General features: G+C 36.6%; 15 protein-coding genes across 20 annotated transcripts; 5 read left to right on the top strand and 10 right to left on the bottom strand.

The window, feature by feature from the left end:
• Positions 1 to 4,892: 4,892 nt before the first annotated feature.
• On the bottom strand, positions 4,893 to 7,987 carry LOC113761228 (probable rRNA-processing protein EBP2 homolog). 2 transcript variants are annotated; one of them, XM_027304113.1, is made up of 2 exons: positions 7,671 to 7,987; positions 4,893 to 6,057 (listed from the first exon to the last, which is right to left on the bottom strand). In XM_027304113.1, exon 2 carries the CDS (start codon positions 6,047 to 6,049, stop codon positions 5,174 to 5,176), a length of 876 nt encoding a protein of 291 aa, XP_027159914.1. In that variant the 5' UTR covers positions 6,050 to 6,057; positions 7,671 to 7,987; the 3' UTR covers positions 4,893 to 5,173. The 2 variants fall into 2 exon arrangements, with proteins under 2 accessions (XP_027159914.1, XP_027159913.1); XM_027304112.1 differs by lacking the exon at positions 7,671 to 7,987 and adding an exon at positions 6,215 to 6,236 and having other exon boundaries at positions 4,893 to 6,052.
• A 5,291-nt stretch (positions 7,988 to 13,278) lies between these two features.
• LOC113762223 (peptidyl-prolyl cis-trans isomerase FKBP53-like) lies at positions 13,279 to 19,117 on the bottom strand. Of its 2 annotated transcripts, XM_027305575.1 has the most exons (11): positions 19,060 to 19,117; positions 18,849 to 18,922; positions 18,078 to 18,301; positions 17,661 to 17,809; positions 16,939 to 17,302; positions 16,495 to 16,719; positions 14,829 to 15,054; positions 14,509 to 14,596; positions 14,382 to 14,423; positions 14,245 to 14,293; positions 13,279 to 13,595 (listed from the first exon to the last, which is right to left on the bottom strand). In XM_027305575.1, exons 1-11 carry the CDS (start codon positions 19,070 to 19,072, stop codon positions 13,514 to 13,516), a joined length of 1,536 nt encoding a protein of 511 aa, XP_027161376.1. In that variant the 5' UTR covers positions 19,073 to 19,117; the 3' UTR covers positions 13,279 to 13,513. The 2 variants fall into 2 exon arrangements, with proteins under 2 accessions (XP_027161376.1, XP_027161377.1); XM_027305576.1 differs by lacking the exons at positions 13,279 to 13,595; positions 14,509 to 14,596 and having other exon boundaries at positions 14,240 to 14,293; positions 14,382 to 14,473.
• Positions 19,118 to 24,770: 5,653 nt separating this feature from the next.
• On the bottom strand, positions 24,771 to 30,515 carry LOC113762111 (AT-hook motif nuclear-localized protein 6-like). 2 transcript variants are annotated; one of them, XM_027305390.1, is made up of 5 exons: positions 29,728 to 30,515; positions 28,203 to 28,279; positions 26,556 to 26,687; positions 25,841 to 26,002; positions 24,771 to 25,366 (listed from the first exon to the last, which is right to left on the bottom strand). In XM_027305390.1, the coding sequence occupies exons 1-5, from the start codon at positions 30,080 to 30,082 to the stop codon at positions 25,070 to 25,072; spliced, it is 1,023 nt and encodes a 340-aa protein (XP_027161191.1). In that variant the 5' UTR covers positions 30,083 to 30,515; the 3' UTR covers positions 24,771 to 25,069. The 2 variants fall into 2 exon arrangements, with proteins under 2 accessions (XP_027161191.1, XP_027161192.1); XM_027305391.1 differs by having other exon boundaries at positions 28,203 to 28,270.
• A 2,388-nt stretch (positions 30,516 to 32,903) lies between these two features.
• Positions 32,904 to 37,828, bottom strand: LOC113764123 (65-kDa microtubule-associated protein 3). 2 transcript variants are annotated; one of them, XM_027308187.1, is made up of 14 exons: positions 37,658 to 37,828; positions 37,500 to 37,545; positions 36,862 to 36,948; positions 36,539 to 36,745; positions 35,936 to 36,187; positions 35,631 to 35,840; positions 35,383 to 35,538; positions 35,151 to 35,310; positions 34,909 to 35,060; positions 34,725 to 34,812; positions 34,410 to 34,483; positions 34,215 to 34,289; positions 33,832 to 34,126; positions 32,904 to 33,617 (listed from the first exon to the last, which is right to left on the bottom strand). In XM_027308187.1, the coding sequence occupies exons 3-14, from the start codon at positions 36,931 to 36,933 to the stop codon at positions 33,163 to 33,165; spliced, it is 2,196 nt and encodes a 731-aa protein (XP_027163988.1). In that variant the 5' UTR covers positions 36,934 to 36,948; positions 37,500 to 37,545; positions 37,658 to 37,828; the 3' UTR covers positions 32,904 to 33,162. The 2 variants fall into 2 exon arrangements, with proteins under 2 accessions (XP_027163988.1, XP_027163987.1); XM_027308186.1 differs by lacking the exon at positions 37,500 to 37,545.
• A 2,058-nt stretch (positions 37,829 to 39,886) lies between these two features.
• Positions 39,887 to 42,426, bottom strand: LOC113763188 (protein YLS7). Its single transcript, XM_027306931.1, has 3 exons — positions 41,754 to 42,426; positions 41,236 to 41,510; positions 39,887 to 40,672 (listed from the first exon to the last, which is right to left on the bottom strand). Exons 1-3 carry the CDS (start codon positions 42,424 to 42,426, stop codon positions 39,887 to 39,889), a joined length of 1,734 nt encoding a protein of 577 aa, XP_027162732.1.
• Positions 42,427 to 47,389: 4,963 nt separating this feature from the next.
• LOC113761689 (ATP-dependent Clp protease ATP-binding subunit CLPT1, chloroplastic-like) lies at positions 47,390 to 50,809 on the top strand. Its single transcript, XM_027304784.1, has 6 exons — positions 47,390 to 47,730; positions 47,835 to 47,870; positions 47,962 to 48,071; positions 48,367 to 48,546; positions 50,048 to 50,175; positions 50,246 to 50,809. Exons 1-6 carry the CDS (start codon positions 47,513 to 47,515, stop codon positions 50,276 to 50,278), a joined length of 705 nt encoding a protein of 234 aa, XP_027160585.1. The 5' UTR covers positions 47,390 to 47,512; the 3' UTR covers positions 50,279 to 50,809.
• Positions 50,810 to 51,422: 613 nt separating this feature from the next.
• On the top strand, positions 51,423 to 69,469 carry LOC113761435 (cleavage and polyadenylation specificity factor subunit 1). The gene is made up of 26 exons (XM_027304419.1): positions 51,423 to 52,123; positions 52,244 to 52,390; positions 52,967 to 53,120; positions 54,243 to 54,378; positions 55,085 to 55,230; positions 56,445 to 56,540; positions 56,638 to 56,690; positions 57,055 to 57,186; positions 58,061 to 58,112; positions 58,191 to 58,310; positions 58,546 to 58,680; positions 58,963 to 59,091; positions 59,340 to 59,417; positions 60,346 to 60,486; positions 61,238 to 61,332; positions 62,669 to 62,865; positions 63,584 to 64,368; positions 64,764 to 64,844; positions 64,924 to 64,989; positions 65,146 to 65,223; positions 65,458 to 65,676; positions 65,837 to 65,968; positions 66,158 to 66,334; positions 67,128 to 67,313; positions 67,766 to 68,148; positions 68,981 to 69,469. The coding sequence occupies exons 1-26, from the start codon at positions 51,795 to 51,797 to the stop codon at positions 69,093 to 69,095; spliced, it is 4,362 nt and encodes a 1,453-aa protein (XP_027160220.1). The 5' UTR covers positions 51,423 to 51,794; the 3' UTR covers positions 69,096 to 69,469.
• A 7,598-nt stretch (positions 69,470 to 77,067) lies between these two features.
• On the top strand, positions 77,068 to 78,561 carry LOC113763182. The gene has a single exon (XM_027306923.1). It carries the CDS (start codon positions 77,068 to 77,070, stop codon positions 78,559 to 78,561), a length of 1,494 nt encoding a protein of 497 aa, XP_027162724.1.
• Positions 78,562 to 88,362: 9,801 nt separating this feature from the next.
• LOC113763169 (zinc finger A20 and AN1 domain-containing stress-associated protein 10-like) lies at positions 88,363 to 88,854 on the bottom strand. The gene has a single exon (XM_027306904.1). The coding sequence runs from the start codon at positions 88,852 to 88,854 to the stop codon at positions 88,363 to 88,365; it is 492 nt and encodes a 163-aa protein (XP_027162705.1).
• Positions 88,855 to 91,029: 2,175 nt separating this feature from the next.
• LOC113763157 lies at positions 91,030 to 92,334 on the top strand. The gene is made up of 2 exons (XM_027306888.1): positions 91,030 to 91,890; positions 92,191 to 92,334. The coding sequence occupies exons 1-2, from the start codon at positions 91,030 to 91,032 to the stop codon at positions 92,332 to 92,334; spliced, it is 1,005 nt and encodes a 334-aa protein (XP_027162689.1).
• LOC113763152 (probable aminotransferase ACS12) lies at positions 91,104 to 94,801 on the bottom strand. The gene is given in 8 exon segments (XM_027306883.1): positions 91,104 to 93,324; positions 93,768 to 93,831; positions 93,834 to 93,927; positions 94,074 to 94,092; positions 94,165 to 94,296; positions 94,414 to 94,527; positions 94,529 to 94,600; positions 94,647 to 94,801. Coding segments are annotated over 8 exon segments (1,506 nt in total). The 3' UTR covers positions 91,104 to 92,468.
• Positions 94,802 to 103,234: 8,433 nt separating this feature from the next.
• LOC113763934 lies at positions 103,235 to 108,788 on the top strand. Its single transcript, XM_027307933.1, has 17 exons — positions 103,235 to 103,739; positions 104,348 to 104,473; positions 105,228 to 105,366; positions 105,573 to 105,681; positions 106,351 to 106,401; positions 106,490 to 106,587; positions 106,693 to 106,771; positions 106,889 to 106,942; positions 107,057 to 107,107; positions 107,393 to 107,451; positions 107,566 to 107,613; positions 107,820 to 107,898; positions 107,984 to 108,049; positions 108,157 to 108,219; positions 108,371 to 108,436; positions 108,524 to 108,568; positions 108,688 to 108,788. Exons 1-17 carry the CDS (start codon positions 103,568 to 103,570, stop codon positions 108,766 to 108,768), a joined length of 1,386 nt encoding a protein of 461 aa, XP_027163734.1. The 5' UTR covers positions 103,235 to 103,567; the 3' UTR covers positions 108,769 to 108,788.
• Positions 108,789 to 110,955: 2,167 nt separating this feature from the next.
• On the bottom strand, positions 110,956 to 118,624 carry LOC113762249 (LRR receptor-like serine/threonine-protein kinase ERL1). The gene is made up of 27 exons (XM_027305620.1): positions 118,309 to 118,624; positions 116,819 to 116,957; positions 116,659 to 116,730; positions 116,493 to 116,564; positions 116,338 to 116,409; positions 116,177 to 116,248; positions 115,938 to 116,009; positions 115,780 to 115,851; positions 115,607 to 115,678; positions 115,455 to 115,523; positions 115,193 to 115,264; positions 114,993 to 115,064; positions 114,839 to 114,910; positions 114,647 to 114,718; positions 114,494 to 114,565; positions 114,307 to 114,378; positions 114,140 to 114,211; positions 113,995 to 114,066; positions 113,839 to 113,910; positions 113,685 to 113,756; positions 113,489 to 113,560; positions 113,348 to 113,419; positions 113,175 to 113,248; positions 112,935 to 113,069; positions 112,518 to 112,856; positions 111,932 to 112,302; positions 110,956 to 111,531 (listed from the first exon to the last, which is right to left on the bottom strand). The coding sequence occupies exons 1-27, from the start codon at positions 118,397 to 118,399 to the stop codon at positions 111,169 to 111,171; spliced, it is 2,949 nt and encodes a 982-aa protein (XP_027161421.1). The 5' UTR covers positions 118,400 to 118,624; the 3' UTR covers positions 110,956 to 111,168.
• A 4,674-nt stretch (positions 118,625 to 123,298) lies between these two features.
• Positions 123,299 to 127,127, bottom strand: LOC113762874 (cysteine and histidine-rich domain-containing protein RAR1). 2 transcript variants are annotated; one of them, XM_027306498.1, is made up of 7 exons: positions 126,899 to 127,127; positions 125,940 to 125,942; positions 125,756 to 125,838; positions 124,651 to 124,802; positions 124,146 to 124,384; positions 123,938 to 124,042; positions 123,299 to 123,731 (listed from the first exon to the last, which is right to left on the bottom strand). In XM_027306498.1, the coding sequence occupies exons 1-6, from the start codon at positions 126,986 to 126,988 to the stop codon at positions 123,950 to 123,952; spliced, it is 660 nt and encodes a 219-aa protein (XP_027162299.1). In that variant the 5' UTR covers positions 126,989 to 127,127; the 3' UTR covers positions 123,299 to 123,731; positions 123,938 to 123,949. The 2 variants fall into 2 exon arrangements, with proteins under 2 accessions (XP_027162299.1, XP_027162298.1); XM_027306497.1 differs by lacking the exon at positions 123,299 to 123,731 and having other exon boundaries at positions 123,803 to 124,042; positions 126,899 to 127,126.
• A 1,502-nt stretch (positions 127,128 to 128,629) lies between these two features.
• On the bottom strand, positions 128,630 to 137,959 carry LOC113763272 (K(+) efflux antiporter 5). Its single transcript, XM_027307034.1, has 20 exons — positions 137,552 to 137,959; positions 136,890 to 136,933; positions 136,364 to 136,431; positions 136,132 to 136,213; positions 135,977 to 136,038; positions 135,740 to 135,815; positions 135,535 to 135,609; positions 134,776 to 134,847; positions 134,581 to 134,664; positions 134,412 to 134,480; positions 134,237 to 134,314; positions 133,853 to 133,941; positions 133,663 to 133,759; positions 133,105 to 133,158; positions 132,164 to 132,259; positions 131,108 to 131,296; positions 130,956 to 131,033; positions 129,644 to 129,688; positions 129,455 to 129,550; positions 128,630 to 129,041 (listed from the first exon to the last, which is right to left on the bottom strand). Exons 1-20 carry the CDS (start codon positions 137,772 to 137,774, stop codon positions 129,000 to 129,002), a joined length of 1,719 nt encoding a protein of 572 aa, XP_027162835.1. The 5' UTR covers positions 137,775 to 137,959; the 3' UTR covers positions 128,630 to 128,999.
• Between the last annotated feature and the right edge of the window lie 1,885 nt (positions 137,960 to 139,844).

Raw genomic sequence — 139,844 nt, 5'->3', positions numbered from 1 at the left:
CAGTTTTTCAGCCATAATGTGGGACGTAGTATACTTTTGGGAATTACTCATTATCTTTGTCAAATTTAAAGGGCTATAGTGAAGCACTTTAAGCATGATCTTCCACCAAAAACTTCTGCAATAAATGCAAACTGCATTCCTTGTTCAGTATAATGTTTCAGTTAATTCACATTACCTTACTTTTATATTTTTTTCAAAAGAAAAAAAAAGAATGTTACATTAGTCCCTCGTCAGTTTCCCAAGCTATTTGTCTCTAAGTCTGGATAGTCACTCGAGGTGACTGGAGAAAATATCTTAATCTCTATTTTTGTTCTAAACTTTTAGTGCTTTGTGCGTAGAAATAATAGCATTAATGGGAAGACATTTAGGTAGACATTTAATGAAAAAATAACGTTTTTCCTAATCAAAGCTATGACCATGTTCTGGGACTAATCTGATTAATTACTAATACAATGAGAACCATATGTCTAAATACCTAAACTCACATAAAAGCCATAGTACCATACTTTGTTGATTGAGCCAGCAAGGATTAGTATGGAAACAACAATAATATTACAATATTGAGAATATTATTAATAATTGAAAATTCAATGAAAATATCAATATTAAAAGAGTAAATAGTACCGAAACTTCTAATTTGATTGGCGCGGCGTTTGAGTCGGTGTAGTCGAGATTTTATCCATCGTAGTTGATGTGAGATTTCTCTTTCGTCGACGCAAAGTTGTTGGAACTAATTCTTGTGCGGGACCGTTGTGGCGTCCTTTTCGTTTTGTTAGCAGATGTTTCCTCCTTTGCAATCTTGCGAGTTTGAAATTCAGGCATTGTTGACATGCCTGTAAACGGCCATGTTCCATTATGAAGTTAATTTGAGAGGTTCGAGAAGGAAGTTGATTGGAAGGGTTTTAAGAGTAATTCCCAAAAGTAGTACCAAGTATATTGTTGCTTCGTGGCAGTTGGAAAAGATCATGTGCTATCTTCAATTCCGTTGAATTATGGGCTATCTTTATTCTGGTCAATGCTCTTCAACTCACTGGAAAATGGGACGTGGGAGTTTAGTTTGAAGTTAACTTCTCCTTTATTTTGAGGGAAACGTGGATGTAATGTGGCCCATGATATTTTTTACGAAATAAGATAAATGTGAAATGCTAGGAAAATAGAGTTGAGAGTGGGAAGGGTTGTGGAGGTTTGTTCCAAAAAATCCCTTCTCAAATTTATATAGATATAGATGTCATGCTGAGTCGGCCGTTGATCTGTATGAATTTTTTTTTTTTTACCAATATTTTGAGAAAGTAGTCTGTAGGGACGGGAGTTTGGGATTGAAAATCATATTTTTATATACATTTATTTATATCAACTTCATAAAATCTCCTTATTTTGCCCTCTGTCCCCAAAGTAATTAACAGACTAATATTTCACACTCTTTCTTTACATAACCTTCACATAATATACCAACCTCTATTTCTTAAAGGGATAATCGTTCAAAACGTCCCTCACATTTTACAAGATGACTTTTTTTGTCCATCACTTTTAAAAGTGTAATTTTATGCCTCTTACAAATTCACATTAACCAAATTTGGTCGCTACCTAAGTTTTCGACTAGTTTTTAGTCGGAATCCACCACGTGACTTGCATGTGATCATTTTTTAAGGGCAAAATTGTCAAATCAAATTTTTACATAATCTGATTTATAATCCCTCACATTTCACAAAATAAATTTTTTCGTCCCTAACATTTTACAAAATGAGTTGTTTCGTTCCTCACATTTGAAAAAATGAATTTTTTCATCCCTCATACTTTTTAAAATGAATTTTTTCATCCTTCATTGATCATGTATACGAATAGTTTTTTTTTCTATAAACCCACGTATATGTTTATTTGATTTTACCTAAACAGTATGAATAACATGTAATTTATTTATATTGAATTTCATCTAAACATGTTAATCGTAGTTGTACACATGCTATTCAATAGATATATATAAGGGTTTAAAACTAATAATTTTGTTTGAAACCCATGTATATACTTATATGATTTCACCATTTGAACCTATTCAATACTTATGACATTTCTCTTTTGGTAATAATTTATTTATTGAGTTGTATAATAAGGTCATCTAATTAATGGGTCCTAACTCGAATTATATAATTGTGCTAACAAATTTCAGTTTAAATCTGAAATTTCTACTCGACACTTTTAAGATCAACAGTTGAATTACTTGTCTTATGATTTTGTTAAAATTTGAAAGTGCCAATCACTTATTTCTTTTTGTCATACTTTTCTTTTGTTTATTTTTTCTATCCAAATTTAATTCGATATAAATACTCGATAATAATTAGGATTAACTGTCTTCTTTATTTTCAAATTTCGAGTAAAAGAAAATGAATATAAGTGAAAAACTAACAATTTTGTTAAACCCACATATATATCTATTTGATTTCACTTGAGCAATACGAATATTGTGTAATATATCTCTATTTGATTTCACATGTTATTCGTACTGTTCAGGTAAAATCAAATAAATATATACATGGATTTAAAAAAAATTATTCATACACATGATCAATAAAAGATGAAAAAATTCATTTTGAAAAATGTGAAGGATTATGAATCGAATTATATAAAATTTGATTTGACAAATTTGCCCTTAAAATATGATCACGTGCAAGGCACGTGGTGAATTCCGATAAAAAATTAGTCGAAAACCTAAGTAGGGACCAAATTTAATCAATGTGAATTTGTAAGGAACGTAAAATTACATTTTTAAAAGCGAGGGACGAAAAAAGTTATTTTGCAAAATGTGAAGAATGTTTTGAACGATTTTCCCTTTCTTAAATAAGGTAAAATATCAATCAAATCCTAATTAAACTAAATTGAAATACCAATTAAAATAGAGGTAAAATATAAAAAGTGAAAATAAAATCAACATAAAAAGTTAATACGTCATTTGTTACAAACATGAGGAGTCAGGAGTTTCTTGTTTTAAATTTTAACTGTCAACCTCTAAACTCCGAGTCCAAATGCTCCAAGAAAAATGCTATTGTTAAGTTTTTTCTATAGTAATTACTCTATTATATTTTCAATGTTTAATTATTCTTGTCGGTGATTATTCTTTTTAACATCTAAATTTGACAAAATATAGTAATATGTGATTTTTTTAATATATTATCATACTTTAATATCAAATCAAACTTAATTTCCTTAAATTCTAAGATATTTTTTTGTAAACAAACCACTCATAATTGTTTACACAGCACGTGATAATAAAATAACATTTTTTTTATCACATAACACTCGTATTGTTAAAGAATAGAAGGGTAGAGAGTTTGATTCTGAGTGTTTTATTTAAGACTTGTACTAGCATTAAAATGTAGCTGAAACGCAGAAAGGCCCTCTTGATGAAATCAATTTTGAGAGGGATGATCATCAACTAAGCAAGAAAAATCACAATACGGTTGGCTTTGAGTGAAGGAATTCAAAAAGGATTAACATGAGAAAGTTGAGGAGAACTCGGACTTAAACGTAGCCTTATGCCATGTTCCAGTTGAAACACGCACGGGAACTTTTAACTTCATATGCCATAGATGGAATCGAACTAATATGATGATCGAGTCAAATATGCTGACAAGAATTCGAGTAACATCTTAAATTAATCTTGATTTGCTGCTTGACAAGTCTAGTAATTGCCCCTAACTAATGAAAAAGTTGCACGTAAACATACAAAAAGGTTCTACTTGATTTCAAAGTAGACTCTACTTTGCATGTGAATTAATGTTCGATTGAAACTTTCTTGTTGATTTGGAATCAATTATTAGGCATGCCAAATAATTACTCGGTATCAACATAAAATTTCTCATTCATCAAGTATTTAAAAGCCCTTAAATAATGCAATTTCTCAAGGTAGATAGAATTGATTCAAATTCGAAGTCATCCTGAAATGAATTGGTTTGAAATTCATTCGATGATATCTTTAATTATGTACTTTTTGATGGATAGAATTGCAAGACATTGCCACTAATGCCATTTAATTGAAATTTGAAAGGACTGTCGATTAATATTCAAACGACATATGCAGCGTGGAGTCTAAGAGTAGCATTTCTTTGTTGGGCCCCCTTTTAAGGTTTTACCGTCGCTTGGGCCCTTAAAACCCTTAATGAAGCCCTTCGACTGTGGCCTGCGACTTGAGTGCTGCCTTGTCCGTTCTTATGAGCTTTCGCTTTTCTGTAGGAGAAGTTAATTTGGGTGATAATAGAGTATTATTTGGAATAATTACTGTAGCACTTTTTGTGATTTGATGTATGTAAGATAAAAAGGTGGTTAGGAATATAAAAAGATTGATTGGAAAATGTGTTTATGATGCAAGCGAAATATTATTATTTGAGATAATATGTTATCCAAACACTATACCAATACATAGAGTATTGATTACGTATTCGGCATTTACAGACTTTTTGAGAGCATTGAATAAATCTCTTGCATTTGGAAATCAACAAAGAGGAGTTTTTGTCCATTTAAAATTAAAAACTGTAAAATATCCTTATTTATTAGTGTAATAATTATTTCACATAACAATTACTTCCAAAAGCCAAATGGTACAAAAAAACTTGCTTTAAGCAGACAATATTTAATTAATCCGTAAATCTTCCTCGTTCGTAGATTGGATAGAGAAATTGTGTTAAATTTATAGATTTCCTCTCACATCCAATCCTTTATTCATTCAACAAGGCATGAGAATGAGAAAACTTAGAGAACTAGTTTTTGCCCTCCACATTGTCGGGGCACTCCAAGGGACCGGACTACTTCCCATATAAAACTGTGGAGCGCAGACAACGTTGCAGGTATTACTTTAGGTAGTAGGGCAGAAAAGTTGGAGCTTGTATAAAGAAAAGAAACAATTATAACATCAATACCTCGAAATCTATAAAACTGAACCCCGATTGACACAGGAAGTCGGCTAATCCCAGAATAAAATCATCATCAAGCAACAAAAAAATTTGCCAATCAAAGAGCTCAACCTGCCAGCTTATTTGACAGCATTAGAATCATAAACCATAAATATTAAGCTAATATAATTGAGCAAATTACCAAATTTTCTAAAAGCACATTGTCAAAAAGACACGTTTCGAAAAAAGATCCATTTAAAGCTCTGGCACCGAGCAAACCACATTAAAGTGTATCACCTCTTCCTTTTTCTACCTGAAAAATTACCGTTGAAGCCTCTTATATCACTTGTAGTCTCAGAAGTGTTCTGCTTATTTGGGCCTTTCCTTCCTCCATAACCAAACTTGGAGTTCCTGAATTCCCTATTCTTTCTATTTTTATCTGGCCCTTTCATCCCCCTTCTACCACCACCTTTCCCTGCCTTCCCTCCAGAACGGTCTCCTGGAGCCACCCCGGGCTGTTTCTTACTTGATCGCTCAAATGCCTTTCCATCTTCAAAAGCAAAATCCAAGTCACCGTCTTTGTCACCACCTGCAAAGCCACTGTGCTGCCTATTTTTCCTCCACTTCTTAACAGACTCTATCTCTTCCTTCTTTTGCTTAGCCCGCTCCTTGAGCTTCTGTGCCTGTACCTCTTTGGCTATTTTCTTGTTCTCCCTTGCCTTCCTTCTCTCCTCACTCTCCTCAATCTTTCTTTTCTCTGCCAACAGACGACCCTTAACTTTCTCCATGTGAGTATCAGATTTGACCATCTCAGCATAGTAGTCAGATGGCCTCAAGAAAGGTATCCCCATTGACTGAAACTCCAGAAAGGCCTGCCTTGTGCCCTCCAATGCCTGCGTATAGAAAGCAAGCTCCCGCGTCAAGTCATCGTTAACGTCCACCTCTTGCTCCCTGTCAATGTCTACCGAAAGCTTGTGTATCCAACCCACATTTTCAGGCCAACTTATATCTCCCAGTTTATCAAGCAAACCATCCCTGTTGTTTACAGCAGTCTTTGAAGGTTCAGCCAACTTCACATCTTCATCTTCTTCTGACTCTGGTTCTGAATCAATGACTTCATTATCGGGATCCTCCATTCCAAGATCATTGATATTTTCCTCGTCCAGCATAACCTTTTCTGGGATAACAATAGAAAAAGAAAGTCAGAAAATAATCAGTAGGTAAGCTCATTAAGTCAAAAAGGATACTTAGTATGTTTCTCATCCATATTTAACTAGCTGTCACCAGAAGTAAACTATATGAGAATTATATTCAGCATTGCTAGTGATGCACACCTTGCAAACAGAAGATGACATCTGACCGGGTATGCAAGCCTTAAAGGACTTAGATGGCTTTCTGACACCTACTTACATTAAGACCTGCCTTATTCTAAACTATAAGTTCCGCCTAGCTAATTGTACACGTTCCTAATCGCACAGATATCTGTCTTTTTCACAAATAAATGGTTCCCTGAGGACAATAGGTTCCATAAATATTAGAAGCAAGTAAATATACGCATATAACTGTTCCAAACAGTAAAATAAAATCAGTTAATGGGGCCAAAAGATGTAAATCCATTCACTTGAAGTGTACAACTTCCGCAACCCCAAATTCTCAAAACAATTGAAACTTCATACAGGAAACAAGGACACAGACAGGCAAAATTATAATTACTACAGCAGGAGGACAAGTATACAAGGAGACAAAAATTAACCGTCAGGACCTTCATAGTGGAGATATCCATGAAAAAATCAAGATACAATAACCAAGAAATAGCAGCAAGAAAAGTAAAATGAAAGGTCTAAAGAAAGTTTTTTTTTAAAAAAAACTAGATTTTTATCCTAAAGACCGAATCTTAAATTTCCCAATATTAGAAAAAAACCCTAAAAACTCTCAACCATAGGAAAGAAATAGAAGAAGATATACAAAAAGGGATAGCAAAAGCCCCAAAACACACAACCACGTGAACTCAAGATAACAAATTAATGGACAAGAACAAGTGATAGAAAATTTTACTTAAAAATATGATTCCTTTTCTAAATTTAGAGGGGGGAGGTAGAGGATCGATGGATGGATGACGGGCAAGCTGACTAAATGAAATGGAGGGGTTGGTGATGAAGGGATCAAGGTTTAGTGAAGGATACGAGCTAGTTAAGGCAGCAGCCTCCTCAGTCCTCAAAATCCCTAATAAACCCTATCGGCTTGTCCCTCCTCTCTCAGCACCAGTTCAAAACAGGTAATTCTCACTTTTAGGCTAGGGATGGCAACGGGGCGGTTTTGGGGTGGGGGAAGGCATCCCGGTGTCCAAAAGTTCCCCGGCACCGCCCTGTTTCCCCCACCGGTGCCCACGGGAGAAGAAAATACCAGTTAAGTAAACACGACAAAATAAAGGCATACGTCAGTTCGCTAAGTGGATTTCACTTCAACCACACCCGCTCAGTCACTACAAAAGCTTCTAATAGATAATCAAATGCAAAATTTCTGATATTCTATAGCAAAAACAGAAGTTCAGATTTTTCTTCCACTACCAAAAGTTTATATTCCTCTAGCTGGTTTCTACATCAGAATGCTCAAAGTGAATTCAGATTCAACGAAGTATATTCATTCAGAATTCAATTTTCACAAGTCTTCACAGAAAAGGTTAATAGCCTCAACAAAAGCATATAACATAGAACCAGGAGTCAAATTCTATTGCACATAGCAATTGATTTTGGGGAGAGAATCTGACAAATTACAACTCGTGGTGGTTACCAGGTTATGGGTTGGCTCTGTAAAGCTGCACCCTCTACTTCAGGCGGTGGAGAATGGAGCGGCGGCAGGCAGGTAAGATTGAGCGAGTGAAAGGGAGGAGCAGAGTTGCGGCTACTGTTGTTCGGGAAGACCGAGAAATTGAAGGCTCGATCGACGCTCCCGCAGTGGAGGAAGGTGTGGTTGACAAGATTAGACGGAGAAGCGGACGAGCAGTGAGTTGTGATCGTCGATGGACAGTGACAATGCGTGGGTGGGCTTGCGGCTGATAAGAGGATGGAGGGGTAATAAGGGGCCCGAGAGAATTAGGGTTCCATGAATGTTTGCATAATTAGGGTTAATTACAGAAACCTTCCCGAGGTTCATCCTAATATCAACTAGCGCTGTCAAAGTTACAAAAATTTCACATACCTCCTCTATCAATATAACGTGACAGTCACATTGTGCCTAGATATCCCAATCAGCGGTACTGAAATGACAATGCTACCCCAACATTTTCTACTTTTTTAAGTAGCAAAAGGCTGGGAAATTTTTTTTTCAAAAAAATCCTATATCTAAAAACAAATAACATGAATCCCGTATAAAATAGTTTTCTCACTCTTTACCGTGAAAATCTTTTCTTTTAATGTTTGTCTCTGCTATAACCAATCTCTTGAAATTTTCACCCTAATTTCTAGGGCTGTGAATCGAAATCGAAATCGGTAATTCGGAACTTTGAAATCGGAATTTTTCGAAATTTTGGTATCAGAATTTTTGACCGATTTCGATTTCGAATTCACCAATTCCGAATTCGAATTTGTTCCGAATTCAATTCGGAATTCGGTAAATTTCGATTTCACCGAATTCATGAATATAATAATTATTATTTTTATTATATAAATATTATATTACATATATATATATATAAAATATTATATATATGTGTGAAAACGAAATTGAAATCGAAATAGAAATTCCGATTTCACCGAATTCATGAATATAAAAATTATTATTATAATATAAATGTTATATTATATATATATATGAAAAACAGATTTGAAATCGAAATAGGAATTCCGAATTCAATTTCGATTTCGAATTGTGAATTCGAAATCGGAATTTTCGATTTGAAAAATCTCATTACCGAATTCGACCAATTCGAAATCGAATATTCCGATTTCCATTCCGAATTACCGAATTCGAAATTCCGAATTCAATTCGATATTCCGATTTCCATTCCGAATTACCAAATTACCGAATTCGAAATTGAATTCGATCGGTAAATCGAAATTTTTCGATTTTGCACACCCCTACTAATTTCCCTCTTCAAAGCAAGATTTTTGCTTCTCTTTTATTACAATATTAATTTCGACCTTGTTTCAACCAATGTTTTGAAGCTTTTAGGGATAATTTCGATCTCCAACAATTTCGCTGAGGATCTCTAAGGTATCAAAAATTTTACCTATCTCCCTTACCCTTTTGGAAATGAAAAAACTAATCTTAACTTTATAATGAAACTCCCTTGTTTGTCATGCTCATACAGAGGATAGGTTTTATAATTGTTTCCCGATTTTACTTTTTATTCATTTCTCTTGTATTTCATCAATAAGGTCAAAGTAATTATAAATAAGGGTAAAATACACAAAACCTCCTTGCGGTTTGATTATTTGACATACTACCTCCTCATTATTTAAAAACACCCACACTACCCCCTCGTGCTTTGGACTAGAGTAGAATTACGCTTTTTGACCTGCTATTGAACCGATTTCTGTCTATTATTAATTTTTTCTTTTTCATTTTATTTTCTTTTCATTTCCTTTTTTTTTTTCCTTTTCTTTTTCTATTCTTCGTCTCCTTCTTCCTCAGTTTCACATTCTCCACAACCCACAATATCGAAGCAAGGGGGTCTTGGCATCTGCTCATTTTTTCATTTTCACATTTTCTTTCATTTTCCTCCTCTCTCCTGCTCCCCTTCCCCCTCCACCACTTCACACCACCATCCCCTCCACTAGAACTTTGCACCACCATTTCACACCATCATCCCCATCTCCACCCAAACCACCACTTCATACGACCATCCTCTCCACCCAAAGTCTAAAATCCTACAAATTTGGAGTACCATAATATGAGAGGTAGTGGGTCAATTTGTACTTTTATGTATTGCTACAGATCTAGTCCCCCACGGTAAAAATGGGCACCACCGGATCAGCCATCAAAGACCCAAAAATTGGGTAGAGGAATTCTACAGATGGGTCTCATTTTTGCTACGATTTCGGGGAGAAAGAAGAAGATGACTTGTAGTTGTAGTCTAAAACCGTTCTTAACATTTCTTTTCTTCCTTTAGTCTTTATCTTCCGCCTTCGTAATCTGCATCCCCACATCCCTTATATCTACGCCGTTCCCACTCACCGCCTCTCCTATTCATCAACTACGTTCTATATCCTGCAATTCTTTTCCAGACGGACCAAAACAATGGATCCTTGTCCATTCGTCCAAATTGTGATTGGAAACTTGGCGGTGAGGCTACCTCCCCCATCCTCTTGGTCTAAGTCAACGACCACCACGACCCTGTGTTACTGTAAAATCAAGCTCAAAGGCTTCCCAATGTAGTATTCGACAGTCCCGTGGCTTTCTCAGGAGAGTGGTACTGATGCGATTGAGAGTAGGATTTATGCTGGGTTTAACTTCAAGAAGTTGGAGTTTGAGAAGCTTGTTGAGAAATTGGCTGCCAGAGGTAGGACTTGTGGTTTGAAGATTGAGATATATACGGGAAAAGGAGGGAATACTTCTGTAGCTTGCGGGTGGAAGTTGGGTGGGAAATTTTTGGGCAGTGTTTTGGTGCAGCTAGACTTGAAGGCAACGGAGCATAGTAATAAAGGGTGCGTGATTCAGGATGGATGGATTAGTACGGTGGGCGGTGGGAGGGAAAAAGTGGTTGAGTTGCATGTAAACGTGAGAGCTGAGAGCTGAGCTAGACCCAAGATTTGTGTTTCAATTTGAAGGAGATGTCATTTTCGCTCATCTGATTTGTCCACTTTTTCAAGAATTTTATGATGGAAGCTTATGAAATTCATGAAATTTTTTCTTGGATATTTGGGTGAATTTGGATTTTGGAGCCATTGTTTTGGAAGAATCTTTGAAGACAAAGCCGCGTGCGGTGGTGGCGACTGGTCAGTAGAGATAGATGGTAGAGCAAAAGTGAAAGGGTATGAATAATTTTTAGAAAATTTTAAAAGTGCATCACTAATTATAAAATTTGTAAGAATACCTATGATAATTAAGTCAAAGTACCAAAATTAAAAGAAAAAGTGACAATAAAATAAAAATTATTAAAAAAATAATAATACATCATTTGCAGGTAGCATACAGGTTACCGGTCAAATTTCACTTTAGTCCAAAATCCGAGGGGGTAGTGTGGGTGTTTTTAAATAATGAGGAGGTAGCGTGTCAAATAGTCAAACCACAAGGAGGTTTTCTGTATTTTACCCTATAAATAACTATCAGATCAAATGTCAAACTAGTAAACATTTTTTGATAATTTTTAAAATCATCCAATTTTTTAGTTATTTTTTATATCAAAATCAAGAATATGTCAACATAATCGAAAAACAAATGGTCCAAAATAAAATCACTATCAAACTATGATAGTTATAACATCAAACTAATCCATAATCTTTTAAAAAATCAAGATAACATTTTTTTCTTTGTCTTGAAAAGAATCTGTATCCCCAATAAAGTACTAAAAAAAAAGAAGAGGAAATCCAACTGTTTAAGCAAGCTCTCGATGCTCAACTGGGTGTATTTCGCCACATTTACTAAGCTTCCGTAGAGTCTAGTCTCCTTTCTTCTCTGAACCATTTCCGTGGGAGTTATACTTCGCTTCAGGTAGATGTGATCCTCTCTGATGGAACCTTTGCTTTTCTCACTTTCTGTGGATTAGAACCCTGAAGATGTTGCTCTCTCTGCGTGTTCACACACGAGATTTTGTGGAAATGAAGATATCGAGACATGTCTTAGCTGAGGAATTTAAAGTTTAAATGGTACTCGACGTTATCATTTTTCCCGCCCAACACTAACAATTATCAATATTATTATTTGGAATAGGGTATTATATCTAGGGATAATTTCAGAAACCTCCTCTAAGGTTTCTAGTAATTTCAGACAGCTCCCCTCACATTTAAAAAATTACACATATCTCCCCTAGAACATAGGTTGGGGTTTCACCTTGATGGTGTAAGACCAAAAAATTATATGAATGCCCAAAATTGCAATCATCTAAATTTCCTTAATATGAATAATCATTAAAAATTTTTAAAAGTGAAGAATACACTTGTATAATACCAAAATTATGAATTTTATTGTTTAGCTAATGTCTTGATATTTTCCATCCCCATGATTTTCTATATCCACCCGAATTTTCAAACTCTTATAACTTCTTCTTCTAAACAAATTCTTTGTCTTAGATGTCAAAATCCATTGTCGTAATTCTTAATTTACAATCTTTATCTCTCTATAGGTTTTTTTTTCATATATTGCTTACCAAACCGTTGGTTATACAACTCACAATCCTTACCTTTTTCCCACTCAAATGGTCAAGTCCTCAATTACAAAATTCTTTTAACCTCTTCTCTCAACATTTGGATTGGTCATCCTAAATCAACCCACATTTTTTTTCTCTAAATTGACACAATTTTATTGAGAACAAGTTTGATGTCTATTAAGAGGAATCAGACAAAATATCAACAAAGTGCAAGTTTAGGGTAGTAGTTTTAGTACAATCTATCAAATTATACTTTCTCGTAATCCAATAGCTTTTTTTATGTTCAACGATATGAACAATTGGGTTATTGGTAGAGATGATTGCTTCTATCATCATCAACAACAATGGCATATTTGAGTAATAGAAAGAAGGAGACATCTTTCTTGATTAGCATATTTGAGAAATAAAAGGTTACAATTTAATGGTCATGGTAGAAATAATTTGATCACAAGTCTGGTCAAGAAAAATTGTTTTCCTTTTTTCATTTTCCTTTTTTCTGTTATCTTTTCCCTTTTTTTATTAATGGCTTATATTTTGAAAAATTATGAAGGTTATTATAGTCATTGTCTATCATCAAGGGAGGTAAGTGTAATATTGAAAACCTCAAGGGAGCTTAGTGAAATTATCAGAAACCTCAGGGGAGGTTTCTGGAATTATCCCTTATATCTACTTAAAAACTTCAAAAGTAATTCCAAACATAAATTTAGGAGTAATTGTGATCATAGGTACTAAACTATTTAAAATAGCATGATCTGATCATTGAACCTTTTTTTTACTTATCCAAAAGATCACTCAACTGTCTAAAATGAACCTTTTAAGTCATATTAGCTAATTTTTCTCGTAACCAACCACTAAGATGCACATTCGACTTGCATTCCAAGTTTTTAGGGACAAAAATGTTCTAGGTCGCCCGTCATTTTGGATTGACTTAACAATGAATGAATCAAAAGATACGTTTTAGAGAGTTGAGTGACCTTTTGACCGGAAAAAAAAAATGTACCGCTTCAAATAGTTTAGTGACTATTCTCGCAATTTACTCATAATCTAATTACTCCATGAAGATAAATCTGAAACATAATATGGAAATCCCATATCAATTATATTTTCTCATAGAAAATGCTTCTGCTATTTGGGCAACTGTTTTTCGACACCATAGGGTATATATGACATTAACACTCGAAAAATTCCAACAAAATTTGGGGTCTAATTAATGAGCTTGCTGCTTGCAACTACTGTACAAACAGTAACAAATTTGGGAAGCAAAATTCTCGCAGGAAAATGTTCCACTCTTCAGAAAAGGAATGTAACTGTCCAGAAACAAATCCCATCAATTCACATCAACTAACTCAACATCAAAAACCAGCCAGGAGTTTGGTGGTATAGCTGCACCAGCACCTTGAGCTCCATAACTGCATTATGGAACAATTTTGTCAAGCATATTACTTGGATGGATTCAAAACAGTAAAGAACACATACCGACTCGAAAGGAATATTAAAAAATTCTAGTGCAATAAGCAGATGAAAAGAAAATTATGTTTAATCATCCTAAAGTTCTATGAGAATTATGAAGAGACCGTACAACTCAAAATAAACACAGTGGCAACCTTGGCACTTCACTTTTGGCACTGGCAAACCATCCTCTTAGTAATTTCCACAAACATAAGGAAAAGCGGATTGCCAGTACATATTAAATCATGTGGACTGCCAATATCGCTACCAAAAGCTAAACACTAAGAATGGAACAATATTTTCTTCCAAATGTTGGTACATTTGTTATAAACCAGCTAAGATAAGTTTTGCTCCCAAGAAGTGGACGTCTGGAATGGTTAAGATCCAACTACTTCATTATCAACAAAAGCAATTATGGTTCTTTCACCTCTGCCTTCTATTCTTTCCACCTATTTTCACCCACCTTATTTGATCAACATGAGTAGCAGCATAGTAAATGTTTTCTATAGGATATTTTTACTGCTATATATGAAAATTTTAACTGGCTGAAATTTCAAGTTTTCAACTGCAATTCAACAGTATTACATTAAAAAATGAACAATTGCATACCCCATGGCTGGTGGAATTGTCAGCCTTCTTTTGTCCCCAGTGCGCATGCCTGGTGATTTTACGAGTTAGAAGATGTCAGTTTCATTCTGAATTTTGGAAAGCAACTATTGAAATCAGGAAAAAGTTTATTTGAATACCATTAACACCAATATCCCATCCTTTAATGACTTGTCCAATGCCTGTTAGCACAGACACGTATATTAACTGAGAGAACTGATAAGGTTCCAAACTGCAGTCACAAGTTCATGCAAAAGAATTCAATACCTAAACGAAATTTGAATGGTGCTCTTCCAATGTTAGAGTCAAATATTTTGCCATTTTTCTTCAGTTTTCCAATATATAGGACGCTAACCTGTATATTGAACAAAAAAATAACTCTCATTAACAGCGATACTAAATATTACCACATGCACTAATGATAGCTTTGTCTGGAAGTACTTTAGCACAACACAAATCACCAACTCCTCTCACTTAAGGCTTTTGTTTTCATTTTTCTCATATCTCCTCCTTATTGGCAGAAAGGGGTTAAAACTTAGAACACTTATAGCCATGCCCATATGACTCATAAAGAGCTAAAAGTTCACCTTTCGTCCAGGAGTAGCTCTTTTGCCATCTGGTTTACCCATGGCCAACTCCTCTATGACCAACCCATTAGGGAAGGACCTCACTTGAAGTGACTTATTTTCAGCCTTCTCTTCTACCTCCATCTTAGACCCAATCTTATCTGAAATGGTTTGCCCAGGATCTGAACTCACCGGTGTCTCCTGCTTCTTCTTCTTCTTCTTCTTCTTGTTTTTCTTTTCCTTCTCCCTGGAGTGAAACACCATAGTACCACGGTAATTTAGTTAAAAGCTTGGTCCTATTCAATCATCACTGTAAGGAAATAAAGTCATGAACAGATGAGAAAATAATTAATGATCCAATTGTAGCACACATGAACATAAAATGTATCCATAGAAAACCTCTATGGGGTAATGTATTTGATCCCCTGTTAGCCTCAACAACTAAATCAGTTTCTTGGGGCATGCTAAAAAGGTAATGGTCTTTTTTCTAAATGGTTGTTCTCCCAACCCCCCTGGGGCACATTGGGAAAATCATCAAATTAGAGAGAAAAGTATCAAGTGATAACTACTTCACCATAACATGACATGCTAATCATGCCAGATTATAGATAACATGTAATTAAAGATTTACATGCACCTCCTCAAACAAAGATAGATATTAGGGATAATTTCAGAAACCTCCCCTGAGGTTTCATGAAATATCACCTAGCTCCCCTGAACTTTTCAAAATCTCACTTAGCACCCTTGAAGTGATAGTAGGGCCATATGCTAATATCAAAGGTGATGAATTGTCAATAATACCCTCATATTTAAATTTTCTAAACTTATTTTTCTTTCTCTAAATGTCAATGAAATATAGGATTTAATCAATGAAATATTCAGCGCATTTGGAGAAAAATAGCTGCAGGTTCTTTTTTTCCCCTTTTTTTGTGTTTCACAACTTTATTTATTTATTTAGTTATTTGTTCCTATTCATGTAGAGCGCAAGAGAAATAAAGTAACTAAAACTCCGAACTGCAGTTTTTCAAATTCTGAGTTTTTTATAATAAAATTTTCATATTTCATACCCATAAAAAAGTCTGTCAATTTTGAGTATATTCTCTGTATGATATTGAAGTTGAATTTCATCTATTGCTGAGTTTTTTTGGCTCAAATGTATGCTTTTTACATGCTAATTGCCTTCAATGCTATGGAGGGTTTTATTTATAGAAATGGTTTAAAAAAATATTTGCTTTTACTGTCTCTCTCTACTATAGAAATGACTATTGGCTGTAACATAAAATCTTATTAATTTTCATCTCCTCACTTTTAAGATGGTTCCAATTTAGTACTTTTTTTCCTTGGTTTGTAAAATGTTCATTTTTCTATAGGCTAAGGGTATTAAAGGCACTAAAATAATCTCTCTCCTCAAACATGAATTTTTTAATATTACTTTTGGTTAGAAGGGTGACAATGTTACCAAAATGTCAATTCGAGGGGTGCTAAGTGAGATTTTGAAAACCTCAAAGGAGCTAGGTGATATTTCATGAAACCTCAGGGGGGGTTTCTGAAATTATCCCTAGATATTATGTGCCCCATTAAGTGCTACAAGCAACAGAAAGATGCGACTCTTTTAGTGCAAAAGACCAGATGTTTCATTTTGGCAGATAATTTATGAAATTTCGCAATAGTTAATCACAAATTTCACCTTTCAGTATTTGGCTCCAGAACATTTCCCATGTCAGCTACTCGCTTTTGCACCATATCACCAGAATTCTCCTCTTTGGAGAAATCATTGTTGCCATTGGTTTCGTGTGCTATTACCTCCTTGTTAGCAATCTTTTTCTTTTTGTTCTTTTTCTTTTGCTTGGTATCAATTCCTGGAGCTGCATTGTCGACTTGAGCTAAATTATCACGTGATTCACCAATTTCCCTGTTCATGGTGAATAAAAAAGGAATTCGTACAAGAGCAAACAAATATTAGTTTGTAAAGCAACTAATTATTAAGTGCAGGTGAACCAATCAGCTTGAAATGAAGCAAAACTCTGAATAAGCATTGTAATTGGCAGATTAAAGATCAAAATTATGCATTGCATGCATCACAAGTTTTCCAGGATCTTTTGTATTTTCTCTGAAGTGAAAATCTCTTTACCTTGAGTGCTCATCATCTTGGCCAACAACATCAGCCTTTCTCTTTAAGCTTCTGTTAGGGGCAAAATCATCTTTGCCTTTCTTTTGTATCGCTTCCTCACCAGCATTATCATCCTGAGTTTCATTTGCAGTTACTCTGGTAATCAAGTCATCCTTTTTCCTTTTTCCAGGGGAAGAAATCGGGAAGCCATCCTCATCTTCACTTTCCAATATGGGAGTAACAGAAGTACCCCTGACAACAAGCTCCTTGCCTGAGTTTTCCTTTTTATCGGACTCCCCTTCATGATTTCCCTTTTTCTTTGTTTGCTTAGATATGGCGACTTCCTTGGTGGGCTTCTTATCATCCACTATCTCCTCAATTTTAACTTTTTTAAGAAGACATGAAAAGAGGGCATAGGGGAAGAAATAACAAGTTAATTACTGAATAATACTACTCATACAGATCTTCATACATTCTTCATTTTAGAACATTGATGGAATAAAAATATAATATACAAGATGTTAACAAAAGAGCCATCAACAAAGTTCCAAAAAGATTAAATGTGACTTCTTACGTTTTCAGGCTCATGAAATAACCACTTGCCCAGCTCTCTTTAATATATAACTTCTCAACTCATAGTTTATTAATTTCCTTGCAAGTAGCAGGTTAATGAATATACAGAACTCTTTGAAACCAAATTCCAGCCAAAAAAAAAAAATCCCAAACTAACACAAGAGAAATACCTCCACTGTTGCGGATAGGTGAAGATGGATACATCTCAAGATCATCATCATCATCAATGAAGTCATCCTCATCTTCATCTTCAGAATCATAATCAAGAGGATCATCCGTTTCACTTTCAGTCTCAAGAACATGCCCCTCATAATGATCTCTTCAATTCATAGTGAAGGAAAATCATGGAAAAAAAGCGGGCACAGAAGAAAACCAAGCATCTAGTTGCACATGTTTTAGATCATAATTAAGCCCACCACAAAAAAAAAAAATTAACCGAGTGGAATGGATCAATCATGTCAAAAGGATACAAAAAGCAGGCACAGAAGAAAACCGAGCATCTAGTTGCATGTGTTTTAAATCATAATTAAGCCCACCACAAAAGAATAAAAACCGAGTGGAATTGATCAATCATGTCAAAAGGATACAAGACACCATCATCTTCGGTTTCACCAAAGAAGAAACCAGAGAGATGGATGCTATGAGGTCCAATGACCGAGAAAGTAACTTCCTCATCTTCCTCAAACTCAAGATTCAGTGCGCAATTCTCCAATTTTTCAGGAAGCAACGAGCATAGATAAATTGGCTTCTTATCTCCAACATTACATTGTACTATGGTCTTTTTGGATGACTTACCTGAGCCTAAAGTAGCCTGAATCCATGGCAAAGCGAATATAATGAAATAACCACACACCAAAACAGCACGGTAAAGCATATCGGAAATTGAGAATACAAACATCAGCAATGCAATCCATCTGAGTCCATTAATGAAGTTTTGATCCAAAAGAGAGCGCCAACAAGTTAACAAAAAAAATAAAATTTTGTGAAAATAAAGTATGAAATCTCAAAGCAAAGTCATCCTCATCTCTCAGAACAATGCATTCCTGCTGAAGCAAAGAGCACGAAACTTTACAACGACAAATAGGGTTAGAAATGGTTTAGAGGGTGGTTTTAAGAGCAGGAGTCTAGTACAACAAATATTTCACCCCATATGCGGGAGAGCATAATCCAAATCCAAAATCAAGTAAACCTGTCTCCCTAAATTGTTAGCAGGTACAGATTACGTCCCATGAAAAATTGAACAACACAGTGTAGATAACACAGTGCTATATATAATAAATTGAATTGTGAGAAAAGAAAATAAAACGAGAATTACATAACTAAGTGAACAGTGTAGATGGAGTTAAATGGAAAAAAACCTGAGATAAGTGAAGTCTCCCCCGGTCATCACCGAAATGATGAACATAAGGTTTTCCTGGTTTCAGCTCAATCCCTAGGCAAGTAGCCAAACAAAATAATAGAAAGCACCTTATAGCTTAATTCCCTATTGGATGTTAATCTCATGCTTAATGAAAGAAAAGCAGATAAAAAGGAATAAGAAAAAACGAAAACAGATGACAAGGAACTGACCCCAAAACGCCATTCTTCTTGAGTAACAGCAGTTGCAGCGGAGAGCCAAGACCCTCTGTTAAGTCCAGAAGGAAGTTTTATTGGCTCTTAAACCCTAATAACCCCTAAATACCAAGAGGCTGACATGGAAAGCAACGTGTCACCTGTTGAAGATACGGCACCGTTTTTTTCGTTAAGTGAAAAATTTTGAACCTGCAACGTCATACTACTTGTTATTCATCCCATCAACGTCTAACCCAATCCTGTCCTAGTAATCACACCCTAACCTAACCCTGCCCTAGTAATTGCCCCTTAAATAGCCAATTTGTCAGTACAAAGTAATATATCAATATGTGGTTTCTTCTTGGATTAAGAAACAATTGTTTAAAAAAATTCACCAATAAGGAGGTTGGTGTCATTCGAGTCGTAAAACTTTGTTAACAAATGAACTTGCTCAATGGCGTGAGCTGAAAATTAGAATTGAAGTTTTAACTTTTTATGTTTTATCTGAATCTACGAAGGATCACATACAAAATTGCATAGATTATCTTAATAAAGAAAAGGGAAAATTGCAGACCTCCCCTGAGATTTCTGACATTTGCACTGACCTCCCCTATCAATTTTGAAATAGCATTGACCTCCCCTAGAAAAAGTTGGAGCCAATTTAAAAGGTAAAAGTGTGTGAATTTACTAGAGTACCCCCAATTGTATTTGACTTTACCAGATGAAATGTTTGAGTACTTTCATCAAAACCAACGTTTAATTTGTTAAACAAATTAAACTAATCAAACTATTTCTGCATAGTTAAATTAATTAACTAATTAACTATTAACTAATTAACTAATTAACTAATTAACTAATTTCTATTTATCTAATTAACTAATCAAACTATTTCTGCATAGTTAAACTAATTAACTATTAACTAATTATCTAATTAACTATTAACTAATTAACTAATAATCTAATTAATTAATTAACTAATTAACTAATTTCTATTTATCTAATTAACTAATTAACTAAAGTTGTTGTTTGTCTGAAACTAACAAACTATTTACATGTTAAATTAATTAACTAATTAACTGCTTAACTAATTAACTAACTAATTATCTAATTAATTAATTAACTAATTTCTGTTTATCTAATTAACTAATTAGTTAATGCGCTAATTGGTTAATTAGCTCCACAGGCCAACGAAATTGGTTAAATAGCGCATTAAATATAAAACCTGCCAGTTTCCCATAAAGAGTTGGTATGTTATGGACAATTTTTTTTTAAAACTTTCACATATTTAATTTATGTTAAATATAAAACATACTAGTTTTCCTTTGGGCGCTATTTAACCAATTTTTTTCATAAAGAGCTGGTATGCTTTCCATAAAGAACTGGTATAAAACATACTATAAAACCTGCCAGTTTCTCATAAAGAGCTGGTATGTTATGCGTTATTTAACCAAATTTTTATATTTAAACAAATTTATGAAAATTAAAATAACGTATTTGAAAGTTGCATTTTTATTTTGAAGAACGCATTCCTTTGATGCGTTTTTCACCCCTTTGGGAAGAGACTCAAAAATCGCCACCCTTTAGAAAATTAGTTTAAAAACTCTCTCTTTTTAGGAATTTACTCCTTATTAATACAACCACTATATTTATTTTTCTAGTATTAATTTTTGTTATGGTTTATGATTTTCTTATATTTTATCAAAAAAGTTAATAACTATTGTAGTTACAATTATGGAGATGTTAATTTGTCGTATATGTAATTCTTTTGTTTTATAAGAATTGTTATATCAGGGATAAATTTGAAATTTAATCGCATTTAATTCCGAAACACTCATTAAACCAAACTAGATATTGGAATGAAAAATATGTTGCATTTATACCCCCTGAACTTGCTTGATCCTTAATGCCTATGCCCCTCCTTTGTTAATACTAATTGTCAAGCAAGATCAGGGCAAAATTGGAAGAAATTTCTTATCTCACTTCTACAAATAATTTTTTAATGGGACATCAAGCCTCAGGGGAGGTTTCTGCAACGAATTGTTCCTGTTCAGTGGTGCTAAATGCCATTTCTAAACCTAGATGGGAGGTCAGTGCAAGTGTCAGAAACCTCCCCTGAGGTTTCTGCAATTATCCCAAAAGAAAAAGGATTCAATCTTTCTATTACTAGTCCTTGTGAACTTGTGATCCAATTTTGCTGATGAATCGTTATGCCAGTCTACCGCTCGATGCTACTGTATGAATAAGGGATAATTTCACAAACTTCTCTCGATGTTTCTTACAATCGTATCTAGTATTCTTGAACTTTTTAATTTTACACTTCTATCTTTTGACCTTATAAACTGATCACAATAATCTTGACATATCAATATTTTTCATGTAATTAAACAATCCGTTCCTAATCTTGTGCATATGAATGCATTTCACACAATTTAGACATTGAACGAAAACGAAAACAAAAACAAGTTTCACTCGAGTAGTAACTAATAATGTTCTAAACATAATTTTAACATATTATAAATTAATTTTAATTTTGCTTAAAGGATTTAGAGGTGAATAAAAGAAGATGCGGGTTGAAGGTTTGGCCGGTTTTTGGTACTCTAACATTTGAGGGACAAGATGTTATGTTAATAAAATTGGTGAATTTTTTTTGAATTCAACAATACTGATTTTTTTTAAAAAAAAAAAACTAACAGTGGTGGGGATCATGAAAATAGTGGTATTGATTTGAAATGTTGAAATATGGAAGGTTTAGAATAGTAAAGATGAGAGTAGAAAGTGCGTTTGTGATAATAATCTTATGAAAAAGTAAAATTAATTTCACAATTTCATGAGGACATTTTGGATTATTCATTCACAATGTTGACTGTTGAATTGTTTTTTGCTACCAAAATGATAACTTAAAAGGAAGTATGTATAATTTTTAAAATTTTAAAGGAATTAAATGAAATTATCAAAAATACCAAGGGAGGTTTCTAAAATTATCCCATGAACAAACACCCATATAGAATAGAATTGAGAAGTGAAGCTTCATGTGGTTTCCCTCGCGGTTGTCAGAGCAAATTATCAAATTTAGTTCCTAAACTATTTAACAAGTCAAAATAATCTCTAAACTTTATTTTGACTTAATTTAGTCCCTTAGCTGCTCTAAACTTTGTTATGAGCCAATTTAGTTTCTCAATTATTTTACTTAAATCAAAATAGTCATTTATATGGCCAGTTTGGTATTGATTTCGTTGATCTACCCAATTTATTAATTTTCTACTCCGACACTTAGGAGTAGGATAGGAATCCAGTCATTACCCTTATTAAAACAAGAGAAAAATATATATTTGTCAAGAAATTGATAGCAAAATCGAATCATATAGAGAGCAAAAATAAAATAGAACTTCTTATAGTGAAAAAATAGGACTGGTGTCGGAGAAAAAAAAATTTCACATGAAATCAACACAATCCATTAAATGGAGAAAAGAAAAAATAACACAACAGGACGCAAAAGACCGGAGAAAATGTGCTAACTCATGATGATTACTCTTTTAAGAAAAAAGTAAGAAAAAAAGATTTTTCGTTTTTTTTTTCCGTTCCATTATCCATATGATTCAACTTCATTGCTGATTTCTCAAAGAATATTTTGTTTTTCTGCTATTTTGACTTTAATAAAATAGCTAATGGATTTTTTTTTTTTTGGTCAGAATATCAATTCCTAAGATCTAAGCTAATCCCACAATCCCAACCAAAAGGCAATTGCTGATTTATGGCTACACTTATGGAACTTAAATCCTAGACACTCATACCCTCACAAGACGATATGGAACTCAGGAAGAGGGAACATGGAGTTTCTACTAAACACTAACTAGCACCCACTTACTCTGTTTTTAATCTCACCTCGGGTCCTTGTTTCTTTTTGTCAGAATATCAATTCCTAAGAACTAAGCTAATCTCACAAGCATAATTAAAAGGCAATTGCTGACTTCTGGCTACACTTACGGACGAAATTGATGTTTTGCTGAGATTGGTCGTGGTCCCACAGTTCCGTGAAGTGTAAGCTTTACAAATTTAGTACTGTAATAATCCTGAATAGAATAATGGAAATACACGTCAGCTCCCCATTAGCTTTCACACCACACCAGGCCACGCCACGTCACCATCATGCCGCATATTTGCCGCGCCAAAACCCAAAAGAGAGCGGGCTTCCCCGGCACACTTTATTCTTTTTCTCATCCGCGAGACACCTTTTAAAAAGCCTAAACAAATCAAAGTCTACTCGAAGTCTACTCTCTCCATCCATTCAAGACTGCCAAGTATCAATCGTCTTTATCCAAGCTTCTCTCCATCCTCTTTGCAAGAAGTTGAATTTTCACTTTCCAGTTTCCACTTTTGAAGTAAATTAACTTTAAAAAAAAAAGATGTGGAGTGTTTCTACATTTGATTTGATCACTGCGGCTGCTGCTTCCGATTCTCTCGTTGCCTTTTGTTTCTTCAATTTGATCATAGCCATTCTGTTGGTTGGCAGCTCCTGGCCGAGTTCAAATGTTGTTTGTGATCAACAGAGTCCTACAGCTCTTCCCGGAATTGCAGACAAAAAGGATGAGGACATCAAGGACGGTAGCTTCGATTCTTGCAAGTCCTTGAACGTAATGATTGCAGAACAAAAACGCGTTAGCCTCCTTGCAGAATCATCATGTGTTAATGAAGCTGAGATCAATGACGATGGTGAAGAGGGCCCAGATGATAACCAAAACAAGGAAGATGATGAGCTGAGAAGAAGAGTCGAAGAATTTATCGATAAAGTTAATAGAGGTTGGAGGGCAGAACAATTAAGAATGCAAGCTTCTTGCCGTTGATGATAGTATGATACTGAACAGTGTAAATCATTAAAGTCTAGCAGCTTTAATTAGGCTAATGCGGGATAGCTCCGGTACAACCGCAGTGGAAGGATGATCAAAGTTCCTTTTTGTAACTCTTTTTTGGGAGGAAAAGGGCCTGAGGATGAAGCTGGGATAGGGATGGTACTATCTTTTGGAAGTATGAAAAAACTTCTCTCACCATACATGATATATCTCGACTATGAAAAAAAAAATGCCAAACTCTTTTTTTTCTATTTTTTTTTTGGTAGTTTGTACTCGGTGTTTTATGGCAGAACAATTTTTTTGAAAGAAGTGCATCGAGCAAAAATCGAGGATCCTCGTCTCTCTCTGGAACGTTTACTAGCTTTACTAGAGCTGGATCGTGGGTTTTGATGGAAGATTTAAAGTTAACTTAAAAATGGGTGCTCATTCACGAATCCCGGAACTTACCCGCATTGGGAGACAAAATATCTTTTCTCTTCCTGTAAATGGTCTCAAACATCAAAGAAATCTCAAGGACACATACAGCAAGAAATTTCCCAATGATTTTGGCGGAAGAAGATTTGGTACTTCTGGAAAATTTAGTTGATGGATGGAATAAACTCACTAAAAGGGAGGTCTTAGCGTCATGAATATTCAGGAACCTATCCTTATAGGCTTTTTACAGTTGGTTGGAAGAAGCAACTAAATCCTGGGGAAGTAACTCTACAAGGAGGCTCCACGTAGTTGCTTTGGTTTTAGGTTTTTTATTGGATCCATTTAGTAACTTCTAAGAAAACACGCAAACTGAGAGAGATTTTTTATTCATGCATGAGCTCTGGCATGTTCATAGAAGTCGGAGGCACCAAGAAGACATTTGCGAAATGCCATGACAAAAAATTATCTCCAAAAAAAAAAAAAACTGCATTTAAGAATGGTAAGTCATAACTCAGTTTCCTACACCTGAAATTCTACATCAACACAAGACAAAACACGATGACAAAAGCACACAATCCTACCTCACAACATCCTACCCTAGAACCTAAAAGGAGGGTAAAAGAGTCTGGTTAAACTAAGACGACTATACCCTACCCTTATGACAATAATCAGTCAGTGATTTTTAGATAGAGGTCAAAGGGAACTGATCCTAATGTTCCACAGGTGCTACAGAAACATTACATTTCGGGGAGACGTATCCTATATGATCAGCAAGAAACCTCACACTTGGATTGACTCTGGTCCTTGTACTCCGCTGCAGTTGCAGTAACAATACTTTCAGGGGCTGATATCTTTGTATTCAATGCGTTCACGGAAACCACATCATCCCCATGAAAGGAAGCTGAAGAAGTCAGACTTGGCCTTGGTGCACTGTAGGCTCCCTCTGTTCTTTCCTCGGGTAGAGGTTGCGCAGGAATAGCTGCATAAATAGCTGTCTGCTCAAATTTCTGCTTCTTCGACTTTTGCTCCAGCTGGTGGCCAGGGAGGAAGCTTCCAACAACGACCTGATAGAATCAAGGGGTTCATCAAAGTTTTCAATCATTAGCTTCATGATTACTATACAGTTAACAGTTGGTTAAGTACAGAAAGGTTCTTTTCTTCTCAATGTGATAAAGGGCACGAAGGTTGAAGACTGACATTTGCTTTTCACAACATTCCAGCGACCGTTCTACATCTATTTCACATTGCACAACCAACAAATGCTATTCCAATCTTCTAAAGCACTAAAGCTGCCTTAACTGCTATCGGCATTGATAAGAGTTGCAAAGTTTGAATGAAGTTTCAGGCAAACTTCACTATTAAATAGCAACATGCCTGGGAGGAAAAATTCAATATTTGCTAGTATTTTATTTGTGATCCTTCTGTCAGAAGCTTTGGATGGTTTTCATTGCTAAACTCATAATGTTTTATCTTTTCCAATTGGAATAATGTCGGGCATGTTATGACACTCAGCTTCATTTCCAAAAAATTTTGCTGACCTGAACAGGACCAGCTGCTAACAGCATGCCAGCAAGTCCTCCCCCAAGAACGCGACCATCGGGGCCTGCCAGAGAGACACTCATTCCACCAGATCTGCTTTTTGCTACTGCATTATCGCTAGGCATAAATGATCCTGTTAGAGAAAGTATTTCAAAGCGACCCTGCAGAAAGTTCATAACTACATCTCAGAAACAGAATAACTTGATAAAGCAATTCAAATGGATTTAAAAGCGTTTCTCTTTCTTCTTCTCTTTTGCCTTCTACTTTTTGTTCTCTCTAGTATTACATAGCATTGCTTAAAGACATTAGGAAGGAACATAAAAAAAACAGCGACGTGAGGAAACCCTTTCATATGCCCTTATATAGTGGAAAATTTATAATGCTTTGTCATCACCAAAACAGAAGGGGATTGATTTAAGTAAAACTTGAGATCTAAGTCATTAAGCCCCCTTTCAGATGAAAGAATCACACACAATTTTATGACAAGGAAACAAACAGAAGCAGACACAGAATAAGATAAAGCCATTAGAAAACTTTGGTCAGAGAAACAGGAGAATAGATTTTGCTCATTTTACCAAACTAAACAGTTGATGCATGGAGCACAATATGCTGGTGCATTCAGTGAACTACGTATGATCTTCAGCAGACATGCATGTATGCAGTATATAAAAATTAAACCATTTAGAATCAACTGGTGATTAGACAAGGTCTCACCTCATAGGTTAGAGTTCCACCAGAAGAATTAGGCTGACGAAGAGTGACATTTGAAATTGAACCATTTGCTGCTAGAACACAAATAGCTCTAGATCCTTGTTGAGAAAATGATATGATCTTCATTGTAACATCCTGAAAAAAAGATGAATGGAAAACTATAATCTCAGGTAAATTAATGGCCAATGCCAATGCATTAAAAAACATGTAAAGACCAAGATACCAGCCAAATTAGACCTAGAATCTTAAATTAACTAGTAAAGGCATACTTGAAACTATTGCTTCAAATTTTGTATTTAAAGAAAACACAATAAAGTAAAGCTCAATGAGTGCTACATTCAACTGGAGATATTTAAGTAAAACTTCATTATAAGCAAAGCAGGCAAGTGCAAAACTGACATACTCCCTTAAGTATAGCTAATGGAAAGTCGCCAAAATCTTGCTAAAAAGGCATGATAGCACAACCACAAACATATCAAACACATGTCCACCTCAAGGTAGTCCATCCCATGCAGTTAACAGCCCTAGGGCATGTATTTGCCAATATCCACAAACAAAGGTTGAACTTTCAAGAATGCCGATCCCAAGAAGTCATACTTTGTGAGCCGTTGATGAATACAAAGTAAAAAAAAAATTGTCCAGTATTTATGTGGACACTCCTTTTATATGCTTGTAGGTTGGCATACTAGCATTTAGAGATGTATGTGGGTGCAAGTGCCTTGTGAGTATGCAATTATGTGCATATTCATATTTACAAACCAGCACCTCCTCCTATTGCCTCATGTTCAGGCCATTAGCCAAAATCCAATAACCTGGAAAATAATTTGAAACTCACATTCCTAAAACTGGTGAACTTTTGCATTATTCCAATTATTTAGTACATAGAAATGTATGTGGGTGCAAGTGCCTCGTGAGTATGTAAATATGTGAATATTCATATATACAAACAAGCACCTCCTCCTATTGCCTCTTGTGTTCAGGCTATTAGCCAAAATCCAACAACCTGAAAAATAATTTGAATCTCACACTCCTAAAACTGGAGAACTTTTGCATTATTATAATTACTTAAACTGCTTTAGGTGCCAGACAATCTGGCTATTCATCTTGGACTTTTTTCTTTTGTTTTCCATTTTCTCAAGAAAAATGTACTTTACATGTCTATATATATATACATACACACATACATACATGTAACAGAATCACGAACTTTGCACTTCTCCTTTCCTTCTCCCTTCCCTCCTCTCCCCAACAAAAGACTTGCGTGTTCTAATTACTCATTCGGGAACCTTTATCATTGCCAACTGCCTTATTTTCCTCCACCACCAGCATCTTGGTGGCTCAACCAAACCAAAATGTACAGTAAAACTCAAAGACAGTGAACTGCACCAACTTGAAAAAAATAATAAGGTGGTTGGAAAACGTGTTTGTGATGTAAGAAAAGTAATATTTGGAAAAAATTGTGCACTCAAACACGCCCAATTGTTTTCTTTCTTCATTAGCATTCCTACAAGGTAAAACTAATAACGAGTTGCACATGCAACAAGATAGTCCACTGAAGTAGACCTCCATAGTATTGATTAGAAAGCAAATTGAACATGAATAATACCAAAAGAAAAAATAAATCTGCTCACAACCATAAAAAGTAAGTACCTCGCCTGCATTAACTGTGATAACATGAGGAGTAAAATTAGCACCAACAGAATAAGCCACCCGATCCCCTGTTGGAACTACAAAAATAGATGTCAAATAAGTTGATTAAACAGATACAGCTGTAAGGAAACACCAAAAGCATAAAGTGAACATCAAAAACATTCATTGAAAAGCATAAGATATGACTAAGCAACAGTAATAGTGGATCAAACAGAGTATGCCAAATAGCAAAGAGCTTAGTGACTGCACTGATTACACTGAATCACTATGCACATCATATTATGACATTATCTTCTTTTCATGTATGGCTTGCAATATTGTCTCTTTCTAGATGCATTTAGAAGTGACAACTTTGCATAGTTAGTATGCACAATATGTCTCTCTCAATACAAAGACATAAGTTTGTGGAACTACTAACTCTTCCAGAGTTAGGGAAACAGAATGCCCTACAATGAATTTAACCAATGTACAAGGTCACACATCTTTCCTGAAACTAAATTAAGTTTTAAAGTTCATCTTTTCTGCTGAGAATAAAATAAAAAAGATGCTACTTTCGACTAATATGAATTTAAAGCAGAAAAAGTCAAACAGTCTTTAAAACTTTAAAATATCACATGCCAGCATGGAATACTGTGCAAATTGTATGCTGCGTATAATATGATAACTCTTATAGTCTAATTGTGAAATTACTGTGAAATGAACCATTCGAGATCCTCCAAATTTAAGTTGCATTCAGGTAAGGTCATAGTTGTCTCTCAGAGAAGTTCATCCCTGTGCACTATTAACTCATGGTTAAACATGCACACTTGGTAAAATCATGAAGCAGAAGTAAAGCATTTTATCAATATAGATTTAGTTGGTGGGATTAAGTAAAGTTCCTGCCAAATTTTTCTCATCTGAGATACTGGATATTAGAAAAAGTGAGCCTTTGCATCAGATCCACACATGTTACATCAGTCTTTAATCATTAATTTCCCAAGTTATTTATTCTTATTTTGCCTTTTAAATACCTCTTGCAATGATTGGGTCAAGACAGACCTTGGGTCTGGTCACATCAATTCTAAATGAACCACTAACAGATTAAATGGACAACTCTTTTGTGCTTACGGCATCTATCTCATCTTCTTGGTAAAACTGATACAAGTTTGGACGCAGAAGATCCCCCCACATAAATAGGGGTTGCATTTGTTGTATTCCAGATATTTACTACCAAGAATTGCAGATCTAGAAGATAATTGCAGATAAGGGTCCCAGTTCCACATTGAATATTTACAGATACCATTAAAGTTGACCGCTAAGAAAAAGCAATGCATGGAGTTATTGACTAGAGCAAAAACAAAACCAGTAGATCTATTTTCCAGACATACATAACTGACCATAAACAAAATAACAAAATCCCAGACCACTCAAATCTAATTACAGCAAGAGATTATGATCAATGCAACAGTAAAAAAACATAAATAAAAGGAACTCGATTAACCAAGAGTATCAAGAATTCAAAGCCCTTGGAAAGAATAATCATTACCAGGACTTTCAAACTCCAACTTATGTTTCTTTTTGTAAGAGTCAATTGGCCGGCCTCTACTCTGTTTCCAAGCTGAATAATCTCCTGTAAGCGGAATAGAAGCTGATATCGGCATCGGTGACAATGCCATGGTCACCGAACCATCTGGTCCGTACTTCCTCGGTCTCCCTCTCTTCTTTTTCCCTTCTGTGGCCGGTGTTGCAACACTAACTGGTGTAGCTTCTGTAGTTGACACAGCTGATCCACTGAACTGACTTGGGTTTTCCACACTTGGCTCTACCCTGAAGCTCTCTGAAGTTTCATCACCCTTCACTGGCACCCCCACAGAACTATTCATTCCTTCTTTTTCCTCCATTCATAGAAACCAAAACTCAAAACTTCAAAAACCCTTAAACCCTCGGACTTTAGGTACCAAAACTGTAAAACCCCTAATTTTCAAGATCAAACCTTTATAAGCTCACAGAGTAAGTACAACTGAAATGATCACCATTCAACACAGAATCTCAAAAAAAAAATCTCAACTTTTCTGATAAACAGTAGACAAAATCAGGAACCCAAAAAAGCTTTAGCAAAACCCACTCTAGCAAATCGGTAAATTTTGAAATAGTAGTACCAGCTTTGAATATTCAAAGATCATCTGACTGCAAAAGGTTTCTGCAGTAGAAATCTATCCACTGTACTACTCTGAGCTAGTGCTTCATTTCTGCCAATGCAGACTGAGCTCCAAAGAATGAAACTTTTTTTATTTTTTCAGTACATGAAAAAAATAATAACTTTGCTAAGTCACAGAATTTCTTGAGGAGCTGTGAAATTAGGGTTTTGTAGGAAAAAAGTAAAGAAGGAAAAAATAAAGTTGGAAAAAATGAAATTAAAAATAAATGGAATTTAATAAAAAATTTTGGATTATTATAAGTAAGTAATACTTAAACTGCAAAATTCAAAGTATTAATTTTGGTTAAGTAAAAGGTTTCAAGTCCGTCTTGGAAATTTAATACATCGGGTTTAAATAATCTGGCAAAGTTAAAAGAATTGGAATATAAAAATAAGAAATTTTGGGAAAAAGAAAATTCCATTTATTTTTAAATGGCAGTTTAATTATTAAAAGCTGTAAAGTTAACGTTGGAGCCATGTCAATTTTTCCAACCTCTGACCTGTTCTTTGTCTTTTTAGGTGAATTAAAGTTGACCGCATGAAAGAGATGCCCTTTGTTTTTCAAAAGAATTACTGTTAATGCCACTTTGAGCAATGCACAATTTTCATTAAGGGATGATTTCACTGAGCTCCCTTTAGGTTTTAATATTACACTTACCTCCCTTAATGATAGACAATGACTATAATGACCTTCGTAATTTTTTAAAAGACAAGCCATTAATTAAAAAAAAATGTAACAGCAAAAAGGAAAATGAAAAAAGGAAACTAATTCTTCTAAACCAAACAATATATTGTGGTCAAACTGTTTCAACCATGACCATTAAATTATAACCAGTGTGTTTGGACAGCCAATTATTTGGCCAAATATATTTGCTGACATCACCATTACAATTTCCAATACACCTTTTTATCTTTCCAATTACTTTTTTATCTCACATACATCACATCATAAAAAGTGCTACATTAAAAAATATTTCAAATAACTTACAATCCAAACACACTCAACTTTCTATCATTCAAATATAATAATCACGGTAGATATCTTCTTCTTTATCATCAGCCTGTTATCACCATCCATACCACCTTTCTCAAAATATCTCTTGAATTCCTGATCTCCTAATTGTTAATCTAAAACTTGTAACTCTTTTTTATTTTACCATCCTAGTCATTACAGCGTTGGTAATTCTATCCGTAAATTGAAATAGAATGAAAATGTAAAATTTTCACATAGAAAACCCATTAAAAGTCTTTTCCTCACTAATCTTATTGTCATGCAACTACTGTTGATGATGATGGAAGCAATCATTACTGTCAATAACCCAATTGTTCATATCATTTAGCACAAAAAAGTTACTAAATTACGAAAAAGTATAATTTGATAGATTGTATTAAAATTACTGCTCTAAACTTGCACTTTGTTCATGTTTTGCATGGTTTCTTTTAATAGACATCAAACCTATTTTTAATAAAATTATGTCAATTAAAAGAAAAAATGTGGACTAATTTAGTATGACTACTCCAACTATTGAGAGTAGAGGTTGGAAGAATTTTGGTAACTGAGGGTTTGACCATTTGAGTGGAGAAAAGGTAAGAATTGTAAATTTTACGACTAAAAGTTTGGTAGGCAATATATGAAAGAAATCCATAGAGAAGTAAAGATTGTGAAGGTAAAAATTACGATCGTGGATTTTGCCATCTAAGACAAAAAGTTTGTTCTGAAGAAGAAGAAATGATAAGAGTTTGAAAGTTTGGATAGATGTAGAAAATCATAAGAATAAAAAATATTAAGATATTGACTAAATAATAAAACTCATAATTTTGGTAGTGTACAAGTGTATTTTTTACTTTTAAAAAATTTTAATAATTATTCATATTAAGGAAATTTAGATTAGGGTAATTTTGGGCATTCATATACTTTTTTGGTCTTACATCATTAAGGTGAAACCCAAACCTATATTCTAGATGAGGTATGTGTAATTTTCAGAACGTGAGGGGAGCTGTCTGAAATTACTAGAAACCTCGGGGGAGGAGGTTTCTGAAATATATCCCTTTCATTAAATGAGAGGATTGAGTAATGACGACACGTGCCGTTAAGCAACCGGATATAAAGAAAACAGGGTAAATGCTGTCAACCTGCTCCCTGACTTTGTCTCAAGGAGTTTTTGAAGTTTCCTTTTCCAACCTCAACGAAATTACAACAGAGGAAGTAAACAAACAGGGACGAAAACACACACAAATCCAAGGGCTTTATGCCTGCAATCTGCAATTTCTTGGCAGCTTTTAAAAGTGTTGACTTGTTTCTGGTGTCCACGTTCTTTTTCAAGCTATAGTAGGTTCTAAAGCAACAAAAACTTTTCCCTTTTAAAGGCTGGCCAAATCCCAGGTAGCCCTTTTCAAAAACAGAGCGACCGAAAATGGAGCACAAACAGAAACCAGTTAAAGTTCAGGAACGCTAGAGAGCATAAAGCGATGAAGTTGATGACGACGTCCAACTATGGGTAATGTTCTAGCGGCTACAACTGATATTCCCGTGGAAATCTGTCTACTTCAAAGGCAGCAATTGAAATTTGGTTTGAGGTAGAGCCAAGAACATTTTTGACATCCTATAGTCCACGAATAGCCAGGTATTCGTGGACTATATGTACATTTTAGAAAGCCAATATAATTGACTTCTAATTGAACTATTATCAAGATATGAAATGAATACAAGAAGGAAAAAATCGTAAGAAGAGCACCAAACAATTAGTAAAATTCATCTTGATCTTCCTGTACCGGTCCTCCTCCTCAAACTAGTATAGTAGTCTTTACAGATGAATTTGGTAGCACAAATCCAGCTCTTCGCTCCTCAAATGAGTATTCAATCTCTTCAGGAATATCGTCAACTGGCTTTGAATTGGAAGGAGGGGCTGCAAAAAGAGCTGGAGTTACAGCCGTTTGCATTGGAACTGATACAGTTGCAGGCGTAGCGGGTACAGGTATCGTCTTAGCTTTTGGAGTCCTGTTCTCTTCCTCCACGGCAGAAATGATCTTAGATGGAGTAGTAAACGATGCGTTGTTACTTGATAGCGTTTTCTGCAACATGTCATTATGTTTCCTGCTCAGATCTTCCAAAATGTTTGTTGCATTGGACTTTGATGAATCCGTTGAAGATATGGGTGAGAAGGGCTTTCGCACCATGGGGGACTCTCCAAAGGAACTCTTTTTGACTGGAAGACCGGCAATGTCAAGCCCTCTCCTTCCTGATATGTTAAAAGCGAAGAAGAATTAAAAACATCTAGCTCTTCATATCTCCAGTTCACTAGTAAATTACAGCAAGACACTAGCAGAAACAATTCGTGACCCCTGTCACAACTCAAAAAGGATGGATACCCTCCAATTCTGAAATTCTCACCTCTAACTATAAGAGAAAAACGATTTCGAGTGAATGATGGAAATGACTCAAAAGAAAGTTACCAGCTGATAATGATGCAATTCCATCGTCCTTGAGTAGATTTGAATGATCATTCTGATGCAAGCGTTCAATTTTCTTAGCCTGACGTGTATTAGGAGTAGCTCTTGTTGGGTGAAGCAAATCTGCCTTTGGAGTTTGCAGCATTGTTCCTCCTAGGGAGAGTCTTCGATTACTTGCACCACCACCGCATGACAGTCTAGAACCTTTCTTCCCGCTTTGGCATTTCATTGGGCTAGGTTTCGAACCATAAAGTGCCTCCTGCTCTGTAATTAACTGTCCCTGAAGTTTCTTCTGGTCCTGAAATTTAGTGCGGACACTTGGTATTAATTTCGCCAAGGAGCATGAAAATTGACTGGAACAAAAGCGCAGTAGTTAAAGCCCATACCCTCTGTCTTTTGCGCTCTAGCTCTTTCTCTTGGCGTAGAATAGTATATTCTTCAAGCATAGAAAGAAGACGAATCTACAGACAACACAACATTTCATTTCACAAATATAATTGCTAAGAAAAATAATGCTCAACAACAATTAAGGAAGAGGGAAAAAAAATACTCAAAATTCACTTTCGTGGGAAAGCACATACGCCATCATAAGAGAATTCAGTCCCTCTCTCATTTTCCCATGCTGTGATTTTTGAAGCCAATGCCTCCACCATTGCTGTCAGAGCATGGTCAATAAACACTTGAATTAGTGTTGAAATCAGACCTTTAGTTCAACACCTAAGACACTGTTAAGATACTTATATATTGATTCCTCAAAAAAATGGCAAAGATAATATATTTTATCTAATTTGAATTGATACATGACTGACAAAAAAGGCTGCATCATATGAAATATCATGCAGCGGATTCCTGGAATCGACCAATTAGGAAATATGCAAAAATGCATTCATCAGCACCTGGAAGTTTATTAACCAAGGCACGGGCTTTCTCAGCACGCTTGAGTGTAAGATGAGCGCCTCTTCCAGCATTGTAACGATTATCATCCTGAGCAGGAATTTGACAATTGGAAAGTATGAAAACTAAAATTAAACTAACACGTCATTTTAGCAATAGATCAACAGATGATAAATCAAAACCAACCCTGTTATATTCCTCAAGCCAGCACTCTTCCTCGCATGCGGCCATCCATTTCTCCACCTTTTCAAGTATTTCTTTACGGCAGAAAGCTTCCTCTTTTATATTAGATATCTGAAGCTCTATTTGTTCAAGTACGCTTGAAGCATCAACAGCACCTAGATTAGAAACAAAAACCACCAGTCATATCAATCAATCTCAGTGCAAAAGCACCATTTTGTATGCACTCCATGTTAAAATTTCAGTACCAGATTCAATCGCTTCAATTGCAACGTCTAGTGAACTATCTGATTCTGGAATTATATGTGTTTTCCTACAGATGTCCTCTAGCTCAAACCTCTTTTTCAGAACAAGCTCCTTCATTTTGCTTGCTTTAAGTTCTTCCAGTCTTGAAACTTCCGCCTCAACCTGAATAGTAAAGAACTTGAATAACACTCTGAACTACACAGCTGCTAGCAAAATTGACCAATGTTAACTCACATATTTGATGAAGTCAACAGAGAGCATGTTAGGTTCAGTTGTTTCATCTTCTGAAGCAGCTATATTAGCAGTTACACTCTGAAATATTTGTTGCTCTTCTAAAGGTGTATCCATCAAATTCCACAGCTCCAGCAGTGATGTGGCAAGGTCTTGTAACTGCCACAACAGAAAGGTCAACGAAATTTTGAAAAATGAATTATCAAAAGAATGACTTTGAGGTTAGTATTGAAGTCCATGTACTGATGTACCCTCTGCATCCTCTGTATTTTAATCTCTCGTAATCTTTGAATAGCTGCAGCTAGCTGCTCAATGGTATCATTACTAATATTTTTTGTTCCTTCAGACTCTCCTAAACTTGGATGAACCTCATCAACAGTCTCTTTGAAATCCATACCAAGCACCAAGCACAATGAGTTTAAAGTGTTGAGGCGGTCCAGTACTTTCTTTAGACGTTCACTCTGCAGCCAACAAGACAGCGAAGCAAGTCAGAGGCAATTCTGAACATAATGCATATGAAGTGTTAAAACATGGTTCTGCTTCAGAGAAAGGTTACCTTTTCCATTTGAAGTGCCTGCAGCTCTGTTTGCAATTCTTCAAGCTTTCGCAAAGACAAATCAGTTTCATCCAACACAGTGTTGGCAGGAGGATACCCAGTTGACCTGTAAATCTCACACTTAATCTTCTGTATCTGCTCTAAAATTTCAAGGAACTGATTCTTCCTCTCACATTTCCTTTTCCGCATTTCATCCAATTGTGGGAGAATGGCTCTAAGTTCTGCCTTCAAGCTTCCAGGATTTTGATCAGACTGAATAATAAAGACATGCCTTCGTCATGGTTTTCCAGGATTTTGTTAATCTAAAGGACATTTCACACATACAAATAAAATTTAACTTGAACGTCATCATCTTATGTAGTTCGGAAATGTAACTGGATTGTCGTGATTGATGGTGCTTGTCCAACAGCTGTGGTTGTCTGGATGTCAACTTCTCTAAAAAAATAAGTCTTACAAAAAACTACGGATCTGTTTTTGCTATATATTCTAATGGTATATCAGGAGTAAAGAACGCATTCAGTTATTACAATATATATCCATCAAGGCTAAGGTCTAAGGAAGCACTGGATTGAGTTTACTTGTCATTGATCGTAGAACTCTAACCTGCCTAATATGCACAGGTCTCTCTCCCATAGCAGAGCAGATAGCTGCAAGCTCAGCTTCAGAATCAGCAATTGCCTGCCTTAGCTGAGCTCTGCACTTGTTTGCCTGGTCCACTTTTCTCCTGTACACCTCTAGACATTCTCGTTCAAGCTCCAGCAGCATTTTGTCCCTTTCAGTATCAGACTCTCCAACTTCATCCCATATTATCTGATTGTGCCATCAAAGAAAGGCTTCAGGATAGCAACCTGAATAATTTACTTGGACAAAGAGACCCGGAGAAAAAGGCAAGAACGAATTTTTTTTAAAACAAGAAAGGAAAAAACCTGCAGTTCATATAGTAGAGTTCCGCAGGTAGTTTCCAGCTGCACAAGTGGATCAGCGGGTACTATCGACATATTGGATGACTATACCTAGTAACAACAAATTTAATGGGGGGTTACAGTGCAGTCCCACATTGACTGCAGAAATCATTCAAGATGGATCAAATCTAGCAAAGCAAATAGTTAAGAAGAGTTTAAAAAAATAAAAATTCAAAATCCGCAAAAAGTTGTTCCCTGAATTAGAAAATATGATCAATTGTTCAAACATAATCAGAAGGCATACGCATTTAACATGCAAGCATTGTCTGCCAAGAGTAAAACATTAGAACCGGATCAAGATCTCAACCAATAGCATTCATTAGAATTTTTAAATTTTTTCCCCATGCCATACAACTGCAAGTTAAGCAATTAATCGAAATCAGGGTTTTTTTTTTCTTTTCTTGCTTTCCAAATAAACCACTCCCACCAAAAAAAACCGCTAATTAGTCAAGTGACTTTTTCTAGAAGTATCAAGCTTACTCTACCAAGGCCAGTTACTTTTTTCCCAATTAAGCGACACTTTATAAACTTAAGCGGAGAAAAAAAAAAAAAAAGAAGCCCATCGCAATTGTCGTAGTAGCACAACAGAGGATGAAAATCACCTATCAAATTACCAAGCACAGGAACTCCAAAAAACCAAAAATTACTCTGCAAAAGGTTACCAAAAAAAATTATACATATCTGTACTAGACTTCAACTAGAGCCAGCAAACAAAACGTATAAAATTGTAAAGAAGATGAAAACAAGCAGGAGAACGCACCTTAACAACTGAATTCTGGCCAGATCAGAGAAAGAAAGTGATTGTGACTTTGAAATTGATGGTGAGTAGTAAACAGGGGGTTTTTTGAAATGAGATGAGAAGAATGAAGCTAGAAGGCGGAGCCAGAGAAGAGAGAGAATAGCCGTTAAAAATCGACCGTTGACAATGGGCGTCCGAGGGTTGTATTATTAGTGGGGATTGGGCTTTGGCTTCATGCGACAGTGGAAGATTTTAAATTTCAAACGTGGGAAAGAGAGAGAGACGGCTGCTGTTATTATTCAGTTTGAGTTAACTCTTCTCCGCTCTCGGAGAGTCGGGGCCGCAGGTACCAAACAAACATGCGACGCGGTTTATTTAACTCTTTTAAGTTTTAACTTTAGGAGACTGTCCTTCCTTTTTCTTTTCCTTGCCAGTCAATAGAGAGTGAACTGTAGTGCCTCGTTACTTTTTTTTTTTTTTTTACCCTTTTTGGACACCCTAACTCATTTGTGAATTTCTTTTTACTGGAATATGGTAATCATTTGGCATGATTTGAGAAACTACAAAAAAAAAAATTAGAAATTTAAGTAAATAGTAAAATAGATGTATCAGCATATGGTGAATTTATGAATAATTGGTGATCTTTTTTTTTTCTCTCTATATCTTTTTTTTTTTGCCTGATGTGGGGGTAGATTTCAAGCTCATTTGTAAATTTTCTTTCACTGAGACATGGCAAGTTATATTTAAAGATTTGGATAATTTAGAGTGCATTTAACAAATTTGAAATTTAAAATTTAAAATTTGAATCCGTTGAATTATTGATTTGTTAAGTTTTGAAATCATAACATTTGAATGTAGTATTTATTAAATGACAAATGAATAGTTTATCACTTATTTTTTAGAATAAGTTTTGACTAAACAGTTTAGAATCACTTAGGGTATATTTGATAAAATTGAAATCTGAAATCTGAAATCTAAATCCATTAAATTATTGAATTGTTAAACATTAAATCTAATACATTCGAATACATATCATATTCAGTGATAAGTGAATAGCTTATTACTTAATTTTGGGAATAAGTTTTATCTAGAAAATTCAGTACTACTTAATTAATTTAGATGTTCAATTTTTTGTTATCAAACGACTTTAATATGTTAAGATTTGAATTTATTAAAATTAAGTGCTAAACTGAATTATCAACTAGGATTTAATTAATTAAGACATTCTATTTTTTTGTTATCAAATATGTATGAATATGTTAAAATTTGAATCCATTAAATTTCATTGTTGATTTAGCTATCACGTCTGGATTGCTATTTTTATGAGTTTTTGTAAAAAATGTATTTTAGCGATTTAATATATATGAGGCAAAAAGATGATTAAAAAATGTATTTACAAAAAATATAAAAAAAAATTTCTAACGTGTTCTGCATTTGTCATGCTAGAATGGCAATTTAATTTTTTTTGCACTTGGCATTGACATCTCCCTTTCCAATTTTTAAATTGTTGTTGTGCCGAAATAAATGGCAAGTTCCTGTACTGATTGTCACATGCATTCCTCTCTCTTTAGCCTTTTTCCTATTTTGAAACTTTTCCCCCTTTTCATACTCTTTCTAAGATTGAAGTCGTCCAGTCTTCCAACTTCTTCCTCATAAGTGTGTTTGGATAGGAGATTATTTGAATAAATTTATTTTAAATAATATTACAGTACCTTTTTATGATATGATGTATGCGAATTAATAATATAATTAAAAAATATATTTATCATGTAAGTCAAATAATATGTGAAAGAAATCCATATCCATACAGAAGAGTAACGTATACTAAGTTATTCATACTTGACCAGCTCATTGTACGTTTTAACGTTGTACCATTGTCAATGTGACTTTAAACCTTATCGTTACACAATTGATACAGCCGAACAGGAGAGAGAGGGGGGTGGCCCGGTAGACGGGATTCTCTGTCCACTTTCCTGTCCAATGTAAAACTAAAAAAAGAAGAAAAAAGAAGAAGCCAAACAGTCTTTCTTTTTTACGTGCCACATCAACAGATATAATAAGTAGAATTACGTAATTTTGCATTGGACGGGAAAGTTGACAGAAAATATTAGATAGAAGATCTTCTCTGGTCTGCCCCCGGGGGATCTGTATCCTAATTCCTGAACTATTGTCTAAATTATGGCAGTTTAATAATTCCTCTGGGTTAATGGCAGTGCAATTTGGAATCGGCAAGAACCATTACGTCCGCCCTCAAAGCTCTCTTTTTATGATTTCGAATAAAATTTCATTCCAGGTATCAACTGGACCTGGCATGCACCAATGCAAGCAATCCTGTGGCGGCGGCCTCCCATCCGGTCCTCTTTTTGTGATTTTGTTGGGGTCAGTGCTTCTATATGGACCTGGATGCCCATCATGCCGATACTCAAAAGCTTCGGTAATGTCCATGAGTTTCAACTTTGATTTGTTGGTCTTCTTCTTGACTGCGCGGCTGAACCCCGTGACCTGTTTCTGATGCATTACGTTGGTGAATTCATTTTCAACCAATTCACCATCCTTGAGAGGCCTTACTTTTCCTGTGCAGGATCCCCCTGTATTCCAGTTTCCTCCTCCATAATGATCAGGCGAAAAGGTACGCACGATTGTTAGACCAGTGTAATCTGGATGCCTTGCCATGGCAGTTAGAGCCGTTTCAACTGATACACCGAAAGCTTCTATGTTGTTAATTTTCATTGTCTTAGACTTGTCTGGCCACCACAATTGTCCTCCAACTATCTCATCCTGCAAGATATAGACCGACTGCTTTGCAAACCAGTGACCAGAGGAGAGGACGATTACGTCGTAATCGGTGATGAATTCCATGAAGCTTTCATCAGGAGCATCAAGCTGCAGCTTGGCCACTCCGGCTGGAGCAAAATCGAATGGCTCGGATGTTTGATTCACAAGCCAGGCGGACCATAACCGAATTATCGTTGTAGATGTTGACGCAAAATAAAAACGCTGCATTCTTCTGTTTCCTCGATTTTTTGGAACCTCAACCTGAAAAAACCACAGTTCATTCCAAGAGAAAAATGGTTTGATACATAAGAGGATGGCTGGAGATGACAAGCCAACTACTCCATATCCATATAAGGCTCTAGAAATTTACGGCCACTGCTACCCCTGTATGAAGTGAATCAACTGTCCATCCCTCTCTTCCCTTCCCTATTCATTCCCAACAATTCAAGGATCCGATCATATATGTGAAGTGGACGCTGCAAGTTGTCGTGAATGTAGTAGTTGTTGCTGTTGTGTATTTTTTTTTTTTCAGATGCATTATTTAGTTTCGCCAACAATACCATTCATTTCCCAGGTTTGGGGATCCAAAACCTAAGAACCTGTTCAATGAATTCATTGCTAAGAAGGACCCAAAAAAAAAAGGCCGAGAATGAAATCATTGAGATGCATCTCTCATCATTTCAGAGTAATTGATTTACTACATTTTTACATTGGAAGTGACCTTTAATTCTCTTGGTGGGATGCTATTGCTCCAGTAACTCATTTAAGGAGGTTCCAAGACCTATTACCGTGGAGTCAAAACAGAAAGCATTTGACTGACTTGCCTGCCAAAGAATACAGAGCATTGACTCCATTTGATTTCGAGCGATTGAATCTCCAATAAAAGCTATGGTTTTTCCCTTCATTAGATCAAGGAATCTCCTGGCATCAAATCGAGGCAGGTCACACTCAGTCGGTTTCCAGCGCCAATGCTCATATTCCTTGTCAGGTCTTCCATTTCCCTGGCAATTTTGTGTCTGCGTCAGGACAGGACAAGAATCATTTTTGTACAAAGGTCCGCCTGAATCATAAACCCATTTTCCATGGTATAAATTACATCCTGCAAAATAACTAAAATAAGGCAAATAAACAAAATGAATTTTAAGAAAGTCAGAACAAAGAAGTATACACTGTTTAACATCTTTATTTGAATGGTAATCCTCAGCTTTTAACAGAATTATGGGCTGCAGATCAAGAAACGATAGGATGTGGAGTCGCAAGAAAAAGAAAATCAAATTAAATGCCTTTAATTATAATGAAAATAAAAAGTAAGATGAAGTTGCACCTGAATCGACTGACCTACCCGGACTTGAATTGGTGAACATGGGAGGTGAAGGATTCACATCCTTTAAACTGGAACCAAGTGATGGAAGTCGAGTTGATATTTTTGAATCCATCTGCAGGTTGGAGGTGTTGGAAAGATTTGATGAAAGAGATAGAGCAATTTGAACACCATCTCCGCCGGTTGAGAAAGATGAATCTTCAATCCCCTTCTCCTGTTGTGCCGCATGGGATTGCTTTAGTTGAGCCGTTGCATCCCTCGATCCAAAACCTGCAGGAGGCTCTGCCAAATCTTTTCCAACTTCTTGCTGCTGCCTTGAATCAATCAATTCGTTCTTATCTCCAGACAGAGTAGGCTGGTTCTTGATAAGATCATTACCCCTGTTGTCCTGCGAAATTGATTTCGCTTTTCTTGAATCACCAAATCCGCCATCTGATTCTTGAAAATCATCCCCATCTCTCGTGCTCCTAAGGATACTGCTGCTGACATAACCGCGACGGCTAAAATCCACGACAATTTCATCAGAAGCAGTCCCAATTAAGTTGACAATTCCTCCAGACCTGAATGGTTCTGATATTAAAGATGATGAAGCAAGAATCAAGAAAATGGCTAGGCCTCCGAGTGAAGCTACGATAGATAAAAGAGTCTTTGGGTAGGCCATTGCCGCCGTCTTTTTACGTGAACCTGAAGCCATGGATTCCCAAACTCTAAACTTCAACAAACTTGCCTGCAATCCGTACAAACTCAGGGCTTCCGTTCACCAATCACCATTCGCACGTCTCCACGCAAGAGCATTCCCAGATATTCTCAACTTACAAATATTTATCAGGAATAACACTCATCAATTTAAAAGAAAGGGGGGGGGGTGGGGTGGGGTTGCCCATTTCATGCTAATCTTTTAAGTACAGCATCAGGAGTTGCTGCTTCAACACTCTCTTGTGTCTTGACTCCTCAAGTACAGAAGCTGCACAAAAGGGAGGGAAAGTGCACTGAAGATTGGCCAATAGAGTAGATCCAGATGAGTTATTTCCCTTCTACGAAATGACTTTTCGGGACTTAAAAGATTTGACCTCAAATTTTGCGTTTTCCAGACAGGCAGCCGCCATTTGTGCGGAAATGTAAAATATTTTATACTGGATCGAGAGTACCTAGTATACTAGTTTATAGTTTGAAGCATGTGAAATCGTTAATGATTTGAGGAATCGTGTTCTGTCGATCAAACTCGGGGGAACTAAAACTTTATCCACTCGTATTTCTTCAGACGCGATATCTTAAATTATACTACTCGAATTGTTATTAGATTTTTGAATTTCGGCTTGATTTTTATTAAGACTCTTAATCGTGGCTGCTCGAATAACTGCAGGAACTCTTCACTTAGTTAGTTTACAATAATATGATTTCCTATAAGAATCAAACGTTGAAATAACAAAACAACAGTTGTTGTAGCTGAGCTCAGGCTGACGCCCAACTTTGACCATAGGACTATGTACGCCACTTCTTAACGGAGCAGCTGTAGCCGTTATTTTTAAAATTCATTAGGACCCATACATAAAGAAGGGAAAATTGCCAATTTAGTCCTTAAACTTTTTTCTAGAGTCGATTTAATCCCTAACTTTTATTTTTGACCAATTTAATACATAAACTTATTTTCGGATCCAATTAAGTTCCTTTGCGGCGGCGTCACCACCAAAAAGCAATTGAATTTCTAATTTAACAGTTAAATAAGGGTATTTCGGAAACTTCAGGTATGAATTGTAATTAAACTCAGTACATTAAAAAAATCAATAGTATTTTAGGTATTTTTAAAACTTTTTAAACGTGTTTTTAAAATTTTTAATTAACTTCTTAACCATTCCCCTATCTCACCTCTCCTTGCCACTGCTGCCGCCACCACCACCGCCTCTCCTCCCTTCCTCTCTTCTCTCTGTCGACAACTTTCCTCAGTCACTCCCTTTCCCATTAACCCACACCATTCCCCTTTCCTCTACACCCTTACCCTTCACTAACCCTTCTGCAACCTCCCCACAACCCCTTCACCAGTATTCCTCTCCCAACCCTTTCTTCCCTCTCTCTTTCCCCACACCCTGTTTCCCTATCTAGTGAAATCTAATCGAATCTGCGACCAAATCTGACTTTTTTATATGTTCTCGTGTAAGAGTTACTCAAGAATATTTACCTCACATCATCCATTCCAACAATTGAAAAGGCATTCAACAAATTCAAAATGCATTCCAACAACTGATAGATAGCTCCTTTCTACTAGGTACCAATTCCATTGGGTCTTACAATAGCACAAGCAATTTGCTTTGAAATGCATTTGACAAATTCGAAACATCTTCAGCAAATTTGTAGAAAAACTAAGATGATTTTCAAAAGTTGTTAAACTATTAATATGAAAGCAGAGGGTGGACATCAGCAAAAGGGCGGACTGATGATTATGACAGTGCACCAATTGTAGCTAACAAATGTTGCAGCAACGATTGCGCAAATGGCTGGGACTTCTTTTCTCTATCAGCCATAATGGTAGCAAATATGATAAAATTTGCATAATTATGCTATTTTTACTTGAGCCATAACGCATTTATAGGTTTCCTCTTCAACTTTCTCAATTATAATGTAAACTCAAAGGTTGGCAAAAGAGGGTAGGGAAAGAGAGATGGAAGAAGAAATGTGGGAGAAGAAAGAGGTGGGTGGCTGGTGATGGACGTTGGTAGTGGAGATAGGGATAATCCAAAGTTTCCAAAATACCCTTATTTAATTGCTAAATTAGAAGTCAAATTGCTTTTAGGTGGTGGCGCCGTTGTAGAAGGTCTTAATTGGATCCGAAAATAAGTTTAGGTATTAAATTGGTCAAAAATAAAAGTTAGGGACTAAATCGACTCTAGAAAAAAGTTTAGGGACGAAATTGGCCATTTTTCCCATAAAGAATTACGTGCAAAACTTTTATTTGATGGACGCTTTATTTTTTATATTTTCTAGTGTGATTTTCCTGGTGAAATAGTTTCAGGTTAGTATTTCTGTGCGGGAAGCCACTTCTTACTTCTCAATTCAGTTAGTTTGGGTTCTAATAGCTGTTCGAGTTTTTACCAAACTTTCCTTTCTAATGCCTATAACATATATAATAATCAGATGTCATGTTCTATTTGTGCCCATAAATGCAAGTTGCAATTGAAATACTCCCTTTGCACTATTTTTATAGTCCTAGTTTTTTTTGCACATAGTTTAAGAAAAAATAGTTAATTTTGTTGGAAAAATAAATTTAGATTTCTATTTTCCTAAAATACCATTACATTAAATAAAGTTGGCTTTTCATTTATCAATATGTTTTGGAAAATCTAAATGCAATAAATGGGGTAGGCTATATTCAATACTAACAATCTATATTAAATAAGATAGTTTATAGTAATAACAACTTACATTAAATAAGGGTATTTTAGAGAAATTAAAAGACAACTACATTCTTTAATTGGAAAGTAGACTACAATTTGGGACAGACGAAAAAAATATAGGACTATCAAAGTGGAACGGAGGGAGTATGATAATTCCTGATATAACGCATTTCAAGAGATAATTCCTAATACAATACAACTGGCTTGTTTAGATTGCATTTTTCTGGATTTCTTGTAGAAAAATTACTATAACGATTTGATAAATGTAAGATAAAAAAGTGATTGGAAAATGTGTTCACTGAAAACGTAGTAAGAAAAATTGTTGTCCAAACAAGGTTATATCAGGTTTAGGTTGTCCACACTAAATGCGTTCTTGAATAATCCTTTGATCACCCTTGAGTTTGCAAGAAAAACATTTTAGTGTGTATTTTTTGGAATTTATTGCTGTGAACTTGACAAACAAAATTAGTTTATGGAAAAAACTCTTAATCCAAGTGGAGAACGTGTTTTGATAGAAAAGTGTTTGGGATAATTGTTTGAAAAAAATTATAACATTTTTTAATGCGATATATGTGAAATAAAAATAGAATTAAAATATAAAAAGGCTGTTGAAAAATATATTTATAATGCAGTCAAATAAATTTTTTGCAAATAATAACTTATCCAAACAAACATTTAACTTTTGCTTTTTGCATAGGATGAGACTTGTCTTAGCACGAGTTGGTTACCTATACTTATTCCATTTTTGTTTGTTCCATTTTGATTATCACGATAATAAATCGGTTAATACTATATATATTGACAATGTATATACTAACACATCTGGATGCATGTTATGTGTATAAAAAAATAAAGTTTAAATTTAAATTGGTATTAGTTGACATGCATCTAAAGGTGCTAGTGTATATGTGTACATACTATTAGTAAATATAATATTAATTACAGTAAATAAGCTTATTTATTCTAACCTGTTTAAATTTTTTTTTTTGGGGAAAAGACGTACCCAAGTATTTTGCAATTAATTGGTTTTTAACCAAGTTTGTATGATACTAGTTTTTTAATAACTTTTGCTACAGGAACCCCAAAAACTTATCAAAGTTTTTAACCTACACACTTTAAAATATTCAAAACACAAAAAAAAAATTCCTTTCCATTTTTCTTCTTCTTCCTTCCCCACCCCAACCCACCACCACCTCCGTTGCCGGCCACCTCCTTTGGCGCCGGTTTCGGCGCCGATCACCTCTTCCGGTGCCAATCTTTTTTTTTTTCCTTTCTCTCTCTCCCCCCCTTCCTCCCCCTTTGCCCGATTTTGATCCTCTCTCTTTTTTTTTCTCCCTCTTCCCCACTTCTCCCCCACCACCCTTCCCCTTCCCCTTCCCCTTTGGCCGATCTGGTCGCGAGACCAGATCGCACAGAGGAAGGGTGAGGGTGGCGGGGGAAGGGGAGTAAAAGGGGAGAAAGAAAATTGCAAAAAATAAAAATAAAAATTTGAGGTGCCGGTCTTATTTTGCAGAGACGGGCGAGGGAAGGGGGATGGGAAGAGGGGAGGAGAGGGGTGACGGGGGAGGGAGAAGAGGGGTGGCAGGGGAAGGGCAAGGGGAGAGGGAGAAGAGGGGTGACGGGCAGAGGGGTGGAAATGGGTGGCGGGGGAAGCAGAGGGGGGTGGTGGGCAAAGGGCGGTGCTGGGGAAAGAGGAATGGGTGGCGGGGGAGGGAGAAGAGGGGGATGGCGGGCAGAGGGGAGGAAATGGGTGGCGGGGGAAGGAAAGGGGAGAGGGAGAAGAGGGGTGGCAGGGAAGGGAGAAGGAGGAGTGGCGGCAGGAGAGGGGTAGAAAAAAAGGGAAAAAAAATTGCAGAAAGTTGCTGCTTCATTGGCAATTTCGGCAGAGGGAACAGGGGAGGGGGAAGGGGAAGGGAGAAGAAGCGGGAAGGGAGGAAGGAAAAGAAAAAGGAAAGAAAGAAAAAAAAGAAAAAAGAAAAAAGAAAAAAAAAGAAAGAAAAGGAAAAGGAAAAAAAGTTTTTTCATCTCACAAGTTTTTCTACAACTTCTACGGTGATCTACATAAAATTTTATACAAACACTCAAAAAAACTCACCTTTCAAACGGTGTTTTAAGCTTGACTACTGATATCTACTTACCAGCTATTTTCGGCTTAATTGGTTTGAAATTCCTCAAACCGAACCAACTAGAAAGATTCAACTGCCGTGTATCAACCAATTTTGTTTACCAGTATAAAAAACGGGGAAAAAAACTAATCTGGTTCGGCCCCCCCATTGGTTAACCATTTAACCCGACCCATTTGGAAGGTACTGCGTGCGAGAAAGACGCCCTGGAATTGTCGTTCAAAAGTACTGGAAAAGAACTGGGGTTTAGTTCCTTGTTGAACGTTCGATGGCGGCCAATACACTCTCAGTGATACTTCCAATCTCATATCCAACTTCACTATCTCTCCAGAAACCCACGGACCATTCCTTGGCTTTCAATCGGGATTGTAAGTTTATTCCTTTTCTTGGCGAAAAACTTTCCATTCGCTCGTCAAATTTAAGTCTTGTCGCCTCAAAACGACGCAGTTCAACTGCGGCAACGGCCTCCTTTAGTCTTCCCATCTCGTAAGCCTCCAATATCACTACTCTTGTTATTTCCATTCACTTTTAAATTTTCATGTGGAAGTTTGGATATTGATTTCCTTTTTTTATTTTGGTCAAATTGGCAGCAAGGAAAAAAGGGATTCCTCTGAAAAATTACCCAGGTATACCTTTTTCCTTGATTCTATCCTTTATTTTTCGTTTTTTTTGGGGTTGTAAATTGTGTGCTTAAGTTGTTGAATGACGATGGCGTAGATGGTCTGCGAGGGCAATAAAGTCATTTGCTATGGGGGAGTTGGAAGCTAGGAAGCTCAAGTATCCGAATACTGGGACAGAAGCTTTACTAATGGGAATCTTGGTTGAAGGTTAGCGAATGCTTTTTCACCCTCATTCTTTTTGCTTATTAGCATCTAGAATTTTCACCCTGCACGAAATATGCCTTGAATGTGGTGTTGTCTATGCTCAATAAAAGCTTTTTCCGAGTTCTGGGGATAATGCAATTTTTAATTCCTGCATTATGGACTGTTCAGAGCTTCCAGTTGAACAGAAAAAAGACTATAACTTCCTATTCCTTGTACGAAGATTCTTGGAAGGTCTTTACATGATTATGGATGTTCAACGAGCCTTCTTCTAGTGCTTTCCATATGTGTGTTATTGCAGGAACGAGTTTGGCTGCCAAGTTCTTGAGGGAAAATGGCATCACACTTTTTAAGGTGCGAGAAGAAACTGTAAAGTTACTCGGTAAATCTGACATGTACTTTTTCAGTCCAGAGCATCCTCCCGTGACTGAACCTGCTCAAAGGGCTCTTGATTGGGCTATTGAGGAGAAACTGAAGTCTGGTATTTCTTTGTCTTCTCTTGGAAATCAGTGTTTTTAAAGTATAAAACGTTCACTTGCTATCAACTTCACTCATAAATTTAAGATTCTCTTGTTCGTTTCACGTGTTGCCATTTGAATCTTCGTGGATTGAGCAACTTATTGTTGGTGGAAATAATTTAGTTTTGTACTTTGAGGAGAATACAATGCTTCTCCAATCTGATGACTAGTGGCTTCCTGGAAATGGCTATTTAGACAAATTAATAGTTATTCAAGTAGTGGAGACCTTTGACTGAATTAAGAGATGAGAAATGTGGTGGAATTTCCAATTGGCACTCAGCAAGTCTCTAGAGCAGTAGGAACTAGAAATGAGATATCATGCTTCCCTCTGGTCGTAGGTTATGCATGCCTATTTTCTTTCTCTTGGAAAAGCTATAATGTTCTAGTCAGAAGTAAGCCATGATCAGGTACTGTTGGCAAAAAAGACAACAGGGCGGAAGTTAATCACCAGTTTTAATCGCAAGAAAAGGTGATAAGGATGTTTGCAAAGAGATATAAGAAGTTTACTATGTTTGGATTTATGTGCATTTTGTGGGACCCTAGCCTAATGACTCAGGCCCAATCTTTTATCCTGAGCATTATTTTTGGATTTGGTAGTGTAATGCTTCAGTTTTTTTTTTAAATATAATTTTTAAGAAGTTAGGTTGGCTAGAGGTAACTTTTGTAATATTTGTTATGGATGTTGTCATACATATAGTGTTTTATTCACCTTAATCCTTTTTTGGTTGAGTGATTTTTTTTTTCTATCTGTTAGAATGACTTCCACAAGTATGGCACATCTCAGGACCTTGGAAATCTAAATGCTGCTGTAACTTTGTAATCTTTTACCCAAGTTATGGAACTTTGAGAAGGATGGAAAGCTTTAGAATTGATTATTTATTTGAAGGAATTATGTGAAAATGTTAGGTTACTTTTGGGATTAGGATCAAGTGATCAATTGTTGATGGTTAGATGCTGGATTTAACTTTCTGATTCAACATGAACTCCAGTTTCTGTGCAATCAAGAGTAATATGTTTGTTGCCTATTGGAAAATATACCTGTGCTGCTGAGTTATGTCAGCTTAGCTTCAGGAAGATGTTGAAAAACATTGAGGTAAAGTTAAGCTAAGAATTGGGGAATAAAATTAGGGAAGGAGTGAAAGCAAACGCATAGTGTTCCAGATATTAGAGTAATGAATTCATTATTATACTACATTTTATGAGATAAATTATGTCAATCAAATTTCTTGATCGCGGTACGCTGCATTCTTTAACACTTAGTGAACTTCTAAGTTCCTGGCTGGTATAAAAAATGTGAGCCTGTTGTACTCAAAGGCTGCTTAGTTGCAATACAACACCAAGGATTGCTGTTTTTGCGAGTTGAATCAGGCTTCTTGTTTGGAACCGAGAATCTTGTAACCCCTGTTCTGTTAAGATATTGCTTGCTGTGATGGGATACTAGTTTATAATTCGATTAAAATGCAGGTGAAAGTGGGGAAGTAACGACTACGCATTTACTTCTTGGTATATGGGCACAAAAGGAGTCAGCAGGACATCAAATATTGGCTGCACAGGGCTTTGATGATGAGAAAGCTAAAGAGCTGGCAAAGAATGTAGGTTGTGTGTTAGAGTTCTTGTTCAGTTAATTTTCTCATTATGACCATTCAAATTTGTGTTTTTCAGATGGACAAGGATATAATTTTGAGCTTCAAATAGATCGCTGAAAAGGTTCAGAAAGTGCCTGTTTGTTTGCGTGGTTGTGATCAACTTCTGAGAGGAGAAAGCTTCTAGTAATGGACTTCTGAGACTCTCTGTCGGAAGTTATCCTTTTTACAGTGGCCTGACTGGCTGTGTTCAGTAACACACTTATTATATCCAGGGTCCGAGCATACCGATGTCTCATCAACAGACGTCCGAATATTACACAAGTTATGTCATAGTGAAGTTACCTCTGATCTGTACTAAGAAACAACAACACAAGTTATTTATGGAAGAGTTTGATGTCATGCTGAATATCTACTGGGATATCACTGTGGAAGTCAGGTCAATGATTTGTCGAATTGAGAATCTTCTTGATTTGGATTCGTTGTTGGTTAGTCCATTAGCGCATGGTGTGAGTTTTTTTGGTCTCAGCTACTTGCTAGAGAAAATCAGATTGTGAAATGCGGTAGTTTTTGGCGGCATATCAAAAGTATTTGCACTTTTTGTACTTGCTCAAGTATTAATCTTTTCCCGTTTTTGTTTATTGTTTGATTGTTGATTATTGATTTAGCAGATGCAACGAAAATTTGCGCTAAATGTTATGGCATGGTTGGTACAGGCGTACAGTCGTAAGATAAAAGCGTTTGAATTTTTATTTTTTTGGAACTTTTTTATAGAAAAATGTTATTTTTTTTTTAAATGTGTTCTAGGGATTTAATGTATATGAGATAAAACGATTATTGGGAAATATATTCACAAAAAATATTGGCGATGGATAATTATTGTTTATCTTCCTGTAATTTGGTATTTTAACATATAACCCTCATATAATTTAAAAATATATTAAAAATATTTAAATAACCTTCTCATAAAAGATACGAAGGTTTTATAAAATGTGATTGGATACTTAAATTATTTAAAATAATATTTTATTTGTATTGTAAATATATTTTTTAACTCAATTTTTAATATTTTCAATCATTTTTTTTAAAATTTTCATACATCATATTACAGAAATAAAAAAAACCATTGTCAGATAATACCTTATCAAACACACTACTCACTATTGTTTCTTAAAGTCAGAGCAAAACAAAAGCTTCAATGACATTCAAGTAAAAGGAGGGGGGCGGGAGAGAGGAATTGGCTAAGAAGTTTGGCGTTGAATTCGTTCGTCTTTTTAATTTTAACGAGTACTTGCCATATTTCCGACATCCACCCGGACGTCAGTGGAATGGACATTCATCACAAAGCAATACTATACCATTGGCCATTGGGGATAATTTCTTGATTTTTATTTCACGGCACTAATTTCTTGATTCCATAGGCACCGCCCAATGAAACGTTTAGGGCAATTCAATTCATCCCGCCAACATCGAACGGGAGGATTTATCGCTTAAACCCTAACAAAAAGTAGGAGCAGTAGATTTCTCCATTATGTTCGATTTTTCGTACTCGTAACTCGGTCTGACTCTCACTCTCAATTCTCCTCTGAAAACCCTAACTGAAACCAAAGCTCATATAGCAACTCAAGATGAGCTTCGCAGCGTGCAAGATGATGCACCCTCCCACCGGAATCGACAACTGCGCCTCCGGCTTCATTACTCACTCCGTCGCCGATTTCACTCCAAAATTCCCTCCAATCCAAACCGACGATCTGGACTCGGACTGGCCCTCTACTCCCAAGCCCATTGGCCCCCTCCCCAATCTCATTCTCACTTCCGCTAATGTTCTCGAGCTTTACACCCTTAGGCTTCTAGAGGAAGCTGCTTCCAGAGACTCCAAAACGCCCATTGAAGCCCAACGGGGCGGCGTCCTCGCTGGTATCTCTGGCGCTTCTCTAGAACTCGTCTGCCATTACAGGTCCACTTCCAAACTAAACATAACTCTGAATTGCACATCATCATTTGAAATCATCTTATTTTCTAAAGACATTATTGCACCCAATTTCTTTGTTTCTTTCTTATTATTTACTCATTGTAGACTGCATGGCAATGTGGAGTCCATGGGGATTTTATCATCGGGAGGCATTGATGGTGGGAAGAGGAGGGATTCAATTATCCTAACTTTCCAAGATGCTAAGATGTCAGTTTTGGAGTTTGATGATTCTATTCACGGGCTACGCACAAGGTCAGTGAAAAAAATATTCACGAATTGAAGTTGTTGTTGTTTCTCCTACACCTAAGACGAATTGGAACCGAGGCAAAACTGCATTCAAAGGAGTCAAATTTTAGATGATTTTCTACTAATAACAGTACTTAATTGTCGCTCACTGTATCCCGATGGTTAGATCTCCTAGAATGCAACTTGAATTACCCTACTGGTGAAGTTCCGTTATATATCCTTTCATCTTGCTTTAAGCAAATTGCGCAAAAACTGTGCAGGCCAATTTGTTTGGATAGGGTGTTATTTGAAATATTATTTGGAATAATTACTGTAGCACTTTTTGTGATGTGATGTATGTGAGATAAAAAGTTGGTTGGGAATATAAAAAGGTGAGTTGGGAAATGTGTTTATGATGCAAGTGAAATATTATTTGGGATAATATTGTCATTCAATTACAGTTTTTTGGCTACTCTATTTTTTTTTTTTGGCAAATACTTGACTGGTGTTTGCTTTAATATAATTCTACAATCAAGAATGTCAATTGATGCATGATTTTGAATGGCAAGTAACAGTACTTGATGCTTTGTTTCTCTTTTCCAGCTCACTGCACTGTTTCGAAGGTCCAGATTGGCACCATCTTAAAAGAGGTAGAGAATCTTTTGCCAGAGGTCCATTAGTGAAGGTTGATCCGCAGGGAAGGTGTGCTGGAGTTCTTGTTTATGGTCTACAAATGGTCGTGCTCAAGGCTGCTGAGGTTTGATTTACTGCTACCATCCTAGTTTACTTTTCCATGCTCATTTTGTTCCTTTTATGGAATGTATTAGTATTCTGGAAATCCAATTGTAATAAGCTGTTGTACACTATTTTCCTTTGTTCCTGCTGTTGCATTAAACTTACACGGGTGGCTTACATTTTTTTCAGAGCTTTGCCAATAGCTAGGTATGTGATAGTAGCTGTTTTGTCTTTACAAGCACTCCCTTAGTTCTGGTCCATGTATGTGGTAGCTTTTGACTCTATTTGATTTTTTATGTCAGAGTTTAGAATGTGTAATGGTATGAATAATAAATCAGTGAAACACGTTGGCTGTGATGCTACTTTTTGTCATATGATAGGATATTGTATAATTTAGGTGAGGCAATTGCTATTTTGGTCGGTGACCTATTGGATGATTTTGTAGGCAAACTGTCTAAGACATTGTATCCCGACAACAAGAAATAACCTCATAAAATGGTATAGAAATTGGTTAATTACTGCATGAAACTGAAATAATGTCAAAGGGGTTGGAGTAAAGTCTACTTGTTGTAAAGTTTGTCATATTTTGAATTTTCATTGTAAAAAACATAGGTACTGATGGGAATACTAGGTAAACGTTACAGACAATGGAAAACTTGTCTGTATATTGCAGAATGTTAGCTTACCATTGCTAGAGAAGTAAATTTGTCACCTTATGTTCTAGGATAACATGGGAATAATTTCTCCAATTATACTGCTTCCATTTGCCCTCCACATGGAGGAGATTTTGGGCTTTGATGTAGGATCTGCTTGGGAACTTTGCAAAGTGATAACATCATGATGTTTCAAGAGTTGCATGGATATATTATGTGGTAATTGGCTCTATTTTGGCTCATTCATATTCATGTTGTTATCCTTGACAGCAAAATTCATGTTTATCCAACATAGATTACCTGTAAGTTAAAAAAATGAGCTCAGAGTAAGGTTTTGGGATATGGTTTATGTATCAGAATTGTCTCAGTGGCCGTCCTATTTTATGAAGGTGCTGGATGTAATATGTGTCATATGCATTTAAGCTTGAAGGATTTTTCCTTGTGATTTTCTTTTATTCTCTAAATCTCAGTTTTGGAATTTTTTATGTTAGGCCACCTCTGGTTTAGTCAGTGAGGATAATGCTTCTAGTGCGGGAGGTGCAGTTTCTGCTCGCATTGAGTCATCATATATAATTAATCTGAGAGATCTGGATATGAAGCACATAAAAGATTTTATATTTATCAATGGTAAGTGATTATAATTCCCTTTAGACAAGCTTTGCTTTGCACTTTGAGATTAGTTGGTAATGCTACTATTTGCATGATGAGTTCAGGTTCTGATTCGGTTTTCTGGTTCTAACTTGGTGTAAACTGAAGGGTATAAGAATGTTCAATTATGTATGACTTGATTTGCTGAAAGTTTTAGCTATAATTTGGTTGGAGTAGTTGATTGATCAAATTGGCAATCGGCATTTGCTTCTTGCTGTCATAAATTTTATACATTTCCAACCAGTGCTGTGATAACAATCTGACAATTTGGAATAGGAGGAGAATGACAAAAGCAGCTGAATTGGATTAAACTGATGCTAGGTTTCCTATCTTTTCTTCTTTTTCAGCTGCTAAATAATGTGTTAGCCATTTCTTCTAACTGAAATGCTGCTTATTAGTCTTTGAACTGTGAAATAATTTTCCTTTCTGTGCATTGCATTTGTATCAGTATTACCTACTGTGAGAAGTCTGCTATTTTTGCTAATGGAAGTCAGTGCTGTCTTCTACTTTTTTCTTAGTTGGTTGTTACTCCAATCTATTCATCATTCGACCCATATCATCTGGATTTTAGTTGCAAAAATGGGTTTCCAGAGTCTAAAAGTCCTTTGGGAGACTTTCATACATTATGCAAGCTATTGGGCCACTGATTTAGCCCTTCGGCAAGTTGATGTAACTGATTTTACAGGTTACATTGAGCCTGTGATGGTTATTCTTCATGAACGGGAGCTTACTTGGGCAGGGCGCGTCTCCTGGAAACATCACACTTGCATGATATCAGCACTTAGTATCAGCACAACATTGAGGCAGCATCCACTGATTTGGTCGGCCACTGTAAGAAGTTGTATTTTCAATGGAAATAGGTGGTTGTATACTGGAAATTTTACGTATAAAGAAAGATTAAGTTAATGTTTGGAATTTATCGCTATTTTCAAGCAGAAGGTTTCTCTTTGAAAAGGATTTTAGGCAATTAAAGAGAGAGCCATTGGTTATACGGTTAAATTGTTGTTGTTTAGCTGTTACGGTTGATGCTTACATGCAAATATATCATGATTTTTTAGCGCAAAACTCAAATTCTTGTTTGCTCTTTTGCTTGCACATTATTTATTACAATATAAAGCTCCTTGTTTATCAAGCGGATGACTGATCTAAGGTTTTTGGTGAATTAGGCTGCAAAGAGAAAATGAGTTACAGTGTTTCCTCTTCCAGTCTCATATATTGTACAAGTGACTTCAGTAAATTTTGCAGTGTTGTTGAATTCATCTGTGATTTTTCAATGTTCAAATTGGTGACTGGTTTCGTATTTTTGTACTCTCAATATAACTTAAAAACTTTTTTGTGCGGACATGATCTAGTACTTGTGTTTGTAGAACAACTGGTGAAATGTCTATAGAAAGTTCTGTTTACATAGATGTTTTTGTTTTTGAGGAAGTTTCCCAAGAACAAAATAAACACAAAAGAATGAGGTTTGAGAGCTTTTGCTATTCTAGAGAAGCTATCTTTGATTTGCTTGAACATTTTGCCTTTTGGCAATGCTTCAAGATTCCTGATAAAGGAATGCTGAATGATAATTGCCGATGATGCATAAAAAACTGAAAATTCATTCAGCTTTTTCCCTTATGATCTGGCTTTAAATGAATTACTTGAAGATCTAACATCTGGAGAAGGAGCTAGTCTGTCTTATGATACAAAATGCTCATTACTAATGGAAAATATGCTGTTTAATGAGCTGAGCTGGAAATCTTGGAGCTGGCTGTTTGTCTTACTTTTCTGTTGGATCTTTTCAAGTGGAAACTATCTTGGAAATTCTGTAAAACTATAATAAAGCATTTTAACCAACAAGATGTTGAAGACAGAATCAAAATTTGGTCCTTAATTTTATGCCCTTTGCTTCATTTTTCTATCTTCTGAGATTTACTTTGATGTTCTTTGATGCTATTTTTGTCTGAATTCAATTATTTCAAATGTTGGAGAGTCATACATTCAGATTTTTTTGGGCATTTTACTTATTAAATTTAGAACGACTTCATTTTTCTCATTGTTATCAGAATCTGCCTCATGATGCCTACAAGCTTCTTGCAGTGCCATCTCCTATTGGTGGAGTCCTTGTCCTCTGTGCTAATACTGTTCACTATCATAGTCAGGTAGCATTTTGATCCAGTGGAAGTTTAAAACTGTTTGATTTTTGCATCACTTCTCCAACTTCACTATCCTTTTGGCTTATGATTTGTAATTGGGCAGTCAACATCATGTGTACTTGCTTTGAACAACTATGCTGTTCCTATGGATAGCAGGTGAGGGGTTGTCAAATCTTTGTCTTTGATGTGTGTCATCATAGAATTATTAACCAGGAACTGCATAATCTGATTATAGTTCACATTGATCTGCTATATTTAATGATTAAATTCAAACTTGTTAATGGTTGATACCACCACAGCAATCTCTTGAACATAGTAGTAAAAATAAGTTTAACAATGTGATTTTTTAGAACTTTTTGATCTGTTGGAGAGGCGGGGTAGTTAATTGATACCCTCCGCTTCAAATTTTGTCCTCTTCCAAAGGACAGTTTTTATGCAGTCGAAGTACATTGGTCTTTCCTTTTTACATTGATTGTATGAGTTGTCAAGGACCTGAAAGTCTTCTTTATCCTTTTTCCAGTCAAGAGATGCCAAGGTCCAATTTTATTGTGGAGCTTGATGCTGCAAACGCAACCTGGTTAACGAATGATGTAGCTATGCTGTCAGCAAAAACTGGGGAATTGCTTTTACTTACACTAATTCATGACGGGAGGTTGGTGACCTTAGGTCTATTGCTAATACTTTTTAAACTTGTTCATTTGTACCCAACCTTAATAAATTGTGAGGACCTGAGCATGTTTTGTCTTTTTGAGATTGAGGATTTTATGCTTTTATTCTGCTTTCTTGCTAGATTTCTTCTAGCTAATAATTCATGCCAAAACTTTTATGAAGTGGAAACTATTTGTTCACTACAATATTGAATATCAAATTTCTCTGTTGTTTTCTGTTGAAAGCCTGGAATGTTGCATCGACAAGTAACAGTTCTGTTATGAATAAAAAGTAGTTTGAATTTCATTTCTTTGTTTTTATTTCAATCTGTTTATTCTTTTTCTTTAAAGCCCCCCCCCCCCCCTCTCTCCAAACAAACAAAAAAAAAAAAACACAACTCATGTCTCAGGGCTTCTTATTATGCACTATTGTCATGAAAAATGTGAACCTCAACTAGTAATTAGTGGTTTTGTTGAAATGATGGCTTCTACGTCAGTAGGAAAATATTTGCTTGTATATAGTTTTCATGCTGCTGAACATGTGAGGGTTTTGCATCTATGGAAGTTCCGTAGATGAAAACGATAAGTGCTTGAGGTAAAGCATGATGATAACGTAAGGCCATTTCAAATTTATGCTGCTATCATTGCTCTACCAATTGACCAAGTGATGAAACTCTTTGCTGCCATGTTATTAATGGGGAAGGGTCTTGGTGTCCAATTTCTATTGGGAGTAGAGAAAATCCTACAGAAATGAAACAATGGTGGATGGTGATATTTGAATTTTAGTACTTTATGGGTCGACATTGTCTATTCTTTCTAGGTTATTTAAGCATATGATGTTTTTCTTTTCCCTTTTTTTTTGCTTTCTTTCCCCTGCAGAATTGTTCAGAGATTGGAGCTTTCAAAGTCAAGAGCTTCAGTGCTTACTTCAGTAAGCCTTGAGTTCATTTGACTGTGGGATTTCTATCGTACTTGATTACAAAAGTATCTAACGTGTTTCCTTTTATAGGGTCTCACAACCGTTGGAAGTTCATTTGTATTTCTAGGTAGTCGTTTAGGTGACAGTATACTGGTACAGTTTACTTGTGGAGCCGGGGTGTCAGCGTTGCCCCTTGGTGCAAAGGAAGAGGTCTGTCAACTTGTACTTCTATAACTTGGTGATTACTTGCCATGAAACAGTTTGTTACAACTTTACTAGCTTACTGTTCTACTGTTGAACTTTCAGTTCACTGTTAAGCTACTCCATCTTCATTGAGTGCCTTGAAAAATTTTACCAATTTTTTTTCCTTGAATTCAGAATCTCATTATTCATTCTGCAAGCTATTAACTCAAAGCTTGGCTAAATATGTTCTTTACTTCTGGAGGTTGGAGATATTGAAGGTGATCTCCCTTCAGCAAAGCGGCTCCGAAGGTCTTCGTCTGATGCTTTGCAGGATATGGTGAATGGTGAAGAACTTTCCTTGTATGGTTCACATCCGAACAATGCACAGTCTGCCCAGGTCTGGTTTTTGGCTTCCCATTCTCTTCTTATTGCTTAATAATCTTGATGACAAGATCTTGTTAAGAGTAACAAAACCTGGCCTGTTTGGATGCAACAAGTATATAGCTGAGTGATAAGAAAGTTCTAGAACAAAGCTGTCAGCTTCACTGACTGTAACCACTTTCATCCTATTGACATAACATAAACAATCATAGGCTTGACCAAACTTGACTTTAATGAAGAAGCTGTTAGTGGTTAATTCATGCATTACTAACATTCTTGTTTCTCTTGACACATGCAGAAGGCTTTTTCTTTTGCTGTGAGAGATTCCCTAACGAATGTTGGGCCGCTTAAGGACTTCTCTTATGGTTTGAGAATCAATGCTGACCCAAATGCTACTGGCATTGCTAAGCAAAGTAATTATGAACTGGTTAGGTTCCTTACCTTTGCGGTTGTTGAACCATGTTCTGCATTTGTATAGGGTCAATTGTTACTTGAATCTGATCTTGTGCTTGGTTAGACTCCTGACAATGCCCTGTTGTTTGCTGCTTCACTGATCTTTACTATATTCTTAGCAGCCTTAAGTTGTTATTTTAATTTATGAGCTTCGCTAAGTAACAAAACTTCCTCTTTTATGCTTCCATGTTTTCCTATTTACATCTTATCTCATTCTTTCAGGTTTGCTGCTCTGGTCATGGCAAAAATGGTGCTCTTTGTGTGCTTCAGAAGTCTATCCGCCCAGAAATGATTACCCATGTTTGTCAATAGGCATTTGCTTCTAATTTACTTGTTTTGCTTTCCAAGAATAAGAAAATCTATCGAAACACTGCGTGTATTTTCTTTTTTGTCCAGTTTATTTTTCTTTACTGGGTACTCTTTATTCTTTTGCATTTGCTTTTTATCTCCTTTGTTATTATAGATTGTAGTTGAGTCTTGGTTTTGTGTGTCATTCTTGTTGCTTTTTGGATTAAGGAAGTCAATTTCTGGCTCTGGACATCTGTCATGTTCGCCTTTAGATGTTTTATAGATGTGTGAACGATCAAGTTGGATTTGTGTGTGGGCTTATCTTTTGTTACAATGCCTCTTTTGTGTGGTCGATGTTATGTTTTTCTGTATGAGCACTGCAGACAATTGTATTTGAAGCAGCATTTAGGCTTTGCACTTAGCTATTGTGTACAGAGCCTGAAGTCTTCCCCACTCCCCCCCTCGCCCAATGGTAGGGGGAACAAAAAAGAACACTGCTGAAAAAGGAAAAAATCTTAAACACTTGTTAGTAGCTTAAGTAATTTCTTATTTTTTTAGGTTTTGTCATTTTTGCTTGATTCATCTGTAGATGCTGATGAGCTATACAGATGAAGACACACTGACATACTGTTCTAGGAAATGGTGGGAAGAGAAAGAAAATACTTGGCATGGAGATTGTGTTCCCCTTTTTGTCATTTTCTTGGCAGTATTAATTTAGTCTGAATTATACATTTAATTAGATGTTCTTTAGGACTAGTTATACATGTTTTGAAAAAGTTTGTATGAATGTAATATTTCATCTGTGAAAGCTGGGTCCTCACAGAATAAAAGCTTTTCCAATGTTGTTGTGAACTTTCAATACTTGGTTCCATAGGGAGTTATCTGGATATTCTACTTTGTGAAGCAACCTGTAAGTTTGACTTTTTATTCCTTCTTAAAGGAATCAATACCAGGTTGCAAGGGAGTTTGGACAGTATACCACAAGAATGCACGTAGTCATGTGGTTGATTCATCAAAGGTCACAGCTGATGACGATGAATATCATGCATATTTGATTATCAGTTTGGAGACTCGTACAATGGTAATCTCATTCATCTTCTTATTGAAGTTGATAGTGTTTAATGTTTTTCTGCTCCTTTTGGACATCCCCTTGTGTATGTGAATATGATAGCTGAAGAAATTTACTTCATTGGCAGAAAATTTTATTGATGCATATGATATCGTAATGTCTTTTCTTTTGCATTTTTTTTTGAATTATCCAAATGTGCTCCCTCTCCATTTCTCTAATTTTTTTTTCTTTTTCCTTTTTCCTTTTATTGGTTTGGGGGAGGGGGTGGGTGGGTGGTTAAGTTGTTGGTTTGGTCCACTAACATGTACTAGATGACCTGATGAACGTCCATCAGTTCTCCCAGAACTCTAATAAAGCTTCAGGATCCAAGCATGGACAATAATATTTTGTACACCACAAAAATATGGTTTTTGCTTCGGAGGTGGGTTAAAAAGATATCTGATCTCTAGTTATATTTGATTATTGAACTGTGCGTTGTCTTTCCTTTTAACCCAGCATTAGGCCTATAATTATTTTTGTATTGAGTTTTTTCAATGCAAAGCTGCCAGAAGTCAGAGTATTACATTCTTTTTGGAGGACAAGTATGTTGCAGTTTGCTTATCATTCTTTAGGCCACCCGCCCAAAAAAGCATGTCATCTCCAACTTTTTTGCCTTTTTGAAACCTCTATTTTGACTTTTCAAAATCTTAAGAAATCAGGGCATAGCTTTGGTTGTTTTTTTAGCATTGCTTTCGATTGTCACCATGTTTATTTTACTAAACAGGTACTGCAGTCGGCTAATAATTTAGAGGAGGTTACCGAAAATGTTGACTATTATACCCAAGGATGTACTATTGCTGCTGGAAATTTGTTTGGAAGGTAAACTTTTGTCTTCTTAAAATCATTGATATGTTTTTGGATTTATGCTTTTAATTCAATTAAATTTTGGCTATCCCTCTTTTTGCTTCTTCCTATTTGCTAGTTCTTGTATTTCTAGTTGGTTGGCATTTTTGGTCATCATTCTTTTGAGTATAATTTAGGATGCTCCATGCTCATCTTTAATTTACAGGAAAGTACATCTGAGCATAATCAGTTTCCTTGTCAATTGCCCATCTTATCAAGTTGAAGTGGATGTGATTGACATTCCTTCTGGTTGATGACAATCTGATTTAACAAATACACCTGTGTTTGAGCCCTGTAGAGTTTCTATCTTCTGATTATCAACCTGATGCAAATTAAAAAAAAGAAGATAAAATCAACTAAAATCTTGAAAGTAGAATCTAAACTGTGTAATATCAACTGGAGTAATACTTCATAATTGTAGAAAAGGTCCTGTGGATTAACATAATGAACAGAAAGACAAGGTTTTTCTTTGCACTAGATCCACTTGATGAAATCTGTTTGTGAGCTGTAAAATCTTCGATTTTTTATTGTTAACATGATGTAAATGAAGAAAAGGGTAATACGATTTAAAAACTAAAAGATGAAGTCAACAATCTCTAATAACATGCATAAAATACTTATGTGAAGAATGTGATCATTGAGAATAGTTATAAGACATTCTGCAAAGAATAATTAAAGAACAGCAAGACATTGAAATGTTCCTCCAATTTTTAACAGAATAGTTGTACTTGGGGTTTTTATATTTCTGAAATTTAACAGAATAGTATGTGATAACTTACAGCAATACATTACAGTAATTTTTAAGTCAACAGACTAGCATCATAGCTCATTTGCGGGCTTTGTGGTTTTCACGTACAGGATTTGAAATTGGGGGTAACCTTACGATCAATTAAAGTTGTTTTAATAAGAAATTTAAGAAGAATAGGTATGGTATAGAATAAATTGAAGTTTTATTCTGTATGGTACTATTTTCAGTTCAACAATAAATTATGTATCATTTTCTATCAATGTCAGGTTCTAACTTTTCTAGGCTTATCTACCCTAAGTAGTGATATTTACTGATTCTACATCCGTACCTTATTGCAGCAGTTCTAGATGAGGTACAAGGTGAACCCATCTGGTTGCTTTTCTCACCTTTCTAGCTTCTGAATGCATAGCATCACTGGCTAGGCTTGTAGGATGTATGCTTTATATCTCATACCTAATGATGTTGCTATAGCTTTTTTATTCCTTGACTGCTATTAGTCTGCAAATTTATCGGTTGATAATTGTACAATATGGTGATGTTTCTGGTTATTTTCGTTGTTTACAGGCGTCTGGTCATCCAAATCTATGCTTATGGTGCTCGACTTCTTGATGGTGGGTTTATGGTTCAAGAACTGAACTTTAGGCCTCCGAATTCTGAAATTGGACCTAGTTCTGAAAGTCAAAAAGTGGCATCTGTTTCTATAGCTGATCCATATGTATTGCTGAGAATGATCGATGGAAGTATTTACCTTCTTCTTGGAGGTATGGTAAAAAAATCTAGATTCCTTTCTGGGTAGTCAATTAGCTATTTGGATATTATGGAGCCATTTTGCTTTTTCTCCTTTTGGGGTTATTGTGTTCTGGTAACTTCTCTTTATTGCCATCTCATCCATCTGGGGAACTGGATCTATGAGCTTTTGTTTTAAGAACCGAAGATAAGCTACTGCAATAATCCTTTTTGCATCCCAAAATATTCATCTGAGTGTTGTCCTACTGTCTACTTCCTAATGAAGTTGTGCAAGGAGCACTTGCTTACACTGTATTGTGGTGTTTCAACTCATAGAACAGAAAGTGGTGGAAACGGTTTCTTACATTAATGTAGTTAGATGCTAACATGACCTATTATTGCTTATAGTTGAGCCGGAAGATCTTCCCTTGAGGACAAAAAGGGAAGAAAGCAAATTCTTTTCCAAAAGGAAAAAAAAAAGGAATGACTCAAAGACAAATTATGTAAATCTGAGAGAATAACTATACAATGGCTAGGCGTCAATCAATTTTTATGTCAGCATAGTTATATGAGTACAATCACCGTAATGCTACATTAGATTGACTAGAGATACAATTACCCTTGGATTTATGTTGCATGTCCTACTTAAAGGACTAAAGGGAAAAGAATCTCTTCATTAACTAAAATTTGTTGTTTCAATCAATTTTGTTGATTTTTTGCTAATTGATTGTCGTGCTGTTATGTTTCTCATAGATCCATCCAGTTGCACGCTCACCACCACCAATCCAGAAGTATTTGAAAGCTCAAAGAATCTAATAACTGCTTGCACACTCTATCATGACAAAGGCCCAGAGCCATGGCTGCGGAAGACGAGTACTGATGCTTGGCTTTCTACAGGCATTGGGGAGGCAATTGATGGGTCTGATGGTGCCTCCCATGATCTGGGGGACGTATACTGTATTGTTTGCTATCAAAGTGGTGGGCTTGAGATATTTGATGTGCCTAATTTTACTTGTGTATTTTCTGTGGAAAATTGTGCATCCGGGAAAGCAATCCTCATGGACACATTTTCTCCCCACCCAGCCAAAAGTAATCAGGAAGTTGTGCAAATGATTGAGGATGTGAATGCACAAGAAAGGAAAGACAATAGTCAGAAAATAGGGGTTGTGGAATTGGCCATGCATAGGTGGGCTGGGCAACATAGCCGCCCTTTTCTTTTTGGAATATTGTCAGATGGAACAATTCTTTGCTACCATGCGTTTGTTTTTGAGAATTCAGATACCGGAAGTAGAGATGAGAAACCTGTTATTTCCCAGAACTCTGGTAATCTTAGCAGTATGAATGGTTCTAGGCTTAGAAATTTGAGATTCATCCGCATCTCATTGGACACTTATGCTAGGGACGAGATACCATCTGGAACCCCATCTAAACGTTTGACCATTTTCAAGAATGTTGGTGGATTCCAAGGTTTGTTTCTCTCTGGGTCCAGACCCACTTGGTTCATGATGTTCAGGGAACGGCTTAGGATACATCCACAGGTTAGTTATGCTTGGACATTGCTGACGCTGGTTTCTTCTTTCTTCCTCCTTTTTTTTTTTTTAATAGTATGAAACATTATGCCAAAACTGTTATGGCAAGAGGACCTGAATGTTACCTTATCAACATGATGGTCGTATTTTGTCACTCAGTTTGCAATCTATGTTCATAAAGAAATCCTGTCCGTTAAGACCTTGAAGGAATGAAAATAAATGCTGTCATGCACAATAAATCCCATGGAGTATTAATGATGCAAGCTTGCTTCAGCTATTCTTTCATTCGATTAGTGTTATGCTTCGCGCAATTTCGCAGCAAGTAGCTGCAAATTTTTTTGAGGAGGTAAAATTGTAAGAAATGTTTTGTACAACTGGTATTGACTGGGAGTTTTTCATTGCAGCTTTGTGATGGACCTATTGCTGCTTTCACTGTTCTTCACAATGTGAACTGCAATCATGGGTTTATATACGTTACCTCTCAGGTTAGACACTAACATTTATTCCCTGCGACTCTTCCACCATCCCGTCTTATTGAGTTCAACGGTTTTCTCTAATTTTTAGGGTACACTGAAGATTTGTCAACTTCCATCCTCCTTACTATATGACAATTATTGGCCAGTACAAAAGGTAAATTGTCCTAACTTATTCTTGTAATCCTTCAGATTAAACTTATTCCTATTAATTCTTAAGGTCAAAAAATATTTGGGTGGCATTGATGACCTTATATGGTTTGCCCATTTTCTTGCGCCATTTTTTCTGTGTTCTTTTCATGTTGGGGATCAGACAACTTTGAAGGGGACTCCTCATCAGGTCACTTATTTTGCTGAGAAGAATTTGTATCCCCTTATAGTATCATATTCAGTGAGTGCATCCTTGACTCTGTGGTTACTGATTTCTTTGATCAGTAGTGTTGTCTTATCAATGGTCAATGTAGTGCAGACAGACAATAAGAAACAGTCCACATCAGTGGTCAAAGTTGACTGATCTTTCACAATGATTTTGAAAGGAGAAAAAGCTCCATAATGTCTTTGCAGATTGATGATTGTAGAGAAATGGACTGATTGCCGAACTTGGCTTAATCTTTATTATCTTTAGGTCCTTAAGCCGCTAAACCAAGTTCTTTCATCTCTTGTTGATCAAGAAGTTGGTCACCAGCTTGAGAATGAGACTATGAATTTTGAAGGGATGTATCCTGTAGAAGAATTTGAGATCCGCATTATGGAACCAAAAAATTCCGGGCCTTGGCAAACAAGAGCTACAATACCAATGCAAAGTTCTGAAAATGCTCTGACTGTACGAGCGGTTACTTTGTTTGTGAGTTTTGACTGCGTCTGCTTGTGTTATTAGTCCCTTTCTGATTTATTTTGCTATCTGCTTTTTTTTTCCCTTTTTCCTTTGGGGTTTGGGGGGTGGGGGTTTTGATATATGATTTGTAAATTTGAACTCATCATGTTCTGGATATGCACAATTACAGAATTGCACAACAAGAGAAAATGAAACTCTTTTGGCAGTTGGAACTGCTTATGTACAAGGAGAGGATGTTGCAGCAAGAGGGCGTATTCTCTTGTTTTCAATTGAAAGAAATGCTGACAATTCTCAAATTTTAGTAAGCTTTTATCATGAGACACTGCTTAAACTTTGTCCATCTTTACTTGATTCTGTCAGGACATTATGCCAGTCGCTTTGTCAATTGGCATTTACTCATTTACTGATTAAATTAAATGAACTGGACAGTAGACAATGATCTGGATTCTGCTTGTCCTTTTATGATTAATCCTGTGAGGACTTTTTCCAGGTTTCAGAAGTTTACGCCAAAGAATTGAAAGGCGCCATATCTGCTCTAGCATCTCTCCAAGGTCATTTGCTGATAGCATCTGGTCCTAAGATTATTTTACACGAGTGGACGGGTTCTGAATTAAATGGTGTTGCCTTCTACGATGTTCCTCCTCTTTATGTTGTGAGCTTAAATATTGTAAGTATCACTTTTAAGCCTTTTAGAATTCTTTTTGCAGCTTCTCTTTCTTCTGCTTAGCTGTTTCTCTCCTCTCTTAGTCAGCTGCTTAAAATCTAAGCAATGTCTTGATACTGGAAATGGTAAAAGTACTGTATTTTGATCTTCCAAAGGTGTCTGTTTTGTTATTATCATTTTTGCATTTGTACTCCTTGCATAACTAAAAATTCTGTAATGCCCAGCTGAAACATGATTAGCTGTTTGATTTTATGATGAATCTTTGACTGCCATCCCATACCATCCTTGCATTTGTGGGCTAAGGATGAGATGTTTGTGTATGGGTGTTAGGGGAGGACTTCAGTAATTTGGCTTTAACATTTCAGGGTAGTGGACTAGGCTTTTATAAATTCTTTGCTTTTTTGTGATTCTTTTTCTTATCATGCTGCTGGCATCCAATGCAAGGTATCATTAGGAACTTAGGAGAGTCAAATATGTTTTATGTAGTTCAGAAAGTTGTATTTTTCTGAGGATTATTGTGAATTGTGTTAATTTTCAAGAAGTATCTCCCTCTTAATCTGCTTGACCAATTTTACGCTGATCAGTGCATTAGCTTTTGACCTATTTAGGGCCCTTTTTTGTCTGTGCTAGTACAGATAAATGTGTTGCTAAATGGGAATATTCCTTGCCTAGTGTTTTTGACATTTCTAGCCCTGTAATTCTTTTGATTTGTATGTTGGTGAGTGAGTTGTGCTGGGTGTTCAATTTCAATCTCATGGGTGTGAACTTCGTGATTCCACTGCTATTAATCTTGCAGGTTAAGAATTTTATTCTTCTTGGAGACATTCACAAAAGCATTTACTTTTTGAGTTGGAAGGAGCAAGGATCTCAGCTTAATCTATTGGCTAAGGACTTTGGTTCTCTTGATTGTCTGGCAACAGAATTTTTAATTGATGGAAATACACTGAGTCTTATGGTTTCAGATGACCAAAAGAATGTTCAGGTCAGTGTCATCATGAGATTGTTGACTGCTAGAATAAATCTCAGATGAATGCAAGTTTTATGTGAAGTTCGGCTGAGGCAGGATATTTCACAGATGGTGAAAGTAGTAAACCCCACCCCCCTCTCCCGCCCCGCCCTGCCCCGCTCCTCTCCAAATAAAAAAGGGAAGATAAAGAACATCCTCTCCAAAAGAAAGGGAAGATAAAGAGCACCAGAGAACCCAAATAAGGGGAGGGGGAACATATCAGCATGTACACTTGTTTTCTGAAAATTACAGACATTTTCTGCTCCTTTTTCAATGTTTTCTGTTCTCAAGATCATTGCATGTGGAGTTCCTAGTTAAGCCAGTAGCTTCATTTTTCTGTCAAATAGGATGGCCTCTCATGCAATTTTAGAGGAATCTCATTCTTATTCTCAATATCCATTTTAATGTTTTGTGTTCTCAATATATAGGTCTTTTCTTATTCTCCCAAGTTGTCAGAGAGTTGGAAAGGGCAGAAGCTTTTGTCCAGGGCTGAGTTTCATATTGGTGCTCATGTCACTAAGTTTTTGCGATTGCATCTGCTTCCAACATCCCCTGATCGAACTAATACTCCTGGGTCTGATAAGACAAATCGTTTTGGTCTACTTTTTGGTACCCTAGATGGGAGCATTGGCTGTATTGCACCTCTTGATGAACTAACATTTCGGAGGCTCCAGTCACTGCAGAAAAAGCTTGTAGATGCTGTTTCTCATGTTGCTGGTTTGAACCCAAGATCTTTTCGGCAATTCCGCTCTAATGGAAGGGCTCATAGACCTGGTCCTGATAGTATAGTCGACTGTGAGCTGCTTTGCCAGTAAGTATTCTTGGTTCTTTGGGCCTTCATACTTGTTGGGAGCAACATTTTGTGAAAGGGCTTATCCTTAGATACATCAGACAATTAGATGAGAGGATGTTTGTGGTATGTGAATTGATCCACTAAAAATGAGTCGAGCATAACCCGGTGGTAAAAGAAGGCTCTGACTGGAATGTGTCTTTGAGAAGAGTTTTCAGAAATACAATCCAAAGAATGATAAACGTCGTCTCTCCTTATCTTAGAATATGAAGTGTCCTTTCTTTGGTACATTAGCAACTGCTAACAACGGTATAGGAATAAAATTGCATTATGTGTATGGGAGTTAGTGCTTATTGAAAAGAATAAAGGCCTTTGTGTGAATGATTGGGATTTTTTCTGCCTTTATGGGGCCCTGTTGTGGATAAATTTCTACCTAGATGTGCTGGGTGTAGTTACTGTTATGTTATGTTATCAGATAGAAGTCCCACTGTTATGTTATTAGATAGAAGTTCCAAATTCCAATAATGGTTTTTTGGTAATTATATAATTTTGGTTACATGAAGTTACTGGCTGTAGATAGATGATGTGTTGTACATGTTCTTCATGGTTTTATCTCACAGTAGTTAGTGGTATTAGATGTTGTCGTTGTTTCTGAGATTATGTTACAGGAGAAACTGAATTGGGAGTGAGGACTGCATGAATGATGATTGGAACTGCAAATATACACTGTGATATCCATGTCTATGCTCGTATATTCATGTGGATGCCCTTGGTCTCTTTGCAAGACATGTCTTCTCTTTCTGAGAAAGTTATATCTGACATATGATACCGTGCCTTCTGGTTGGAACTGCAGTTATGAAATGCTTCCCTTGGAAGAGCAGCTTGAAATTGCTCACCAGATTGGAACCACTCGTATGCAGATCATATCCAACTTAAATGAACTCACTCTGGGGACCAGCTTCTTATGAGCAGGCCTGTTGAATATTTTGCCTACAGTGAGCAAGGAATAGCAGAAGTTGCAGAGCCATCTGTGTCATGCTATTCTGCTGTCATGGGCTGCAAAAGGACCTTCGACTTGGAAGTTTTGTGCATATTGGCCATTGCTTGTATCTGTAGTGTTAACGTCATCCTTCATCCGTGTTGTACAGTTATTGATAATGTAGTTGCATCTTTGCTGTAGTTGGACAGCTTCATCTTATTTATAATGTAGTTGCTTCTTTGGAGTATGTTTTCACTTTGCTGAGAAAAATTTCTGGAACGTCTGCCTAACTTTTGATGTTGTGGTGGGACTTTGTGGGAGTTCGGCTTAGCAAGTCCAACTGAATGATTCTGTGATGTCCAATCTTGTGTGATGATGGGTGCAAAGGTTGGTATAAATTGATAATTTAGTTTGCAAAAATGATTATAGATGAGTTTACAAAAAATTTAAAATAAATGAGTAATTGAGTTATTTAATTTATTTTTTAATTAATTTATTTATATTTATTTAATTAAATGAATATAAATGAGTTGATTCATTTTAGTCGATCCAAATTCGTTCAAATCATTTATTTTAAAACCTCTACTTGTGTCCACGGTTATTGTTCTCTATTCTGAGCTCCTTCTGGTGTCAGACCAATTGGGGTATATGGTTCGCGATTGGTTGGGACAAAGTAGTCGTACATTGAGTGGGCGATCATCCGTAAAGATTAAAAAAAAATAAAAAAGAAAGTGCAATTTTACCTTCTTTGTGCACGGCTAGTTTTTACTAAGGGTAAAAAATAAAAAAATCTTTTGTGATAAATTTAATATACAAAAACGCTTTTTCGTGATTTTAAAATGTATAACATGACACCTTATGTTTTGAACTAAATTGTCATTATACTTTGAACTAAATTGTAAAGATGACGAAATTTGTTAAATTTAACGAAAATGACTTATTGGAACCTAAAAAAAAAATTATAGCTAATTTTTAACAAATATACTTGTTCTACTCCTTAACCCTTAATTCTCTCTATCTAGAGAATAAAACAAATGATTTTTTGAACTGTCTTTTACTTAATTATATCAGGGCATTTTGGTTATTTCATTCATTTCTGTTAAATTTAACGGATTCCGTCACCTTTACAATTTAGTTCAAAGTATAAGGTGTCATGTTGTACGTTTTGAAACTATTGTACGCTTTTCTATACATTAAATTTATCATGGAGGGTTTTTTTATTTTTTACCCTTTTACTAATCATCTATTGTAACACGTCCAATCTCGGGCGCTAGTTTCGTGCCATATGGAAAATAATTAGCTCGAACCGAATGCGATCATAGATGTTCATGGTTACAATATTTGCATAGTTGTACAGGGATTCCATGAATAGTTTTCTTCTTTATTTGTTTTCCCCTTGGGTAAAAGAAACAGCTCCTGTCTTACTACAAATCCACAGGGATAGTGTGCTTCGTTGAACATTTTGATTCCACCTTTTATATTGGAGTGTGGGGTATGGGGTACGAGTCGCATATATATATATATATATATAGGTATGTATATAGGGGGTTGGCATGTGCACGTGCGTGTTACTGCATCATTCCGTCCTTAATGTACGTAGATCCATGATTACACACGTGCATGCTGTTAATCAATGGGCTGCTTTTTTTTTTTTTTTTGCACTTCTTTGTTTCCCTTGACTAAAAGCAAGTAGAAAGGGGCAGATTAATTAGTTAGTCATAACGATATAGTAAGTATTTTGGTCAGTGGATCTGATCATCATCATGTTTGTAACTTCTTAATGTCAGAGAGATGCTTCCAAAAGTTGTTCTGACTGAGGGTTGGGAGGGACCATCAAAACAGCAATTGACCATTCCTCCCTGGTTGGAATTGGGCCTTGACCCTTTAGTAAATGTCCAGTTAAAGTGGAGCACTAATCCTCCGCCGGACCACTTTCGTGAACAAGAGGCCCATAATTAAAATCTTACATTCTTCTCACGCGCGTTGTCCATTCCCCTTTCTCCCTCGAAATTACTCGTGCGCTGTTTGAAATTTCAATTGCGAGCAGTAATTTGCAATATATATATATATAATTATATATATTTTTTGGTTTTGGGCCCCCTTTCCATGCTGTTCATTGAAAACACGACTTTTCCCCAGTGTAAAAGCATTAAAAGGAAAGTGGGATTCCAGCAATGTACACTACATATATAATTGTCTATAGTCTCAACGTCCCCCATCGATGGAGGGAAATGGAGTGGTGAAGCGAAATGAGTGCGATTTTGACATGAAAACAGAGCCTTACATTCCTTTCAAAGTCGTGTTCCGGATACCTAATTTTCCAGTCCAAATCGGATGAATTTCCATGATCAATCGTATTTATGTGCACTGTGAATGACAGGGCCGTGGCAGTTAATTTCTTGTTCTCACTCAGTTGGCCATTCCAATTTGGCTTGGTGTACGGTCTTAATCATACCAAATTCGACTCATAATCGGATTTTATTCTTTGTCCTTATCGTTTGGTTTATTATTTTTCCCTTTCCAATTTGGTAATATCTGAGGGAGTAATTTCACTTTGCATCCTTCAACTATGCTCGGATTCTCACTTTAATCCCTAAATTTCAAAGTAAAATATTTTAATTTCTAAAATAATGAAGAGTTAATCTTATATATACTGATAGCGTATATATTATTACGATTGTATACTTAATAACTATGCAAAATCTAAATTATAATTTAAAAGTCAGATTAATTATTGATAGTGCATATAAAATTAATCGTACTACTTTGATCTTTTACAAGATAGTCTTTTATACCTTAGTTCATCCAAATTTTTTACATAAGTGAGACATATTTTATATTTTAAGAACTAAAATAAGATGCATTTTATTTAAGTGGAGCAGATTCTGTATATTAGGAAGTGGAACGTCTCATTCTAAGATTTAGATATCAAGATGAGAATCTAGGCATAGTAAAAAGCTGCAAAGTGGAATTAAGCCTGTCTGAGGTCTTCGTCATTGATTGGTAATTCCAAACTGGAGATGATGGCATTAGTCAAATGTGTTAGTGGTCCTTTCACTGTGGAATCATTTCTCTTGCCAAATGTTTAAACAGAGATATCACATTAACTTTCATTTCATCCATAATTTTCTTACCAAATCGGTAGTGGTGATGTCACATCACTTATTTCTCCATTCTCGCACAAACTTACTAAGCGATTAACGTTCCCCTTTGATTCCTCCCCATCCCTTAATATAAGAGGAGGTTAGCAGTTGCAGTGTTGAAAAAAAAGACACTAAGCGATTAACGTCATTTACATTAGGTTAAAAGTTTCACCAAATTATACTAACCAGTCCCGGGGTTTGTTATACTTTGTTAGACCTCCCTTAAAAGTTAAAATCTTTGAAATGAAGACGACCTTCTCTTTCAGTTTCATTACATGTCACATATCCTATTTGTTAGATTTATGAGTAAAGGGTTATGTACTATATTGGTCCGAGAGAACTGGAGAAAGAGCGGTTAATATGTAAGTAAGAGTCTTAGCCTAATGGTTTAAACTTTTGGGTCAGAGTTAAATTCCTGACTTACATATTGAACTCTTTGATGGATTCTTTCGAGGTATTTCCCCATATCAAATTGGTATCAGAACTTCAAGTTGGGAGACTGGGCTATTCATGGGTAAATGGATTCTTCTCGGAGTTGGACCGGTGAAAATTCTCTTCTTGATGATGGACTGAAGTGACAAGAAGTTTGGTTGGTGTTGGACCAGGTGTGCCATGGGTTTGACAGGGGTCCGTTTGGTGTTGGATGAAGGAGCCAAAGGTTGGCAGGGGTCCGGAATACAGTTTGGATGTTGAAAAAAGTGGATCCATATTTGAGAAAAGATGTGACTTTAGGTGATAACATGGACTTGCGTTGAGTATTAAAGTGAGATCGAAAAAGGGCATAAATTTGGGTTTAATGTGAGGGGTTACTTATGAATGGGAGATTTGTTAGATTCATGAATAAAGAATTATGTCTCACATTGGTCCAAAAAATGGAGAAAGAGTGGTTAATACGTAAGTAAGGGTCCAGTACTTAATGACTTAAATTTTTGGGTCATAGTTGGGTTCCTAACTTATATATTGGACTCTTTGATGGATTTTCTCTAGATGTTTCCCCCATCACTATTTAATAAATTTAGTTAGTGTGACCTTGTTGCATTGCAATGGATTGTGTTCCAAAATATTTTAGTCATGATTCTTAAACTTTTTTTTTCCCCCAATGAAACAGAACTCAGATAATTTTCGCTACTTCTGTTTGACTGGATTGAATGCTACGATTAGCTTTTAAGACACATCATTACATGCTCCAGCTCCACGGACAAGGCAGTCACGCCTATAGGTAAAATATGAATGATGGTAGAATGTGCACACATGTAAACTAAATGATACGCTGTAAAAAAAAGTAGGAGAATGAGAATGGTCTAATAGTTGAACTAGTGATTTCAAGATCATCTTTTCACTGTCTCCTCACAAAGAAAGAAAGAAAGAAAATTGGTTGATGCGTTACTTTGACCTCTCATTTGTATATAACTTAGATTCGAGTAAATGATCAGAAGAAAAGTAGCCGATACTTAATGGCGATTTAAAGACAGGAAACAAATGATTAAATGGGCAAAGGAGTCTTTAATTTGATTTATGGTTACATGGATCCAATAACGGAATATTATGTTAGCGTGCAATCTTAGCATCCAAGAAACCTTGAGAGAAGCTCACCAAATGATATGCTTATGGTTGATGACAATATTCATTTGTCTTCCGATGCATAAATTTGATTATGAATATATAATAACTATATATGGGACCTCTCTCTTAACGTTGTGTCCTTCTGTCTGATCTGCATCAGACGTGCATTGATATGTTTTAAGTGAACCACTGTGAACAATATCAACCGTTTAGATGAACGAGAAATTTCGCAGTTTTGACCAAATCAGTAGATTAATTAAACAGATCAAGGACCGTAATCAACCAATGGCCATTTGACAATTCAATTTCGAGCTGAGGTTCAAAAGATTAACTAAATAAGATAGGCAAGAAAGACAAATCCCTTGCTGCATCTCTTGTTTATACGTTCAAAGCAAGCAAACAACTAATACAAAGAAAAGATAACACGGCGAAGGAGGCTTCATTTTCCAATCACTTTCCTACCATCGTCACTGCAAATCCCATTGGATTAACAAGCACACGAGCCTGTACAATTCGGATTTCGGGGTTTCTATTGATTAACTGATTAAGCCTACGTCCACCTGCCTTCGTGATTCTACTTCGCACTGCTATTTTTCTTCCTTTCTGAACATATGCACTCTCTTTTATTAGTAGGTAATTGTTACTGCTAATAAACATCCCTAAAAGCAGAAGGGCAAAGCATTTGAAGTGTGCCCAAGTGCTTTTCCAGTTTTGCACTTTTTTTTTCTCTTTTCTCACATTACCATCAGAGTGTGTGATAGATGGCATATTGCATCTCTCTGATGAGAAAGAAGAGAGAGAGAGGGGTCTCCCACTCGCTTGTATCAAGAAAGAAATCTGGGTGCCCTTACATTTGCCGACAATGGGAACGCGGATCTTGCTTGATGCCCTCGAAACGGCAGGCAAAAAGCCACTAGTTAGTAGAAATTATATATAAACTTTCTTGTTGATGATTAGGTCCTCCCTCCTTGGCCTCCTACTCCTGTCCTCCGTTCATATATTCCACTATCACCAGTGTCTTTACTCTAATTGGAAACATCAATTCTCATACTCTCCTAAAACTACACTGCAGGGAGGGGGAACATGAACAAATTAACACCCACATAATTAATATATATGCCCAGAAAAGAAAAAGAATGCTTTATTAACCAGCTCCTAAGAGGAATTTGTGTTTTTGAAAGAAGCAATAAGGCACTCATGATAGAGAATGTAACACCAACTAACTAGTACTAGAAAGTAGAAACACTTGATTAATTTTAAACGCAATCAACCATATGAAGAAGTAAATGCAGTTGCATATGATCAAGAAGTAGAAGATTTCACAATGGGAGAAGCCCACATGGATAGAATACCATGTGAACCTGTGTACGTAGGGAATCATGAGGGTTTACATATAATATGCACTGTCCGCATAAACTTCTTCATGTTCTGGTCTAAAATCTACGTGAATATAATAGATTTCCGTTGTCTTTGAATCCACCATTTACATAACACCAGTTGTTGTTGTTATATTAGATCAGATCGCATGCAAAATGGCCAGCTTTAATTAATTTGGTCAAACCACATACGCATGCTGCAAGCGAGAAGGCCGAGTCCTCCCGCATGAAATTGATCGTCCCCTCTTCCCCCTCGCCTGACTAGTTCAGGGTCAACAAGATCATTCATCACTTCCCACAACTATCAAAATGTCTGAGTCCTGTTACGTACAATTTGTGTAGCACTCTCCAGTCTCAGATTGCAAATCAATAATAATAATAATAATAAATAAATAAAAAAGTCGCTGCAAGGAGGAGTAGTATACCATGATGACCAATGGGGGGGGCGTGCATGTTGTTTGTTTTACCTTTTATTGCTGACTGGAGCTCTATTCTATGAAGAAACAGTTTATCATTGCGGGCGCAAGTGCATAGGAAATAATATACCTAGCTACTTAGGGTGAAATTTCATCCTTCGAAAAAATTAAAAACGGAGAAGTGAACAGCAAATGGTTACTTTTTTTTTTTTTTCTATACGATAGGTTATCCTACACTAGGGGGAGAGGGAGGAACTGAAGAGACTCGGGATAATCCGGAGGGACTGAATCACCACCGGATCAAACGGATGCACTACGTACCAGTCTGAATTTTTAAGCAGAGCCACTTTAATGTGACAAATTGGTGAGAGACAAGATTTGAACCCTGTCTCCCACCCACCCCACCAAGCTTTAATGCATTAGTGGTGGCCATCAGCCATTGAGCTGGTGGTTAGCAAAATGGTACATGATAGACCATAGCACATTAATGATAAGCATTTGGGATAAGTTAATTTGACTGATTAAAAGAATCATGAAAAGACAATTTGACGAGTATTTTTCATATGCTCTCTCTTTAATTTGTCAAACATTTTTTTTTTTTGCTAATTTTTCTTTTCTTATTCTGTTTGTAACTTAAATGCCTCATCTAATTATTCCATTCCATGCATTCTTTGCGGCTCCAAAATTGTTTGACCAAAGGATCGAAAGGTTAAAAATTAAGGCTAGAGCTCCGCGGATTTAAGTCAAATATTCAATTCGACGGTTTCAGAGGAAAGGCATTAATTTATGTGCATCCTAAAGGAACCATGCATAGCACTGTTGCTATCATTTTCATGTGTCAACTTAATTTGCAAATAGCATCATTAATTTATCGAGTAGATGAATTAGAGGACAACAAAGCAATTAATTAAGATAGTTACTTCCCTTATGGAGTACTAATCACAATTGTTTCTGGATCTCACCTGCACAGTGAACAAGTGGCATCCAAAATCAGAGTCGACAAGTCATGCAATTGGCCAGATGATGCGTCACGCTCTCTTTTGCATGTGGGCATGAATGATACCCATTTTCTACTATAGAACTAGCATTTTACAAAATCACTTCCCCTCTGGTACTGGCAGTAGGAGAATTTAATTTGTTAATTAGGATTAATGTTTTAAGTATAAAGTATAATACTGCTACTACAGCTGCTAACTTGTAAATTTGATATTGTTGAAATATTTGTGATGCTCTCTCATCAGTATCAAACGGACCTCAAACTGCATCTTGGAAACTCTTTCTTCCCAAATATTATCCTTATCTCTGCTGCGTCTCCATTCTTCAATTATTTCTTCCTTCTCTCCTCATCTCGTCACCTAGCATCTCTTTCATCTTTCCCAGCTGATCATTTATTGCTATCAAACCTACAGCCCATATTCGGTTATTAAGATTAATCACATCCCTTTCATCCAAAGGAATTAATGATGGCTCTTGAAACATGGTTGGTCAAGGTAAAGAAGACGATCTCGAGCAGTTTCGACACAGTTCGTAGCGCCACAGTACCAAAAGCTGCAGCAAAACCTGCACTAGTGATCAAGAAATCAAGCGTCGGGGTTTTAGCATTTGAGATCGCTGGCTTTATGGCGAAGCTTCTCCATCTATGGCAATCTCTATCAGACAAGAGCATCACTCGTCTTCGCAACGAATCAATATCTCTAGAAGGAGTTCGCAAGATCGTCTCCAATGACGAAGATTTTCTACTAGGCCTAGCATGCGCAGAGATGGTGGAAAATCTCAGGCTAGTTGCAAAGTCGGTTTCAAGATTGAGTAAGAAATGTGAGGACTCAAATCTCCGGTCCTTCGATCGATGCCTCCAGGAGTTCTCCAACACGGGGCGGGATCCTCATCACTGGGTTTTAAGCTGGAAGGAAATGGAAGCCAAGATCAAGAAAATGGATCACTTCGTTACCATCACGGCCACGCTTCATCGGGAGATGGACGAGCTTTTGGTGGTTGAGAACAGTTTGAGGAAATCTCAGTTACTGCAATCCAACAAGGAGCGCGACCTGGGCACGCTTACATTCAAAGAACAAAAGATCACTGAGCTGCAACAGAAGCTTCTCTGGCAAAGGCAAGAAGTCAAGTACCTGAAAGAAAGATCTTTATGGGGTCGGAGTTTCGACACGGCCACATTATTGCTAGCAAAGTCAATATTCACCATTCTCGCTAGAATAAAGCTTGTTTTTGGCATTGCTAATACCAGTCACGGACATCCAATTTCTCTACCTCGGAGTCTCTCAGCTTCGGCTACTGTCTACCCTTCTGAACATTCCAACACGTGCAATTTTGTGTCCGGGCCATTGATGAAAAACCCGAAATCGGAAGATGATCACCACCAAAAAGGTGCCACCACTAATCCGGACATTGATCACGGCTTCTTTGAGGTAAACTCCAAGCCAATGAAACCGCCTTCCAGTACACTAGGCGCGGCTGCTCTTTCCTTACACTACGCGAATTTGATCATTGTCATAGAGAAGATGATTAGGTCACCCCAGTTGGTGGGTATTGATGCCAGAGATGATTTATATTCCTTGCTGCCGATCAGTATTCGTTCGTCGTTGAGGGCAAGACTGAAAGGGGTAGGATTTTCGGCTAGCGATCCATTTCTTGCTGGAGAATGGAGGGACGCTTTGCATAAGATATTGGGTTGGCTATCACCATTAGCACATAACATGATCAAGTGGCAAAGTGAAAGGAGCTTTGAACAGCAAAATTTGTCGCCCAAGACAAATGTTCTTCTGCTGCAAACGTTGTATTTCGCGAATCAAGAGAAGACCGAGGCGGCCATAACGGAGCTGCTAGTTGGGTTGAATTACATTTGGAGGTTTGAAAGGGAAATGAACGCTAAGGCCTTGTTTGAGTGCACCACCAACTTCAACGGTTTCTTGAACTCGCAGAATAAAATTTCTTCTGATTAGGTTGATTATTACTCGTCTATTTCCATCTTTTCCTTTTTTTTTCTCTGTATTTTTTGGTCTGATTTAGAAGCGTTCGATAGTATATCGAGGTTTTCCCCTTTTTTTTTTTTTTCTTTTTCGGTTTGCATTTTTCTACTATAATATTTTAACTCTTCCTCCCGGAGATCCAGACGGTTTGTTTTGCTTCAAACCCTGATCTTTGTGTATGTATGTAAAAAAAAAAAATCTTGATGTAAAAAGGATGAGATCGAAGGAGTCAAATTGCAAAATATTTTTTGGGGAATTATTGGCCGGTGACTATATTTAAAATCTCCAGTCATGTGAATATATTCTCCTGGGCATTGATATAATTATTTTATGACACAAGAAATCGTTGGATCCTAACTTCGTTGGAGACGTGTTTATGACAAGGGATAAACATTACATTGCAAAGAGCTGTTGAACAGTGATGGGCTGTGGGCCATGCATATTCATTTTTTCTTTCCTGATAAATACGATGGTCATAAAAAAAATTAATGGCATTTATCGTAGCTTGTTTTGGGGAGGGATGCTGCAAATAAAGTAGGTTGCTTTGACAATGAAACGCAATTTAATTGATGAAACGCTTTATCTGTAATCAATAGGATAAGAATTCGAATCATTAATTATTAAAGGAATAAATGGAGAATCACAGTTAATTCTCTTTGTTATATAAAAAAAAAAAAAAGAATAACAGCACGGTTGATTTTATTTATAAATGGACAATGTGTATGGATTAAGTAGAGCAAATGTTTCAGACTAAGAACCGTGGCACTCACAGCTGGAAGGTCTCAAAACCATTCCTCTCCTAGGTTTGTGTTTAAAGCATGATCTGCCGGTTTAGAAGTAATGCTGCCATTATATTATCTACAAGAATTTGCTTATTTTCCGATGGTCATAAGGTAGTGTTTTAAGTTGGGGAATGAGAGTGAATGGTGTAGCTAGCTAGCCATGTCTCCCAGCACTTGGCTTGGCTGTCTAGTTCTATAATTCATGTCTATATCCCTCTGCTCTGCATACACAGATGCAATCGATGGGGCCTCAACAATCTATTACAAGATCAAGATGGAGTGAGTGTTGTTTGAGAGAGAGAGAGAGAGGCCACGAACACAAATAAATCATTCCTGACTTTTAAATCCACATGAGTGCGTAAATAGTAATTCAATCTCCGTCGGTTCTTCAACAGTCTCAATTGGACTTTAAAAGTAAGATTATGGTAGATAGTAATAATTGACAAAAAAAAAAAAAAGCGATTTCCAAGGTCTTAATGAAAGAAAAGAGGAGATGCTACTGGTACTTTCCTTTCTTTTTTTTTAAAAAAAAAAATTTTCCTTTTTTTTTTTTGTGTCTTAATTTTCTTTCATAGCAGTATATAATGGTTTCACTTTATGAGCTGGTCAAGTCTCTCTCTCATTTTAGTGGCGGAAGCGACTAGATTCATAGTGTGATTAGGCCAAAGTGCGATGGAGCCATCATCATTCTCGACCACAGACTCTCTTTCCTTTCCCAAATTTTCTTCCACTTTGCCGGCCCTTCTTTCCATTTCCATTCCCATTCCCATTTCCATTTCCATTTCTGCCTTTGCAGCACTCAATCACTTCAATGCACTCCTCTCCTGTGTACTAATTGATTCGTGTCGTGGCTTTATTTGATTCGTATTTATTTGATTGTCCACGTGAAACTAATCCGACGCATCCCCTCTTTGAAATGACGGAAAGTAAGGAACTGATATGGTACTAGATTAATCATGCTGGTGAAAAAAAAAAAAAGGAAAAGTAAAAAAAAAAACCAAAGCTTTTGCAAGAATGGAATAACACCCTTTCGCCTTCACCGGACATAAAGCTAAAGAATCCTAGGACCATTACGTTAGGTTTGAAATTTGATGAATATTGGCTGGCATTTTTGTCCGTAAATATTACCTTTTTAACACTTCGCTTACTTCACATTGTAAAGTTTAAGCGCTCGGTTATCAAAAGGAACATCCATTCCAAAGAATAATTAATATTATGTCAATTCTATGCCTTTAAAAAGTGAATAAGGAATAAGACCTCTTCTTCATGTTTCAACAATGCTAACTCTAAATCAATCAATAATATAATAGGACCTCCCAGTCTCAGGAATAATTGGATTTTGGGCTGGGGTGGAGAATCGGGCCATTTGCTGGATCATGGATGCGCTATTAATTGGACACATTGGGTCTGAACTCTTTTAGTTTCGGACAAGGACGAAGGTGTGAATTGGTATTGCCCAGAAGGCCCAGCAGACTAGGGCAGCTCTCAGCATCAACAATTTTGATGTTCAACTGAATGGAACTACGTGTCATTAATACCTGCGAGATACTACTAGCTATTGATGAACCGGCCATATGAAATATGGTTGGTCTATAGACTACAGATGACTAAATATTGAAGTATAAGCATGTCTTATGGCTTTTGAATTTCAAGCAAAATCTTGGAGATAGCAAATCCTACATCTGTGATGATGATGGTTCAAATTTTCTGTATCTTCCAAAAAAAGAGGAAAATGAGAAATTCAAAAACGAATAATAATGGGATTCTGTACAACATTGCAAACAAACTTGTCAGACCTAGTGTGATACTCATATATTTTTTAAATGAAAACACCTATAGAAGGAAGGAAGGATTAATGTGTTGGATCCTTAATCCAACATTGGACTTATATGTGAATAATTATGTATTGCAAACTGTCAATTAAGGTTAAACCCAATTAAAGTGATCAAATATAGTTTGGGTTTAATGTATCTAATAGGATGTGGGCCCTTTTATGTGTAGAAACTTATGGGCTCCTATTTCAATGATGGGCTGAAATAGGGCTCCAAAGGTAACAGGAATGTTACCTATAAATAGGGTTATGGTCCCCAGGTCACAGGTATCGTTTTAGTTGTCGTATTCCCTAATACCACAAAATACCTCTTCCCTGATATCCCATCGTCAGGAAAGATACCAGAGAGAAACTAAAGGCCTCTCTCAAAGGATCGGTGAATACCTGTTGACCTGGAAGGCCACCCCAAATCTCTAGGGATTCAAGTATCAAGTTTATCAATATGGATTCAGGTACGCTTCCGCTATTTTATCGTTTATTTATTTCTTAATAATCGCCATATAGTTCTTGGGTTCAATAGGTGATGGTTTTCACCAGTGGTTAAATTTAGATAACCACCCTTACAAGTGGTATCAGAGCCCATATGGTTGGTTATTAGGAAATAATTTTGTTTTAGTAATTCATAGTTTTTATTACTATTAGTTCTGTTTTCATGGTTGCTAGTTGCGGACTTTGATGCTATTAAATATATGACCGTTATGTGTTCAAGTCTTGTTGATTCACTGGTTTGATCATATATGTGCAAGATCTTGGTTGCTTCTGCTGCGATACATGGATTCAGAACTATGATGTTTCTTAAGTTTATTTGTATCCAATCAGTTTGTTTGATATAATGGCCGATTGACCTTTACATCCGAAGAATTTGTCTTAGCATACGGTGGCTAGTTGGCACATGTTTCGGAATCTTAATTGATTGTACAGTAGAAAGCCGAAACAGAAAGCTTCTGTGGGCCATTGTTTTGCTATGCTAAAAGCCGAAAAAAAAAAAAAAACCAAAATAGCTTCAGAACGAATTGATGCTTCAGAACCAAAATAGCTTCTGGATTGATGCTTTTGGTCTTCGGTCAACTTTTCAATTAGTGGGTTCCACGAATTGTTAGGCATTAATATATTGCTTTGCTATGGCTGCTGATTCATTGTTTCATGTCCTGCCATCATTATTGCTAGTTTCATGTTTCGGCCATTATTGCTATTGTAGTAGTCATGCGGGTTCCACCGAGTAAAACCTATAATTGATTGTACTAATAGTCAATTTTTTTTTTATAACCAAATTGGATATAAAACCTTGTATAAAGATCCGGACTTTAATTTGAATCTTTATAGGTTGATTTGGTTAATACTTGAATTTTCTTTGATTTGTTTTTTTTTTTTTAAGAACAAATATGCTTATATTTATGTTAAAGATATTAGGGTTTCTTTAATTTAAGTAAACCCTAATAAAGTTAAATAGGACATTTAAGCCCTATAAAATTCATATGTGTGGCCCATTAAATATGTTTTTTTTTATAAAGTACATTTCAAGAAAATTTTTGGGTTTAAATGTTAATTTTGGGTCAAATTATGGATATGGACCTTTGGTCCAATAAGTCATGATTTAATTTAATTGATTTGACCATGTTTGACCACGTTTTGACCAAAGTTGACCAAAGTTGACTTTGATCAAAATTTTTGTTTTATTTGGATAATTTTAAATTTGAATATTGGTATGATTATATATATTTTGGAATAAATTAATTGAAATAATATGCCACCAAAGTGACCTCTATTATGGAAATTAATTTATTTTAAAATATAATTAGTTGGGCACTAGTAATTTTATGAATATTGATCGGCCCAAAGGAAGGTCAATATTTAATGAAATTACATGTGTACTTGTGGTAATAAATGCGTGATAATTATTTGGATTTTACATGTGATTTATAAATTGGCCCAAAGGAAAATTTATTTTCGACATGTTATTATTATCAGCATTTATTACTGCACCAAGATATCACTCACTAGTTAATATTTTTGTCCAAAGACGAAATATTAATGGAATATCGGTATCTTGAGATGGGACTACCATTATTTAAATTTATTATTGTTTTGATTTATGTGAGCTTGTTTTAATTATGTTATGTTTTCTGTTCAGTTGCGAATGATCTTACAAATATTACTTCCAACATCAATAATATTCCTATGCTGAATGGCACAAACTTCAAGTCCTGGAAAGAAAATCTCTTGATAGTACTTGGAGTAATGGATCTCGACCTTGCGTTAAGGGATGATTCTCCCCCACCTCTTACAGATCAAAGTACCTCTGATGAAAAGAGAAATAATGAGAGGTGGGAGAGATCAAATCGCTTGTGTCTGATGATCATTAAAAAGGCCGTTCCAGAAGCATTCAGGGGAACAATGTCAGAAACGACTGTAACCGCTAAAGAGTTCCTTCAGAACATTGAAAAAAGGTTTGTCAAGAACGAAAAGGCTGAAGTTAGTACGCTCTTGACACGCCTGGTTTCAATGAAATATAGTGGTAAAGGCAATATCAGAGAGTATATCATGGAGATGTCTCATCTTGCTTCGAAATTAAATGCACTTAAGTTGAAACTCTCCGAAGAGTTACTAGTGCATTTGATTTTAATATCTCTTCCTACACAATTTAGCCAATTTAAGGTGAGTTACAATTGTCAAAAGGAGACTTGGTCTCTAAATGAACTCATCTCACACTGTGTAGAGGAAGAGGAAAGGTTGAAGCAAGAGCAGACAGAAAGTGCTCATCTGGTGTCAACCACTAATAATAAAAGTAAGGGACTTAAAAGAAAGAAGGAAAAAGGAGCTGCAGGTACAGCGCCACAAAAGAAACAACAAAAGAAATCAAATGATCAGGGAAAGAATAGTTGTTTCTTCTGTGGGGCTGAAGGGCATCAAAAGAAGCATTGCACCAACTATCACGCTTGGCGTGCTAAGAAAGGTATGCTTCTTAATTTGGTTTGTTCTGAGGTTAATTTAACTTCGGTACCTAGACACACATGGTGGTTAGATTCCGGTGCAACAACTCACATCAGTGTGTCTATGCAGGGTTGCCTGAATTGCCGAAAGCCCAATGATAGTGAAAGATATATCTACGTGGGCGATGGCAAAACAGTTCAAGTTGAGGCAATTGGAGTTTTTAGATTATTGTTAAAGACCGGATTTTATTTGGATCTCAATGAGACATTTGTTGTACCGTCATTTAGACGGAATTTAATTTCTATTTCTGCTTTGGACAAATTTGGTTATTTCTGTTCATTTGGAAATGGAAAATTTGAATTGTTTCATGATTCAAAATTGGTTGGCTCTGGTTCTTTAATGCACTACGATAATCTATATTTAATTGACACAATTGTCTCATTTAATGAATCTCTGCATTTGAGTACTAGAGGAGTTAAAAGAAAATTAGCCAATGAGAATTCAGCTGCATTATGGCACAAGAGATTAGGACATATCTCCAAACGGAGAATGAAAAGACTTGTGTCAAATGAAATTCTCGACCCCTTGAATTTTACAGATTTTAATGATTGTATTAACTGTATAAAGGGGAAACAAACCAATAAAAGGAGATTTGAAGCCAATAGGTCCTTAGACGTCTTAGAACTTATACATACAGATATTTGTGGACCATTTCCTACATCTGCTTGGAATGGTCAACAATATTTTATAACGTTCATAGACGATTTTTCAAGATATGGCTACATATATCTCATTTCTGAAAAGTCACAGTCACTGGACGTGTTCAAAAATTTTAAGGCCGAAGTTGAGAATCAACTCAACAAAAGAATTAAAAGCGTCAGATCTGACCGTGGTGGTGAGTACTATGGTAGATATGACGGTTCAGGTGAACAACGTCCAGGACCATTTGCTAAATACCTAGAGGAATGCGGTATCGTTCCACAGTACACTATGCCGGGTTCACCCACTATGAATGGTGTAGCTGAAAGACGAAATAGAACGCTTAAAGACATGGTAAGGAGTATGATATGTCATTCCACCTTACCAGAGTCACTCTGGGGAGAAGCACTTAAGACTGCAGCATATATTCTTAACAGAGTTCCAACTAAAGCAACTATCAAAACCCCTTATGAGCTTTGGACAGGGAAAAAGCCCAGTTTAAAGCATCTGCATGTTTGGGGGTGTCCAGCTGAGGCAAGGCCTTACAGGCCAAATGAAAAGAAACTGGATTCAAGAACGATTAGTTGTTATTTTATTGGATATTCTGAAAGATCCAGAGGTTACAAGTTTTATGATCCCACAGCCAAATCAATTTTTGAGACAGGAAATGCCCGGTTCTTTGAGGATGTCGAGTTTGGGGGAGAACATACAGTAAGGGACATTGTCTTTAAAGAGGAATATATTAATATTCCCACAGGTGTCATTACTCTTGCTCAGGACCCTATTCCTGAATTTGATCATGATACAACAAATCAAGACAATGTCGAAGAGCAAACTGTTATAGAAGAACAAACTCTTCCTCTTCAAGAACCAGTGCCATTAAGAAGATCCACTAGAGAAAGGAGAAGTGCAGTGCCAGATGATTACATTGTTTTTCTCCAAGAACATGAGGATGACTCTGGATTGATGGAAGATGATCCAATCAACTTCCGTCAAGCCATGGAAAGTTCAAATTCTCAAAAGTGGATCGATGCCATGAATGAGGAGATTAAATCCATGAAGGACAATGATGTTTGGGATCTTGTCCCATTGCCAGAAGGTGCGAAACCCATTGGTTGTAAATGGATATTTAAAATCAAAAGGGATTCGAAAGGCAATGTGGAAAGATTCAAAGCTCGTCTTGTCGCTAAGGGATTTACACAAAAAGAAGGTATCGACTATAAAGAAACCTTCTCTCCAGTCTCTTCAAAGGACTCCTTTAGAGTTATTATGGCATTAGTGGCACATTTTGATCTTGAGTTACATCAGATGGATGTAAAGACAGCGTTTCTCAATGGTAACATTGATGAGACGATTTATATGGTGCAACCAGAAAACTTTGTATCAGGAGATCCAAAGAATATGGTTTGCAAACTTAAAAAATCCATCTATGGGCTCAAACAAGCGTCTCGACAATGGTATTTCAAATTTCATCAGGTGATCATCTCATTTGGTTTTGAGATGAATTTAGTGGATGATTGTATATACCATAAGTTCTGTGGGAGCAAATATATTTTTCTGGTATTGTATGTTGATGACATTTTGCTTGCCAGCAACGATATTGGTCTATTGCATGAAACCAAGAAATTTCTAACTAAGAATTTTGAGATGAAAGATCTTGGTGATGCATCTTTTGTGTTAGGCATACAGATACACCGTGATCGCTCTCGGGGTATTTTAGGACTATCACAAAAGGGCTATATCGAAAAGGTCCTTAAAAGGTATGGCATGCAAAATTGTAAACCATGTGACACCCCTGTGGCTAAAGGAGACAAATTTAGTCTTGAGCAGTGTCCCAAGAATGCTTTTGAGGAAAGAGAGATGCAAAAGATTCCTTATGCCTCAGCAGTAGGGAGTCTAATGTATGCTCAAGTATGTACGCGTCCGGATATTGCATACATTACTGGAATGTTGGGTAGATATTTGAGTAATCCTGGATTAGATCATTGGAAAGCAACCAAACGGGTCTTACGGTATCTACAGAAAACAAAAGACTACATGCTCACGTATCGGAAGTCAGATGAGTTGGAGATCATTGGGTATACTGATTCCGATTATGCTGGATGCAAAGATACTATGAAGTCAACGTCAGGCTATGTCTACTTGTTGGCTGGAGGTGCCATATCCTGGAAGAGTGCTAAACAGTCCCTCATAGCATCTTCCACTATGGCTGCAGAGTTTATAGCTTGTTATGAGGCATCCAATCAGGGAATTTGGCTGCGAAATTTCGTCACAGGATTACGTGTAGTGGATGGCATTGAAAGACCACTCAAATTATTCTGTGACAATAAGTCAGCAGTCTTATATTCCAATAACAATAGGAGCTCGACCAAATCTAAACATATAGATATCAAGTTCCTGACTGTTAAAGAAAGAGTGCAGAATGGACAGTTATCAATAGAGCACATCGGGACAAACTCCATGGTTGCGGATCCGCTTACTAAGGGATTGCCACCCAAAATGTTTCATGAGCATACTGCTCATATGGGTGTCGTGTTAAATGATGTATAGTTTTTGTGGGAGTTTGTTATTTTAAATGCTCTTATGATATTTTTCAGTTATTAAGGATTTAAGGATATTTTATGCATAAATAAAGTTTGGATTTATTTGCACTCTAATTTTGGTATGGTTTGATCTCATAAAATTTAAGGTGGACCAGTTGGAAATAGGCATGTTTTGGTCACATTACATGAAATTTTCATGCTACACATCCACATCATAATTCATGTCATTCAATTGCATTGATATATGTGACCATTGATGGGTCGAGTTACGAAATTGTAACAAAGGCCGCTTTGATCCTATATTGGTGTAATTGATGGACCGAATTGGTTGCAGATACATTGTGATAATGACAGTAAAGTTGAGCTCATACGGTTAATTGCAAAATATAATTATAAGGTTACACATATAGTCCAAGTGGGAGATTGTTGGATCCTTAATCCAACATTGGACTTATATGTGAATAATTATGTATTGCAAACTGTCAATTAAGGTTAAACCCAATTAAAGTGATCAAATATAGTTTGGGTTTAATGTATCTAATAGGATGTGGGCCCTTTTATGTGTAGAAACTTATGGGCTCCTATTTCAATGATGGGCTGAAATAGGGCTCCAAAGGTAACAGGAATGTTACCTATAAATAGGGTTATGGTCCCCAGGTCACAGGTATCGTTTTAGTTGTCGTATTCCCTAATACCACAAAATACCTCTTCCCTGATATCCCATCGTCAGGAAAGATACCAGAGAGAAACTAAAGGCCTCTCTCAAAGGATCGGTGAATACCTGTTGACCTGGAAGGCCACCCCAAATCTCTAGGGATTCAAGTATCAAGTTTATCAATATGGATTCAGGTACGCTTCCGCTATTTTATCGTTTATTTATTTCTTAATAATCGCCATATAGATCTTGGGTTCAATAGGTGATGGTTTTCACCAGTGGTTAAATTTAGATAACCACCCTTACATAATGGTCTTGGAGTCATTGATTCGATCAGAGTCTATTGAACAACTTGTCAGCTTTGCACAAAGGATTTTCCTTAGCTAAAGCAATGCGAGCTTGGGACTTATAGTCGAAGTTGCATGCATGCTCTTCCGGGTACCGATGGGCGCTGCAAAACATTCCTCGGCACCTGCAACCGAACCCCAGTAGTCCAACTCTTTTGTTACAGCCGTGGCATCGGTTATTCTTTGTTGAAACGTGGGTAGCAGTTTTGTTGTTGGCTTCAGCAAAACATGGGAATGGATTCGTGGAAGGAATGTCTACTTTTGAGGAGGCTTTCATCTTCTTAATCTTAACCTCCAACTTAACTTGTTCTAATTTTTCCAAATAATCTTTGTAGCACCTGGAGCAGAGGTTGTCAGTAGCCGGATTCCCATAACTTCGGCACGGTTTAGCACATGGAAGCGGATCAGGCTGCTGCTGCTTGTAGCTGTTCGTAGAAGAACCACTCTCCATCTTCACTTTGTTGTCTCTAGAATCCATATTAACTGATCAATGATCCCCCTTCCCTCGTCGTCTCGTCTGTCTTCTTCGTATGACTGCAATTCTACGCTTCCCAGTTTGTAACCTACTTGCATGGAATCTGATGGGACATATATATATACACACAGACAGGGAAAGCAATACTATACCAAGCGGAGCAGAAAAGAGTTTGCGACTCCGTCTCCGAAACACAACTGGATTCGTACTAAGGGTAAATTGGAGGTTCTGAGCTACCTCCCCGGGTAGCAAAGTAGATGGGCTTGCCTGTTGAGCATTACTAATCCCAAGCTCAGCTCCACTGAAAAAAATTCACGTGCCAGCCTAAATTTGGGGCACACTGGTATCACAATCGTACGGCCCAAGGAAAATTTTTGCCCCAAACTCAAATTTTTGTGGCCCACAAAAGTGTCCAAAAATCAAAGTCTGAACCAGTACGAGCAACCTATCGAACTAAAGTTTTGGACGGAAAGTCAGCCAAATTTCCCCCAACAGGAATAGGGTCCCTTAATTGGTCAGTCATCGGTCAAACAAAGCCAATGAAACTACTACATTTTTTTTTTTGTCAGCAACGATACATTTGTATAACCTACTCTATCCTAATTTAAGGGGAGGGGGAGCCTAAGGAGACTGTGGTAGGGACCCAACTACTAGGGGGGAGGGGGAGCCTAAGGAGACTGTGGTAGGGACCCAACTACTAGGGGGGAGGGGGAGCCTAAGGAGACTGTGATAGGGGACTAGTGGGTATACAGACCCAACTAGATCAAGGGAGTGTTCTGACAGAACCCTTAAATTTTTTTCGCTGCAGGTGAGATTTGAACCCTCACCTACAGCCTAAGAAGGGACTTAAGTCCCTCCCTGGTGGCCACTGAGCCATTGGCCCAGTGGTTAATGAAACTACTACATAAGTTTGTCACGAAATGACACAAGTCTCTGAAGATTAAGATTTTGCGCTGGACACAGTCACAAATTAGTTACTCTATCACCCATAAACAATAATATTTTAACAAATGGTCTCGTTATGGATATTATTTTTAAGAAAGTATTTAAATGTGTTTCTAAATTTTTTTTTTTTCCTTTCAACTCTGCCCCGCACAATAGTTTTCTTTTCTTATAGCATCTAATATTTTTAAAGATGAATTTATTGCAAATACTAATTCATTACATGATGTACAAATTTCGAGTTGCTTCTTCTTCTGAGCAGAAAGAAAGACTATTTTTGGGAGTGTTTTAAATATTTTACTATAGCAGTTTTTAAGGGTATTTTTGAAATATTTTAATGTAACAGTGTATATGAAAAACTTTTACTCTAGATTTTTTTTTTGAAATATTTGATATATTATATGGATAAGATGTTTTTTAAATTGTTTTTATTTATATATTACTATAGCATTATAATTGAAAAACTTATTTTTAAAAAATAAGCCAGTCCAAACGGAGCCATTACACCCATTGGAGTTGGGCGTTGCAAGTCTATGCAACATGCTTATTATTTTGAGACCTTTTAACTTTCTTTGAACTCGGACAGCATCCCTTTACGAAACACACCACAAAATCTAAAGCAATAAAAGATTGCATGACAGCGGTTAGGGATTCTTCATGCTCGTCCTCCTCCTCTTTTCTCTCCCCTTCCTTAAACTAACAGCCAAACACAAAGTTGCATTATAAATTGTAGTAGTAAACATTTTGTCAACCTTATTGTGAAGGCTGTAAACGTCATGTCCCTAATAAAATTAGTAGGAAGACTAGACATTATTATTCAATCAGCATCTTGACTTCCAATTTGAATATGGAATGGATATGTTGCTGCACATTTTCCGGTCAAAATTGTGAGGGGGTTAGTTAAAAAAACACTGCGACGTGCTAAATTATCTAACGAAGAAGGCCATTTTAAATTTTCATATGCTTTAGCGCGAAGACTTGGACAAATCGGTGGGCAGTTTACCTCCCATAGATTCTTGAAGCTGCCAAAGACGGGGCCGCGACAAGCAAAATCCGCTTTTTACACACAATTTTTGTTTAATCAGACAACAGGTAAGCCTAATTTTTTGTACCACAAAATGGTGCGGTTGGCAGGTGGAGCTAGTTGCAGACCGTTCTAACCCACTAACCTTCCAGCATATGAACGAACACATTACATATATAACGCTGCGCGGGTTAACACTCGCTTAAAAAACCATGGATATGGAAGATAGACGAGAAACTGCCATGGAAAAAAATGAACCCTCCGATGCTACCACCAGGAAGAGAACAAAGCAAGCAATTTCTGTTCCATTTATTTGGGAAGAAATTCCAGGCACACCAAAGAGGGATTGGAAACCTACTGCTCCTGTTAAGAAGCCTGTCGCACCACCAGTCAAGTACATTGCTTCAGTACCCTTTCAATGGGAAGAAAAGCCCGGAAAACCGCTTCCCTGCTTCTCGCAGCAGCCATCAGGTTCACCACTTGCGCTACCACTACCAAACATTAGCAGCTTCCCTCTATCTCCCAGACATTTTCTGGGCAGTGAAAATTGTTGGACTGGCATGAATGACCAAGATGGTGATCAGATCGAAATGCTCGAGTCGTATCCAGCATCATGTGAATCTGAAGCAGATGATTCTTTCTGTTCAGCGCCTTCTCTCTTGGCCAACCGCCTTGTACCGACGGTTGCTATTTCGAATGCTGTTCCTGTTCAACAAACCTCCTTTGCAGGTCTTAGCAGTGGGCAGCTTCAGAGACCTGCTTCACCAGCCTCTGAAACAGGAAGCAGTACCAGCAGCTATGAAACTGGAAATACAAACCTAGTAGGCGCTTCTTTTCTGGAATGGCTCTTCCCCTTGTTAACCCCTCAATCTAATATCCTGGAAAAGGTTGGCAGCTCAGAAAAGGAAATTTCTCCTACCCAAACAACGAGGCAAAAAGAGGATATTGACTGTGAAAGGAACTACAGTGCTGCATTGAGAAAACCACACACACTGGGAGAGCTAATAATGATGAGTAGAAGAAGAAGTTACCAGAGGAAAGCCTTTCAATTGCAGACACAGAATCTCTCGAAGGTAACTTTCCACCATTCTACAAACATGCATTTCATATAGGTAGCCTCAGATCGTTTTCCTAGTGCAGTAACACAAATAACTTGCTCGAAACCTAACACATCTTCCCCAAATAAGGAAAGATTGATTACATAACTTCCATGCATGTCTTTCATCCGCTATAATGGTAACAACGTGAAAACTGCAACTATGATCGTTGTGTATAAGAAAATCTAGTTGCATGACCATAAATTGATGGCAGGACTTCATGAAGAAGAATGCAGTTGGATGCTGGATCCTTGGATCAAGCAACTTTGTTGGCAGATTTCACAGGAGATGGACAAGGCAGCTACAACTAAAACTGTTGTAAAAGACGAGTCCAATAGACCTCTGAACAGTTGCATTAATCAGCAACTTCAAATCCTTCTATTAGATAAGCATATTAAAACTCCAAATTTAGCTGTATGATTTTCAAGTTAAAAAGGTGCTATCACTCTGTGTCGATCACCGGTAGTGGCCACCTCAAGTCCTGAATTGTGTGTGATCATTATTGTGTGGTTATTCCAACAATCCGTTCATTTAATACCACTCTCAGAAGTTTCTTAAGCTGGAGATTTACAAGTTTCAACAATATTACGTATCCTATCTACAACAACACCGACATCCGTATCATCTAGTGTAGTAAAACAGCATCTAAACCATCCAGGTTCAATACAATGGCAAGCCGAGCCAGGGGTTACATTGATCTTGGCTATATCTAAAAGCTTCTCCCACAGTTCAAGCTCCCCTTTCTCGTTGTATGGGCTGATTAATCTGCTCATATTTACCCAACAATAAAAACCAGCGCTGCTTTTTGTGCTTTCAATTCCTAATTGTTCAAGACCAAGCACAAACAAGTCATGCAATCTGCGAATTCGCTGTTTATTAGTCTGGAGGTATTCCTGCACGAACCCAGAATCAGATAGTAAAGAAACTAAAATCCTCTGGGTTGGAGCAGAAATTGAGGAAAATCTAGCTAGCTTTTTTGAAGAAGCCAAAACATATTCGTTGAACGAATATATAACGCCAACTCTGAAGCCTGGAAGAGAAAGGTCTTTTGAAACCCCATATACTATATGAACCCGATCCTTGTCAAAATCTTCTGAGTCAAGAATCTCTGCCATGCTTACAAACTCCTCATCACCATACACTGACCCAGCATATATTTCATCTGATATAATGTGAATGTTCCTCTCTCTGGCAAAATCTAAGAGATTATATAGGATTTCCCTTGACAGCAGGTTTCCCACCGGGTTTGAAGGATTTGTAATGAGTATCCCACGAACTTTTTGACCTCGTTTTTTGGCCTGATTAAATGCCTGATCAAGAGCAGCAATGCTCGGCACAAAATTTTCTGAGCTACGACAGTGAACAGGTATGAGCTCCACACCTGTGCGGAACTTTATATCCCTATCAAAACTGCAAACTGGGAATCTAATTAGAAATCATGCCAAAGAGGAAAAAGACAACAGAGATAAACACAAGCCCTCAGAAATGCAAAGTTGATCTTTTTTAACTGGAATGAAAAATGTTTGAAAAAAATAACTGAAACATCAAAATGACTATCTTACAATCTGATCCATTACTGGATATATGTGCTTAACTATGTTGAAGACCGAATTTACAGTTAATGACTCGGTGCTGACTTGTCTCACTACTAGCTGGTAAACAGCCTTCTCAAAGTGGATAGATCCTATCCCTTGCAAGGATAGTGAGTGTTTTATTCAGGATTCGAAGTCAGAATTCCCCAATTCGCCTGCCCTTTTGTCAGACGCCAACTAATAGCATGATGAACATTGACACTTAATTCTAAAACCGTAAGAAGAAAAAAAAAAAAAAAAAAAAAGTTGTTGCCGCATTACCCAGGGTAGAGGGTGCTGGAACAAGGAATGCAATTCCCTTGGTCAGCCAGACAAAAGGAGAGTATTCAACTGCAGGAGTTGCACCGCATGTTAATACCAGTTGTGATGGATTAAAAGAGACAGTTCCTCCCATGACCTGAGTCATGAAACCTGCCATTACCTATAAAACCAAGATTCCAATTCAGCATAAGCAATTTTTCATCCAGAAAACATACAACTCAAGAACCCAATTCCGTCAAAGGAACTGAGCTTCAAACATAAAATTGATTTGTTTCATTCAACTGCTACTCAGAAGCTTTGAATAACCAAACCGAGACGCTTTATCCTTTGGCAAATGATACAAAAGTACAAACACTGTAGTAGCATGCATTGGAAGGATTAATTACCACTTTCACACTCCATCAATCCATCAGACGGCTGGTATGGGGCAATTCCACTAATACTAAACCATCCATCAACTCCTCCCAGCAAACAAACCGCTTCATTCATATGCTTTGACAGCCATTCCTCATTCAATTCCCAATGTCAACTTCAACAGGACATACACGAGACAGTATACCCATATTCTCACAACATCCTATCACTAGGAAATTTAAATCGTACACACACATGGAAGTATTGGGGAAATGCGAGGTAATATTCTCACCCATTTTCAGCTAATCCCAGCTGAATAATACCGCCCGGATTCTGCACCGGGTCATATGGATCCCCTCGAAAAACCCTGTCCAGTCCAATGTAGTAGGGCGAAGTATTGGGCTTGCAATGGAACCGGCCCTAGCTGACACGGTACTCGGCCGATTGGACCCCCGCGTGGATAAACTAAGCGGGAAAGACGGAACGAGGCAAGGTCGGGCCAGGTTGGCGGTGACGTGGACGGGTGAGCGAGGGCTGGAAGAGGGCGAGGCGGGTGGAGAACGGGTTCGGTTTGAGGTAAAACTGGATGAATAGTAGAGTGCACATGGGATTAAGGGACCTAGTATTAGGCCACCCCTGCCTTTTGTACTACCCCTTGCGAGGCAACCAACCGTTCTCATAGCTCTCCCTGCCCTATGCAGTATTGGGCTTGTGAGATGATGATGAATGATGCTGATGATTTCGCATTCTGGGTGGTCTCGTCCTTCGGGTTTTCTCTGGGTTCCGGATTGAGCTGGACGGGTCTGGGTCACGTCAGCCTCGGGCAGGTATTTGGGTCGACGGTTTGAAATTGTACTTGGTGGTTGTTGTATTGAAGATGATTCTGAAGGAGTTCGGGCGTTTTTTATTTTATCCTCCGGGTAGAATTTGTGATGGAAATGGTGGTGCAAGTTATTACCAAAACTGGGAAAAGCAGGTGGCTTTAGGCTTCGAGGAATGAGGGTTAAAGGTGTTGGGTTTGCTTCCGGTTGGGTTGAAGGGTGAAGCAAAAGGATTGGATTCCGTGGTGGAATCTTTGCCGCGGTGTCACCGGATGGTTTTTTTATTCACAAAACTGCCCTCTTTTGATGCCCCATCCCAGTCTACTTCTGTGCTCAAAATATATGGATATTTTGTTCTTGTTTAGATTGCAATTTTCTATGATTTTTATAGAAAAATATTTTGTAATAATTTGATATGTGTGAAGTAAAAAAAATTTTGAAAAAATGTACCCATTTTTTGTTAAAAAATATCTTTCTATCCTTTCTTTTACTTGTATTGTGCAAGTGTTCTTCCTCTCCCAATTAAAAAATTTAAAATAAAAAGGTTGCACGTCTTTAAATTTAAGAACATGATAAACTACATAGTCATTGTCTTATTCAAACTTATCATTCAGGGATGTTGACTTTAAGGACTTGAAACTTGATTAAGTGCCACTTTATTAGCAGTTTTTTGGAGGAGAGAGTGGCTAGAGTTTAAGTGAAAAGTCTCAATTTTTAGTTTCGACCCATTTCATTTACTCGAAAAAAGGAAAAAAAAAAGTAAAACTTTCTTATTAAAAAAAAGGGATCATTTTGTTAGGAAAAAAATGTGTTACTCTCTTATTAGGAATAACATGTAAAAGATTTAGTAGAAAAATATATCAAATTATCATAACTATTGTACTTAAGGCTGCAAACGAACCGAACCGCTCGCGAGCCACTCGAGTCAAGCTCGACTCGAGCTCGATCAATATCGAGCTCGAACTCGAGTTCAAGATATTAAGCTCGTCAGGCTCGCGAGTTCGAGTATATATATATATATATATATATTATTTTTATTATTTTAAGTATATATATATTTTTAATTTTTTTATTTTAAGTATATATATTTCTTATTTTTTTATTTTAATAGTAAAATTACATATATATCCTTAATATTTTATTACTTATTAAGAAAAAAATATTATTTTATTTATTTTTTAAAAAATAAAATAATTATTATTTTTTTTTTCGAGCTCGAGCTCGAACTTTAAATTGTCGGCTCGTTGAGTTCGAACTCGAGTTCGAGTTCACTAAAATTAAATCAAAACTCGGCTTGATTAGGCCAAAACTCGACTAGACTCGGTTCGTTTACAGCCCTAATTGTACTAATGAAAAAGAAGTACAGTCCTTTTTTTCTACTTTATTGTAAAAGAAAAGCTCGTCACTTTATTAGAAAAACTCTAATAGTATTGTGTAAAAAAAAAAACTAGTTCACAATAAAATGTACAATTTTATATATTTTCTGGAAAATATGCCTATTTATTAGGTAATAACATACTACTTCAACATAGGTTTGCATTTTTATGATGTGTCACATTATAAAAAATAGATAGCTATTGTATTTATAGAAAAAAAATGTATTATTGGAAAATGGAAGATGTAACACTTATTGTCCTATTGGCAAAAATTGAATCACTTGTTTGTATTTTTCAAGATGTTATTTTGCTTTCATCACAAACATATTTTTCAATTATTCATTTATCTTACATATATCATCATCTCAAAAAAAATTATTACAATGTTTTTTTCTCAAATAAATTTTCTAAATAATCTCCTATTCAAATATTTGAAGTGTTTGACTAGTTTTCTTTTAGTTCATTTTTACCAAATCTTACGAAACAAACCTGAGATAAATGCTATGACCTTGGGGGTTGACCCTAAATTTAGCTTTGCCTATCAAGTAGTTTAAGCGTAAGAACTCAAGTTTTTATTTTGGTGTCGACCATGTGCGTGTGACAAAACTAAATGTATTACCCAAAAAATATTAAGGTTTAATTTGAGAGTTGAGAGTTGGAGAGAAAATAATGGAAAATAAGAGAGTGAAAGAGAGAGAGAGAGAGAGAGAGAGAGGGGGGGGATCAAATTGTTTTTGCACTTTTAGGTGGAAAGAAAAGAAAAGAAAGTGGAAGGTAATGGAATGATAGCAAAGAACTTTGCTCCTAAAAATGGGAAGAAATGGAAAGAAAGTTCCACTTAACCTTTGTAAACTTTTTTCTTTTCGAAACATCAACTTTACTCATAAAATGTTAAGAATAAATTTTATATACACTGACAGTGTATGTAATATTACCATTAAATAATTTAGATCTATGACACATACATAAAAAAATTGGAATTCAAATTTAAATTTTACATAATTGTTATTCATTCAATATTAGCCATATATACACTATCACTATAGGAAAGATTAATACAAATGTTAAACAATAAAATTATAATACTTAATGTGTCCAAAATTATTTTTTTTCTTTCCTAAACGTCTGCATAGGAGTGTCAACGAATCGAATCGAGTTCGAATAGTAAGCTGATCGACTTTGAGTTTAATGAAGTATCTAAAGCTCGAGATCGACGAATATCAATGTCGCATGCTCGAATTCGATTCGTAGGAGAATCATGAGACTCGAGCTCGTGCTTGAAATTGCTCGAATATGCATTTGAGTTCGAATTCGAACTCGATTAAATACTGTGCTCGTTTATAAAAACCTAAACTGAACCAAACAATATGCTATTTTTAGTAGGCAGAATTTGCTCTTTCATTCAGTCTTTTTATCTGCCATTTGCATTCGAAAATTCAAGCATTCCCACAGAAATCTACAAAATCAAAAATTTCAAAATCCAAATTCATCCATATGATTGAGAATACATATTATTGATTCCAAAATGAGAAAAGATGCTCCTTGACCATTGAGCTGTATTGGGTTTTCAACAAAAAAAAAAAACATGGTTAAAAACAAAATGTGAAGATAATACTTACTACTAGTAAACTAGTCTATTGTGAACGGTGTACGAAGACTCTCTTTGGTGGTGGAATCAATGTGCATATATGTTGAATAGTGGAGGAAAAGAGAGATGAAGGCCTGAGGGAGGGGAGAGGAGGCAAACGAGTTATAGAACAAAAGAGTTCACTATCAACCAGCAAAGATCCTTGGTGGGAAAACTTTTCCTCTTTTCCTCCTGTTTCTACTTTAGCCACTAGCCAGTAGCCACTCGGAATCTTTGTGCTTTTTCTCTAAAGACAGAAGCGGTCATAGGAAGACAATCCAAGCTGCTGCACGCCTGCACCTGCTTCCAAGATCCAAGCTTCCGCTCGCTGGCTGCACCTGCTGCACAATCCCCTTCCAATCGAAATGAAATGGCTGGAGTTAGCAAACCAAATGGGTTTGATTTGGAATTGGAATTAGGGATTGAGGTGAGGAATGGGGATTAAGGAATAGGGATTGAGGTGAGGTGAAGCTGCGGGCAAGATTGAAGCGGCGGCACAATGGTCTCGATTCGTTGAAAGAAAGAAGCGGCGAACAAGATTGAAGTGAAGCCGCTTGACCTAATTAGAGTATTAGACTCTAATATGTGAATTTTTTTTTTTGAATTATCTGGAAAGACAAGAATACCCCTATTACATTTTAAATTTTAATAGGTAAAACATGTAATTAAGCTTACAACTATATATATCTAAGTAATTTTATAAATATAAATTTATATATATCTAAATATACCTTAAGCTCGAAAAGCTCGCGAGCTTATCGAGCATAATATTTTTAGGCTCGAATTCGATTCGTTGGAATATTCAAATAGTTCGAGATCGACTCAAGCTCAATTTGACAAAACTCGAGCCGATCATTTGAACGAGCTGCTCGATTCGTTGACACCCCTCTGCATCAACTAGATGAGGATAGGGGGACAATTGAATAGAGAGAACGGAATTGAGAGTAGCTCGTGATGTTTGTAATTGCAACATGAGCACTGCAAGAAAGTTGATCACAAAAGGACCAGAGTTGAGGAGGGATACTTGGACAGCATGTCTAGCTTCTCGTCATATTTAGCAAGAAAATGCCAAGGTTAGCTGTGCTTTCCTCCCATCTTGTATATCATGTCATAATTAATTTTGCATATAGTTTAAGAAAAGTAAAATGTGATCAAAACACATTAACTATCAAAGTAATTCTTTTCAATTATTACTTCTCAGTTAAACTTAAACGTTTTGTTATTTGAGTTTGAATTTTTCTAAGAAGACACAACTATCAAGAAACAAAGAAAGTTTATAGCATGATTTATTGGGAGAAAACATTCCATTAAATACTTTTCCTTAAAAATTGTATTAAGGGTACAACAGGAACGTTAAGATTTTATTTATTTTTATTTTAAATCATGTCAAATAATTTGGAACCAATCAAAACATAAAACAGGACATATTAAATAGACAGAGGAGTAACCCTAAACAGATTATTAATAGTAAGAAGCCGTTTGAACTCTTAACCTTCCGGCGCGGCCTAGTGGTAGAAAGCCGTTTCGGTTGAATCAACTTTAAACAGCCTCGCTTGGAAGTTGGGAGCGGTTGAAATTCGATTGCTCCTAGAAAGCAGTTCCGAGGTTGGAAGTTTCAAATGCAAATTGCAAACTGGATGGTCTGCTCGTGTTAGTCCCAGGCTATTTAGTCCCCACATGTTTAAATTGAGAAGGGATCCCTATTTGATTTCACCTTGGAGTTTTCTCTTTAGTAAAAAGTAAAACTACAATTTTATTTGCAGGTAATAGCAAGATCATGATTGATCTTATGGAAAATGAAACAACCCTGTGAATATTTTGAAATTTGAGAAAACCGTCCGATCAGGAAAGAAAGAGACTGACAGGGAAAGCAACTCAACCAGGGAAATGCAATATAGCCTATGGGAACTCGACAAGAACCAACCGATTCCCATTTGGCATTTGTCCTTCGGGTATGCTTTTTAGTTTCGCTAACCTTCTTGTGAATTTGGCCGCCTAATAGCAATCTCGACAGGAATATGGGTGAAGGAAGGAGGTATCTGGGTTATCGCCTCATCGGTCTTTGCGTTGAATCTTTTGCTGAAATTTGTTGTGCTGGAAGAAGTAGAACAGAAAAGGCCAATTGATCCTGTTACAGTTTGTTATTCCTGGAATTGTTACGCATGATAATGATGACTAGAACAAAGATCATTCCTGAATGCATATTAACTCTTGAGTTTTTACTTAGAGCTACATGCCAGGGCAGAAGGCGTCTAATTAGCTGCTTTTGTTGCGTTTGCCGGCTTCGTAGTTTCTCTGGAAACGTCTAATTGCATTTGTCAAGTATGTTTTATTTTTGGGTTGATTTCAAATACCTCCATTGAGGTTTCCCTTAATCACACGTAGCATTTCCTAATTTTCGGAAATCACACTTACCGCCCCTGGCAAGACAATAATGTGACCCAATTAGAACAGGTAGAATGACAATACTACCTCCAATATTTTCATACTTCTTGAGCAGAAAAGGACAAGGAAAAGGAAAAAAAATCATTAAAACTAGATTATGTAAAAATAAAAAATGCCATAAAAAATAGCGCATACTTTCGGCACTGTTTATGTGCATATATAATCGAGAGGGGGGTTTTGAGAGATACTTAGACAACCTAGCTATAGAAAAACTCTCTCTATTTTTTTTGTACTCCAATTTTCTCTTGTTATATGGTTTAATCTGGAAGAAGTGAGGGAAAATAGGCCAAATCATTCATCTGATGAAGGAAAATATTGGGGTGTGGTTGAAGTCGTGAAAAAAAATTCATATAAAATGTATCTATAATGGTGTTCAATTATCGGAAACAGAATTTTTGAAAAATTGATTAACATATAATATTCAAATACAAATCCTATTTACTTTCTGCTTGAAACCTTGTCATAAATGTCCTCTCCCAAAGATTTAATGAAAGAAAAACAAAAGATGATTTTTGTTTTTTAATAGTTTGAGGAATGAAAGCTGAACTTTCTCCTAGAAAAACAATAATTTTTTTTTGGGAACTTGTTGTTAAGGAGTTGAAAACAAAAATTATAAAACTCAAAAGGGCATATATTCTAGCTCTACAAGTTTTATAGGGAAAAACAAAATTACTATCGATTTTTCTCCCTAAAAACAATCTTCTTTTTTATTTTTATGTTATAACTCTATCAATTGAGTAATACTACTCTTGATGATTTCATCTTGTCAAATTATATGGACAAGTAACTGTTGTAAGCAACGGTCATCTGATGAGAAAAAAAATTATAGGATTCAATAGTTATTGCACTCATACCCCTCAACTTTTAAGTTAATAGTGCAATTGTATTTGTTTTTATTTTCATCTTCTAAATTTAAAAAATCAACTTGTAAAAGGGTAAAAGTGAGGGAATATCATGTTTCTCTCCCACAATGCTTTTTTATTTTATTTTATTTTTGGTTACATAAGAGGGTTGACAATTTAATGTTACAAAGGTTGTCATTTTAAGGGTGTTAATTGAGATTTCTGAAAACTAAGAAGTGCTAGGTGTGATTAGGCGAAACCTTAGGAGAGGTTTTTGAAATTAACACTTTTATTTATATATTTAGTACTTATATTTGGTCATGCGTCCATCAACAATCTATCCAATAATTTTATAAAAAGACAACAAAACAAGCCATGCCCGGCTATAGAAATTTAAAGTTGGGTTTTTTGGCGGCAAGAAACAAAAAATTTATGAATTCTCAATAATCGCAGTGTACAGTTTTTATTAAAGATTTAATGTCCATCACAACGAGTGATAATTGTCTAATCAATATCACTAGTATCAGTATTGTACATAGCTCTCAAAATGTTGTCCTATCGCCATTTTTCAAAGGTTGATTGGAAGTTTGCATATGCAGGGCATGAATAACGAAACTTCAACCACGAAACACCAAGCTTATGCCCGACAAACCGAAAAAAGACAAATGTTAAAGGGAAAAAGGCTCAGATCGACGCGGCAAGTGGAAACAACTACATCCATTAATTTACTTCAGATTTTTGGACTATTGTCGGAGGAACGATTCCCGCAGGAGGAGAAATTTACTCCTAGCAGTGTGGATGCAGTCTTGTACTAGTATTTATTTAATGGAGTACTAAAATGGAACCAAAGCAAAGTGAATCCTTAATAGAGTATATATATTCAGCCTACTGATTTTGTAAAAAAGAAATTCAGCTGTAGGGCTGCAAACGAGTCGAGTCGAGTCGAGTTTTGAGCTAATCGAGCCGAGTCTCGACTGAATTTTACCAAGCTCGAGCTCGACGAGCCGGCAATTTTCAAGCTCGAGCTCAACTCGAATTAAGTCGAGCCGAGCTCGAGCTCGAAAAAAATAAAAAATAATTATTTTTATTTTTTAAAAAATAAATAAAATAATATTTGTTTCTTAATAAATAATAAAATATGAAGGATATATACGTAATTTTATTATGAAAATAAAAAAATATATATATAATATACGTAATTTTATTATTAAATAAAAATAAAAAATATATATATATATACTCAAGCTCGCGAGCCTAACGAGCTTAATATTTTGAGCTCGAGCCGCTCGCGAGCGGTTCGATTCGTTTGCAGCCCTATTCAGCTGTAAATAAATGAACGAGTAATTGCGGACTTCATACATTAACACGATGCAATTTCATGATTTTGATTGAATTATTATCTTTTATCGCCTCTCTTTTTTTTTTTTCCTTTTTTATTTAATTTTTTTTTAATCAATCGTCACTTTATTCTATCCTAACCTAAAATGGAGGCCCAATTAGACCTATAAGGACCGATGGAGACTGAACCATCATCGATTTGAATTTTTTAAAGAAATCACATACTGTGACAATTAGTGGGAGGTTAAGGGTTCCCAACCCACTGGTTTTTTTTTATCTAATTGCTATTCGAGAATAAATGAAACTTCACGAGCCTTAAAAAGAAAAAAAGAACTTGAATTTTTTTTTTTTAATAATCTTTTTAAAACGGGCAGGTGAAAATCAAGAGAACGGACTTGGGGAAAAGAAAGAAAACAAAAAATGCAAAAACAAAAAAAGAGTGAAGCGTAATATTAGTGGGGCCCACTAAACTAATTTCCAAACGAAATACAGTTAGCAAAAAGGGACCCGCAATTTCAAATTTGAGCAAATAAGTGTGCGAGCAAAAAATGGGCGCTAGATACTACTTATGTATAAAGTCAAATGGTAATGGAAGGAAGGCCGGGAGATTGAGAGATTGTCGTGTTGTGTTGGATCATGGCTGTCTAAGTCTAACTAATCAGTAATCTCGCCCGTCTTGGGTTCGACCTTTCTTCCTCCCCGCTTCTGTTTCTCCTTCTGCTGCTGCATGCCCAACGAAAATTTCGCCCCCAACCATTTAACAACGCCTTTTTTTTATCCTTCTCTCCCTCCAGAACTGGGTAGGTGTGTTTCACTCCCGAAACACCCCACCCCCTCCACGAGGCACTTTTTCATTTATCCAATCCGAGTTTTGGAGGACCAGAGCTGCTGTGTATATGATTTCCTCCTCTGCATTTCTCGCATGATCCCCCTCCCCTCTTACAAAAGATGTAAAAAGAAGAAAAAGAAAATATAAAAAGAGGCGTTTACGGGAAAAATGGACGTAGAATTGGAGGATCTCACTGAAGATTATGTGGAGCCGAAAGAAATTGATTGGGAATACGAATTCGATGCGGCTCGGTTTTTTGATTTTTGCTGTCCAGAATCGGACAGGGAAGCCCAGGAAGCGGAGCGCTGGTTTGCTGTGGCCGGAAATTATCCGGTTTCTCGTAAGACATTCCTCAATTAATCCATATACGCAATAGACAAGTCTTTGATGATTCCTTCTTACGGCTGTCATGTGCTTGACGTTAGGATATTGGCTATGATAATCCTGTCCTCTGACTTTTATCATCATTTATGGATGAGAAAAGTTTTGATGTATTTGATCATACGCGGAATGCTGAAGCGGGGAAAGTCAATTAGTATTTGTTTCGTTTATTGTCCTGTTGGATGAAAACATTTTAGTAATTGGTTCGTAGCTAGTGTCTTTAGTGAGAATTTCCATCAATGTTATTACTCGTCTAGTTTTATCCTTCTCTGCTGTTTTACTTGCTGCTGCTATTAGTTATTACTCGTCTAGTTTTCTTAGCTGGGTTTTCAGTTGGAGCCAGGGCGAATTTGCTCTCATAAACTCTAACAGAATCAGTTTTGATTCTTTTGAACAAAGTTTTGATTTGATTACAGAAAAATCAACAGTTACCTGGTCAAAGTTTGAGCATTTGTTTTATTATTATAATTATGCTTTTCATGAATTGTTGGTTCAGTTTTCCTTACTAGTTCGTTCTCTCTCTCTCTCTCTCTCTGCTACTATTTGAATCTTTTTTTCGAACTTTAGCTCTAGTGATGAAGTTATATTGGGGAGGAGACATTCAAGGGGAGGATACAATTACTTGCTCAAGCTTAGATGATTGCAAAAGCAGTAATGCAGATGTTGGTATTTGCTCTGACAGTTCTCCATCAGGTATTCAATTCTCTAAACCATCGGATTTCCCTTATGCTTTCTGTATAATTTTCTTCCATATAAAGATCGGCAAAATCTTCGGTGTCAAAACCATGATTTTTTTTTTTTGGTGATTTTTACTTCTTTTTCTCATGCTACTGGTTTGAAGTTACTTCACATGACAAACTCGTCCATCTATATTAACAAGGAAACCTGGTTCAAATGAAGCTTAAAATCGTGGGAAATGCCTTGCATCCTTTCAACAAGCCTTTCAGCCAGTATGTGGAGACTTTCAAGGACTTAGGCATTGCTTTCCACAATTCCCTAGTCCTTGTGCAGCTTTACATTCTACCACGGTACTGTCTAGGCTCCACACATGGCCATCGTAGACTGTTTAAAGATAGGGAATTTTCCAATAACAGACATGAACGGGAGTATTTCTTATGCATGCTGGTTATTACAATGTCTGGCTATCAAGCGCCTTCGATGCAAGTTTATGAGTAACTAGAGCTCTGAGATTTTTAATTCTGTATTTATCACACCTGTAGTTGGAGTTACGTAGATGCAGTTTCTCATCCTTTTTAGTCTGCCTAAATTGATAGCCTTGATTTGAGTGAACTAACGATGGGATATCTGAGTTGAGATATATAGTATTTTTTTTTTAGGCTTGGATGTCAAACTGGCGAGACATCTTAGGATGTCATGATTCGTCCCATTTCTTTGGAATTCGTAACTCTTCAACTTTTGGTTTTGCTTTTAATTTCTTCTGGAACAGAAGGTGCTATGAAAACTAAAACGACATCAGTTCCCAGCTCATCCAAACCAAGGACTTCCACTTTGATGAAGCCTACAGCTAGTCATTTGGCCAAAGTAAACAAAGCAAGAGATTTACTTTCCAGCCACTTATGTAAAAGGTTTGCTTTCATTTAAAGAGAGCTGCACTATCTTGTTTCTAAGGCATTATTTGCAGTACTGAATGAATGAAGAAATAAAATTTAGATTATAAGGCTCATGATTGTTATGGTTATTTCAGGTCCAAAATTTTCTCCGGCCACCTTTTTTTTTTTTTTACTTCCTTGTGCAGGTATATGCTTAATCATTTTCTGTACCTCCATTCTAGGTTTCAGAAATCACCCATCCACATAGACCAGAGAAGCTTGCAGAAATCTCCCGGTTTTGATAACCTAGCTACCAAACGACAAAAGCTCGAGATTGGCTACCTGTGCAAGGTGCTATACTAGATTTTGATATCTGTGCCATCATTACATTTTAAACGTCTATAAGGGCTTCAATGTATTCCTTCCCCCATCAATAATAAAAAGTTAAAAATAAAATTAAAAATTCCCGTTCGTCCTTGTTGGTACTCCAATCTTCTCCTGGTTATGAGACTTTAGTTAGGCATCTCTATATGTTTCTCATGCTGTTTGTCTTGAAGTCATAGTAAGAACCTGTGAGAACGTAGGTGAGGCCTACATTCTACAAGGATCTAGGAGCACTCCTATTCATGATTTCTTTCGAACATTGTTTTGCTGTTTTATAAGAAAGAGGTATAGGACCAAGAATCAGTTTCTTGTCAAAACTTCAAATAATAAATCTACTTCCCTCATGAGTTTACCTCTCTTGAGGAGTTAAGTGATCTTGATGAGATTTCTAAAAATAGAAACGTTGTACTTTGCATCATCCAATTGTTAAATTGCTGTGAGGAATGCTTCCAAGGTGTGCAACACAGCAGTAAAATTAACGCGTTCTGTACCATTAGTCCTGCTGGAAACGTTGGGTTGTTCTTTCTGTTCAAACAGCATTTTTCTGGAATTGAGAAAAGCTGCTCCCATCTGTTGTCATCAAATTCCCATTTTTGGATTGAGTATTTAACTTCTCCCTTTTGTATTTTAAACCAGGTATCACATTTGAAGCATCAAGCTTTGTTACTCCACAAGAAATCCCAAAAGGTTCCGTCTACAGTAGTAGAACTGTGTAACTGTTGTGTGTTGATCCGTGTTCATGAGACTAAACTAGTTTGAATGTTTACTTTTTCAGGAGGGAACTGTAACTCCTAAAATAGCACATTCTAAGATGAAGGTAACTGTTCCCAAAGAGCCTGAATTGCAAACACAGCAAAGGGCGATAAACCGAAGGTACTCTCAGTTTTCCTAGCAGAAGTTGGTTTTCGTCATTTTGTCTATTCAGCATCGAAAATAGGTTTTGATATATATAAATTTTTTTTCTGTTGTTTAATGCAGGTCAAGGACTAATTCTGAGTCAAGTGAGCATTCAGAATTGGAGATACAAACCTGTAGATCACGATCATTGAACAGAAAAGTTGGTACTTGAAATAACATAACATTTTTTCCCTTTTGAACCTGAATTTTCTGAAGATGCTTTTCGTGGGTAATATCACTAAAGATTTGTCTTACATGCTTGTCATATATTTTCAAGGCCCATACTGTAATCCAACCTAAGAAGAGCAAAGCGCAGCTACCTGTGTTTCAAGTAATACTTTCAAACACCATTAATGCGATATTCTTTTTTTTTTTTAATATTCTTTTCAAACAGCATTAATAGATAATTTTATATCATTGTTCCTATCAAATAATGGTTTTGTAGGCTTTTAATTTGAAGACTACTGAGAGAGCCTTGCAGCGTTCATCTCGTAATGTAAGCCAACATCCTCCTTTCCCAGTTTTGGTGGCTTAAATTAATTTAAGTCACTTACAGCTTTTTGACATATGATCCAACAAGAAGAAGCATTTCCTATCACAAGCTGTGAACTATAATGCATAAGAGTGGTTTTTGGTACCCTTGACCACGATGTAGCTGTTGGTTGTCACCCTACAGATGGGTTTAAAATGCTTAGTCTCAATACAAGAAATACCTTAAGGGAAATTGTTCACATGACAGTAAGCTTGCTTCCTTTGTGATCTGGAATTTTGTCCAATACAGGAACTGAAGACACACAACTCTGATAGCATTTCACAAAGTATTCCTGCAGAGCTGAAGAGGTTTAAAAAGTTTCCAAATTTTTTTTTATCTTGATCTTGAATTGAGGAAAGCAAAGACGTCCTCTTTAGTCACTGTTGACTAACATCAGGTTGATTAATCCTTTTACATCACAGAAGCTGCATTCCTGTTCACCCTACAGAAGTCAAGAAGACCGGCAAGAAGTACCTCTTAAATACCAACTCTGATGAACATTTATCTTGCTTTACTAGTGTGGCAATCCTGAGAGCTTGTGGACTGGTTCCTTCTTGATTAATAATTGCATTGGTGATCGTATCATGGATCACTTCACTATCATTATGCGCCTTGTTTATGATTGGAACCGATTGGAACCTGTAGTGTATTTTCTTAGGTGAGCTGTATTTTGCAGATCAGACCCTGATGATGCTTTGAAGAAGAAAAAACATGAAACACCACTCAAATTAAAAGTTTGGCCTATCAGTAATAAGGTTGTCCACAGACTTGACCGAACTGACCAAAATGCATGATTTTGTAAAGCTAGGAATAATGTTATAATGAAGTTATCTTTTGCAGATTTTTCCTACCAAAGACGATACTTTTGGGACTAGAAGTGGCAGTGAAGAAGCCATAACGGCAATGGTGTAAAATGAGATCTTATTTTAGCTTTTTGATCTACATGGTTTCTATTTGGCATACTTTTGGTTCCTCTTTCCATTATATGAAACTTATGAGTTAACTCTCAACAGGACCTGAAACTTCAGAAAGATCAAAGGCTTTCACACAATCCACCTACCGACTTATTTAACAAGGTAAATTATTAGTTAGATGTATAGTTATTTTGGCGTGTGAGCTTTCACAAATCAATGATTGCAAGAGAAGATTTTTGGCTTTACAATAGTAAGCAACATTTCTTTGGTATGCGTATATATGTGTCAACGTTTCTTTGACCTTATTTGCCAGCTTTCCCTGAGATCTGAACCGGGGAGTGATGCAGTATCTCAGCCTAATATTCACATGTCCAATAAGGTCAGTTTCGTGGATACTATGGCATGTCATTTCCATTCATTTTGATGATAATTATTTTGTCAAATATTCATCTTCTTCACGATACAGGGATCAAAGGAGAATGCCCCTGATTGTTTCCAACCTGAATTTAGAGTAAGCATGTTCCGAGGATAAGTAATTTTATTCCTCAATGTGTATATGTGTACATGTGTCAACCTGAACTTTGGTATGTGTAATTTAAAAATTATAAAATATTTCCTTGTTATCTACAGTGGTGTGGCGGCAAGCTAAATCAATTTGGGAGTGGCAAGGCAATTCCAGGAATGGTAAATGAGTCCAACATGAGCAGCTAGCTTTAAAGGTGTCTGATCAATTATTATTGTAACTACATATCAAGGCACCCTCAATGTATTAGACTACGTAATGCTCAGAATAAATCAATTTTGAGTGTGGAAATACTACAATTTCTGTTACAGACACAATCAATAATGTCGGTAAATGATGCATGCTTTCGTATGGTATGATCTCATGGAGCTATTTGAGTAATTAAAATTTAGGTTTCAAGTAACTTCTGATGAATTCCTGTATTCTTTGGTTGACTACCATGTAGTGCAAGTGCTTTCTGAATCGTTCCTAAGATGATGCTGGAAGCCTGCCAATCTCCTCCTATACGGGGAGGGAGAAGGAAGTTTGCGGAGGGGGGGGGCAGGGTCTGAGATAGGAAGCCACAAGACTGAAACTTCTCTGTTTTCAAGTCTCTAGAGAGGGAGCGATGAAGAGAGGAAAGAAGAATGGTGGGATTGTAAAAGTTCTAAAGATCTAATCCTTGAAGGCGTCATATGGAAATCACAAGGACAAACTCAACACTGAGTGATGTCTAGTGCGGTGTTCTGTGGTTACCAACACTCGGGGGATACTCTTTTGCAGGCCAAACTCAACAATTAGATCTCTTTTGTGATTTTCTTCTAGTATAAATTCTGTTTTCCTCGCTTTCGCATCCGTGTGAACTTCGTTTTCTTTCTCAATATGATCAAAGATTTGAGAACTTTTATACGCTAGCAAGTAGTAAATAAAAAGTTGCATTTTCCAATGCGTGATAGCTTGTGCAGTTTTTGACGTGACGCATCTAATTTAAATGCTAATTCTCTCAGGAGGAGCTTGGGTATTCGCTGAAATAACAACACGGGGCTTGCAATTGTGTCGTCCGTGGTTGTGCTTGGAGACATATTGTCTATAAAATATAGCACGATTTTTCGGTTGGGTTAGCCGGAAATGATGGGACTTTGCAATTCAGACTTTGTTCCAAGGTCCCAAGAAGAGCGTAAGGTAACTCCCGACTTAGAAGGAAGGCAAAGATTTTTGTGGCATTCATTCCAATTGGGATCAAATTCCCCGGAGGCGAAGTTTAATATTTCGAAGCACTCTATTGGAATTGTTGCAATTCCACATTTATGTTGCAGAGAAGCAGTGGTGGTGTATTGCTTGTCACCCTTTGAGAATATTAAATTGTTACTTTCTCTCTACTTTTTCTTTGAGAAAATTATTCGAAACATCCTTTATATTTTATTGAATGAATTTTTTCATCTTTCAGTTTTAAAATGTTAATTTTATGCCCTTTATAAATTCAAGTTCGCAAAATTTGATCCTAACATAAATTTTCTTTCACTTTTTATTCTGAAATCAACACTTGATTCACATGCAATAATTTTTATGTACAAAAAGTTCAAAAATAAAAATGGATTGGATCAAATGCCATGTTTTTAGGGAGTAAAATAAATATGATTCAGGTTAGATTCTAATTTTTAGGTGTAAAAATGGATATGAATCGAATTATTTATTTAATTATAAATGAGATTTAACTTTTTGTTCCTACGCATGATAGATTCATGAAAAAAAGTAGTTGAAAAAATAAATTGGAATTAAAATTTACCAATTTGATTTTATAAGGGACGTAAAATTATTATTTAAAAAATGAAGAACGAAAAAATTTATTTAACAAAATATAAAAGATGTTTTGAACGCTTTTTTTTTTTTTTTTCTTTTGTGGTTTGCGCTGCATCCACAGTTCTGCCGTAAGTATTAACTAAAAAAAGAATGGAATGACGATTGATGAGTGCCTCCCATGCCACTTAGTGTCACTATTAGAATTTAAAACTGGCTTTTTTTTTTCCGGTGCGCTTATTGTGGCCGGAGGTGCAGTTGAGTGAGAGCATCGAAATCTGAGGCGGCAACACCACCCATGGAAAGAAATGGAAATCTTTAACTATGCCGGCACCTTTTTAAATTTAACCTTTTTTTTCGTGACACTAACTGCTATCCGTGCTTAAATTTTCCTCCCGGTTGAAGTAGTTTCCACTAGTCCAAAAATATTATTGACTTGCACCGTTTCGTTTTGGCCCCTTACTGGGTCTAGCACTCCATAGGTCATCTCAACCTGCAGTTTCTGTTGGCCACTCTTGTTTAGTTTTATTACAGAATGGGGACAAGAAGTTGCTGTTTTTCTTGTCCAATATGCTGCTTAATTTAATCTGGACAGAACGAAAAACAAACACCAGCAACATAGACAACGGTAAAGTAATTATATTACACAAAAAAAGGGATCCACGATGAAAATGTCTAATACAGATGCTGGCATTATGAACTTCATCAACCTTCAGTTTAAAGGAAGACCATATAACAAGCAAAATTTGGGTTGAGATCCTGATATCCAGCTCGCATTCTCTTCAATGGATTTGGAAAGACTCGAAATATTGTCAGATTGTGTTCTTTGATACAACTTCACCGAATCTCACAAACCATTCCGCATCAGAGGAGTTGTTGTCTGCCCGGACCTGTGGCTGCATCGTTTTAAGTTGGGATTGTTCCTTGGCAATCACAAACTGCGAGTAGTTACTAGTCTTGGCGGTACCCAATGCTGGCTTTGTTGGAGGGGGTGGAAGCAATGAGACAAGTACTCTAGCAACTTCGTGCATTGTTGGTCTCTCAGAAGGGTGTCGCCTGGTGCACAACAAAGCGAGCTGAAAAACCTTCTTGACGTGGCCAAGATCCATGCATGTAACAGACACTTCAGGATCCACAGCCTCCATAATCGTGTTGTCATCAGCCTTCAGCAGAATCTGAAAAATGTGGAAATAAAAGACAACGAGGGAGTTCATTATCTCGAGATTATCCTGTCATTCATACCTGAACAAGGAACACTGATGAACCGAAAAATTACCTTGTTCATGCATCTATTTGACACAATGATGTTACACAACTCTCTACTCTGTACTGACCCTCACTAATATTAAATTAATTATCTAATATTGGAGCCGGACAATTTATTGAGTCTCATAATTGAGACTCATTTGATGTTGTGGGGGTTCTGTAGAAAAGTTTTTCCCAGAAATGAAAAACTGAAAAGGCTGCCTGCCATATCCTTTCACCTAGTTCCATTACTATCTCATGTATGTAAAACCATATTTATCCATTCTTAACACGGAAAATAAGAGATTTGGCAATGCTACAGATAATTACCATCTGATGCAGGTTCGAGTTGTTGTCTACAGCCTTCTTTCCGGTTAATAGCTCTAGCAGAACCACTCCAAAACTGTACACGTCTGATTTTTCAGTTAGTCTAGAAGTCCTTGCATACTCTGGATCAATGTAGCCTATAGTACCGAGTACATAGGTTGATTCATGAGTTTTAGCAGCGGAAATAGATTTTGCAATACCAAAATCTGAGAGATGAGCCTCAAAATTTTCATCCAACAAAATATTTGACGACTTCACATCCCGGTGGATAATTCTTGGATTGCACCCATGGTGAAGATAAGCAAGCCCTTGAGCTGCTCCAACAGCAACCTTCAGTCGAGTTTCCCAGTCCAGTTTTACTTTCTTAGATGGCCCTACAATAATTGTTGCACTTGTACAGTTAAAGATTGCTTTTAGCCCTAGTCATATAATCCTGCTGGAGATACAAGTCGCTATATCAAATCAAGTTTTGTTTCACCTCATAGATGCGGAGATATTGTATTCCAGTGCCCTAAAAAGGCCTGATTTGAGGATCAAGTTTAACCAAATTAAGGAGTAAATAGCATGAATAGGCTGAGAAGACACTAACCGTGAAGAAGATCCCAAAGTGAACCATTCTCCATATAGTCATAGAATAGAAGGTTCCCAAGGGGGGAGAGAGAATAACCATGCAAGCTGACAAGGTTTCTGTGCCTGATGCTACCAACAGTCTCCAATTCAGTTTCAAACTCACGCAAATTGTGTGGATACTGAGTATAAAGTCGCTTAACAGCAATTGTTTGGGAACCTTTCAGTATGCATTTGTAAACTGTGCTGGAAGCACCGCATCCTATGATGTACTTCTCACTCAAGTTCTCAGTGCTTAGCATAATATCTTCATAAGTATGGAGTGCCAAATCCATGTGCAGAACCACGAGTTTTGGGGGGCCTGAATTGAGAAGAGAAATGCATGAAAACCTTGAGACGAATCAAACTATAAAATAACATGAAGTATTAAGTCATGTACCGCTTTGCATGCACTTCTTAGATCCATTTACAAACTGTCTTGGTTGGTTAGTTTTATAAACAGCAACCATCACCATGGACAGTAGGGTCATGAAGCCTAGTATTAAGCAAACCACAGCAGTCCTGGAGAATATTGCTGCACTCCAAAAGCACCAATATTACAACCAGAGTACCATGTCTCCGGCATCTTTTTCACTGCAGAAAAGTTACTCTGAACTGGCTTTAAAACCGAGGAACATACCTTTGAATTTTGAAGTACCAGGACTGCTTACTGAACCTAGCCAGTTCCCTCTTAACAGCGGATTTCCAATGAAACTTAACGAAAAAGGAATAAATGTCAAAAGATCACCTATATTCCTTTTTGGTAAGAAAACAAGTATACATCACCTATATGAAGCCCAGCTTGCCACATACCTGTCAGGTGGAAACCTTGAGAAGTTTCTGCCTACAGGGATAACCCCAGTAAAGTTGTTATAAGAAACATTCCTGTGGAAAAGATTTATCAGTAACTGCAGAAGCTTCAAATGAAAGAAAACAGAGGCAGGATGGACTCACAATATGGCAAGGCTTAAACAATTGGTTAGTTGACCAGGAATTTCTCCACTGAGATTATTATTATTCAGAATACTGCAACAATAACAACCAGACAACAATTATGATGATATTTACTAAGAAATCATTCATGATAATGATAGATGAATGAATATGAATTAGCAAAGACAAGAAAAACAGGTTAGAAACTTTGTCTCACAGTGACTCGAGGTTCTGCAACTGGCCCAATTCTTTCGGCATGCGACAAGATAATTTGTTGCAAGACATGTCACTACAAAAATACAACCATCAAAAAGAGGAAAACACATTTTTGGAAGGCTTGAAAATCTACAAGGACAATACTAGATACTCACATTGTCTGTATACTTCTGAGGTTGCCAAATTCTTCAGGTATTGGTCCATCAAGGTGATTGTAACTTAAATTCCTGTCCAGTCAGTAAGACTTGTTAGATCCTTGCACAAGGTTCAGACAAACATGTGATCTTCATTTCAAGGATATTACGTCTTACAATATAAGAAGATGCTCCAGGTCACCAACAGAAGCAGGTAATAATCCAGAAAAATCATTACTGGAGAGATCTCTGAAAGGGAACAGTCTTTGTCAAAGTTTGAAGTTGCTAAGAGCAAGGTTACATAAGAAAAGTTGGGACTTACAATGTGTCAAGATTGATAATATGACCCAGCTCGTATGGTATGCGACCCTTAAATTTGTTAGATGAAAGATTCCTAAGAGTAATGGAGATTGAGTTTACAAGGTTGACGTAAGAGCAAGCACGAACTGTTGTTTAAAAAAAAAAAAAGAAATCTCAAAAAGAACATACAGATATGTCAGGCTCTCCAAATTCTGAAATTCCAATGGAATGGATCCATTTAAGCGATTGCCGTGTACATTGCTAAGAGTATATGACAGAAGATAAATTAGGTAATAGTCAAAAGCAAAATTACACAAGTGAAATGCACAAAGGCAGGAATTCACATGTTAAATAAGAAAGAAATAGGACGTCTTACAACTGATTCAAAGCTGTACACGAGCTGATGTTGCGAGGAATATACCCTTCAAGAAGATTATTTGCAAGATTCCTGCAGAAGGATCATATATCAATCTGCCAAAAGTACAACTGAGAATGCATTGAAATTATTCACGACCCATGAGGAACTCACAGTTCAAAAAGGTGCCCCAGTTTTCCAAGTTCAGCTGGAATTTGACCAATCAGAAGATTGTCATTCAGTTGCCTGCAGGAAAGCTCACTTAGAAGTTGAAGCATAACAAATGGATGTCCTCCAACACACCCCCAAAAAAAAAAAAAACAAACAGATGTAAATTCCTGAGATTCCTTGAGATACAAAACTAACAAGTAACTGAGATTTGACATATTGCCCAGCTGTGGTGGAATCGGCCCTGTGAGCTTGTTCCCATGAAGGTACCTGGCTCATCAAACATGTACTTTGAGCTTTAGGACTTGTAAATCATACCAAGTCCACAAGATTCACTTAGCCTAGAACTTACAGCTTTCCAGTGTATGATAGATTCCCAAGAATGGGAGGGATTGATCCAACTAGTTCATTGTCACTCAAATCCCTGAAAAGAGATGGTAAACAAGAAATTAGAAAAAAAAGTTTTCCTTTCCAAAAGGTATTGAATGTGATGTTACAAAGTCAATTCACATATAGGACAAGCTTTATGTGCTGATTGATGTATATACTTACAACACAGCAAGGGCTTGCATCAAACCAATTACATCCGGAATCTTCCCGGTTAGCTTATTTCCCTGCAGAGACCTGTTGAAATGAGCCATAAGAAACATATGCCAATGTCAAAACTAAAGTCAACAATTGAAAGAGCTTAATACTAAGAGGATGTAGATGACAAGTACAAGTCACTGAACAGTCCAAGATATACGATTCATCACTAGAGTAAACCCTTCTCTTTCAAACACAAGATATTCAACCAAGCAGCAGCAGAACTTACAAAGTAGCCACTTGTAGGAATCCAATATTGTAAGGGATCTCCCCAGTTATCCGATTATATGAGATATCTCTGAAACCATGAATAATGAATTTCAGCCAAAATGTCCACCAAGATATAAATTCTTCATAAAGTTTTCAAGAGAAGAAACCTACAAGATCTGAAAGCTTGTACAGTTACCAATGTTGTCTGGAATGGTTCCAGTCAAATTGTTACTCCTTACATCACTGAAACAACAGACAATATTTTGCTATCATGAAACCAGATGCACTTCAAAAGTAACACTTTTCAGAGACTAGTACAGGGAGTATCTTGCAGGAGTACATACAAGTACCACAGGCCAGTTAATTGACACATATCAGGGGAGAGCGTTCCAATTAATGAGTTGTCACGTAAACCACTGAGCAGAAGAGTCAAGTAAAAAAATTTTAGATACAGCAATTCCTCTCAATAGATGCTATGAAAAAGGAAAAGTGGAAGACCTACAGATACTGCAAAACTTCATTCCAGTAGATCAACCTAGGTATCTCACCAATAAGCTGGTTTCGCGCAAGATCACTGAAACCCATAATACCATTAGCTGGTAGTACTTAATATATATAATGGCTAGCCATGAAGTATAAATCACTTACTAAAATAATACTTCTTAAAAATGGTCATAACTGCTGAGCAAAAGCAAAGTTTACAAAACACTAATGGCTTAAAGGAGGCAGCACAATTCTTACAGAGTTTTCAGGTTTGGAATTTGTGTAAGAGTTGAGGGGATGGGACCTGTCAATTGATTGTTCTTCAAGTTCCTGCATATAGTAGTTAATTAGGCTGATTCGGATAAGATCATTTCATGCAAAATGCACCACATAAATGATAAGAGGCACAAAAAACTCACAGTAACTCGAGCTTTTTGAGCCTTGAGATCGAGAAGGGTATATCCCCATAAAGCAGATTATCAGATAAATCCCTGCAAGAATTGCAATAATCAGAGTCCTAGAAAAGCAGATCATAATATGAACATCTTGGAAGTTTACAGGCTACAATGCTTACAGAAGGATCAAAGAGATACAGTTGCCAATCTCATCAGGTATTTGACCAGTTAGCTTGTTTCCCTGTAGGTCCCTGCCAGCATTATATTAGAAAAATATGTTATGATTCAAGCTGGTATACCAAAAATAAAAACTAAGCCATCATAACCACAACAGTGGAACCATACAGAGATTGCAAGCTTCTCAAATCTCCAATGGCCATTGAAATTTCGCCACCCAAATCCAGGTTAGACAAATTCCTTCAATCAGAAACCACAAGCTACAGGGTTAACACTGCCTGATAAAATGCTCCAAGCAAGAAACTACTAGAAAGAGGAAGAAACTCACAAAGCAACAACAGACATGGTAAGATTGCCACATATCACGCCTCTCCAAGTGCAGAAATCTTCATTATGAATATCATCCCAGTCCAGCAACACATTGGCTACGTTGCTGAATGATGCTTTAATGGACATTAAAGCTCTTCCTGCATGCACACTATTGATTAGCTTGCTTTACCTCATGAAGCTATCTTATACAATCAAAAGCAGATCCTTGTATAACACACAGTTGATGAACAATCACTAGACATGCAAGCAAGCGACGTCTTTATTAACAGAGGGAGAATACCTGAGTTTTAGGACTCAAGCAAGCAACGTCTTTTTTAATGTTACTTTTTCTGACTTGGACTAATTTTGTTATCAAAACCTTAACCTCATCGGAGGTTTGTCCAATTTTGCAAACATGAGGGGAGGCTAGCCAAATTATCAAAAACTCCAGGGAGGTTTCTGAAATTATTTGTTATCAGGTCAGAAGAGTACTTTAACAGCCGATCAGTTACAACGTGGCCTCCGCGACCCTGAACAGTTGCGCTGATCAGGGCCAATGGTGCCAAGGGTTCAAATGGTTTACAAGATACAAAAGTTGAAAACAGAAACGGAAACAAAAAAGTGGAAGATTTTTTTTTTTTTTTTTTGCGGGATTAGATTTGAAAATCAATAACTCTGTAACAAGAAGGGTTTTGTATACTACTTTTTCTCAACATTAATCGAGTACATTTACACTTCAATTAGGAAAATGGAATTCTTTGAAATCCATTTTTGCATGATCTTCTCTTCTCTTCCCAAAGTTCCCTGCTGCTCCTGCATTCTTCCTTGCGAAAGTTCGTCCACCCTTCCCCCCTCCAATCTGGCCAGCCCATCTCCTCTCCCCAGTCCATGCCCATGGTCGTGGAGTTGCAAGAGCTGGGTCCCAAGTGGGCGTTGTTTGGAGGAGGTGGAGTACAATAATATTTTTGAGGTGAGGACCATGGTTGGGATGAATTTTTGTCGTGAACATTGCCGTTAACATTTTTCACGTGAATCTTGTCGACTTTAGAATTCCCATTAAATCATCAAACATTTGTTCTAATCTTTAGTAAAAAGTACAATATTAGATAAATAACCCGTAAAGAAACAGCACAGAAAGAGAAGGAAGGCTGAAATTTTAGAAGTTGTCGAGCTAGTGAAAAGGTCAAGGCCATTTCCTTTTTTTTTCTTTTCTTTTTTCTCCATTTCTTTCTGGGAGTAATGGAAAATTTTAAACTACTTTATGGGACACTTTAACGGAACCTTTGTTATTCTTAACATAACAACAACAACAAAGAAAAGAACAAAATGCACAAATAAAGCACTGTAAAGGGCGAGAGAGGGGGGGGGGTACTACTTGTAGCTTAGGGGGGAAAAAGGCATTCATCATAAGCTGTGATGGCTCAAATGATGAAACCAAAAAGTTTCGAATTTGTCACCACCCCAGAAAAAAAAAAAGAAAAAGAAAAAAGCAGCGGTGATATGTGATACCTTCATTGCTGAGGGCTGCTCCCGGGAGTGGCAGTAGAAGAAGCACATATACAGCTGAAGTTGCAACTTGGAGAAAAAGATGAAGCTTCATCTTCTATCTTTTCAGTTTCTTGACAATATTGCAAGACAATGGATGAAAGAAGCCAGTAAGCAGTAACGCCCACTCGAGTGGTGCGGAGAGAAACTTCAGGTGCCGGAAAAGCAGCAGAAGAAGAGTCCAGTTGACTTGGTGGGGGCTGCTTCAGCCTAAGAGAAACGTTTCATCAATACTGACCGCTAAAGGAGGAGTACCAAGGGACCAACAACATGAGAAAAGTAACTGAGTTTGTTTGGATAAGAGTTTATTTGGATGATTTATTTGAGATATTTACTGTAGCACTTTTTGTGATGTGATGTATGTGAGATAAAAAGGTGATTGGGAAGATAAAAAGGTGATTGGGATTTGTGAAAACAAATTTTGCAAACCAAATTTGGCTTGTCCAAACAAACTCACTGTTTCTCAATGATCCTGCGGAGGGATTATCCTGCAGAGTAGGATGGTAGCATACATAATGCAAGTGCTAGTACTAGTGCAGCACTGCATTATGTTTGTGAGTGTGCAGAAGAGAGAGATGGATATATTCTGCACAGAGAGAAGAGAGAGAGGGTTAGTGTGTGTGTGGTTTTATTATGGCACAAGGGGGGGGGGGGAGGGTGGCAGTGGAAGAGCAGGCGTTTGGCGTGAACTGTAAGGCATAGGGGTGAAGGACAAATTAAAGAGAGGCTGCTGGCTCTGTGTGACAGTGTGAGAGAGAGTAGAGACAGTAGAGGGGAAGAGGTGCGTGTTTAATGCTTTCGCAGCCTTTGTTTTCCCATTTATGAAGACAGAGAACAAAATTAAAATCCACCCCACAAACAAAAATAATAATAATGCCAATTTCTCTTCTTGACTTCTTCGATTACTCGGAAAGTCTTCACACCATTTCTTTGTGAATAAATTTTATATATATTGTAAATATATATATTATTACAATTGAATAGATAATATATGAGTAAATTTTATATTTTAAATTTAAATTATATATATGTAATAAATATTTTATAATAATAATATATATATTAACAGTATATATAAGATTATTTCTTTCACAATTCTTTCTTGTTTCACAGCCTGCGCCTCTCTATTTCTGTACTAGCTTGCAAGTGCTGCCCACTTTCTAGCTACAAGCCTCTAAGTAAGTGTATTTGATGATAAAAAATCATTTTTTCCCTGTTATTGTTTTTCGCTCATGTACAAAATTGTTCAAGTTTGGGCAACGATGGGTGTGTTTAGATATATAAAATATTTTAACTACTATTATTCTATTTGTATTATAAATATATTTTTGAATGAATCTTATATATACTATCAATATACATATATTATTATGGTTGGATCAATGACATATGAGCAAAATTTGAATTCAAATTCAAATATTACGTATGTGTCATATATTTAATGATGATAATGTACACACTGACAATATATACAAGATTAATCATATAGCTTTTTAATAATTTTTATTATCAATTATATTTTTATCTTACATGTGCTACATTGCAAAAATTTATTATAATAATTATTTCAAATAATCTCTATTGGTTATTACTTAAGTTTGTTTGGATTAGTGAGCTCTTGAATGAAATGCAAGCTTTTCATATACATATTTATAGTAATATACTCAATATATATATAATCTCAAATATACCTAATAAAAAATGAAAATAAAATAAATATTTTCATCTTTTTTTTCCACCCATCATTGCGAGTATTACCATTCCTCCTCCCCACCTCTCTACCCTCTTTCTAATTCATATAGAACTATTTTATTTTTTTTTTTGCAAACGATAACATATATAGAACTATATTATTAGGTTTACCTTTTTGTGAACCTTGGTGAATACATCGACGTTAACATTAACAATCAATTGGTTTGAAAGATATCTAATACTTGATTATAGCTTTATGGTGCAAAATTAAGGTTGATGATTGTGGTAAAAATTATAAATATTTGCTTGATTTCTAAAGTGTAATTTCAAAGTTATGGATATTTAAAATGGAACATCCCATTTTAACGTTGAGTAGAGTAGTAATTATCAATCCTCAATCCACGTGGACATGATCATATTAGAAGTATTTTTGAAATCAATCACTAACTTTTACATTTACTCCTATTTCTGTTCTAACTTATCTAAGGTAGGGCCAAGGCCAATAACTGAACCCCCGCCCCAGGGCGTTGGGGGTGGGGCGGAGGGGTTGGAACTGAGGTGATGACATTACTCGTTGAAAGCCTCGGTTTGAAATGTGACTGTTGGTCATTATCTATAAATTAAGAAAAGGAAAAGGAAAATGCATTCTTTTGATTTTGTACGACCACAAAATACATGCATCAATACTCACGAAGATTGTGACTCGTGAGTATGGGAAAAGAACAGTAATCCTACGACGCTAGTACGGCGGCACAGGGGTAGGGGTAGCACACTACTGTAGTAGTAGCTGGCAGAGAAACGGCGGCGAAGCGACGTTGGATATGCGACTGTTGGTGATTGGAGGCCGGTCAATTACTGCCAAAAGTGGTGGCTGCGGCCGTCAACACCGGCCCCCCCCCTCGGGGTGCAACTGCCGTTTCCCTGAGCTCCCTCCACTTTTGACAGCTACCCTCCTTTTCTCTGCGAAACGTATGCAATATATCCACGTTGCACGTAGTCATGGGCATCGGCGGGTGGTGCCTTGCTCGGACGGGTCATCAGGGTAGGATGCTTGATCAGGAGTCTCACAACACGCGCCATGCTGTCAATTGGTATTGCGACAGTTGGGGGAGTGGTGGGTGGTGAAGAGAAGGACATGCTTAAGCAAAGATTGGTCCAAGAAATCAGAGACTGGTCTTGGTCGAGAGGGGAGGCTATTGAATGCCAGAGTTTTAACAGTCTCGTGAAAGGTAAGTTTGGCTTTTCTTGGTCCGGTAAAAAAGCATGAGGAGACCCGACAGCAAAGTGCAAAACAGAACTGGTGGTATGGATGGATAGGCATACTAGAGGTTAAAGACAAATTGGGCTCAATGCTTTTTTCTCTTTGCCCTCAAGCAACTATCACCCTTTTTAACATTAATATATTATTTTGTGTTTTCTTTTGAGTATTGGAAGTCTGGAATGCTACATGATGGTCGCGCAGTAAAATCCTCTGCAGGGTTGCACCAACATGTGGTGGAGATCCTTTCTGGAATTGATTTTCAAAAATCTGTTTTGCTTGGAAGGGAAAATTTTTCAATAATATCTTTGGAAACTTGCGGTCTCTCACATGTAAAGATTGCAATTTTCACCCGATGATGGTAAAAGCAGAAGGAAATTTGATAAGGAGATTCGAGTGAGGAGAAGTATGGTGAGTCCCATTCATTAATGTACGTACGCTGTCTCTGTTGTTGGATACCAAAAATTAACTGATGGATCATGTTGCGTTGTTCTGCCTTCACTTTCTTTTTCAAAAGGTTGTTGTTTGTGGCTTGTTCCGTACCGTCCACAATTGCGTGTGATGACTTGTAGCAGACCTGTCCTGGCTGACTTGCTTTAAATGAAGTGGATTAATTCCGAGTAACAAATTCTTTTTCTTTAACACTCCTTCGGTTTCTTCACGACGGACAACATATTTTACCCCGTCCCATCTATTTTAATTATTTTTTTATTTCACGTATATCAAATTATTATAATATATTTTTTATAAAAAAACTCTTAAAATAGCAATTCACTCGTATAGACGCCCGCGATCTCAAAAGAATATATATGGTCTCATTTATTGGATGGAAGAATTTTACAAGTAATGAAATGCCCACAGGGCAGGATCAGTCACTACAACCGGCGTTAGCGTAATAGCGTCTAGCTCTGTTGATGGTTTGATGACATCTTTTTACTGTTTATTTATGATTGGGGTTTGTTTTCTTTCTGTACTTCGTCTGAATGTCAAAGGAGTTGCTAGGAAGAGTGCACGCAGAAGATCCATGTTCAGAGATCTTCCCGCAGGCCGACCACATTTTTTTTTTTGGCAGAGAGATTCCTCTCCTAAACGCCAAAAAAGCGGCGCAATCTGAGGAATCCAACAAGCTAAACCCCATTGACTAGACTAACCTGAGAGTAAAAAGTAGTAAAGCTTTTGTACATTCTACAGTGGTGTTTTGGTACTTTCAGCCTTGTGGGTGATACTCTTACCGATTGAAGCCAAACCGTCCAATGAAACAGCATCCATGCTCTGCACAACCAGCGTTAAATCCGCTCAGTGCCAGCCATCAGCCTCTGCATTGCAGCCTAGGCCATGGAGTCGAGTCGCTGCGCATCCCAGTTCCCTACCCATAAAAAAAAAACGCCTGTGGCAGCGGCCTCCTTTTGGGCTTACATTACTGTACAGTTAACTACATAAACTATCTTTCGTTGCAACTACGAGAGAAATACAACTTGATGTACAAAAATAGCTCAGACATTTTAAAGCAACTGATAAGATGCATAATTTACTTCTTCAGAGTTGTGAAAAGAAAATCATTATAGGAACCAGAACGATCATGCTTTTACACTTTCGTTAGGTGAAACTGTAATGAAATGCTCCTCCTAATGCGTACTATGAACACTTTCATCGTATCCTTGAGATAACTGCTCACATTTAAAGTAAAAATAGGGTAAAATTCTCAACCAAAATATGCGACTGCCTTGTAAATTTTCATCTGGCCATTGTCGCATGTTTTGGTACGGAGTTAACGGGCATGTTACAAAACGTCCGTATTGTTGCCTGAGACGTTAAATCAAGAGAAAGGTACTTGTATGCTTCACGGATGCAATACCAGATTATACCTATAACCAAGTGTTGTATGGAGAAAATTTGGTTGCAAATAGTTGGAATTAAAATTAATCCAAAACTTACCTGCCTTTAGTGGTTGGTAAAATAGTTAGAAGAGACACCAAAGAAAATTACGAGATTGCAAGAACTTTTCCTTCATCAATCAAATCTCTTTCCAGACTCTTTCAATGTAAAAAAAAAAACGGAAAGACACCCTTTCCTTAAAATAGACCCAAATTAACATCCACCCAATGACGAATCCAGCACACAATGCTTCATCACAATTGAGACAAAAATCAAAACTTATGGATCTAAAGTGCTAGTACTGATGCTCAATTCCCATAATTGATACCAGGCCTCATGTCAACCAAAAAGTCTCAAATCATCGCCCACATGATTGTAAGCTTACTCATTTGCAGCAACCCAGGGCTCGTTATAAGCCTAATTTCAGGTTAAGGACAAATGCTACGACTCAAATCAGGTAGATGAAGTTTAAGTGAAGTTCGTTGCGAAAGTGGCAAGCTGAAAAAACTCAAGTTCAACACGTAATGAAGCAGAGAAAGTCACAATTTCCCAAATGTTGTCACCGTAACTCAAAAAAAAAAAACACACACACACACACACACACAAAATAACTATCATGAAACTTGGCCAAGATTACTATGAAAGAGTAAATTCAAATTACGAATGAAACAACAAATGAAGAACCACACGTGTTGATATTATTGAGCAAAATCATGATACATAGCAGCAGGATATTCCATTCAAAATCATTTAAAGGGGGGAAAAAACCTTATCCATTCTTCACATGGCATCGGCATTGTGCCATCCCTGAGTGCAAGGTGGTATTGTCATGAACTCGTCAAATTCCTTGACATGAACATCACAGCATTTCCACTGCATAATTTTGGAGGAAAACTATGAGTTATGTAACCACCAGTGATAAAAACTACTTTCAAGGGAAAGGAGAATATAGGGCTAGGTTTTTTGTAAATCTCACCCCTCTCATCCGGTCATGGAAGACAGCAGGGCCAGGATGATAACTGCACGCTGTATCATGATTATCCTTTTCTTTGAAGGTTATCCCACATCCCTTATTCTTACAAGTCTGAGGCTGGTTAATATCAATCACCTTCTTAACTGGAGGTGCACAAACTTCCTGCAAATGTGAATCACTCCCAGAAGATGCAACACCTACAGTTTTTGATGCTTTTGCATTGACGTCTCTGGCTTGAGAACCTAAATGGTAGAATAATCATACTTCAAATGAATTTCCCTCTAACAGATGTTGGATAGCTTGAAAAGTAACTAATATCTTCTCCCTATTATCTTATTCTAAAAGAAATTGAAAATAAACTACTTGTATATGTTTGTAAAATTGGAGGCAAACCTCTCATCTAATCTATAAAATGAGGTCATGCTGTCTTGGCAACTCAACAGAAGCAATTCACTATTTCAAGAACTTTAAAACTGACCACAATCAATAGCAGAACAAAGATTAATACCGTGGTCAGAGCAAAAGAAACCCTGTCGACACCTGGGACAAGTTTCCTTAGTCAACACACTGTTCTCTTGAGGCAGTGCAGAAATTGCTCTATTTTGAGGAGCTGGCCTTCTCAGCACTGGTCTTTCTGGCGTGTGTTTCCCAGTTTTACAACTTCATAAAGCAGCAGTATCAGTGATAGTTGAAGCCATGACATAATGGAAAATAATGACCACACAGAAAAGGTCCTTGAATAAGCATGGATACTTCCTACTGCTAAAAGAAAGTCTCTGGCCTGGGACTCATTTTCATTTTTTCTTGGTCACTATATTCTGATATCCCTATGTGTAAATCATTTAAGCAACAGAATTCATATCAAAGGAAGCAATACTGGAATGACAAGTAAAGAAAACAAAAAGCTATTGCTTAAGTACCATTTCACTTCCAGACCTACTGCTTTATGATTGCAAAACCAGCATTAGTTTCACTGCTAACAGAATGGAAAACAATGACTAGAGTACAGAAGAAGTTCTTGTCAAACAAGCATGAATACTTCGTACAACTAAAAGAAACTCTATGGCCTAGGACTCATTTTCATTTTTTCTCACTCACCATATCCTGATATCTGTATGTGTAAATTATTGTGCAGCAGAATTCATATCAAAGGAAGCAATGCTGAAATGCTAACTAAAGAGAACATAAAGCTACTGCTCAAGTACCATTTCACTTCCAGACTTGCTGCTTTATGATTGAAAAAAACTAGGATTAGTTTCATTTACAAAAGTTGCCCTTTTATCTCAACAAGGGTACTCCGGCCAAGGCCCACCCCCACCACAAAAGTTTCCCTTCATATATATGTGTGTGTGTGTGCACACAGGCTCTAGAACCAGCTTTTGTTGTCACTTACACAGAAAAAACCAATTATTTGCAACAAAAGCATAAAACCGCCTAAAGCTTCTCTGCAGGTACCCATAATCGTTTTAGCCCCAAAAACAAGTTGGAGTTGCTGAAGGAATGTATACTGCCAATAAAAGATGCTTATTATTTAGGAGAAAGCTTGAGGAAGAACTGATGCGCAAGGGGGAAACTTCAAAAGCAACAAAAACTTAAAAAGAGCATGCACATACCCAGGAATTTCCAGAAATAAAGTGAAATCATAACTTCTTTTCTTGCAACAACTCCACTCTTTAATCCCGTCGTGAAATATAGGCTGGAGAATTCAAAGTTTGAGTATGCATTGGCATCTCTTGTTAGAAAAGCATAGAAGAGAAGTGCTCTCTGAAAAAAGTTACAAATCAAATATCCACTTACACCCTGGTACATCAAACATGCCCAAAACAGTGAAGACCACGCCATGCACAAGAAGAAGAAACTCCATTAGTTAGTTAACCGTTAAAATTAAAAAGTGAATCACGAAAACAATAGTTATTGCAGAAAATTTGCCTGTATAGAAGAGCAAAAAGAGTGCAGAAAAAGATTCCACTTGCAAGAGTTGGCTAATGTAGTCCAAAAATTATACACACAAGAATCTAGTATTAGGGGGATTTTAGTTCTCCATGACAACATAGAGCATAAACTGACATCATTACCAGTAACCTCAACCTATTAGAGCATCAATGCAATTAACCCTTGGATCCTTTTTCACGTCTGATAAGTTAATTTCACCAGAAGGCAACGAAAGCTGAAAAAAGTAAAAAGCTTAAAAAGTGCAGTGAAAAAATAGTAGTACAAGGTCAGCACAATAGACTCGACTGCAAGGAAGGTAGCATTGAGGTTCCCTCAGACCCTTAACTCACTGATCTAAAATTTGAATCTTTTCCAAAAGAATACTCCCTCTAGCTCCTTCTAATCCATTGAAAATCCTCCAATCCCAAATAGTTCAGGACACAATTGACAGGAGTCCAGTTTCAATCTCCAGCTCCTGAATCCTAATGTGACTAAAGCAACCAGGCTTAATTTTCCCCGAAACTTGTAACTCCAAGCAACAATGTAGTGAACTATAACAGCTAGAAGAGTCTAATAAAGAAGAGAGCATCGTGACTAACCCTATTTCAATTCTTTTTCTCAGAAACTACGAGAAGAGAGGACAGGATAATATTTAACATCCAGTATAGAAAGCGGCAAGGAAAGGAAAGGAGAAGCAAGAAAAAGTAGTATAGAAAGCAACAAGGAAGGAGGTTTCAAAAGTTGAATGAGCAATCTGCATCGAACAACAAATTTATGTAGCAAAAATTAGGGGGGGAGAGAGAGAGAGAGAGAGAGAAACTGACAGCGTCGTGGTAAGTGCAGGAATCGTCTGGGTTGTCATCCTCAGTGAAGACGGCGTCGCAACCGATCCTCTGGCATCGAAGCTTTTCCATAATTCTGTGTCTTCCTCTGATTGATTTTCTCGGGGGAACGAAAACTGACCAACAGTCAATGAAAGAAGGAAATTGTTAACCCACTGATTAGTAGTCCTAATTAGCTTTAGTCGGGCTTAGGAGGATTCCTCCAAAGCAAAAGGGGTGACTATGAATATCAAAAGCAAGGAGCCTTTTTCTAATAGAAGTTTCTAGAAAGTCGGGCCGGCTCCATAGGATTGTTCTTGGGTCGGGTGAATAAACTACAAACCGGGTTCTACCTACCTTACGCAGTTTGGGTTGAAATTTTGTCATTATTCCCCGTGAAGAAGAGGGTTCCAGAAAGGAAGTCTTTCCTTGTCAGTTGTCCCCACCTCTCTAGCGTCTAATAAGTTATTAATGGGCTGTCGCCCCGCTCATCAAAGATAGAAACCTGCAACCTTCTAATCATGAAAACAGTAGTATCAACTGCTCGATGAAAAGGTCGAAAAGACCGCCAAAAAAAAAAAAAATCTTTTGCCATCTTTCATTCTTTTCGGGCGAATTTCTACAAATAATGATGAATTCAAAAAATCACAATTTTGGTGGTTCTGTAGAATTGTGTTCTTCAATTAGGATCGCAATGAAGACCACGTCGCAACCAATCCTCTGGCCAAATATGTAGAATTGTGTTCCTCACTTGGAGTCGTAGTGAAAAACAGCAACGCAACCAATCCTCTCGCAAAACACTAAAAAATTGTTTTTTTTACATATGCAGTCGTGATTGCTTTGATGAGATGGGGATGAAAGTAGTCCCCCAGTGACTAGCTTCTACAATTTTTTTTTTAATAGTTATTTATCTATCCTATATCTATTCTAATCTTTTCTAAAAGGGAGGATGGATCTATTAGAGAACCGACATATTTTAAAAAGAAGGATCTAATTGGATCTATTGAAGAACCGACATAAACTGAATAACTATCGGACCAGACAAATACATTACGCACCCTAATGGATTTAAGCCACTTAAAGTAGCAAATCATATATAGTGATAAGTGGTGGGAGGTAAGGTTTGAACCCTTAAAAAAAATGTTAATATTTTAGGTCCTTTTCAGAAAATAAAATTGCTTTGTTATTGAATTGTTTGTCGGAAGAAATTGTTATTGAATCGCTTTTAAAGTCTTTTCTTACTCTTACTGCTATTTTGGTGCTTTTGGATGATAGACTTCTCATCGATGAACTCGGAATTCGGAATTATTACCCAATTTCGTTTTGTGAATGCCTTCCCGTCCAATTATTTTGTCTTTGAAAATTAATTTGCTAATTTTATTCAGAGAGCCTGATGGTCATTCCAATCCAATTATAGAGTTCTACCCCAAATATTATTTTTTTTTTAAAAAAGACCCCAGTTATAGAGGGCAAGACTAGTAACAAGGCTTGATCTATGGCTACACGAAGAAAAAGTTGGCAAAATCTTCTACTAGTCTTGTATGTCCATAAATCGTTATTAGACTTTATTCAGGGCTTTTTATCTTTTTCAAATCTATGGCAAATCAAAGATTAGCAGTTGTTCACAAGACTACGGATCAGAAACACAACTCACGCAGAAGATAAAGAATCAGGAAGACAGGAACCATGAAATACTGCATAATGACCTTGAAACAGATCTTACTGTAAACAAAATTTGGCTGCAAATATCAAAATCCAAACACTTGCATTCAAGATGTCAAAATTTCCTTACAACCAATCACTATTGTAATCTAGTTCAAAACTAGAAAGAAGCAAAGGAGCCCAAACTATACGGCTGATGTACTGATCTCAGGGTACGACATACCCCACTAAAAGAGTTTAATGAATATATATATACAGCATGTCTGTGTATAGCAAGAATATGTACATGATAATCCGTCAATTTGTCATTTGTAGTTCTATTTGTAGGTCTAAACATCAGCAAAAATGTACTCCAGGCCAGGCCCAAAAACTCTGTAAATCACAAATTTCTGACCTCTAATTGGAGCTTCCCATACAATTGCCTTAGCACAGAGAGATTGTCTCACAGTAATCTGTTATGAGCTTCAATCACGGAAATTTTCTCCTGCAGGCCAAAAGAGAGTAAAAGTAACGTTTCTTGGTACCCAGAAAAGGCAACGTGTACTGGAAATTTTGCTACTGATTCATAATTACCCATACCAAAGTGAAGTTAAAAAGTGAGATTTCAACAGCTAGGAATGTTTCTAGCCATAATTCAGGTCTTTCCCATAAATAGATTCACGGTACTATTGCATATTCTACTGTGGTTCTAAGTATGTAAAGCTTTTTGGAAAGCAAGCTCTGCATATTTGGAGCTAAATAATCATTCAATTGAGGTTTCTGTGTGCTTTAAGTCTAGCAGGTTAAAGTTCGTTCCTGGGCCTTATGCTGCAGGAAAGACACAAGGTAGACTGCCTAGTTTGTTTTGCATGCTCATTAAATAAAACAAAAATCTATTATGAAATAAAATAATGCAACCTCAGTCTGCCCGCTACTTTCTGATGGAAACCAGTGCATTAGAACTCCGAGATGCATCACAGCAGGTATTAGCTTGAACAAGACAGGAGTGGTTACCTGCAGCATATTTACAGTTATAGATAATATCACGCAAAAACAAATAAAAAGCTAGGAGGGAAGAATCCCCGATGAATTTAAAAGAAAACTCACAAGACTGAAAGCAGTTGTTCCAAGAAGAAGAAGATACATCCTGCCCTGTATGAATAACCGAACTTAACGTAAGGTCAAGATAATAATTGCCCATGTGAACTTAAGATTCAACAAATCGATCATTTTGAAAAATGTATCACAGAGAAAAAGCAAGATCAGGTACAAATTCCACATTGCATGCAAATGTAGTTTTCCACATAAGCACAATCTGGATATGCAAATATAAGATCAATTACTGCATTAGTTGATATTTTTCTGTAGTAATTAAATAGAGTCAATTATGAAAGACTCGTAGCACTTAAAACAGTAGGAGCTCCAAACTTTTAAAGCTCGCACATAATTTAGCATATTCAATCACAAATTGCCCATGGCACATTCACTTAAATAGATGTTCAGATGTTATAGGCGTTAATGTAAGATAATGCCAACAGTATTTAATTCAATATTCTGGTTTAAATGAAATAGGCCTACCAATTTATATTATTCACTTTCAGCTTTTAAATGAGCCTATAGGTCTACAACTTGGAGCATCCACAAGAAGATTGACTTGCACAGTCTCTTATTTCAGTCAAAACTAAAATTAACAGTTCTAATCAACTTGTCCTGGTTCGTTTAATGTCTTGTAATCCAATTAATGTTGAAAACTTCCACTTAGCAGCATGAAAATGACCAAACGGTTCCTACTCAGACAACAGCCCGTGGAAGTATCAGCTCCATTCAATTTATATCGGCTGCAACGTAAATCTTGAAATAGCAGAAGCACATCAAAAGCATCCTCTTATAAGTCTGACAAGTACCTCACACTCTCTGCTCCAATCACAAATTTCACAAAGATATTGCAAAACCCCCACTTTGTAATGCAGTTTATTCAATGGTAAATTGGAGTAGTCAAAACTGCATTTTAAGCTATAAAATGCAGCGACAGAATATTTCAAAACATTCTTGATCAGGTAGCTTGTTAAATGTTAAATTATTGGAAACTGGGAAATATAGGAACCCGAAAACCCTAAGAAACAACTATCACAATAATCTGTGTGCATGCGTCAAATCCAACAGGCCCAGACACATTACCGAATCAGTATTAAAGATGTCTCACATAAGTATTCTTTAAAGAAGATCAATATCGACATCAAATGCATACGAAAAGCATTCTTGGGTCTCTTCAGGTGTAATGCATGGTGTTTTTACGGTGATTTGTAACAATCCTATATAAAGGTTGCCTATATTTACAATAGAGCTCATTTAATTAGACTTGAGCACTAGAGCTATTAAGACATGGGCAAGAGAACGGAAGAAGAAATAGACAGAGTACCTCAACAAGATGTAGATTCGAGGCACGACTTAAGAGAACAAATGCAAATTCTCCAATTTGTGCCAGCAATAAACCAACCTATCAACAGTCTCAGAAGTAAGAAAATGTCATTCATTTAACTTACGAAAATCAGGTTGAGAAAGTTAACTTACAACAACTGATGTCCTAATATTGTATCCAAAGGTCTTTGTAACAGCAGCAGCAACAGTAGTTTTAACTACTATCACAAGTATAACAGAAGCAAGCAATATATCCACATGGGTCCAGAGGAAGTGCACATTAATGAGCATTCCGATGCTAGAAAGAAATAGTGCAGCAAAGAGATTACGAATTGGTTCAACCTGCAACATGACAATCATGCAAATCAGATATCTTCCTAATCATAAATCTTGTCATTGTCAAATGAAGATAGTAAACCCACAAATCCGAAGTTCCATAACTGCCAATGTCAGGAACACATGACCAGAGATGTAACCAACTTTTCCAAAAGTCAAATTCAAAGTTTTGCATGTACGCAAAAATGACTTCGGTATCAATTTTCAACTTATCAAAGATGCAAAGGCAAGGTGTTAGTATAAATCTCTACTTACCAATTTTCACTTCAAAAGAGATTCGTAAAGAACTATTTTTTTCAGTTAGACAGATTTTCAAATGCCTATCCTGCTCATTAAAGCAAGTCATTGTGAGTAATCACTACACAAGACTAGTAAATGCAAGCAAATGAGAGTGCAGGCTAACTTTCTCCTTTAAAATCATTGCTATGGCTCTCCCAGGGGTTACCTAAAGGTAAAGTGATGACTATACCAATTGAACCCAAACAAAAAACACAAGGTCCTCGTAGGGTTTTGGCCTCTAAAATGGCATAACAAAATGCTTCTGGTGAGCTTACATTAACTCTAAACCAAGGTTCTGGATAAGCATATCCCTGGCTTCAAATTGTTGCAGTCATTTTTTAGGTTAGTGGGGCAGCAGAGGTACTGAAAGAGACTGACAAAGATCTGGCTTTGCATCAAAACACCATTTATAACCTGAACCAAAATGGATGACTAAAACAGACATTTTGTTTCAGGGCACAAACAATTTTTCCTCAGCAATCATAAAAAAAATGCCTGAAAGCAGCATAGAAAGAGTTTAGGACATAAAAGGTAACAGAATGAATAAAAGGTGCATACGTTACTCACAAAAAATCATGATAACCAAGAAAATACCTGATCCAAAGTGTGCTGTGCAAAATCAGTAGTTGATATCATAACACCCGCCGCAAATGAACCCAACTCAAGACTGAGGCCCAATTTATCACTGCACTGAAGATGAAAGAGCGTATTAAGAATATTATGAAAAACAACAAACAGGTATGCATCAAACATGGAAACCTATATGTGTATCCTACAATGGACATATATTATTCTTTTGAGGATACAAAAGAAGAATAATTACAAGTTGGTCTTGGTGCAAATTTACATGCTTACACATTGATGCTACCTTAAGAGGTACCAATGTCAACAATATTCACATTGATGGTGCCACAGGACTTACAATGACAATCCAAATGCAGCAGTCTTTTTGTCTAGAAAAAATAATCTCAACTAAGCTCAACTTCAACAAAATGTATATTTGACAACTTATAATTACATCCACATATGGGAGAAGAGGAGAATTATATAAGAGCCAGGAGAAATGAAGAAAAATAGACATAATGGTAATAAATCGCTCTAACAAACACAGATGCTCAATTAGCATCCACATGGAGGTTGGACATAATTACAATCCTTCTCAAGAATCAAATATATATTTCTGAAGGGCAATCCATATTTCTTGTGCTGCTGCATACAACCAAGTCAACACACTAATGAGGATATCATCTACATCTTAATGATCGGATGCTTTTGCAACCTAATGTACTGAGCATGGATGGCCCAGTCATTTGCCTTATGTGACCATATTTACTAGAAACCTTTTAAATTGTGAACTTGATGTGAATAATATTATTAAGCAAAAGAAATTAACAAGCTAAATAAGAGTCGAAATTAAACTGTGTTTTGTTTGCTTCTAGAACAGAACTGAAAATTTTCAGATAAAGAGAAAGACAGTCAAGTGGATAAAATGCATAAAATTTTTTTAATAAAATAAAATAAAATGCATAACTTACCCAAGCAGACAATAAACAGAAAGCCACTGCAGCAAGCTGGTACAGTTCACTTGTCTGAGAATCAACAGAAGGATGCAAGTTTAGAAAATGCAACAAAACCAGTCATATATAAAGCTAACCACGTTAAATTCACAAACCAAAACAATGTCCACATCTCTGTGGGAAACATATGCACAAGATGCAGGTATCTGTAAACTAGTGTTAACAGCTTTTTTAAAAGGAGCATAATTGGCATTAAACTAGGTAAAAGGAAGGCAATCTTCAGATACAATTCCTAGTACTCAGCTTGAGTGCAAGAAATCCTATGATGAGATTTTTTTTTAAAAAAAAGGTCATTTTCTTAGAAGCTTGAGCCATAGACCTTACACAAAATGGTTTATGGCCAAGTCCAGCTATATGCATTCTGGGTCACTTGTATCCTCGTATTCAAAATTAATTAAGTTACTAGCCAAAAAGAAGCAACTCAGATAAGAATATGACAAGCTTGTGTTGCTAAAATAGTTTCAAGTTTCATAAGAGCAAAATAAGGCAAAATAGACAAACAAAGAACTCCCTCACTTGAGATGATATCTGTATCATAAGCTTCAGAAAGCGCGGAACAAATGACCAGGTCAACAAGGATGCACAAGCAAGATATACAGACAAAGTCACCAGCCTGAAATCAATATCAAACTGGTCATAAACCATTGCCGGATATCTCGCAAACTGCTTTAAGAAACATCAGAGACACGTACTTCAAAGTACTTACAGTTTCCCCATAGAGAACATTCCATGCAAAATGCCACTATTACCTCCCAGAACTGGAAGCAAGGCAAATAACAAACCAACAGCACAATCCTGATGAAACAGAGGAATGGAAATTAAAGCAAAAATAACAACAAATAAAATCAGCAAAGCAATCAGACATACCAGTTAAACACGAAAAAACTGCATTTTTCGATTCTTTTTTAAAGAATAAGCTAGTCTAAAGGAGTACAGAGAATGGGGTGGGTGAGAATCAAACCTCATTCTAAGACAAGGAACAGAGACCCATAGCCACTGGCTATATAAGATTCTATAACACAATTGGTTCCTTGGTTTATCATGTGCATATTGACATATATGAAATGAATAATTAAGTTGTAACAATTACCTGAAAAATAAGCGTCCCAATTGTAACTTGACCATGAAGGAGATTATTACTGTTTCGCTCGACCAAAAATTTCACCACCTGTTAAATTCATGTGGTCAAAATAGAATCCCTGGTGGACTTGTTGCAATTATTCAATAAAGAGGAAATTCTTGATACATCACGTTCAGATATCTACCACTGCAGTTGATGACATTGAAAGAAAGCAACCAACGAAAATTCCCTCTGACAACTTCGCCCCACACAACTGCAGCATAGACAATACCACAAATAAAGTAATAATAAAGACCCTTCGTTCAAACTTTCTAAGACAGAAGCAACATTTTTCAGTAAGTCTTGAGCAATACCATTGCAGTACTTCCACACAAGAACATAAGTATTACAATTTGAAGAAGTCCACCAAAAACAGCAACAGGACCTACAACTTTTAGCTGCATCAAGAAGTTAAGGGAAGCTCCTTTAGACATATAAAAACATAGAAATAAATGAACATAAGATAATTTCTCAAGAAATAGCTTTAGGTAGTTGGTCAACAGAAGTACCTTTGTCAAAGAAAACTCTAGTCCCAAAGCAAACAGCAGAAAAACAACACCAAATTGAGCAAAAGTCTCAACCTGTAATGCAAAAGAAGATGACCTGAGCTACAAATAACTCTTACTAGTTCAATTTAATTGCATGCATAGTGAACAGCAATAAGAGTAACTACTCTGTCGATAATCAACCTTTTGAAAGCAGACAATTAGAAGGCATATTAAGAAACATATATGAACTTTGATATTGGGAAGGAATATTATGCGGAAAAGGAGTAAGCAAAACATATAGATTGCATAAAAGTCGTGAAAAGAAGAAAAATAACAAAGTCAAAATCCTTTCACTATCAATATATTAGCCACTTCAATGCATAAGTTAGCAACTTACTGGCCTCACTGAACAACTATAAAACTTTTTGTCTGTTACCACTTTCTCAAAATTCAGTACTCAGCAATAGATATGAATTGCCAAGACCTTTGAGAAGCCTAATGCATGTCACTGGTACATACATGTCCATCACTCACCAACACTTACAAAATCACCACATAATCCTATCTTGGAATTACCATCCAGTTGAGAAAATTATAGAAAAATGAACCAAAGTAGCCAATTATCTCAGCTTCAACAATCAATTGAAAAATCCGCTGCCCCAGACATCAATTATGCCTTCCATAAAAATCTATATTGAACGCAAAAGCAGGAATAATTCGACTAGAGAAAGCTTTCTTCATCAAAATGCATTCTAGATGGAATATTTAGCTAAAATATACCTGCACCATTTCACTGATAAATTGAAGACCGCCAGGTCCAATAAGTGAACCTGCAAGAAGATAGCCCACGATAACCTATCACAAGTAAACATTAGACAACTGTCATGTCAATATCTTATCTACTTAACAAAGTACCCAAACATGTAGAGAAACAACCAGGACAATTCATTAAAGGAATGAGAACTTGTTATCTTGAAGTACAAACCGGCTGTCCCAGACAGGAAAATATGATTCCACCAATGGCAGCAGAGACTACAACCACCACCAAATCAGATATCAGCCTGCAGACAGACACATAGTTCAGTCTCTAGGATTATATAGAAAATAACTAAAACTATAAAAACTACAACAGAAAATTTAATAACAATTATCATGCAAATTCAATCAATTGCATCTGTTGTCAATGAATCACAACAATTATGCAGATATAGAAGTAACTGACCTTAGATCTACTTGAAGAACTGGATATTTGGATTTCTTATTTGACATCACATAACGATTGTGCTGCCATGAATGAAACAGGTAACCAATTACCCAATGTACTAGCATCTTGCTAAAACATCTGCATAATTATCAATTAGTAAGCAGTAAGCTTACATCATTGTCTATCAAGGTTGTGTCATCAGAACCATCATTTTCAAGGTTGAGCATATCCTGAATTTTAGAAGATATGGTAGCACTGCCACAAAAAAAAAAAAAGATAAATAAATAAAAATAAAAGTACGAGAAGAAAAGCAAAGGTAAGTCAATTTCAGGCTACAACAATGGAGTATCCACAATGGCAGAAAGCAGTTTATATCATACAATGCGTAGATAGGCATCTTCTTACTTAGCTTCCTGAGTATCATTCTTCTTTGCTTTCTCGTGAGTAATTTTAACCACAGTCTCCAATACTGCCTGTAAGAATGCTAAGTACCAATCATAAGAGGAAAAAAATACCAAAATATCTAGAATGATAAGTGACACAAACCATTAAAATTAATGTAAAATAAGTCTTTTCAAACGTGAATTAATCACTATTGAATTTATTTATAAAAGAAAAAGCCATGTTCACTGAACATATACAGACCATTTGCCTGCAGAAACATAACCATAGAGTTTAACACTTGAACAAAGTCAATCAAAATGTCAGCTATTCAATAATATACCAACTTTTACAAGTAAGGTTCAGATATGGAGCATCAGATGTGATCCTATTGATGTATAAACAATTGAAGTATAAAACTATAAGCATCCTTCATTGTGCAGCTTTCACAAGATTGCGAAATAGGAGTTATGAATGCATATGACGTCAATAAGATACAGTAAAACTGCCTTAGGTCCTTGAAAAGCTCGTAAGGAAAGGCAAAACCTACTTGCTCATCTGCTACGCTGCTGTTGAAGCTGCTTGCACCGGAACCTAGAGAAAAAACAATAAATATCAGATCTCAATTATGTGATGGAAATTGAACCACAAACAATCTAATGCAGCATTAGAATGTAAGACAAGAAGAATCATCTGTAAGCTTAATACAGGTACTCTTAAGCTTGATACAAATGTTTGGAGGAATGGTCACACGCAGCTTGAACCAAAATCTAAACCATATTTAGACCAGTCCCCTTGGAAAAATATCCACACAGAAATACATGCCAGTCAAATATGGTGATATCATTCATTTATTCCAAAATTATCTCTTAAAGTTTGATTACTCTTTGGAAGCATCAATTTCTTGTAATTGCACGAATAACAGGCGTTTCCAGATACCGCTTGGCCATAGTCGCCACACGTCAACAGCAAGTTAGCACTTTGCAGCATTGTAAAACAATTGACTTTCAATTTGTATAGACACCATCGCCACAAGAAACTTAAAGTTTCAAGCTAAAACAAAAGCAAAGAAGGCAACAAGTATAACGAAAAACCAAGTAAAAAGAATTCCGACGTAATGCCAAAATTCACAGTTTTGTGCACTTAAATTCAACAAGTGGAAAGCAAACCCAATATTCTAAGATTCAAAAAAGAGAGAGGGGAGAAGAAAACCTTCAGGCTGGTCGTTGTCAGAAGAGAACTCCCTCTCAAGAACACGATCAAACATCTGGGCAATGCTTCCATCGCCGCTCTCCGGCGCAGACGAATTTACTAAACTGCCATAAAATCTTTGCCTGATTTCTTGCTCCGATCTCGCCGACAACGAGATTCTTGCACAAAAAGCAATTAACATAAGAAACCAAATCGACGCCAATCCACCATAAACCCTCCCCATTGCACAGGAATGAAAAATTTTCCTTGGAAAACAAATGAGATTATTATTATATCCAAAGAAAATTGTAAACTCTAATCAAGTGAACGTTCCAGAAGTTGTGTCCGAGGGTTTCGTAAATGGAAGGCAAAGGCCAGGGAGGGTGGAAAAGTTGGGGGTGGCAAATCAATTGGTTAGGTACTTAGGTTGGTTAATATTTCAGTGCGGGCGGGATGCTGAATTGAGTCGTTGCTTTAATTAATTAAATATTAAATACTCTAAAATGTGAATTGATTATGAATTCTTTTCATTGCGTAGGTCCACCAATCGCTTTCAACAAGCCACGTCAACATCGAAGAATGCTCCCACCGCAAGACGGCGCGTGGGACAGCACAGTAGTACGTAGTATTTGTGCGAGGTAATGAGCCCAGAAAGCCGGTGCCGGAGTTGCTGGTTTGGGAAGGTAACAGACTCCCGCCGTTGGGGGAGGTTTGTGATCCAGTTGATATTTCTGGATTTTCCGGTCCCCTTTAGCCGCGGAGGTTTGTCGGGCAGGTCAGGAGACATTTGGATGTTAAATACCCCGCTAGGAAGGCCCAATTCACGTGACCCATTCTTCTTGGAGGAAAAATACTACACGATTCAATCTGTTCAAGAGTTGGGTTTGGGCAGCTGAGACCCGCAACGGCGGCGAGGCATCTGGAGACACGCGTCAGACACCCAATGTTCGATGTTGTAGTAAACTAGTTTACATTGGAGGCATGAAGGTCGTGTCCCAAAATTTAACTTAATTACTGGGTACAGCAGTCAAGTGATTTTTTTTAATTGATATAATTTTGGTATATAAATAGAATTTAAAAATCAAGAGAAAATTCTGAAATAGTCGAATGGTGACAGGTGCCGAACCTGTAATCGAGAAAAATACAGATTTTGTATATCAGACGGTGAGTAGTGGTCGAAGTCCACAGGGACTGGGGATAATTCGTTTTCTGTCTAAGTAGTCCAAAAGTATGGGGGTTTGGATAAATTACTAACTAAAAAATTACTGCAGGAAAATAATTGATTAGAGAAATAATTAGGAAAACTGCTAGCCAAGTACACTTCAGAAATGGTTCATGCACTGATCATTGATGCAGAAATAATGTCCAACATTTAGTAATAGATTAGTTAGAGTTGTCATGCACGCGATAAACAATCCAACCCTTCCTTAATTTCTCGATAAATAACTAAGGTACGACCGTTAGCCTAGTTTCTTCTTAACCCCAAAAAATAACCCTAGGTTACGACCGAGGGATTTTAATTTCAGATTGCATTAATAATTAGAAAGGCCCAATTCTAACCAACAAACACGCTACGAGGGTTTGTTTAAACTAGATCATATGCTCCCCTGACACAAACCCAATTACGCCAGTTGCTACTGAGGTAGAAATAACGAACAATTACAGATTCAATTATCCCTATTTAGCAAAAATAGCCTATATGAATAATTAATTATTGCGCACTAATCAATCATACACAAGGCCATAGCAATTAAAATCAAGGAACATATAAATACCAATAAATGAAGAAAATAATTAAAACAGATTCGATCTCACAGTAATTGTCGAACCAAATCGTCAGTTGTCCCCTTGACTAGAAAAGCTTAACCACGCCTCATGAGAAAATCTCCCCGTTGGGGAATATTGTCGAACACCTGGCGTGTGTCAGAGGCCAGTCCAAAGAAAGAAAAACTATAACTCAACTAAAAAACTAAAACTAAAGCCCTAGATCTCTTTTGCTTCTGTACGTTGTCCCCATTTAAAGCAACAAAAGAAAGATGACTAAAAGCTATCTAGGTGGTCCCCACACATGTGGACAAAGCCTCCCAAGTACTTCTTGTTCCAAGTCTCTCTACGTTGCTTTCTTTGAAACCCAAATGACCAAATGCCTTTCACTAGCTTGTGGTCCCCCACCAATTCAAGGGCCCAAGGATTGAAGCCCTTAGAAGTCTCCATATTTTTCACAAAGTCCCTCCTTTTTGGTAGTTTTCTGCTTCATTCCTGAAATTGATTCCAAATACCAAATATGAGTAAATATCAGCAATTAACACAATAT

This window comes from Coffea eugenioides, chromosome 2 (genome assembly GCF_003713205.1).
Source record: "Coffea eugenioides isolate CCC68of chromosome 2, Ceug_1.0, whole genome shotgun sequence".
Classification (NCBI taxonomy): Eukaryota; Viridiplantae; Streptophyta; class Magnoliopsida; order Gentianales; family Rubiaceae; genus Coffea; species Coffea eugenioides.
The sequence above is the reverse complement of the archived record's forward strand: the minus strand, read 5'-3'. Positions and strand labels throughout refer to the sequence as shown.

Coding starts and splice junctions, on each gene's coding strand:
- LOC113761228 (XM_027304112.1), bottom strand. CDS start 6,235: ATGTCATCTTCTGTTTGCAAG. Junction 6,053..6,214: donor TGTCATCTTCTGTTTGCAAG/GTGTGCATCACT, acceptor ATCCCAGAAAAG/GTTATGCTGGACGAGGAAAA.
- LOC113762223 (XM_027305575.1), bottom strand. Junction 18,302..18,848: donor GGAGACTTCACTTATCTCAG/GTTTTTTTCCAT, acceptor CCATGGATTCAG/GCTACTTTAGGCTCAGGTAA. Junction 15,055..16,494: donor CTGGAGCCAAATACTGAAAG/GTGAAATTTGTG, acceptor GTTTCACTCCAG/GGAGAAGGAAAAGAAAAACA.
- LOC113762111 (XM_027305390.1), bottom strand. CDS start 30,082: ATGGAGGAAAAAGAAGGAATGAATAGTTCTGTGGGGGTGCCAGTGAAG. Junction 28,280..29,727: donor GTTGGAGTTTGAAAGTCCTG/GTAATGATTATT, acceptor CTATTTTTGTAG/TTCCAACAGGGGATCGGGTG. Junction 25,367..25,840: donor TAGCAGCTGGTCCTGTTCAG/GTCAGCAAAATT, acceptor TGATTCTATCAG/GTCGTTGTTGGAAGCTTCCT.
- LOC113764123 (XM_027308187.1), bottom strand. CDS start 36,933: ATGTCGATAGTACCCGCTGATCCACTTGTGCAGCTGGAAACTACCTGC. Junction 34,813..34,908: donor GGCTTGAGGAATATAACAGG/GTTGGTTTTGAT, acceptor ATTCCTGCTCAG/GATGATAATCGTTACAATGC. Junction 34,290..34,409: donor CTGAATTCTCTTATGATGGC/GTATGTGCTTTC, acceptor TGTTGTCTGTAG/ATTCGTCTTCTTTCTATGCT.
- LOC113763188 (XM_027306931.1), bottom strand. CDS start 42,426: ATGGCTTCAGGTTCACGTAAAAAGACGGCGGCAATGGCCTACCCAAAG. Junction 41,511..41,753: donor GTTCACCAATTCAAGTCCGG/GTAGGTCAGTCG, acceptor GTTATTTTGCAG/GATGTAATTTATACCATGGA. Junction 40,673..41,235: donor TGCTCTGTATTCTTTGGCAG/GCAAGTCAGTCA, acceptor TGGTTTTTTCAG/GTTGAGGTTCCAAAAAATCG.
- LOC113761689 (XM_027304784.1), top strand. CDS start 47,513: ATGGCGGCCAATACACTCTCAGTGATACTTCCAATCTCATATCCAACT. Junction 47,731..47,834: donor TCCTTTAGTCTTCCCATCTC/GTAAGCCTCCAA, acceptor TCAAATTGGCAG/CAAGGAAAAAAGGGATTCCT. Junction 48,072..48,366: donor AATGGGAATCTTGGTTGAAG/GTTAGCGAATGC, acceptor GTGTTATTGCAG/GAACGAGTTTGGCTGCCAAG.
- LOC113761435 (XM_027304419.1), top strand. CDS start 51,795: ATGAGCTTCGCAGCGTGCAAGATGATGCACCCTCCCACCGGAATCGAC. Junction 64,369..64,763: donor GGCTTAGGATACATCCACAG/GTTAGTTATGCT, acceptor TTTTCATTGCAG/CTTTGTGATGGACCTATTGC. Junction 64,845..64,923: donor TTATATACGTTACCTCTCAG/GTTAGACACTAA, acceptor TCTAATTTTTAG/GGTACACTGAAGATTTGTCA.
- LOC113763182 (XM_027306923.1), top strand. CDS start 77,068: ATGGCTCTTGAAACATGGTTGGTCAAGGTAAAGAAGACGATCTCGAGC.
- LOC113763169 (XM_027306904.1), bottom strand. CDS start 88,854: ATGGATTCTAGAGACAACAAAGTGAAGATGGAGAGTGGTTCTTCTACG.
- LOC113763157 (XM_027306888.1), top strand. CDS start 91,030: ATGGATATGGAAGATAGACGAGAAACTGCCATGGAAAAAAATGAACCC. Junction 91,891..92,190: donor AGACACAGAATCTCTCGAAG/GTAACTTTCCAC, acceptor CTTTGTTGGCAG/ATTTCACAGGAGATGGACAA.
- LOC113763934 (XM_027307933.1), top strand. CDS start 103,568: ATGGACGTAGAATTGGAGGATCTCACTGAAGATTATGTGGAGCCGAAA. Junction 106,943..107,056: donor CGCAGCTACCTGTGTTTCAA/GTAATACTTTCA, acceptor ATGGTTTTGTAG/GCTTTTAATTTGAAGACTAC. Junction 108,437..108,523: donor ATATTCACATGTCCAATAAG/GTCAGTTTCGTG, acceptor TTCACGATACAG/GGATCAAAGGAGAATGCCCC.
- LOC113762249 (XM_027305620.1), bottom strand. CDS start 118,399: ATGAAGCTTCATCTTTTTCTCCAAGTTGCAACTTCAGCTGTATATGTG. Junction 115,265..115,454: donor TTCCTACAAGTGGCTACTTT/GTAAGTTCTGCT, acceptor TCATTTCAACAG/GTCTCTGCAGGGAAATAAGC. Junction 114,212..114,306: donor TTGGAGAGCCTGACATATCT/GTATGTTCTTTT, acceptor CATTACTCTTAG/GAATCTTTCATCTAACAAAT.
- LOC113762874 (XM_027306498.1), bottom strand. CDS start 126,988: ATGGAAAAGCTTCGATGCCAGAGGATCGGTTGCGACGCCGTCTTCACT. Junction 124,803..125,755: donor TTATTTCTGGAAATTCCTGG/GTATGTGCATGC, acceptor TGCTTTATGAAG/TTGTAAAACTGGGAAACACA. Junction 124,385..124,650: donor TTTCTTTTGCTCTGACCACG/GTATTAATCTTT, acceptor TCTACCATTTAG/GTTCTCAAGCCAGAGACGTC.
- LOC113763272 (XM_027307034.1), bottom strand. CDS start 137,774: ATGGGGAGGGTTTATGGTGGATTGGCGTCGATTTGGTTTCTTATGTTA. Junction 135,816..135,976: donor GTTCTTCAAGTAGATCTAAG/GTCAGTTACTTC, acceptor GTCTGTCTGCAG/GCTGATATCTGATTTGGTGG. Junction 133,760..133,852: donor ATGTTCTCTATGGGGAAACT/GTAAGTACTTTG, acceptor TATTGATTTCAG/GCTGGTGACTTTGTCTGTAT.